The sequence below is a fragment of the Vulpes lagopus genome, chromosome 15, assembly GCF_018345385.1.
Source record: "Vulpes lagopus strain Blue_001 chromosome 15, ASM1834538v1, whole genome shotgun sequence".
Taxonomy (NCBI): Eukaryota; Metazoa; Chordata; class Mammalia; order Carnivora; family Canidae; genus Vulpes; species Vulpes lagopus.
Window position 1 is genome coordinate 24,664,325 of NC_054838.1, and position 111,972 is coordinate 24,776,296.

The 111,972-nt window shown below is 52.9% G+C and overlaps 3 protein-coding genes across 10 annotated transcripts; 2 read left to right on the forward strand and 1 right to left on the reverse strand.

Annotated features, from left to right (window-relative positions):
• Window positions 1-1,643: 1,643 nt before the first annotated feature.
• P2RY6 (pyrimidinergic receptor P2Y6) lies at window positions 1,644-38,980 on the forward strand. 7 transcript variants are annotated; one of them, XM_041730353.1, is made up of 6 exons: window positions 1,704-1,773; window positions 20,432-20,475; window positions 20,684-20,784; window positions 36,004-36,068; window positions 36,794-36,855; window positions 37,872-38,980. In XM_041730353.1, exon 6 carries the CDS (start codon window positions 37,906-37,908, stop codon window positions 38,881-38,883), a length of 978 nt encoding a protein of 325 aa, XP_041586287.1. In that variant the 5' UTR covers window positions 1,704-1,773; window positions 20,432-20,475; window positions 20,684-20,784; window positions 36,004-36,068; window positions 36,794-36,855; window positions 37,872-37,905; the 3' UTR covers window positions 38,884-38,980. The 7 variants fall into 7 exon arrangements, with proteins under 7 accessions (XP_041586289.1, XP_041586284.1, XP_041586287.1 ...); XM_041730350.1 differs by lacking the exon at window positions 20,684-20,784 and having other exon boundaries at window positions 1,675-1,773; XM_041730351.1 differs by lacking the exons at window positions 1,704-1,773; window positions 20,684-20,784 and adding an exon at window positions 12,023-12,040.
• Window positions 22,326-48,228, reverse strand: LOC121476380 (pectinesterase inhibitor 10-like). Of its 2 annotated transcripts, none has more exons than XM_041730358.1 (3): window positions 47,875-48,228; window positions 47,435-47,655; window positions 22,326-22,817 (listed from the first exon to the last, which is right to left on the reverse strand). In XM_041730358.1, exons 1-3 carry the CDS (start codon window positions 48,165-48,167, stop codon window positions 22,582-22,584), a joined length of 750 nt encoding a protein of 249 aa, XP_041586292.1. In that variant the 5' UTR covers window positions 48,168-48,228; the 3' UTR covers window positions 22,326-22,581. The 2 variants fall into 2 exon arrangements, with proteins under 2 accessions (XP_041586292.1, XP_041586293.1); XM_041730359.1 differs by lacking the exon at window positions 22,326-22,817 and adding an exon at window positions 39,293-39,898.
• Window positions 48,229-48,467: 239 nt separating this feature from the next.
• ARHGEF17 (Rho guanine nucleotide exchange factor 17) lies at window positions 48,468-107,518 on the forward strand. Its single transcript, XM_041730340.1, has 21 exons — window positions 48,468-51,942; window positions 87,940-88,017; window positions 93,651-93,833; window positions 96,190-96,306; window positions 96,503-96,595; window positions 96,829-97,005; window positions 97,335-97,385; window positions 97,628-97,737; window positions 97,822-97,907; window positions 99,446-99,564; window positions 99,965-100,178; window positions 100,682-100,755; window positions 101,293-101,492; window positions 101,627-101,925; window positions 102,422-102,671; window positions 102,914-103,000; window positions 103,316-103,383; window positions 103,636-103,784; window positions 104,243-104,417; window positions 104,533-104,802; window positions 105,975-107,518. Exons 1-21 carry the CDS (start codon window positions 48,736-48,738, stop codon window positions 106,169-106,171), a joined length of 6,204 nt encoding a protein of 2,067 aa, XP_041586274.1. The 5' UTR covers window positions 48,468-48,735; the 3' UTR covers window positions 106,172-107,518.
• Window positions 107,519-111,972: the final 4,454 nt, after the last annotated feature.

Genomic DNA, 111,972 nt, shown 5'->3' on the forward strand with positions numbered 1-111,972 from the left:
CAGCCCTTCAGACAAAGGCCAAATTCCTGACCATTGCCACAAGGCCCAGCTGGGATGGCTCTTACAACCCACCTCCCACCAGGCCTCCCCGCTTGTGGGGGTACCCCCAACTCTAGCTGTACTTCATTTCCCTGAAACAGAGAAGCCCTTTCCTTCTTTAAGCTCTCTGTGCAGTTTCCTCTGCCAGGGATTCTCTTCCCCTCACCGTCAACTGGCTAAGGCCGACTTCTCACTTTGGTCTCAGCTTAAATAGTACTTCCTCTGGGAAGTCTCCCCAAATCTCCTGACTTAAACTAGATGCCTCTCCTGCCCCTCATTATAATATTTCATACAGCCCTTCACTTTTCCTTGTTAGCACTCATCAAATGTGTAATTCTGTATTAACTTGTGTGACTATTTAATGTCTGTGTTCCCCACCAGATTATAAACTCCATGAGGCCAACCCTATCTGGACTGTCTAGCTCATGTGCCTTTCCAGTGCCTACTACAGAACCTGACACATCAGTAGGAACTCAATAATTATTGAACAAAAGCTGCAGTGGTCACCAAGAGGAGGGGCTGGCTTGTCTGATGGCTATAGGTCGGGAAGGTTTCAGGGATGCAGGAAGTGGAGGCCGCAGTCCCCTAGATCTCAGGAGATAAAGGAAGAGAGGGAAGAGGAGTGATAGGAGTGTTGACATTGATAAGCACCACCTATGTGCCAAGTGCTGTCCTGTTACACTATCCTGCACTCACCGTCCCCACCACCACTCCGACTCCCATCTTTAGCGTGATGTCCCACCAGCTGAACCACATCTGTAAAATGGGTCTCCTAGGATTGTTAGGAGGATCAGGAAGCAGTCTATGGTGTGGAAAGTGCCACTACCCCAGGCTCTAGAGGTATTTGGGCTCTAGAGCCAGACTGCCTGGGTTCAAATATCAGATCTGCCATTTACCAGCTGGGTGACCTTGGGCACCAGGTCTGTGCTTCAGTTTCTCTGCCTGGGGAATGGGATTAAGAACGTCTCTGGAGGGGATCCCTGGGTGGCTCAGCGGTTTAGCGTCTGCCTTTGGCCCAGGGCGCAATCCTGGAGTCCCAGGATCGAGTCCCGCATCGGGCTCCCGGCATGGAGCCTGCTTCTCCCTCTGCCTGTGTCCCCCTCTCTCTCTCATGAATAAAAAAAAACAATAAATAAAAAAATAAATAAATTCCATTAAAAAAAAAAAAAGAACATCTCTGGAATTGCTGAGGTGATTAAATGAGGTAATGTATTAAAATACCTAGCACGGTGCCTGGCACATAATAGGTACTCAAGAAGTAACACTTCTTATTCCTCCCTCTCTGCCACCGCTCAGAACTGTAGAATGTCAGAGCCCAGAAGACCTCAGGAATCACCACTTCCCACTGTCTCCTGTACAAAGAGGGAAACTGAGGCCAGGGAAGGGTAGGGGTGCCGGGACCTAGACTGGAGTCCAGGAGTCCCGATCCTTCAGCCAGAGCGCCGCCCCCGCCGCCTGCGGCCTCTTCCAGACTCTTATCCGCACTCCCCGGGCCCCAAGGGGCGGCGACCCGCCGGTCCAGGCTGGGCGGGACTCCAGGGGGTGCGCCCCTGCCCGCCCCGCCCCGCCCCGCCCCGCCCCCGCTCGCGCTCCGGCTGGAGGCGTGCGGGAGGCGGGGGGCGCGCCGGCAGGAGCCCGGGCCGCCAACGCTGCCGCTCGGTTTGCGGGTTCGCCTCCTCACGCCGGAGCGAGCGACGTTCCCCGCCTGGGGCTGCCGGGGGCTGCGTGGCCCAGGTAAGGGCTGTGCGGGGCGCGGGATCCAGGCGCAGGGGGAGGCCGGGGCGCGGTGAAGGGGGCCCGCCCGCTCCGGCTCGCAGCTGCCCAGGTGGGTTCCCAGGGCTGAGTGTGTGTGTGTGATGTTGACGGTGTGTAAGATGTGTAAGACGTTAGTATGAAATATGGGCAATGTGTGTGTGCTAAGCTGTGTGCATTAGTCTGAGGGGGGTTGTGTATAGTGTAACCAATGGATTGTGGGGTGTGGCCGCACGCAAGAGGTGTGTGTGGTACCTATCTACAGCTCTGGGGGACTGTGCCAGAGTAACCCAGGGGTTCCGTGTTGCCCGTAGTGTGTGCACACTGTGTGGCAGGAGCCACAGCACAAGGGTGCGTAAGTGTGTGTTGTGCCTGTTTTGAGATGTATAATCTGCGCGTGCCCCATCCGTGGCCCTGTGTGGTGTGCTGAGCCGGGTGATGGAAGGTGAGAAGCGTCTGTGTTGCCGTTTCCACCCACAGACTATTTTCCATGACCCTAGGGTGGTTCTTACTTTTCTACCCAGCACCCCTATAGGCTTGGAAGAGTGAAAGTTCACCCCGGATCTGGGTGGAGGAAGTATAAACAGTCTCATGCTCACACACACACACACACACACACACACACACACACAGCTTTTTTGAAGTCTAATTTTTTTAATCTTTAGAATTCATGTGGATTTTGCATTCCTCTCTGTAATATTTCTGCATTTGTTTTATTTCCTTTTTAAAAAGATTTTATTTATTTATTCATGAGAGACACAGAGAGAGAGAGGTAGAGACACAGGCAGAGGGAGAAGCAGGCTCCATGCAGGGAGCCCGATGCAGACTCGATCTCGGGTCTGCAGGATCAGGCCCTGGGCTGAAGGCACCGCTAAACCACTGAGCCACCCGGGCTGCCCTCTGCATTTGTTTTAATGTAAAAATATTGTACTGATAAGTGAATTGACTCAAGGCTCATCAGGGTTTATCCTATGGTGGGAGTCCTCTGGCACCTGTAGAGTAGGAATCCCTTGTCTGTCCTCCAAACTGCGATGGCAGGACTTAACACATCCTGGGGGAGTGTAGCAATGTGGTTGGTGTGGTTGTATGTGTGCAGCACTGTGGTGTTGTGGGCAACTGGAGTCATGTGTCACTGTGGGTACTGAATGTGAAGGAAGGGGTCACAGTGATGTGGGGGTATAGTCCCCTCAGAGGGGACTATAGTGGGGTCTGTTGGAGTCCAGCAGCAGGAGAGATGAGCTCCTGGGGAAGAGCCCTGACCATTAGTGAGATTCTGACGTTTTCTCCACTGGCTGGGCTGGAAGAGTCTGCAGGCCCCCCTGGGGACCACAGGGAAGGGGGTTCTCATAGCAGGCTACCAGCTGGGACTATTGAGGTGGTTGTGTTATCCAGGCTTGGTTAAATCCCAGCTCTGGCACTCTCTACATGTAGGACTTAGGTCAAAACCTCTCTGGACCTTAGTTTCTTCCTTTATGGAATGGAGACATTAATATATTTGCCTCATAGGGTCAGGGGATATAAGGATATAAAATTCTGGCACAATCTCCAGTACATAAAATCCCTTAATTGTTGGTGATAAAACTAAGTGCTGCTGATAAAACTATGATGGCTGTGATGGAGCCCCTACATAAAAGGGGTCCCTGCCTGCCTCAGGAACCTTGATTCCCACAGGAACAACGATTTCTGGGCAGAGCTGGGCAGGTGGGAATCTGAGAGCCTTCCATTTAAGTGTGTCTAGGAGATCCATTCCTGTCCCCAATCTCCATCACGGTTTATTCTCAGTGACTCTGTTTTCCTGGGAAGATACAGTCTGAAAGGGGAGGATGCCAAGTTTCTGGCAAGGCCTGGGGTGGAGTGTGGGAGGGAGGCTGGGGTAAAGTGCAGGGGTGGCCATGGGTCTTGGATGGTGGCGCCTCTCTCCTGACAGACGCTAGAGGAACAGTAAAATGCTGGCCTTGTGTGTGTGTGTGTGTGTGTGTTTGGGGACTGGCAGGGGCAAGGGTACCCTTTGCCTGGAATGAGGAAAGTCAAGAAGGGCAAGATCAGGGATGTTTGGTTCCTGGCCCCAGGCAGGCCCTGGGGGCTTGGGGGAGGCAGTGAGGTCAGCGTTAGAGCAGATGGGCCTGAGCTCCATGGTGAGCTGACCCAGGAGACCCCTAAAGCGGGGCTCTGTTTTGGGGAGGGGAATGTTTGCATTGGTGGAGCAAGAGCCCTTGTTCCTGATGACTTCATTGGGGCAGTTTAGAGAAGGTGCCTGGAGGCCTCAGAGGAGGAAGGGACATAGAAGGCAGTGTTGGGAGCTGTGGAAACATATTTGGGAGGGCACCTAAATATATCCACTGTGGTGGCGGGGTGCTGTGATGGGCTGGCAGTGAGGCTCGGGACAGAGCAGACGCAGACCAGTGTCCTCACTATCCCCAAGCAGAGAGTGCTCGGGCCGCAGTGACCCTGTGTGCTGCTCCAGGAGGCCTGGAGGACAGAACCTTGCTGGGTAGCAGGAGACCTGGCCCGGCCCTGACTGGCTGGGGGGCAAGGCCAGCTGTCTATTCTCAGCTGTCAGACTTCTTTTAATCCACAATTCCAGCTATAATCATTTGTGATTCTATAGCCCTTGCCCCAAGAATCTATAATCCCAAATCACACATTCCTTTTTTTTTTTTAAGATTTTATTTATTTATTCATGAGAAGCAGAGAGAGACAGAGACAGAGACAGAGACAGAGACATAGGTGGGGGAGAAGCACGCTCCCTGCAGGGAGCCCAAAGTGGGACTCGATCCCAGGACCTCGGGACTATGTCCTGAGCCGAAGGCAGATGCTCAACCACTCAGCCACCCAGGAGTCCCTCAACTCACATATTCTTAAAGTCTATAATCTATGTTCTAACTTCCTGTGCCCCAGCTGTAACACTCCCTGATTCGAACTTAAATGTTCAAGGATTCTGACCCTGGCTCTGGCAGCCTGACATTTGAAAGCTTATAAACTACCAGAGAGGGATCCCTGGGTGGCGCAGCGGTTCGGCGGGTGCCTTTGGCCCAGGGCGCGGTCCTGGAGACCCGGGATCGAATCCCACATCAGGCTCCCGGTGCATGGAGCCTGCTTCTCCCTCTGCCTGTGTCTCTGCCTCTCTCTCTCTCTCTCTCTCTCTCTGTGACTATCATAAATAAATTTAAAAAAAAAAAAAAAACTACCAGAGAAAATGTACCAGTGGTCACTTCTGCAGAATTGTTTGAGAAGCCCCAGGAAATCTCCCTCTATAGCCAACCACAAACACTGGAGCTGCTCCTCTGGGGTAAGGGAAGGTCCCTGGTAAAATGGCCACGTGCTCCCTGGGATGAGTGACAGTGAACCCCGAGGCCCTTCCTCAACAGAACAATGGAGGTACTAGGAACTCACAGCTTTCAGGGAAGGGGGTGGCCCAGGAGAGAGAGTGCTTTGGATCAGAGGTTGTCATCATTCCCCTTGGTAGGAAGGAATTGTGGGATCGCTGGGTTCCTGGAGGAGCCACAAAGAGGATGAAGGGAGAGGAAAAGAAATGGGACTGAGGAGATCCCAAAGGCAAACCTCACTATGTCTGAGACTCTCTAAGTAGCTTAGGTTATAGAGAAGACTCTTTTGGTGTTCCCATCATCAGCACCATTAATGCACAGCTGTGTTCGAACTCAGCATGGGCTGGGGATTGGAGGGCTGAAGGCCAGTGCTAGTGTCAGTGGTATGACTTTGCACAAGTCACTTGCCCTCTCCAGAACTCACTTTGGTCCTCTGGCAGACTTGGCAAACTGGCCCACAGGACTAAAACTCCCTGACCTCTCTGCTACCACTGACGACAGCAGCACCATTGTGGCCTCCCGGGAATCCCTGGGCCAGACTATAAACGGTAGCCGAATGGGTGGGGAGAGAATGAATAAATGAATGATCAGATGAAGAGTTATGAAAATACAGCACAAGGCACCATGACTGTGATCTCTCTTCTCTCCTCCATGCTCAGCCTCAGCACACATGTGAGAAACTGGTCTCAGAACTCAAAGAACTGGGGGGCTGGTCCTTTGGAAGAACCCGGGATTGGCTGAGAGTTATGAGACTGGGTGGGGTGGGGGGACTCCCCTCGTGTCACCCCTTGTCCTAGAGCATTTCCACTTCCAGCCCAGCCCTGAGCCTGCTGATTCACAATGCTCTCTGTGATTATTTCCCCATGACCACCCCTCCACCCCCAAGCTGATGATTGAAGGAAGGAACTGTAGTTTCCGGTGCAGCAGTTCTGGAGGCTGGGTGGGGAGCAGGAGCCTCCCAGAGGCTGGGAAGAGCAGAGGCCAGGCTGTGTGAAGCAGGGTGAGGACGAGAGTGGCCCACATCTGGGCAGTATTAGCATGAATGAAGAGGGGACAGATAGCATACTTATACCAGCGCCTACTGTGTGAGGTACTGTGCCCAGTCCTTATCTGTGTGCTCTCTGTCCTCCAGCCACCGTAGCAGGAGCAAAGGTGCCGGATACATTTTGGGCTTCTTCCTCCATTTGGTGATCTAGCCCCACTGCACCTGTCTCCCAAATATCTCTCCAATGGTCCCCTTGTCTCCAGCCCTGTGACTTTGGCTCAGCTCAGGAATCCTCACAGCCTCCCACTGCCAGCCCCATTCTTCCCTCCCTTTTTATTTTGGCTTCCAGGAAGCTCAGCCACCATCTTCGTCTAGATTTCTCTACCATTTTTTCTGCCCTGCCTCTAATAGGATCATTTGGCCCAAGTGGCTATTTTCTGTGCTGTCTCTAGCCCTGTAAGGACAGAGTTGTAAATTCTAAAACAAATCATAAGTAAAATCTGATATTTCCTAGATTCTTAGGAAGAGGTCCACTGGCTCCTTGAGGTTTTCACTTTTTTGTTTATTGCCTATCTTACCACACTGACTCTTACCCAGACATGGAGATGCTGGTGTAGTGGATTCACAATCCAAAGCATTGTGTTCAAATCCTGGCTCTACTACTACTAGCTATATGAATTTTGAGCAAGTTACCCAACCACTCAGTCCCTCAATTCCCCATCTGTAATACAGGGATGGTAATGGTGTGTACCTTATAGGGGTGTATGAGGATCGAACGAGATGTTATAAGCATTGTGTGTTTGCCTGTACAGTTGTTACCCGAATTGGCCTTTGCCATCTTGGAAAGGCCATCAGGAAGAGGGACTGGATCTGTATAGAATGTTCTATATCAGCGTTTCTCAAATGTCAATGTATGCCTGGATCTCTTAGGATCTGATTCAGTAGGTTAAGGTCGGGCCTTAGGGTGCATTTCTAACACACTCTCAGATGATGCCAATGCTCCTGAGTAAAGTTCACACTTCAGTCTGTGCCATGAGGACTTGGGTCAGGCTATGGCTGGAAACCATGGAGAAGACCCAGAGCGCAGTGGAGGAGCCTGGGACTGGTACCAACCCACACCATCCTGAAGTTCTGAGGAAGCTAGACTCCAAGTCTGAGACAAGGACTGAGATGCTCTTCTTCACCACTAGGTCACTGACACTCAGAAGATCTCAATAAATATAGATTGAATGATGAATGACTCAAAAATCTAGTGAAGTGGGGGCTCCAGGGAGGTGATTGGGCTCTCTCTACCTAGGAATGGTCCTGTCCCCGTTAGAACTCCTCTTTCCCACATTTTCCCCTTTAAGCTCCCATATTCAGAGTGATTAGTCTGTCTAAGGCCTCTTGAGCTGGTAACACACAGGCTGGTGACAAACAGGGCTGGGCAGGTTGAAGACCACACTCCTGAGAGGACCTTTGCTTGCTCCTCTGAGCATTCTAGGCAGGGCTTGTGTGGGATGGCTGAAGGGGATGGGCCAGACAAACCATCGTGTGTCTCCTTGGGGACCCCTTGGTCTCTCTGGGAGGAAGCCAAAGAAGGGCCTGGGCATCCAAGGACTCAGCTCTTCCCCCTCTGCCTCTTTCCTGGTTCTGAAAGATCTTTGTATGAAACTGGCTGTGGAGCTGATCAGTAGCCCTATGCAAGGCTGTATGTAAGTGCACATTTATGTGGGTGCATGTGTGCATGATGGGGATGGTGTGCCCCAGAGCATGGCAGGTGCCTGGGCATATGCATGTGTGTGGACCTGTGTGGGTTATATGGGGATGTGTAGGGCCTGGGTGTGCGGGTGTGTAACAATGAGGGACTGCACTCACTGGCACATGCTCCTTCCTCCTCTGCCAGTTCTCTGTGGCTCCTCTGTACTTCCCTATCATGGGAAACAGCAGACCCCAGGCTCTGGATAGAATGAGGTGCCCAGGTTGCAGAGAAGGAAAGCTGAGGTGCAGCAAGAGGGTCTAGCTTCCCCCTGTCTGAGGAGACCACCAGGCATGCTGCCTACAAGCCTCAAGTAGGAGTCAGGTCCCTTGGTGACCCCAGAGGGACCAGGTCTACCCCCTTAGCCTGGGGCCAGGTGGTCTCCTGTTTCAGAGAACTGAGGATTCCTCTTGGCTCCGGGGAGCAGCAAGGAGCCAGTGAGCAGTAGCCTTGGGGGCCTGGGATGTGCAGGACACTGCTCCTGCTGGCCAGTGGCTCATCACAGGCCTTCTCTGTGGTTGACTCATGTGGGCAGAAATGGCTTTATCTGACAGCTGGAGAAACCCAGATTCAGGAAGACGGGAGACTTACCCAGGGGAGTAGCCACAGCTGTACTGTGAGCCCAGCCCAGGCTGAGGAAGGGGGACCTTGAGACCTGGCTGGCAGTGGCTGCCTCGGGAGGGGACCCTGGAGGCAGGGTTCTAAGGTCAGCTTGGCCAGTTTGTGGCCAACACCTTACAATGAGGACATGGTGGGGAGGGGGATGTAAAATGTAAAGAGCTTGGCTATTGTACAGAGACTGAGGGGTTCCTGTTAGTGGTTGAGGGCAGGAAGGTGACTGTGGAGAGGTCAGTGCCCACATGCAGCAGAGGGTCCGAGGACCCAAGAGCTGGGGCTTTGGTCTTGGGCACACACCCAACATGAAGAGCCTACACCCAGAGCTAAGCTGGGAGGGCCTGGGCCTGAGTTAATCCTCTAAGCCTTCCTCCTCCTCTTGTGTAACTGCTTTTGTTCCTGGGGGAAAATCGAGAGCCTGCAGTGACCAGGAACCCCACAAATCTCCTGTGGTATCTGGGCCTGCCTGGGATTGTGGCAAAGATTGTCAAGCCTGGGAAAATGAAGCCTATGAACTGGAGGTTCACAGGAGTGGGCACATATGTTCATCACATGCAGAGACACAGGCATAGGCAAACATGCATGGAACAAACGTACACACTCCAGGGCTGCTCATGTGGACACACACATGTGCCACATACACACAAATGCACGTGCACCCCTGTGAGTACATGTACATCTTTCAGGTCAAACCCACACATGGCTGACACCCCTCCCTTGCAGACATGCGTGTACCTGACGTTCATCTAGTTACATCCTCTTCCAGCCCCCGGGGAACCTGAGGTAGGGGATGGGTGACCCTTCTAACTACCTCAAGCCTTCACCTTCTCCTCCCAGAATTCGTTTTCCTGGACCTCCTAGCCTTGTCCCTTTCCATGTCTCCCTCCTCATCTTCTTACCACAAGGACACAGGAGAGGCTTTTCCTGTCAGCTGTTGGCCTGCTGGTTGGGAACAGAGGTGGTTTTATTTTTTCTGAATTTCCACTTAGTTCCCATCAAGCACCAAGGGCCTGCTCTGGGGGCTGCCTCAGGGTCCCACAAGCATGAGGGGGCTATTTTTCAAACAAGCAAGGATGGTAAGGATATAACATCCCCTGTCACATGGGTAGCACCTAAAAGTTTGCAAACTGCCCTCTTTTTTTTTTTTTTAAGATTTTATTTATTTATTCATGAAAGACACAGGGAGAGAGAGAGGCAGAGACATAGGCAGAGAGAGAAGCAGGCTCCATGCAGAGAGCCCGACGTGGGGCTTGAACCCAGGTCTCCAGGATCACACCCTGGGCTGAAGGCAGCGCTAAACCGCTGTGCCACCGGGGCTGCCCAACTGCCTTCTTGACAGGGTCTTGCTTGTTCATTATGACAGCCCCGAGATATAGGTGCCTTCATTTCCTCCATTTGACAGCTTAAGAAACCGAGGCCCACAAAGAGCTGGGACCTGCCTGAAGTCCCACAGCAGGATGAGGGAGAGTTAACCAAAACCCTAGTCTCCTGAGCTTGCACTGGGGAGAAGTGGTTTCAGCCTCACGGGGCTTGGAGAACAAGATTGTGGCCTGTTCAAGCTGGGAGGATGGGGCAGGCTGCGACTACCAGGTGAGCCCAGTGGAGGAGCACCTCATACTCCTTTACCAGGAGTTGGCTGAGGGCATAGACAGCCCCTCATAAGTCGGCGCTCTGCCGTGAGGCTCAGCCCTGAGTCCACCCTTGTGGACATGCCAGAGGAGAAGGCAGGAGAGAGAACAAGGATACCTTCACCTTGTTGTGTGATCCAGGCTACTGCCTTCATATCTCTGGGCCTCATGCCCTCTCAACAATGGGATACTAGACTTGAGTGGAAAATTTGGAGCCTTCAGAAGGCTTCCCCATGGTTGTGAGTAGATGCTCCATGCCAGAGACCTGGTGGCCCTGAGCTAAGGCCTGTGCCCCAGAGCCCTGGCCTGCTTTTAAGATCCCCTGAGGCAGGGCCTGGCACAGAATGGGGACTTGGGGTTTGGGGTCTCCTCTGGACTGGGCAGGGGGTGGTGATGTGAGAAGAGGACCCGGCAACTCCAGATGGTGCCTGTCCAGCTTGGCTGAGATTGCAACCACATGGTTCTTTGCCCTTTACCCTTCCTTATGTTCCTCTATAGCATACTACCTGACCTGCTATGTATTTACTAAACTCATTAACTAAAATATACTAGTCTCTTTGCTAGAATATAAGTAATACAAGGGCAAGAGCTTTGTTTTGTGTTCTCAAGTGCCTTGGACATTACCTGCACAGAGTAGGTGCCCAATAAGTACTTGTAAAAAACAGAAAGAAAGAAAGAAAGAAAGAAAGAAAGAAAGAAAGAAAGAAAGAAAGAAAGAAAGAAAGAAAAGAAGAAAGAGAAAGAAAGAAAGAAGAAAGAAAGAAAGAAAGAAGAAAGAAAGAAAGAAAGAAAGAAGAAAGAAAGAAAGAAAGAAAGAAAGAAAGAAAGAAAGAAAGAAGAAAGAAAGAAAGAAAGAAGAAAGAAAGAAAGAGGGACGCGCCTGGGTGGCTCAGTGGTTGGGCACCTGCCTTGGGCCCAGGGCGTGATCCTGGAGACCCGGGGTCGAGTCCCACATCGGGCTCCCTGCATGGAGCCTGCTTCTTCCTCTGCCTCTCTCTCTCTGTGTCTCTCATGAATAAATAAATAAAATCTGAAAGAAAGAAAGAAAGAAAGAAAGAAAGAAAGAAAGAAAGAAAGAAAGAAAGAAAGAAGGAAAGAAAGAAAGAAAGAAAGAAAGAAAGAAAGAAGGAAGGAAGGAAGGAAAGAAAGAAAGAAAGAAAGAAAGAAAGAAAGAAAGAAAGAAAGAAAGAAAGAAAGAAGGAAGACCAATCTTAGGGAGGGGGAGGAGCTATCACAGCCACTCATCAAGCCCAAGCTCAAAGATGGATTAGAGCTGTTAAAGAGAATGGTGGCCTAGGCTCAGTTTTCCCCCAAATCACCCTCAATCTGAGGAGCCATCCTTGGCCCTTAGTGGGAGCAGGTCAGAGCTGGAATCAGAGCTGTAGACACCAGAGCTTTTAACTTCAGGGTCTCAGCTTCTTTTAATGGATCTTCCAAGCACTGTTAAGAAAACCAGGTCCATTGTTCCTGGTGGCATCAAGAAGCAGGGCCAGGACTCTCTCCAGATCTTTCTGAGAAAGGCCAGGACAGGGCTGAGAGGTGGGGTGGAAAGGAGGGGGAGAAAATGGTTACTGACGGGTGCCTCCCTATGCCAAGCCCAGTCCTTAAATGCTCTGTCTCAGGTGTTCATCCCAACAGCCCTCAGGCTAAGTGAGTGATACCCACTCCGCAGGTCAGCACACCTAGAGGATGAAGTGACTGCTCACAACTGGGTAGTAGTTGAATGAGCTCAAATGTTCTTGGGATTTGAGCCCCAGCCCTGCCTCTTGCCAGCTTTGTGCTGTAGGAAGTTACTTCCCCTCCTTGATTTCTTGATTTCTTGCTGCCTCCTGCAACTTCTGTGAAACACGCACGTGACAATTTGTGGCATAGGAACTGACTAGCTAGAGGGATTGGTCTGGGAGTCAGAATTTGCTCCAGCACTTCATGGACCAACGTGGAGCTCACTAACCCCTGGGTGAGTGTTCTGTGTCAGTACCTGAGCCCCTACCTCCTCTCAAGGCCTTGTGCACAGTCCACTGTGGGTCATCACAGGCTGGAGTGGGGTGGGAGAAGACTTGGGGGTCCTCCTCCCTTCCTTGTCTTGGTTGCACCTAGAGCCTGCAGCTGCACAGGGCAGAGGAGATGGGGACATAGGGACTGAGCAGGGCGTCAGTGGAGGGGTGGAATAGTAGAGACAAAATTGGGAGCCACATCATAGGTCTGGTTTGGAGTCTTTTTTTTTTTAATTTTTATTTTATTTATTTATGATAGGCACACAGTGAGAGAGAGAGAGAGGCAGAGACACAGGCAGAGGGAGAAGCAGGCTCCATGCACCGGGAGCCCGACGTGGGATTCGATCCCGGGTCTCCAGGATTGCGCCCTGGGCCAAAGGCAGGCGCTAAACCGCTGCGCCACCCAGGGATCCCCTGGTTTGGAGTCTTACGTAGCACGGGACAAGTTCCCTCTCTGGGCCTCAATGTTCACTCTATAAAATGGGGATAACACAATCTCTCCCTGAGTATTTGAAAACTGTTAGATGTTCTATGCTAGTGAGGATCCTCCAGGGAGGAGCTGGGCTCTGGGAGCTTATGGTGGGAGAGGCTAAGAAGGATTAGGTGGCCAGATGGGAGTACACAGAGAAGGCCCTTGGGAAACTCTTGCTTCTCCTATCCCAGCTAAATCTCAAGACAGCCTAGAGCTGACCCCTTGTGACTGGTGGGGAAAGTGAGTTCTTGAGTCCAAGTGAACTGCTGAAGGAGAGTGAAGTGGGGTGAATGAGTAAATCTGGGGAAGGAAGCTGGGTTAAAACTTTCCTGAGGTTTCTGCTGTTGTTCAACTCCTGCTGACACCTCAGGGGTGGGGTTAGGGTGGGTGGGTGGAGATAGGAACTGAGGCAGCACAGCCCTGGGATGGGCCCTGGATGCGTCCTGAAGATGCCTGGGATTCAACTATCTTGCCTGCTCTGGAAAGGTTCGCAATTCACGGACAGTCTCTCCACCCATCCACCTCAAATGATATGATAAATGAGAAGGCTCTTTGCAAACTCTAAAGTGCTGTGCCTCTGAGGGTAGATGTGATGTATGTGCAAGCCCCTGGGTATGTATGCACAAGTGAGAATGTGCAGCTTGTGAGTGTGTGTGCACATGTGTGCAATGTGTGTGCATGTACATGTTCCCCTGGCCTGGCTGGGTGGGGTAACTCCACGCTGCCCAAGGCTCCCCGCTTGGCTAGGTATTTGTCTCCTCTAAATTTCATAAAATCTTGTTTTGTGTGTGTTTCCTCACTGTTTCTGAGTTTACCCAAAAGGGGGCAGGCCATGGTCCAGAAACCTAGCAATTATCTCTGAGCCTGGTGACTCTTCTTCCCTCCTGCCCTCCCTCACCTCATCCTGTGGCTGTCTCTGGAGGCCTGGCTGCCTGGCGCTCCCAGCATGGCCTGGTCTGCAGAGCTGGGACCTTGCCTGGCTCCTCTGTGGTGGCTGACCAGCCACCCACTTTTCCTTCCATGACTCTATGCTGGCTGCTGTCATATCATTATCCCATTGACTCTAAACACTATACGGCACCCTCCAGAGGTACTCTTACTATTCCAGTTTTACCAGTAGGAAATGAAGCGTTAGTGAGGGGAAGTGGCTTTACCAGAGTTATCCAGCCAACTAGTGGCATTTCTGGAGTCTCAACCCCTGCCTAACTCTAGAGACGTTATTCTTAACTCTTGTGACTCACCTAGCGGGCATGTGCTGGCTGGTTGTCTGGATGAATAAATGAATGAAAGAACGAATGAATTGCTTGGTCAGTATTGAGCTGAAAGAGCAGGTGAAGTGATAATAACAATGGCTGCCATTTATTGAGCACCTACTGTGTGCTGAGTGCCCCAAAGCACTTAGATTGAGCCAACGAATACAACCAAGATTATTGTTACTGCATTTTGTAGTTGAGGAGGCTGAGGTTCAGAGAGGTTAAAGTGTGGGACCTGGGAGAATTTGTCCTCCCCAGAGGAGGGATGAATTGGCAGGGTCTGGTGACTGGTGCTCACTGTAGCAGAGGCCAGACAAGACTCTCAGGAAGCTGTGTCTACAAGGTTCTCCCCAATGACACTCCACCCCACCCCTCTGGTCCTGGGGCCATTTCCGCATTTTTCTCTGAAATAGGTTTCTATTTCAGTCTGAGGTGGTACTGCTGGCCCAGCTCTGACTCTTCCTCTCTGACTGTTGGCACGTCTGGTAAAGGGCCAGAGCCACAGCTTGGGCAAATGGAGATATCCTTCTGTTCCCCCAGCACTAGGGCTGGCCATGTCATTAACAACTCCCATGAAAGGGCAGACCCATGCAAGATGCAGCTGTAGGTCTATGCAGATGGCCTAGGCTAGGTCTGTGGCACCTGTGCTGGATGCCAGAGACCCAGGAGTGAGTAGATACAACTTTCCACTTAGCCAGCTTGGGACAGGTGCTGAGGCCTGGGTGGGTTAAATCTATAGTTGGGGGCAGAGCCTGGCATCCTGACTCCCAGGGCAGTACTTGTTTGGGGAACCTGAGACAGAGTGAGGACTATTCTGTGGCCTCAGGAGTGAGCTGACCTGTGGTGTCTAGGAGTCAGATCTCAGCTTAAAGGGATGACATAGTCTCTGTCAAGCTGGTGGGTTGAGAACCAGCCATTCAGGTCAGCAAAGTTTCCTGAGCATCTCCTATTAAGGAGCAGAGGTTGGGGGAACACTCTGTACAGGAAAAAGAAATCAGATGTTGAAATCCCAGCTGGGTTTTTTTTTTTTTAAGATTTTATTTATTTATTTATGAGAGATACAGAGAGAGAGAGAGAGAGGCAGAGACACAGGCAGAGGAAGAAGCAGGCTCCATGCAGGGAGCCCGATGTGGGACTCAATCCCAGAAATCCGGGATCACATCCTAAGCTGAAGGCAGAGGCTCAACTGCTGAGCCCCCCAGGCATTCCCCCAGCTGGGTTTGAATCTAGGCACCAGCATTTGCTGGCTGTGTGATCTCAGACAAGCTATCTAACTTCTTGGAATTTCAGTTTCCCTACTTGTAAACTGGGGTGATAGAGCATACCTGACCAACTCATGGAGTGGTAAACAAGATAATGCACATAGCATTACTGTAAGTTCTTAGGAAGTTTCAAATCACTCCCCTCCTCACCCTAGAGAGCTCTTCATCTGAAGGAGGAGATACTTCTTTAGGCAGCAGCTATTCTGATGGTTGATGTAAGAGACAAAATTTATAAGATGTAAGGATGAACACTTCGATTTGCCAACATTTGACATTATGGGGCACAGTCTCATTTCTCATATCACAAAGGGGAAACAGAGATTTGGAAAAGCTGATGTGTGAGGCAGCCAGAAATGCCTCTGTTATAAAAAGTTGCTGGAATAAATCCAATAGCCCCCAACCTGGGTCTCCTGACAAAGCCGGAAACCTCCCTGTTGTCTCCCAGCCTTAGTGAGATTCACTGAGGACTTACTTTGTGCCAGGCCTACACCACAGCTTTATTATAGAAGTATCTTTACAGTACAGTAACTACAACCATGAAAGGCGAATACTTTAACTTATGTTTAATAAGTGAGGAACCTGAGACTGGGAGAGTCACATAACTCATTCAGGTCATACAGCTAATAGAAGCAAAGGGAGGAGTCCGACCCAGGAAAGTCTAGCCCTGAAACCCATGACTCTCCTACTCCATGGGGTACTTGTTCCATAAAAGTTGTCAGGCTTCAGATCAGAAATACATTAAATAAGATGGTAAAATGTGAATGACAACATGAAAAAGGAGTAATTAGGAAAATATAAATCAAAATCATAATATAATACCACTTTATACCCATTAGGGTGGCTATAATGGGGCAGACAATAGCAAATGTTAGGGGGAGAGTGGGGAAATTGGAACTCTCATACATTGCTGCTGGGAATGTGAAATGGTACAGCCACTTTGGAAAACAGTTCGGTGACTTCTCAAAAATTTCAATGTAGCATTACTATAGGACCCAACAATTCCTCTCCTAGGTATATACCCAAGAAAATTGAAAACATATCCACACAAAAACTTATATACAAATGTTCATAGCTGTGTCATAGCTGTGTCATCCCTAATAGCCAAAAAAGGGAAACAACCCAAAATGTTCGTCAACTGATGGAGAAACAAAACACGGTACCCTCCAATGGAATATTATTCACCTGTAAAAATGAAATTCTGATCCATGCTACAACATGTATGAATCTTAGACATTTTGCTAAGTGAAATAAACCAGAAACAAAACGGCACATATTATATGGTTCCATTTACATGAAGTATCCAGAATGGGCAAACTCCCAATACTGGAAGTTAGTAAGTAATTCCCACAAGATGGAAGGAGAGAGGAATGAGAAGTGCTAATGGGTACAAGATTTCTTTTGCACAATCTTGTGAATATGCTAAAAGCTCCTGAATTATACACTTTGAAAGTGTGAATTTTATGGTAGGTGAATTATATATTAAATATTTAGAAAACAGAAGCAGAAACATACAGGATCCACTGAAGGTTGAGACTAATGTGGATGCTAAGGTGGAAACACAGGGAAATTCGACCATGAGCTTCTGGCAGCTGGAACAAAGAGGCAGAAGCAACCTCCCAGAGAAAGAAAGTGCCAGCTCCTGAGGAAAGCCAACTCTTCCAGGGCTTCACTCTTGGGCGAGATTCCTACAAGCCTGAGTTGGCTGACTATCATAATAAATTATCAAAAACACAAATTTCCTACATCTCCCACCTGAGGTTCTGATGCAAGTAGTATCCAGAACTGTGAATGGCCTGTGATTTTACCATACATCCAAGCTGACAGGTTAGCCTACTGCATTTTCATGGATGCTGGTAGAAGACACCTGGATGAAGAACTTTGTTGGGAATGAAGAACTTTGGTTCTTCTGGTGGGAAATGAAGTAACAGAAGCAGGGAGAATGTGAGTATTAGGACTGGCTCATCAAGCCCCAGTTCCCACAAGGCAATAGGACATGAGGCCAGATAACACCTGCACACATGGTGGGTTGCATTCCAAGAGAGGAGCCTGGACCTGAAGCAACTAGAATCTTTTATAATGGGCAGTCAGCCTGCCTGACCTTTGGCCCAGAGGAAGGCATCACCAAATGTGTAGGGTTTTTCCCTCCTGACGTCAGCCAGCTCTGACACCAACTCTGAAGTGTAGCACAGACCTCCTAGGTCAAGGGCTCCATCCCACAGGACAAGACTGCCCCGACCCCCATTCAGATGCCAGTCACAAGTCCTAGACTTCTGCTTCTGACTGACTGGCTTCCTTCAACCCCCATCTCAGGTTTCATAATTTGCTTGAATGGCTCACAGAACTCAAGAAAGCACTTCATTGAACTAATACCAGATTATTATTATTATTATTAATTTTTATGATTTTATTTATTTATTTGAGAGAGAGAGAGAGAGAGAGAGAGAGAGAGAAAACATGACCAGAGGAGGGACAGAAGGAGAAGCAGACTCCCTGCTGAGCAAGAAACCTAACACGAGGCTCAATCCCAGGACTCTGGGGTCATGACTTGAGCCAAAGGCAGATGCTTAACCCACTGAGCCACCCAGGAGCCCCCTATAGATTATTATAAAGGATACAGGAACAACCAAATGGAAGAGATGCATAGGGCAAGGTATAAGGGAAGGGGCACCATATTCCCAGCACTCTGATGTGTTCACCAACCTGGCAGCTCTCCAAACCCTGCCATTTTGGGTTTTTTATGGAGACATCATTGTATAGGCATGATTGCTTAAATCACTGGCCATTGGCAACTGACCCAATCCCCAGCCCCTTTCCTTTCCCTGGAGATTAGAGAGCAGGGCTGAAAGTTCTAAGTTTCTAATCAAGATTTGTTCTTTCTGGCAACCAGCCCCCATCCTGAAATCATTCAGGGGCCTGCCAAGAGTCAACTTATTAGAACAAAAGATGCTCCTATCATGCAGGAAATTCCACAGAATTTAGGAGCTCTGTGTCAGGAATCAGGGACAAAGACAATATATACATATATTTTTAAAGATTTATTTATTTTAGAGAGAGTATGAGTCGGGGGAAGTGCAGAGGGAGAGAGAGAATCTTAAGCAAACTCCCCACTGAGGGCAGAGCCAGACCTGAGGCTCGATCCCACAACCCTGAGATCATACCTGAGCCAAAACCAAGAGTCAGCTGCTTAACCGGCTGAGCCACCCAGGTGCCCCTCAAAAATATATTTCTTATACTACATATAAAAATTACCATTTTAACCTTTTTGAATGCACAATTTAGTGGCATTAAGTACATTGTTGTGTAACCATAACTACCATCCATCTCCAGAACTTTTTTGTCATCCCAATCTGAAATACTGTACCCACTAAATAATAACTCCGTATTTCTCTCTCTCCAGCCCCAAGTACTCAGTATTCTTCTTTCTGTCTCTATAAATTTGACCATTTTAGGTTCCTCACATAAATGGAATTATATAGGATTTGTCCTTTGTATCTGGTTCAGTTCACTTAGCATAATGTTTTCAAGGTTCACCCATGTTATAACACGTCAGAATTTCCTTCTTTTTTAAGGCTGAATAGTGTTCTATTGTATGTATAGACCACTGTTCATTCATTCTTCTGTTGATGGACATTTCGGTTGTTTCTACCTTTTGGCTATTTTGAATAATGCTACTATGAACATTGGTGTATACCTATCTATTTGAGTCTATTTAAAAATAAGTTTCAATTATTTTTAGCTTGATGTGAAATTGCTGGATCTTATGGCCGTTCTAGGAGTTTGAGTTCTATGAGTTTGTTCGTTTGTTGTTGAGAAACTGCCAAACTGTTTCTCAAAGTATCTGTACCATTTTACATTCCCATAAGCAATGCAGGAGGGTTCTAGCATCTCCACGTCCTCACCAGTTCTCGCTATTTCCTGTTTTGTTTTGTTTTGTTTTTAAATAGCCATCCTAATAATGAGTGTGAGGTGGTATCTCATTATGGTTTTGACTTGAATCTCCCTAATGATGAGTCATGTTCAACATTTTTTCTTGAGCCTATTGGCCATCTGTATGTCTTCCTAGGAGAAATTTCTATTCAAGTCTTTTGACATTTTTTGAATTAGGTTGTTTGGTTTTATGTTGTTGAGTTATGGGAGTTCTTTGTGTAATGTGGATATTAATCTTTTATCAGAAATATAATTTGGAAATCTCTCCCAATCTCCAGGGTTGCCTTTTCACTCTGTTGATAGTACCCGTTGATGCACTAAAGTTTTAAATTTTGATGAAATCCAATTTATCTGGGGTTTTTTTTGTTGTTGTTGTTGCCTGTACTTTTGACATCATATTGGTCAGGGCTGCTTTGATTGCAAGTGACAAATGTAACTGATGTAGGCAAGAAAGATTTTAGTTATTGTAAAGAAAAAATTGAAGGTAGACCTAGATCTGGTCTGGTGAAAGCTAGCAGTTACAATGATGCCATCAGCATTCTTTTTGTATCCTTTCTACTTGCTTCCTACATTCTCCTGCAAGTTCTTCCTAGAAGCACTAGGCTTCCATGGCCCTCACAACTAATATTCCTACAGAAAAGGGGAGAGAACCTTTCATACTGGTTCCATCAAAATTCATGGAGCAAACTTTTTTAAAAAATTTATTTATGATAGTCACACAGAGAGAGAGAGAGAGAGAGAGAGAGAGAGAGAGGCAGAGACATAGGCAGAGGGAGAAGCAGGCTCCATGCACCAGGAGCCCGACGTGGGATCCGATCCCAGGTCTCCAGGATCGTGCCCTGGGCCAAAGGCAAGCACTAAACCACTGCGCCACCCAGGGATCCCTCATGGAGCAAACTTTGATTGGTTTCCCCTAAACAGGGGTCTGTGTGGATGCTTTAACGATCAGCTCTGGGTCAGGTGCCCACTTGGAGTGGACAAAATTTCCATGCAATGGGAGAAGGATCTCCCCATAGCAAGAGATGCTTGACAGGCAATCATTCTTCCCTAGAAGAGGTCTCGGAAAGGACATCCCTCACCTCAGGCTTCCCATGGGGAGCACCGAGAGAAGTAGAAGAAATCCTTTTAGTTGCTCCCTGCAGACTTCATTCCCTGGAGGAAGCCCTGTGACTGGTGGGAGGGTGAACCCCAGCAAGCTGGGTCCCAGGCAGGTTGGGTGGAGAATGGAGGGGCTGGATTTCCCTGGTACCTGAGAACCTCCCTAATCGAGCCCTAATGTAGGAGCTTAGAATATGTGCCTCTGGAGCCAGACTTCCTGGCTCCTAGTCCAGTAGCTGTTCTTTCTACTTGTGCTACATTGGGTAAGTCAGCTAATGTCTCTGTGGCTTGGTTTCCCCACTCGAGGTACTAAATGGAGGTAATACCAATCTTATCTCACAGGGCCATTATGAGGATTGAATGGAGTATGGTACATCTGGCACACAGTAAGTGTTCAATAATTATATCAATAGTAGTATTAGTTTGCCTCTTTTCCAACTGCATTTGCTGATACACCAGCAGCTCCAACTATGTTCAGCATCCCTCAACATGCCTCACCTAGTCTCAACCCATTTCCGCCTGAAATGCCTTTGCCTCCATGTACACTTGGCCATTTCATTGCTGCCTCCTCCACTGAGCCTTCCTTGTCTGCAGAACCATCCCTCCCTGCCGGGACTCCTGCAGGACTCCAGAGCACCGATGGCTGCCTCAGATTATGGGGCTTCAGGTGCCTCATCTCCACTGAGCTCCTGAGGGTAAGAACTGGATCTTCTCTGTCTGTGAGCTCACAGAATAAGTCTGCCAGCAGCCGATGTGAAGAGAAGGCAATCCAGGGGTGGCAGAAAGAGTACTGAGTGAGGAACAAAGGTCTCAAACTGAAAGTAGCTCTGGGCCCAGGAGGTTGCATGTAAGGGCCAAGGGCAAGTGCTAAGAACAGAGATGGCAGCGAGGCCCTGGTTTGCCTTAATCATCAGGCCCTGAGGAACCATAAAATTCTTAGGCAGGGGAGTGGTGAGGTCAGATATTTGCTGAGCCAAGATCCCTCTGGCTGAGGATATGGAAGACAGAGCAGCGGGTAGATGTGGTCTAGGTTGAGGTGGGGACCACAGGATGAGACAAAGGGACAGTTTGACAGATGTAAGGATGGAACACAAACAGGGCTTGGTGGTTGATTTCAAGTAAGACCTCAGACTTCCCACTAGGGAAGTGGCAATGGGCATGCCCTGCCCCACTGGTCTCTGTGGGTGAAACTGAAGGATGGCAGGCACCTGGCACTGACTACTTTAAATAGTAACCGTATCTCCCGTGTAGTCCCATATACTCCCCCAAGCCCATGACCTTCCCTGGGTGGGGTCCAAGTCAAGCACAAGCCCAGACACTGAGGAGGCTTCATCATATCTATAAGCTCCAGGGACCAGAACTGGGCCTCTTCACCCAGCCCACCCTGGGAAAACTGGTGGGGCTGGGGACAGGAGTGGGGCCTGGCTGAGCAGTGCTGATGAGATCATCTGACTCCCTTGGGCAGGGTGGGACCAGCCCAGGCCACAGTTCCCTGGAGCAGATGGCATATGATTTCTTCCTGTTTTGTCCTCCTCAGCCTTGCAGAAACACAGGCTGGTATGGAAGGGGGAGTGCCCCCAGGGAACAGTGCTGGGCACAAGGACCAGGGCAGGGCCAGACTCTTGTGCTGTAGGAGCTCCAGCCCTCACCAGCTGAGTCTCCTCAAGAATCATGAATCCAGGTGCCCACTGACAGGGCCAGGACTAGGACCCAGGTATTCCATCTCCCACGCCTGACACACACTCAAGGCCCAGAGAGCCATGTTTATTGCAGGAACCAAATGCCTCTCTTCTCTGGGCCTCCATTTCATCAGCTGCAAAATGGGTGTAAAGTGGAAGAGAGAACCCAGGAAGCTCTAAGTTTTCTCTCCCCATATGGAAAGAAGAAGGTCTACATGGGCCTGACAGTTGGAGCAAGTTATCCTCTGGACTCTTCACGTACCCAGGAGAGGAGAGTCAGACTGAAACATCAGCTTTGGGAACAGGGTACAGGGGCAGAAGGCTCTGCATGGACTCACTTCAGGGCTATAGGCCATCCTCTTGCGTGCTCTGGGCCTCAGATTCCTGGCTGTGACCCTAGGATAAGACCAGACCAGGGCATCTCTGAGAACCTTCCCCCCACCCCAATCTGTCTTTTTAGCACTCTGGTTGTCAGGGCTTGTGAAGAGGTGTGTGAAAGAGGGTTGAAAGGCTGCTGTGAGCCTGGCATTCAAGGACTCTGATTTGGCCTACTATGCCAGCCCCGGAGCCAGGACCCTACTGTCTCTGACCTGGACTCTCACCATATCCAATCCTATCCTCCATCCAACAGCACAAGGGACCTCCTAATCTCAAATTTGGTCACACCTCTACCCTGCGTTACATACCATCGAGGGCTCCTTGGTTGGCACCCACAATACAGAGGCCAAATTTGTAGCCTGGCATTTGAGGCCTGTTGGGACCTGGCTCTGGTGATCTCTCAGCCTCCCTTCAAGCAAACTCAAACACTTGCAGTTACCCTATGCCCTCATATCTCCAGAAGGCCTCTCTGCTAAGAACACTCTCCCCTTTCCTGTCCACATTCCACCAAAGAATCACCTCCAGGGATCCTTCCTTGATACCCCAGGCAGGGATAGGGGCCTGTCTTCCTGTATCAGATGAAGACCCCTTCATCCGTCTTTTCCACCAGCTGGAGCTCCTCAAAGACAGGGACCAGAGCCCATTGAAGTTCCTATCTTTTGTAAGGCTTCCTGCAAATAAATATCAAGAGTGGATGAATGAATGAATGAATGAATGAGTAAATAAGCAAAGGCTATAAGTGAGGCCGTTTCTCAGCTGGACTATGATAAAATTGTGAGTGGTAATAGAAACCCCATGGAGTGAATACCTACTTGCTTTAGATACTGGGCTAGGTGTTTCAGATCCATTACTTCATTTGAACCCCAATAGTACTCTGAGGTGGGTATAATTATCTCTATTTCATAATTAAGGACCCTGAGGCTCAGAGAGATAAAATCACTGCTTATGAGCTCTGGAGCCAGCACAGAAACCAGGCCTGAGAGGTGCCAAGTTCTGCAGATGGAATAGTGATGTGTGGCAGAGGGGTACAGATGCCAGGATCAGGTGGTTGGATCTAACAGACCTTGGGTGGGGGATTGGTTGGGGGGAGTGTATGGGACCACATGGGAGAAACCCCATTAACAGGGTTTGAAGAACTCTGGGTTTTCCAGGGAGCTCTGAGCAGAGACCTGTTCTAGAATGAATCCTCATATTTCCTATGATTGGGGTGAGGCTGGGGGTAGCTTGGGGAAGCTTTTGCCCCCCCCCACCTGCTCTGTGATCAACAGCCCTTACTATTTTGTGATGCTTTCTCAAACACATGTCATGAGGGATGTCAGAGTGTCAGTCCCCTCATCTACCCCCTCTAGAATCCCTAGCTGCCACCTAAACACATGTTCTGGAGGTGCTACTGCCCAGCCTGGGCCCCACTCCAAATTCCCAGAAGAGCCTGGGCTCATTCCTGGAAGCCTCAGAGACAGTTCCCCTCCCCTAGCCCTGCACTATCCTCGGGTGTGGGGGATGTCAAACCCAAGTGACCTCACAGTGGCCTGTTTTTTCCCAAGCCCTGTTATGTCAAGATCACTTCTGAGATTTCCTTGGGATAGAGCTCAGATGGTCACTGAAGCCAGCCTCACCTAGAAACATAGGGTGCCCATCCCTCTTCCCAGAGCTGGCCCAAAGGTTCCCTAAAGTGCTCGGCCCTGGGAAGACTGTAGGAGTGTGAGAAATGAGGGCAGAGAGGGAGGATAGGAGGCAGAGGACTCCTGGACAAGCCAGACTGTGAGGGAAGAAGCACAGCTGGAGGCACTGGAGGATGGGGAGTTGTGGGCTGAGGAGAAGGACTGGGCAGAGGGAGGGATCAGCACTGCAGGACACTGCCTGGGGCCCAGGAGGAATGAGAGACCACGAACAGATTCGAGTTTATTTAGGTGGCCAGGACATTGAAGGAGGCCCCTCCAAAAGGGCACTCTTTGCTCTGAAGGAGGAGTTGAGGGCTGCTGGGGTTGAGGGTAGGGCTGACAAGAAAGATAGGGCAAAGGCTTGGAAGAGATGAGAGAGGGACCACTCCAGGACAGGCAGAAACTTGGGGACTCAGCCAAGTGGAGACTCAGGGCTCTCTGCTGAGTCGCATCCTCCAGCCACACTCACCTCCACAGTGCAGGGCCAAGCAGTCTGTCAGTGCTGGGAACAAGGGGTGCAAATGGACTGCCTGTGTTCTCAGGAACCCCAGTTCCTGAGGTAGAGCTCCAGGCTGGCAAGGGAAGGGAGAGGGGCCAGGAAGATGCTGGCCCAGGGTGCTGGAGGTCTCCAAATCAGAGGCCCTGGTGCAGAGGGAGAGTTGGTGCTGAGGCTGGGAGGCTCCAGGAGGACAGCAGGATGGAACAGAGCCAGTGTGGGGGGAGGGGTGAAAGTGCCAGGAAGACCTCTGGCAGGGCAGGAGGGAGAAGCAGGCAGCTCAGAGCCACCAGGCCATGTCCTGCTCACCCTCCTCAGCTGGGACCATTCACAGCCAGAATCTCACATACACAGCCAAAGAGAGGCGGCCCCACAGATGGCTTTGAAGTCTCTATCAGCCCCTTATCTCCACTAAACATACTGTAAGTATAAACTATAGTTTGTGATACAAGCATAACATCAAGCTTAGTCCTCTATGGCCCCAGTCAGATTTCTGCCCCTAAGTCTTCTCTGCGGAGACACTTTTTTTTTTAAGATTTTATTTATTTATTCATGAGACACACACACACACAGAGAGAGAGAGAGGCAGAGACACAGGCAGAGGGAGAAGCAGGCTCCATGCAGGGAGCTGATGTGGGACTCGATCCCGGGACTCCAGGATCATGCCCTGGACCAAAGGCAGGCGCTAAACCACTGAGCCACCCAGGGATCCCCTGTGGAGACATTCTTGAGTCAACCCTAGAAAATCATCCACCCATCTACCCATCCATCCATCCTTCCAAAAAGTATTTATTGAGTACCTTCTGTGTGTCAGGTACCATCCTAAGCACTGGAGATGCAGTAGTGAATAAAACATAAACAAAACATAAACACCCCCTACCCTGGTGGAGTTTATGTTCTGATGGGAGGAGACAGACAATAAGCAAACAAACAAAATCGTATGTTAAAAAATGATAAATGCTATGGAAAAAAATACAGTAGAGAAGGGGGTAGGAAGTGTGCACATTTAAGGTGGGAAGTTGCAATTTTAGCTAGTGTGGTAGGGGAAGAACTCGGGGAGAACATATTGTTTGAGTGGCCACCTGAAGGGTGTGATGTCTGTCCAGTGTTCCTCACACACACACCACGTGCAACAGTGCGCTCTGTGGCAGGAACTGCCTGTGTCATTGCTGACCTCCCACATTACGTTCTGAGCCAGACGGTTGCCCTTCTTTCCTCCTCCCAGGTCACTCCTCATATGCCTACAAAGCATGGCTCCTCCCACACTGGGTTGGCTACAAATGGGACCTCTGTCCTACATGCTTGACGTTTGAGGGTGACGATTTGGGATTTGGTGGAAGACACTCCAGCTGATTGGAAGACCACCACTGACCGGTGGCCTTGGCAAGATACTAAGCTCTGGCCAGGGGTTGTTCAGTTTTGTTCTCCCAAAATGGTAAGAAGAGACCATGCCCCCCTTACAAGTACCATGCAAAGGGTTTTGTCTACAGATTTGGAAATGGTCATGGCTCCCTGGCTTCCTGTCTGACTTAAGAGCTCCACCATGAAGGTTCCTGGGCCTAGACAAGAGCACTGAATTTGGAATTTGGAATGAAGACCAACTGATGAATAGTCATGGGACAATCTCTGCAGGGTATCCTTGGACTTGGAGGCAGCCGAGCTCTGTAACCCCAGAAGCAGGCCAGACTGGGGAAGAGAAGCCATGAGTAGGGGCAGACCTCAGGGCTTTGTGTGATGAAGCACATCTCCCAGAGAGCTTTCTCAGGGTGGAATGTAGCAGCCTGATAGAGATGGGGTGGTGAGTTCGCTGTCATGGAAAACATACAAATAGAGGCCAAAGAAGTCCATCAAAGAGGCCTCAGGAAGCCTCCTTATCTGAGGGGCTGGGGAGAGTGATGAATAGATTCTTTTAAGGCCCCTCTGGCCCTGAGAGTCCAGAACTCAGAGCCCTGTCATTGACCCCTAGGCTCTGGGACCCAGTTGTGTCTCTCTGCCAGGTGCACTTAGGTGCTGGAGATGGTCAGAGCAGGACCAAGGCAAGGGAGCTGCCTTTCACGGCAAGTGAGAGGTTCTCTGAGACTTCCTCTATACCCAGACCTTACCTGTGAGAGCTGTGGACAAAGCTGCCTGCCTTTGGGACTTCAGTGTCTGTGTCTGAAATGGGCAGGATCATAACCCACAATAAACATTCAGGAAGTGGTGGTGGTCTGTCCTTCCTGAGAGTTGGAGGCTGGGGGACCCAGGTGGGTGCAGGGGTGCTACCCCTGCAGCTATTACCTTCATTCCCTATGACAAGCCTTCCTTGTCATCAACCAAGACAAAGATTTTTTTTTTTAATTGAGTCAGGCAGCACCAAGGACAGAGCCCTGTGGCTCCTCTTCACAGACTAGGCTCACTCATTCAACATTTCCCGTGCCTCTGGGGAGCTGGAGCCTGTGTTGGTCTTTGGGACCCCAGAGGCAAAGCAGACGTTTTCCCCAATTCCTAACAAAGTTAGAGAAGGAAGGGAGTCTGGCTGACTTTGACTCTCAGCCTGGTCTTTTCTGTCCTGACCCTTGGCCCCTGTCTCTGTGTCCTATCTCAGGCCACTGTGTTCCTGACACGGTAGATTTACTGTGCACCTTGGGCAAGTTCTTAATCTCTCTGGTCTCAGGGTTCACACAGGGGAATATTGCTTCTCTTCCTGAGCACAGATGTTTATCAACATTCAGATCTATGCCCTAGTCCTGGCTTGCCACGACTCACTGTGTCACCTCAGGAAGGCCGCCAGCATTCATTAAGCCTATTTCTTCATCTGCAAATGGGGGTACACACTCCACCATGCAGGGCCATTGTAAAAGCAAATGAGATCTTGCAGCAAAAACACTTAGCTTGGTGGCCAAGAAACTATATGGCTATAGTTAAGTAGCTCAGAAAGTGAGGCTTGGGGAGGTGCAGGGACCTTCTCAGGGTCACACAGCAGGTGGGTGATGGATCCAAGACCGGAAGCTGGATTTCCAGCATTCCAGGCTCCTGCCCAGGAGCTATGGAGATGATACAGTGGTTACTCTGGGAGCTGCTGGAGGAGGGGCTCCCCTTATGGGAAAGGAATTGGGGGGCATTCCTAGCAGCCCCTGTGGGGATCAGGCTTGACCTGAACATCCCTCGGTCCCCACCTGCCACTCTGATGGTGGCTGTCAGGTACGTGGACAGTTCCAGCCTCCCCTGAGATGTTAGGGTTCCAGGACTGACCCTGTGAACATGTGATATGGAAAGGGGAGAGGAGGCACATGGTATGTAGGAGGGGGGGGTGCATGTAGGTCTATAGGCAGAACTCTTGACTTTGACAGAATCCTAGGTCAAATGGACTGTGGCAAAAAGGGAATTTATCAGCTCATGCCATCAAAACGTCCAGTGGAAAAAAAAAAAAAAAAACGTCCAGTGGAAGATAAAGCTTCAAGCGTAAGTGGAACCAGGTGCTCAGTGGCGTTCTTGGGGACCCGTATATTCTCATTTCTCAACTCGGCCATCCCTTGGCTTTATTTTTTTTTTTTATATTTTATTGATTTATTTATTTATGACTGACAGAGAGAGAGAAAGGCAGAGGGAGAAGCAGGCTCCACGCAAAGAGCCCGATATGGGACTTGATCCTAGGACAATGGGATCATGCCCTGAGCCAAAGGCTGATGCTCAACTGCTGAGCCACCCAGGTGTCCCTTCCCTTGGCTTTATTTTGCCCAGTTTCCTTCCTGGTGATAGTATCATCAGTAAATAGGACAGTTTCTGGCATAGAGTTCACCTGGCTCTAGAAGCTCCAGGCTCACTTCCTACCAGCTTTGCAAACCCAATGGAAAACCTGCCTCCTTCCCAGTATTCCAGCAAAATCTCCAAAATTGAGGCACCTGGTGAAGGTCACCTATCCAACCCTGAGCCAGTTGCAGGGCCTGAGCCCACTTTTCTCTCACTGGCCGGCCTAGGTCACAGGTCCATCATTCCCAGATTGTCAAGACTTGAGGAGGGGAAGGAGGGGATCTCCCAACGGAAGAACAGGAGGCAGCCCATCATCATGAGAGAGGGTCTAGGAATTGGGTGGGGAGAATTGTGGAGGAGAACAATGACTGCTTGCAGGACAGGCCGGATAGCTGGACCTGGGCCACCTCTTCCCCCAGAGGACTGGAGCCTAGTTCTCTGGGAGGATGGGTGGGTCCTGAGGTCACCAATAGAGGCTGTCAGCCAACTGCTCTCCTTTCAGGTAAACAGCAGGTTCTTGCTTGAAGGGGAATCAAACAGGTATAGCTCTACAGAGAACTTCAAAGAGATTGAAAAGAGATTCAAAACAAAACAAAGCAAAAAAGACGAAAATGAGGGGTCCAGGCAAGGAACAGAGACCCTCTCACACTAGCTCCAGTGAAGAGGGGGTATTGGAAGTGGCTTGGATCCTCCAGGTCCCTGGGTGGCAGGTGCTGTGGCCCATGGTCATAGACTCGGAGAGCTGGCACCATGGCCTCTCCTTCTACGTCAGGGGCTGCCCCCTCCCTGGGACACTCTGGGCCCCTGTTCTCTCTCTCCCACAGTTCCCCAGCCCCGAGGCTGCCCCAGGCCCTGTCAGCCTTGAGGGAGGCCCCACCTGGGCCACCGTGGTCACTGACTTTTTCATTCAAGAAAGAACCTCTTTCTAACTTTGCCAAGCCTCAGCTTCCTCATCTGTAAAGCAGAGGTGGAAATTGTGAAGAGTAAATGAGATGCGGCAATTTGCACAGCGGTGATGTAGAGTCGGTGCCCAATAAAAACATCTGTCCAGGTTGTGGTGGGGCTTACATGAGCTCGCCAATGCACCTGGCGCACAGCCGTGGTACAGGGGATGCAAGTTCCCTCTGTGCTCAGGCTGTAGGGGCCAGAGAGAAAGGAAGCAGCCTCAACTCCCAAATTCCCCAGAGCTACAGCTTCCCCTTCCTTGCACTCAAAATGGCTGTTTCAGTTCCAGCTTGAATTCCTGTTGAGTAGGAGGTAAAAAGGGGAAGTAGAAAAAGAGAAGAGAAATCAAAGTTTTCAGTCTTCTCTGTGCCCTTCTCCTGCCAGATTTGCCTCCTCTTGTCGCCAGCCTCATACCATGGGTGGGATCAGAACTCCTCCATGAGTGGTGGGCACTGCCCCCTGCCCACTGCCCTCTAGGCACTGACATCAGGGACCTGGCCTGGGGCTTGAGGCAGGCTCCATGGACACTCCTGCCCCAGGCTGCCTGCTGCTGGGTCAGGGTTGGGTTGGTGACTGTAGCCAAGGGCATAGTGACCCTGTAAGGCATACATTAGCCCTGTTTATCATGTGGATACTTAGGCTCAGAGAGAGTAGGTGGCTCGCCCTGGGTCGCTCAGAAGGTTGGTGATGGATCCCAGCCTGGCTGACTCCTCAGGGGAAGGAAGCTGGGTCTTGACCCCTGTCATCCTGTGCCCTTGCTGCTAAGCTCACAAGCCAGAGGCCAAGCAAGGGGGTTTCCAGGACTTGTTTCCCAGCAGGCAGGCAGGCCAAGGTTAGGGAGGCCTCTTCCCATATCCAGCCTGGTCTGAGCTGGTTCCTGGCTGGCTGGCAGACAGTGACTCAGGCTTCCAGCTCCTGCCTCTGGCCTCCTCATCCCTTCCAGATAGGAGCAGGGATGGGGAGGGAGCTGCAGAGTCATCTAAAGGGGATCCAAGCAGCCCAAGGAGCTTCAACCCTTGCCAGCTCTTCTTTGCATCTATTCTGAATTGCTTCTGCTACAGGCACAAACCAATCCCATGTGTTGCCTAAATTGAAAAAAGGGAACTGGCCCTTCTATGGAGTGAGGGCCTTCAATGTTTCTGCCAAGGGTAGAACAGAGATGGGTAGTGGATGCCTGGTGTTCGAGCAACACTCCCAGGGACTCTGCCTCAGATGAATGGTGCTCAACACTGGCCCTGTCCCCCTGCCAGTGGCTCCTGTGAGCCCCACTGACCAGGGGAGGCTCTGAGAACAGGGCTTGAGCTGATTTGGGAATAATAAATAGCAGAAAGGCTGGGGAATGGATTAAGAGGAACTGAAGCTGGGAGCCCAGTCCTGAGGTTGTTCAGTGCCAGCCCCAAAGGGGAGGCCCTGGCTGTGTGCAGACCTGCCCCCACCCCAGGGCGGCCATCCCAGGCAGTCTGCTGGCACCATCTCATGGCCAGAGGCCCTCAGTGCAGGGAAGACAATCCTCTGGGAATTTCCCAGCTCCAACATCTAAGCCTGGATTTCAGGGGAACCATGGATAAGGGGCTTGTAAAGCCAGAAAGACAGTAGTGAATTGTCACCTGGCTGGGACACCTTGGGAAACTCACTGACCCTTCCTGAGTCTTACTTCCTTCATCTGTAGAATGAAGAAAACACTCTCCCTCACCACCTGCCCGGAACTGCAGATGAAATATTATCTGGCAGGGGCTGGGCTGTTAAGAAATGACACTGGGTTGCAGAGGACCCAGAAATTAGTGTGGACTGCTATGGGCTGAGGGAGTCCAAAGTAGGGGCATTTAGTCTGGGTCTGGAATGGATTCATTCAATTAACAAGAGTGTATTGAGTCTGTACTGTGTGCTAGGACATGTCACCTGCACAGTTTCATTTATATCTTACAGCAGCCAAGATGGCAGGTACCAGTACTCACTCTCACTTGAGAATGAGATGTGAGAACTACAGGAAGGATAAGTAGGGATTATGGGGAGAAAGTGGGAAGAAAGCATCCCAAGCAGAGGGAACAGCACACATGTAGGCCTGGGGGCTGGAAAGGCTGGTGGGGAAGGTCTGAAGCTGGACTTAGGAGCCCTGACAGGCTTGGGGGCAGGGCAGGGGTATTTGGGCTTTGTGTTGGAGGCCTTTTTTTTTTTTTTAAGATTTTAATTATTTATTCATGAGAGACACAGAAAGAGGGACCGAGACATAGGCAGAGGGAGAATCAGGCTCCCCATGGGGAGCCCAGTGGGGGACTTGATCCCAGGACCCCAGGATCAGGACCTGAGCCAAAGATAGATGCTCAACCACTGAGCCATCCAGGTGTCCCTATGTTGGAAATTTTAAATGAGCCAGCACCGTCGAGCCTCTACCTGAGCCCCTCTTCACAAGATGCATCCCATGTTGCACTGTTCTTCTTCTCTCACATGGGGTCGGCTCATACCCGGGCGGTGTGCTTCTTGCCTAGGACACGGACACACCCTTCACTCTTGATATGTCCAAGTCCCCCTGGCCCTTTAAGGCCCAGCAACAGACGTGCCTTCTCCAGGAGCCACTCCAGGTCACTCCTTCCTAGGTGTCCCATCTGGGCCCCATCCAGATAGCAGGAACTCAGACTTCAGCCCTGCCCTGAGACTGACACCCCCAGGAAGCCCTCAGGGCTGCTCCCATGCTTGGGACAGACACCGGGATAGGGGTGACCATTGGGGGCTGTCCTAGGAACCCGGCAAAAGACTGGCTGCTGGGTTGAAGGCCAGGTCTCTTTGCCCTCCTGGGCTCCAGCACCACTAAAATCAGATCAGAAGGTCCCCCTCTGTAACTGGCACGAGCAACCCCCTAGCACAGACCTGAATAAGCAGTCGGTGCTCAATCCTTGCACTGCTGACCCTGTGTTTACCAGCGGTTCAAACCTGAATTTTCTCAGTCTGACACAGACTTTTGGCCCCAACTCAGTTTGCCACTCCCCTCACCTGTAAAATGGGTTTGGGTGGGAGGTCAGTGCTCACACCTTCCAGGGTGCAAAGGGTCCTTCCTCACTCTGGCCATTTGTCCTCACAAGCTGGTGGCAGGTATGACCACGTTCTACTGAGCAGGCTCAGAGAGGAAAAGGGGCTTGTGAGTAGGGGCCACACAGTGAGCAGGGGCAAGGAAGAACCAGAACCTGGGTCTCACATGCCCAGGGCAGTGTTCTTTCCCAGCTCGAGTCAGTTCTCCCTCCCTCAGTTACCTTAGCTACTCCCAATCGAAGCCTACCTCCTCCGGGTCACCCCTCCCCCCCCATTACTGCCTCTCTACTAGAGCTGGCCTCTCTGGGACAAGAGAAGCCACCTTACTTTCTCTGGCGATCCTAACAGCTGTGAGTCTTGGTTTGGGAGTGAGGAGGGGTTGGAAGAGAATTTGGCACCAGCAGGGAGAATGTCACTCAGGTGAGTTTTCAGAAGTATCACCTCTATCCTCACAATCACTCCCAATGGCTCTGGACCTGCCAGGTGGAAGGAGACAGTGAGTGCTAAATGAAGGTATGTGGGAGGATCTGAGGGCATACAGTAGGTGTTCAATAAATGGTTTTGGAGAAAAGGAAGAAAGGGGAGACAGAGAAGGTGACCAAATAAATGAGTGTGTAAGTGCATTGCCAGGTGGAGGGATGAACATGTCAGTGAATTAACTATTGAATGAATAGAGAAAGGAGGTATGGATGGGGGAGTGAGTGACTGGAAGGTGGCTCTGGGTGTTACAGCTAAAGGCGGAGCTCAAAGCTCTTTAATCACCAATGTGCCCATTTGGCAGATGAGAAGACTGAGATGGCTGAGGAGCGAGGAAGGTGCTGGGTCCGTGGGGGTGGCCTTTGAGCAGCAGCCTCTGGTTCTCCCTCACCTCTCTTTCTACCCCCTCACCACCCTCTTTCCTCTGCTGGGATGGGGAGGGTTCCAGGAAGGAGACCTTTACTCCGCCTTCTTGCTCCTAGTTTCCGCCAGGCCTTGGTGTTGGGGGTGGCAGGGAGGGGGTGGCCCCCGCAGGGGCTATTTCAGTCAGAGACAGCTCTGCCAGGAAACAGAGGAAGCCACCCGCCCCATAAGAGGTGTTGCAGCTTGAGCTAAGGTCAGGAGAGTGGAGAGCCTCACGTCGGGGCTCCTCTTGGGCCAACGCATTTGAGGCCACCAAAGTTCTTCGAGGACAGGAGGCTGCTTGTGAATGTTGGTGCATCTTGACGCCATGGGCCAGCACAAGGTGGGCATAGGGGCTAGACACAAGGAACTGTGACTTTGGGCAGGCAGGCTGGGCCCAGCGCTGACCTAAAGGAGGTCCACAGGGTTGGGGGAAGGGAGGGAGAAGAAGGGACTCCACCCAGCTGGAGGACCAGAAAGGAAGAAGCAAGATTGGATCTGGAGCTGAATGGCCACTTAGTGTCTTGACAAAAAAAACATGGGGTGAATGGTGCTTTGTGTGGAGGGAACAGCAAAGATGGGGAGGCTGGAGAGGAAGTCTAGATCTCTGGCTTTGAATGATTGTGTGGCAGTGGCGGTGTCTCAGGAACAGTGTGGCAGGATAGGAAGGGGCAGAGGGGCACAACAGGGGTGCTTTGGATGAGGCTGGGGGGCTTGGCAGGGAGCTGGAACGTAGGAGTTTTAATTTTTCTTCAAAGGGCAAAGAGGGGTGCCTGGATGGCTCAGTTGGTTAGGCGTCTGCCTTAGGCTTGGGTCATGATCTCAGGGTCCTGGAATTGAGCCCTGCATTGCTCCTTGCTCAGTGGGGAGCCTGCTTCTCCCTGTCCCTCTGCCCTTCCGCTTGCTTGTGCTCATGCTCTCGCTCACTGTCAAATTAACTAATTAATTTTTAAAAGATGGCAGAGGGATGCAGGGAAGGATGGTTAGTGCCACTTGCTAGAAAGCCCCCCACCATAGAGTGGCCAAAGCCCGGAACTCAAGGCCCAAAAATGAGTGACAGCTAGAGAAACTAGAGGACCCAGCTGCTGCTGAGAGGCAGGGACCAAAGGAACCCTCCCTCAGGACCGGCCCCTGCCTCTCCTAGGTCCTCAGAAGGCAAGAATGTAGGAGGGAGCCAGGATGACAGCCGGGCCTCCTTTTCTCCTCGTGCAGCCTCTGTTTCCTTCCAAGTGTACTAGTCTTATGAGGGAGTTGAGACCAAAAAGTATCTGGAGCCACCAATCACCTGAGGCAAAGGGCTCTCTCCTGGGGTGGTATGTGTGGACAGCAGGCCTCCCAAGAGAGAGTTCAGAGGCATAGCACTGCTCCTTCTACCTGCTTCTTCCTCCTCACCATGACCCTCTGCCCTAGCAGGCTGCTCTCCTCTCAAGCCCTGCCTATTTGTTCTACCTTCCTCTCCACCTGAGAACACCCCTCTCCACCCAGGGATTTCCTCCTCAACCAACTGGGTCATGCTCCATCCTTCATCCTCCTCTGAAAATCTCTTCTATCCTGTGGCTCACACTGGTCTCTATTCAGATTAGCATATGTATATGTATAATTTCTATATTTCCATCTATCTACCTACATCTGTGTTTATATACTGTGCCTTCATGTGTCCAGCAGGCAGTAAGTATGCATTTAAATGCCTGGCAAGGGGATCCCTGGGTGGCTCAGCGGTTTAGTGCCTGCCTCCGGCCCAGGGCATGATTCTGGAGTCCCAGGATCAAGTCCCACCTCAGGCTCCCTGCATGGAGCCTGCTTCTCCCTCACAGGCCCATGGCCTGTGTCTCTGCCTCTCTCTCTCTCTTTAAATAAATAAATAAATAAATAAATAAATAAATAAAATTCAAATTAACTAATTTGATTTAAATTAGTTATTAATTGCTCTCTATAAATTAAATGCTCTCTATAAAAAGCAAGGTAAATAAAATCTTTAAAAAAATAAAAATAAAATAATAAATGCCTGGCAGGTAGGGGCGCCTGAGTGGCTCAGTTGGTTGGGCCTCTGCCTTCAGCTCGGGTCATGATCCCTGGGTCCTGGGATCGAATCCTACACTGGGCTCCCTGCTTGGTGGGGAGTCTGCTTCTCTCTTTCCCTCTCCTGTTCCCCTGCTTGTGCTCTCTCTGTCAAATAAATAAATAAAATCAAAATAAATAAATAAAAGCCTACCAGGTGAAAACAGGAGACTGAATCCAATGAGGAGATGAGTAAATGAACTTTCTCTGCCTGTGGTAATCTTAGCTTCTTGGCTACAATGGGGGGCCTGCAATGCTTCTGCCTCTGGCTTCTCCCCAGGCCTAACTGACTAGCTGGGCACCCAACACTCCTAGCACATGGGCTGAAGCCCCACAGAGCATTTTTCATAATTAAAGCCATGTGGGATACAGACTCCAAACCTCATTTTGCAGTTGCCCCGAATCTGGGAAAAATATATCAAAATCAAATTTTAAGTTGGAAGAAATTGGTTTGAATAGTTATGTTTTGTTCTAACATAACTTTTAAAACTCTCATAACTTGACTTAGCAGGGTGTATTCACATTAAGAATGTGACCCTCTTGCTAACACTTGCCCTGTGCCAGGCACTGATCTTCAAAACAACCCTATGAAGCAGGTGTTATATGATCCCATTTTATAGATGGGGAAACTAAAGCACGGTCATTCAGTAATGAGCATAAGGCCCCCAGTTTACATGTAATGGAGCTGGGATTTGAACCTGGGCATCTGGACCAGAGCCCATGTCTTGGCCTCAACCTTCTATCACCCTCTGTGTACATTTACAGGACTTCATATTTTTTCCTTAGCTTCAGTTTTTCCCATCTAAAAATAGGCGGGGGTGGGGGGGTGGGGAAGGAATGCCTCAGTGGCTCAGTAGTTGGGCACTTGCCTTCAGCTCAGGATGTGATCCCGGGGCCCTGGGATTGAGTCCCACATCAGGCTCCCCGCAGGGAGCCTGCTTCTCCCTCTGCCTGTGTCTCTGCCTCTCTCTCTGTGTCTCTCATGAATAAATAAATAAAATCTTCTTAAAAAAAAAAGAATACGGAGGGGGATGATCCGACTATTTCAAAGGCTTTGTCTTACAGGTCCACTGGATTTAAGTTATGAATTCTCTCTGGACACCAGTAAATATGGACATGCCATTTGGGAGGTAAGTATCAAGAGGTCAGACTTACCTCACCAGGGAACCCCTTAAGGCACTCGTGCTAATGACTCCCTCAAAACCTAGCCTGAGGGATTGAATACAACAGCATTGCATGGCATTTATTAAGCACCTATTGTATATCAGGCCTATCACATGTTTTACTGATAAAAACACAGACCCAGGAAAGACAAGTGACAGCCCTTGGATTGAACAGCATAGAAGTAGGGGATCCAGGATTTGAATGAGGCTTGCCTACCTCTGAAGTTGGGTTTATAACCTCTACATTCAATGTCCATGAGGTACACTAAGTTGCACCCACACAGTCAGATGGCTGGGTTCTGGTCCTGGTTCTGCTTCTAACTCAGTAAGATTGAACCATCACTGCCTCTCACTGTGGTGTATTTTCCTCTCTATAAAAAGCAAGCAGTTGGGGTGCCTTCCCAGCTGAGTTGGTGGAGCGCAGGGCTCTTGGTCTCAAGGTTGTGAGTTTGGGCCCTAGGTTGGGTGTAGAGATTATTTAAAAAGAAAATCTTTAAAAAAAAATCTTAAGAAAAAAAAAAGCAGTAGATTTGGCTAGTCCTCAGCCATTTGCCTTCAGGGATGCGGTTTTCACTCTAGCCACCAGGGGGTGCTGTGGCCCATTGGCTCCACCAGACAGGCATTTGTAGCCTCAAGTCAAGTAGAGGGAGGCTTAGGAAACTCCAGAATCACTTTCTTACCCCATTTTACAGATAAGAAGATTGCAGCCAAAAGAAGGACCATGGCTTTGGAAGGTGGAGTTCAGGCTGAGGAGGTGGGCGCTGTCTTTTGTCAGTTCACAGTGTGTGGACATTCTGCTCATGTTGCTTAATTCAGAATTACCAGGGCCTTTTCTTCCCTAGGCCCCAGCCTGGGGCTCTTAGACACAGAGGGGCATCAGACCTGGCACTTCCTTTCAGGAGGTTCCCTGTCAGTGTAGGAGAGACAGACAGACAGGCTCATCATGACCATAATCTCCAAACCCTAAAAAGTTCAGGGGGAAGCCCTGCAAAGCTTGATTTAGTACCTCTAATCTCATATCATCCTAAGAGATGGGTGTATCATTCCCCCATTTTTTTAGATAGGAAAACTGAGACTCAGACCATGTATATCACTAGCCCAAGGTCACATAGCTCGTAAGTAGCATAGGTGGGACTCAAACTAGTCTGTCTAGATACCTGGCTGGCTTAGTCAGAAGAGTGTGTGACTCTTGATCTTCGAGTCAAGTATATCTACACCCATGCTGGGTATGAAGATTACTTGAAATATAAAACTTCTTTAAAAAAAGATTTAAGGGCAGCCCAGGTGGCTCAGCGGTTTAGCGCCACCTTCAGCCCAGGGTGGGATCCCGGAGACCTGAGATCGAGTCCCTCGTCAGGCTCCCTGCATGCAGCTTCTCCCTCTGCCTGTGTCTCTGCCTCTCTCTCTCTCTCTCTGTCCCTCATGAAAAAATAAATAAAATCTTAAAAAATATATATTTAAAACAAAACAAAAAATCTAAAGTCTGTCAATCTCCACTTAAGAGTAGACATTTGACTAGGGTTTTGAAGGATAACAGAAGTTTACCAGGAAGATTGGTGGGAAATGAATATTATAGAAAGTGAATTGGAGTTTTCCCAAGCTTGAGCTTTATTGTATCCCAGGTTTCCTTAAAGTGAGGGCTGTGTGGGGCCTCCATGGGGTGGTGAGTATCAGAGATGGTTCAGGTGGAGATCAGGGCCCAGAGAGGGACAGGGGCCTACTGGATGATAGTGGGTGTGGTTACTGACAAGCTGTGTGTTGCTTCCCCAGCCTCTCTGGATGTAGGAAGCATAATCGGGCAGCCATGGAGTGGGACAATGGTACAGGCCAGGCCTTGGGCTCCCCGCCCACTACCTGCGTCTACCGAGAGAACTTCAAGAGACTACTACTGCCACCTGTGTACTCAGTGGTGCTGGCAGCTGGCCTGCCACTGAATGCCTGCGTCATTGCCCAGATTTGCACATCCCGCCGGGCCCTGACCCGCACAGCCGTGTACACCCTGAACCTGGCCCTGGCTGACCTGCTCTATGCCTGCTCCCTGCCCCTGCTCATCTACAACTATGCCCAAGGTGACCACTGGCCCTTTGGCGACCTCGCCTGCCGCCTGGTCCGCTTCCTCTTTTACGCCAACCTACATGGCAGCATTCTCTTCCTCACCTGCATCAGTTTCCAGCGTTACCTGGGCATCTGCTACCCACTGGCCCCCTGGCACAAGCGTGGGGGCCGCCGCGCTGCCTGGCTAGTATGTGGGGCCGTGTGGCTGGCTGTGACGACCCAGTGCCTGCCCACAGCGCTCTTTGCCTCCACAGGCATCCAGCGTAATCGCACCGTCTGCTACGACCTGAGCGCACCTGCCCTGGCCACTCGCTATATGCCCTATGGCATGGCCCTCACCGTCATCGGCTTTCTGCTGCCCTTTATCGCCCTACTGGCCTGCTACTGCCGCCTGGCCCATCGTCTGTGCCGCCAGGACAGCCCAGCAGGGCCTGTGGCCCAGGAACGACGTGGCAAGGCAGCCCGCATGGCTATGGTGGTGGCAGCAGCCTTTGCCATCAGCTTCCTGCCCTTCCATGTTACCAAGACAGCCTACCTGGCAGTGCGCTCTACACCCGGTGTCCCCTGCCCTGTGCTGGAGGCCTTTGCAGCTGCCTACAAAGGCACACGGCCCTTTGCCAGTGCCAACAGTGTGCTGGATCCCATTCTCTTCTACTTCACTCAGAAGAAGTTCCGCCGGCGGCCGCATGAGCTGCTCCAGAAACTCACAGCCAAGTGGCAGCGATAGGGTCACTGAGTCCACTGGGGCAGGACACCTGGGGCTGGGGCACTGAAAGGCCTACCAACCCCAAACCGTGTACAGAATTAAAGCTTAACTCAGCTGGGCATAGAGTGCAGGTCCCCTACAGGCTCCAAAATCTCACCAATAACTTTTTATTGAGCCCTTGCTCTGGGCTAGGCCCTGTGGACATAGAGAAAAGCTCTCCAGAATGTCCCAGCAAGGCCCCAAGAATCAGGAAAGCCATGTTAAGCTGCTCACAAAAATATAATGTGGCGTGTACTATAATTGAGGAGTATGCCGTATGCTTTGGAGTCACCAATACAGGGGGTGAGGGAAGATGGGAAGGGGAAGTGAAGTTTCTGGGAAGAAGCATTTGAGCTGGATTTTGAGGGGATGAATATTGAATTCCCTGGAAGTGTGTGATGTTCCATTCATTCAGCAAACCTTTACCTATACCTTGTCCTTGGGTCTGGGTTGATTTTGTGGTCCCAGGAGAACTAAACCCAGCCCTGTCCCATATAGGTTCCCAACTACTGGACATACAGACCCTTGACACAGTGATGCCAAGGCTGTGACAGAGGGAAGTATGGCTGAGGGACAGGGTAAACAGAGGATGGAGAATGCCCATGATGCAGTCCAAGGAGTCAGGAATGATCTCTTGGGGTGGGGATAGGGGGCGTCTGAACCAGATATTGAAGGCTGAGTGGATGGTCAGCAAGTAGCATTGGGGAGCATGTCCCTACAGCCTGGGCCAGCTATATGCAAGACTCTGCCCTGAGGCAGATGAGTAGAGAGAGCTGGAGTGAGGGGCAGGCAATATGACCTCCTATGTGTGAAAATTGAGAAAACAAGAGCTGTCCCATGGCCACCTTCCTCTAGACAGTGACAAGAGTGGTCCAGATGCTCCAGGCTGTGGGGGCTCAGCAGAGGGAGGAATTAGGGAGAACTTCTTCAAAGAAGTGGAGGTTGAGCTGGGGAGGAATCCAAAAGGCAGAGGGAAGGCTGCTCCTGGTGGAAAGCCCTGTATGTATACAAAACCCAGAGGTAGAGATGTACTGAATCTGGCTATAAATCAATAGTGAGTTTCAATTAAGCCAGGGGTGGGGCAGGGGAGGGGGTGTGTGTGGGGGTGTAACCAGAGCACTAAATGCCAGTAAGAGCTCCAGATCCCACTTGTCCTCCACCCACCTCTTCAAATATGCCTCTTTCAGCCTCAGGGTATCCTGGGTGCCTGAGGACCCCTCCACTAGGCCCCCCAAGTGAGGGGAAATAGCCCTTCAACACTGCTTCATTCTAGAAGAAGTCAAAAGCTTGAAGAGACTCAGGGCCACTAGAAGGCTGCAACATGGAGGTGCAGAGGTTCTGTGGCCGGGAGCCTGCCAATCAGTCTCAAGACAGACTGTTTCATGGGTTCTGCTCCTGCCCTCTCAGCTCCATCATTCTGGCCCGTAGGTGCCTGGAAGCTCCTGGAGGCCATCTCATGGAGGCAAACACAGAGCTGAGCCTTCAAAAGCTCTGGAAAGACATCTTCACTGAAGATCTCTGAGGAGGCAATGAAGGAGATTCTACTATACAAGGCCTCTCTATCTGCTCTTCCCGCCCACCCCTCCTTCCAGCCCCACTCATACAGCTCCTTGTCCTCTTGGCTCCTTTCCTTCATATCTCCATCACCCCCACCCCACCCCATTCCCCCTCACTTCTTCTCTGGTCCTTGTTCCCTCCCCTCTTAGCTTTCCTCCTGTAGAACAATCTAGGCTGCCCTTGGCTGCTGGTGTACCACGCCGACCCTGTATGGGAACAAACCTAGAAGGTAGAGGGGAGAGGGCAGGGCAGAGGGACAGAGCAGGAAAGGCAAGGACTGCATAACTTAGTATTTTTCTTTTAGCTCTCTCTAATCCTCCAGGCTGTTGGGCCATGAAGCCATTGAGAGACAGACTCTGCTGGAGTTAAACTCCATAGTCATGTTGGAGGCATGCTTACAGCTGGCTGAGGAAGTGGGAAAACCAGACCCAACCCATCTTGGGAATCCATCAAAAGTGTTCTCCAGAAGAGGCTGATAATTTGGACAGAAGGAGCTTTGATTCTTTAAGTCGCAGTGAAAAGATGTATGGAAATGTCAGAAGACGTCTATTCCCTATGGGATGCAATGCCTTGCCAAGTAGTACAAATATCAGCTACCTTGTGTCTTGTTCCAAGTCTGAGACCAGACTTGTCATCAGTCTGAGATGACATGAGATGTCCCGGAGGTGCTGGGGAGTAGGAGAGCAGAAGGCAGAGGGTTTCTGCCCACAGTGCCTGCTGAGCCCTGCAGAGTCCTAGCAGACTGCCAAGAACTGTGACCCTTTGGTTACTTTTCCAAGAGTGAAAACTGTGGGCCACAGGTAAATTTCATTCCCAGCTTCTCTTTGTGAGGCGTAATAGGATAAAGGGTAGAGACTCCAGTCAGGTCATCTTGGTGTTTATCTTTGTAGCTGTGTTACTCTGGGCACATTATTTAGCCTCTTTGTACCTTAACTTCCCCAGCTGTAAAATGGTAATAGTAATGATATCTATCTTGTAAAGTGGTTGTGAGGATTAATGTGTGCAAAACACTTAGAATAATGCCTGGAACACAGTAAGCATGCAAGGCATGTTACTATTACAATGATCTTGCCTTTTGTGCACACAAGTTCCTCCAGCATCTCTCTCTAGCAATTGGCCTAGGAGGTTTCTAAACAAGGGGCTTTGAGCAGGGGGTTTCTCCTTTTCCTTCACCTGGTAGGCAGCTGATCTTTTAAGAAAAACAAAACAAAACAAACCTCAAGCACACTTTTTACAGAACAAGGGCCATAATCCATGAGCCCCATCTGTTCCTATAAGGAGGAAAAAATCATCTATGACATGCCAGTATGAGGGACTCTGAATGCTCCCTTCCTTTTCCCTCCTTTTGTCCCCACCCCTCACTCTCCTCACTTTAACTCAGAGCAAACTCAGTGATGGGGGATCACACTGGGGATGTCTACTTACTGGGGTGCAGAGGGGACATAGACTGAGGCATGGGGGTAGCGTGTGGTGAGGGGTTGGGAAAGCATATGGGTTCATAGGGGTCCAAGGTGATTCACTATGGCTTGGGGAAGACTTCTTGGGGAGTGGAGCAGTGCAGCTGGGGCTTGAAGGATGGATGTAATCAGATGGAAGAAGAGAGGGCCAGGTCGTTCTGGTACAGGGAACAGCACAGCCCGAGGTGGGGAGGGTGTTGGAAGACTGATAAGAATTGTGGCCTGAGATCAGGCTGGAAAGCTGGCAGGGCTAGAGAGTCAAAGGCTTGGTGCCAGCCCAGGAAAGCACTGGGGAGCCACAACAATGACAGCAGTTGCCATTTGCTGGGCTCTGCAGGTTCTAGGCACCATTTCTCACTGAGTCCTTACAACACCCCCAATTACAGATGGGGAAACTGAGGCCTGGATGTGGGAATTGACATGTCAAGGTCACACAGCCTTTCTCTAACAAATACTAGACATCCCCCTCCACCCGCCCTCCCTTCTCTTCCCTTTCCTTTATTCACTTGCCTTCCAAGTGCCCACCTGCCTCAGCCAGTCCCAGTAACTGGAGACCCCCTAGGAAGTTCTGACAGAGACAGCAAAATGCCAACCGCAATATCAACTCTTTTTAAATTGGACACAAGGTCTCCTAGGATGAAAACTTCATTTCCCAGGCTTACTGGCAGCTAAGTATGACCAGGTAATTTAATCCTGGGCAATGGGAGATAAGCAAAGTACCCTAAGGCAGTTTAATACGGGGAGGGGGTGAGTGTCTTTAAAAGATAGGTAGTGTCTGTCCTTTGCCTCCCCATCCTTCTTACTGCTTATAATGGGGACATCACAGCTGAAGCACCATCTTGGACCATGAGAAGCAGCTCAGGTTTCTGACTGTTCTGGTCTGGGACCACCTAAATCTGGACTTCTGCACAAGAGAAAAATAAACGTCTATCTTTTTTAAGCCACTAGTTTGTCAGGCCTTTGTTACCCACAGCCAAAGGAATCCCTTTACTTGGGTACTATCCTGAGATGATGGACATAGGCGGAGGCCAGGCACTGTCCTGGACTGGAGAGGGGGCCCGGGTCTAGCCTGGTGTGAGCTGGAAATACCTGGAAAGGCTTAGAAAAGTTGAAAAGCTTGGGGAGTGGTCATGCTGCTTTTGCTGGAGGCTGAGGGGGTGGATGGGTTTCTGGAGAGAGAAAGAAGGAAGGGCTGGAGAGAACCTGGGAACTCCATTAAGGGGCTGGGCAGGAGGAGGAGCCGGAGAGGTGGAAGGTCAAAGCCTGGAAGTTTCTGAATGATGGTGGCAGTGGAGGTGGGTGAGTGAGGGCGTAGCAGGAGGGGAGGAAGTGGAGGTGATGGGTAGAAGAGAGAAGAACATTCCCAGGGAGGCTAGGCACAGGGAAGGTGTTTCTATGACAGGAGACCTGTGATTGTTGGCTGTTGTAGGTTGAGGACAGGGGCAGGGCCAAAGATGGAGTAGCCAGAGAGTCAGGAACCAGGGTTTGACCTTTCCAATTTGGAAAAGCCCAGGGTCACTGGATCTGTCCTAACAAGAGATGCAGCCTTCTCCTCCCTCCCTCATTCATTTGTTCAACACACATCCTCTAGGCTCCTCCAAGATGGCGATGGGAACACAGAAGCAGCTCAGACCCAGACCCTATTCTCAGAAAGAATCTGGGATGAGGGTAGGGGTACAGACAAGGAAACAGTTCATCCAGTAAACAACATTAATTGAGCACCTATTACATGCCAGGCATTGTGCTGAGAAGTGGGTTCCTGTCCTCAGGGAGCTCCTAGTCTGATGGAGGAGAATGGCAATAATGAAATAAACAAACACCCTGGATCATGCCCATTGGGGAGGAGAGCTCTGAGGAACATAAAGAGGGGTAGGGGATGGGGCACTTGGGTGGCTCAGTCCATTGAGCTTCAGACTCTTGGGGCTGAGCATATGACTCTTGGTTTCAGCTAGAGTCATGATCTCAGGGTCATCGGATTGAGTCCCGCTTCAGGCTCCATGTTCAGTGGGGAGTCTCCTGGAGATTCTCTCCCTTACCCTCTATCTACCCCCTATTCTCCGAAATAAATAAATAAATCTTTTAAAAAGAAAAGAGGGCTGGGGGCAAGGAAGGCCTTACTAGGGAGACTATAAGCTCATGTAATGGTCAGGGGCTGAGAGATGCTGGGGACCAGGGGGCTTTGCCTCAGCTTAAGGGGCAGAGGAGCCTTCTTAGCTGAAGGTAAGCTAATTAGCTCAGTGCAGAAGGGCTGTTACTGACTTCATGACTTTGAACAAGACTGTTTACTTCTCTAAGCCTCTGCTTCCTTACCTACAAAACAGCAATAATACTAACCAGCCCCCTCCCTAAGCCACCAACGGTATCGAGCATGGAAAAATTAGGGCAGAATTATCATTAAGTACAAAAAGTATGATAATGCAATAGAAGAGGCACAAACAGGCACTTTACATAAAAGGAAGCACAAATAATTAAAAAAACAAAAACAAAAACAGAGAAAGAGAGAATTTGATCCTAGCTTGATAATGCCTCCTGGATGTTGAGTAGTCACATGGCCCATTACCCTGAACACTCCTGCGCCTGTGGGAGTCAGGCAAGGTGCTCAGAGCAGCACCATTCACAAAAGCAAACACCTGGAAACACCCAAATGCCCTTCCATGACAAGCTGGATGAATACACTGTGCTATATTCCCACATTGGAATATTACACGCAGCCAGAATGCCCTTTACCGACATGTAACGATATGGATAAATCTAGCAGTATAATATTAAGTACAAAGAAATCTCAAGAGGGGCACCTGGGTGGCTCAGTGGTTAAGTGTCTGCCTTCGGCTCAGGGTGTGATCCTGGGGTCCTGGGATCAAGTCCTGCATTGGGCTCCCAGCAGAGAGTCTGCTTCTCCCTCTGCCTATGTCTCTGCCTCTCTCTGTGTGTCTCTCATGAATAAATAAAATCTTTAAAAACAAAACAAATCTCTGGGATCCCTGGGTGGCGCAGCGGTTTGGCGGCTGCCTTTGGCCCAGGGCACGATCCTGGAGACCCGGGGTCGAATCCCACGTCGGGCTCCCAATGCATGGAGCCTGCTTCTCCCTCTGCCTATGTCTCTGCCTCTCTCTCTCTCTGTGTGACTATCATAAATAAAAACAAATCTCAAGAAAATTGTACACAGCAAGATGCCCTTTTTATAAAGTTAAAAAGACAACTAAAATGAAAATACATACTTTGGAGGAATACACAGATGCAACAAAACTATACAATAAGGAAGAAAGGGCACGCTGAGCACAGGAGGAAATAGTTATCCTGGGTGGTACGGCAGCAGGAGAAGGGGTTAGGGAAGCTAGATAATGAGATGTAGGAGATCATCAAAGTCCTAATTGTTTTGTTTTGTGGTGGGAGCCAATTAAATAAGTGGTGAGAATATGCCATGAACAAAAAGTCATAAATAATTCAATTCTGTGCGTTTGAGGGCTAATTATACAGGAAAGGGGACACTCTTAGGTCATTTCTAATTGACTTGGGAATGGAGTCAAGAGCCCGATTCCCCTAAGACAGTTCCTTCCTGGGGCTTACTGCTTCTTGGGAGTCCTCAATTCCTCATCTTTCTCCCTCTTAAGTACCCAAGACCCATCATTGGCCATGACTGTGATCATCACAACCTTACTATCTTGATTTCTCCAAGGGATCTACAGCCCTGATCTTGCTGGGTCACCGTGAGTCACTGGGTAGATGGGGTTGTTTTCATTCCCCTTTCATAGGCGAGGAGCCTAAGTCCCAAAGGAAGAGAGTGACCTGCTGAGGGTCACCTGGCGTGTCTGTGAGGGTGCCTGCACTGGGCCCAGCTCTAGACTCCCAACACAGTGTCCCCCTCTCCATCTCGATGCCCCATGTTTCCAGCCACCTCCTAGATAAGTCTTTGAAGGGCTAAACACAACCAGGCCCCCTCGGTACCTGGGAGATGACTTTGTCTCATTATGAATCAGAAGCAACCGAGGCTGGGAAGACTCAGGAGGTGCTGGAAGCAGCCAAGCCACTCTCTGATTGGGTGAGTGTCGCATTGGGTGGAGGTCCAGCCTAGATCGTTAGACACTCTCCCTCCCCACCAAGGGGAATTCCTGATCCAAAGTCCTCAGTCAGCCCCCCTCAAGGCCAAGCTGCAGGATGCTGAGGTGACCTGAGTCCCTGCTACTCTCCATCAGTTTACCCATCTGTGACATGGGAATAAAAACCTCTATTCCAGAAGTGATATGAAGACAAAATAGGATATGAAAGAGTTTGAACAAGTAAAAATTTCAGGTGGTAGGGACCATTGTTAATGGAGGAAAGCAGTGATTCAGAATGAAGGTTCCCCCCACAATACCAAGACTTCCCCCAAAAGAGTAGAAAAACACTCCAGAGGAAACAAGAGTCTGACTTTAAATAGAGTTCAGAGAGGCACCCTTGGGGAAATCTAGACCCACTCCTCACTTTTCAGATGAGGCACCAGAGGCCCGGGGAAGTGTAAGGATACACACAAGGTCACACAGCAAGGCAAAGGTAGAAAGCAATAGGCCAGGAGGGTTCTCTTTCTTGCCATCAATTCCCCAGTGAAGGAGAGATGTCCTTTTGAGGCAGAGCTGAGACAAAGTTGAGGTGAGGGACTTAGAGGAGGCTGGTCTCAACTCAAAGAGAAAGAGTTTTCTCCCTACAGTGATTTGCCACAACCCAGGGGAAGCAAAAGGCAAGGCCCATGGTCAATCAATCCCATAGTGTCTACCATCTTGCCCTAGGCCCATCCCTGCCCCTCTGATCTGGACCAGGGCGTCCTGCTCCCAGGGCCTGCCAGACTAGTCAGGTCTAGCCACAGTCCTCTTGGGCCGAGGGGAGTGTGAGTCAGACCACGCTATTCTCTTTCTGGGGAAGGCAAGCCTAGCCCCAAGGAGAACAAAGAGGCTGCTGGGGGCTCAAGGAGAGAGAACCCCTTCTTCATCAGGGATCTGGGGCCAGTGAAGACTGGAGGAGCATGGTGTTTGAAGGTCCTCAAATCTGAATTTGAGTCATAGAAGGCACTGCCATTTCCTGACTTTGGCAATGGTCAAAGTTATGTCTCCTTCATGACCCCATAGAGAAGAGGCAATATTATCTACCTACAGGGTGGTTCTAGGATTAAATAAAATGAATGAAATAATATTACCCATATACCCAACGCACTCCATAAATTCCCATTGGTTCATTCAGAAGTCAAGGAGCCACCTTGCACTTAAGCTGGGACTATGAGGATGAATGGGACCTCCCAGAGGCAGGTGGAGTAGGAGAGGCGACCCATTCGTTTTGTGAGGAGGGTGGAGGGCCACAGGTAGGTGTGTCGGTTTGGCAGTGGCAAGTCGTTTCAGTTGGAGCTCCTTTTGTGTGTGAGGCTGAAGGGACTTTGCGAAGGGAGTAGGCTAGAAACGGCTCTTGAAGGGATTAGGAAAGGACTGAAAGGAAGTAAAGGAAACGAAGTCTTCCCAACCCTCCCGTTTTTTTGGCGAGGGGTGTTGCTTTACCTGTCCTGGACTCCATGGGATGGGCGAATCCGGCCGGTAGAGGGCGTAAGAGCCGCGTATCAAGGCGCTCAGGAGGCGGGGCATCGAGGAGGGGCCTCGGAGATGGCGGGGGCAGGTGGAGGGGCGAGCCTAGGGTGGGCAGCTGGAAACTTGCGGGCGGGTGGGGGCGGGGCCACGAAGGGTGGAGCACCTGGAGCGCCGTGGGAGGGTCAGAGCTGGACCTGCCGCCGAGGTAAGAGGGGCGGGGCCTTGGGGGCGCGAGAGGCTGGACTCGGTCCGGGGGGCTGTGGGCTTCACCGCGGAGGGCAGGGCGGGGGCGGGGCCGGGGCGGGGCCGGGGCGGGGCGGAGGGGTGGAGCCCAGGTCCGCCTGTGGCCCCCACGGCTCCCCCTGGCGGCGAGTCCCGCCCCCTTCCCGCGGGAAGAGTGCTTCTGGGCGTACCTGACTGTCGGTGTGTACAGTTGCGGGTCGGAGGTTGCCATGTTGGGGTTCCTTGGACAGAAGGTGTCACCGCACAAAAGCGTCTGACCCGCAGTGGGTGCGCAGCCTCGGCTGTGTGTCGGCAGAGCTGACCACACGCAGAGGTTTCGTGCGTCGGAGCGAGTCCCGCGGGGGGGCAGCTCAGCCGCTCGGCTCCGGAGGGGACCCCCCAGAGGGTCGCTCCGGTCCGCGTGTGCTCCGGCAGGCTTGTTTCTCTCCGTCGACTCCACCCCGATTCCCTCCCTCCCCCCCATCCCGATTCCCTTCCCCGCGCGCGCCCGGAGCCCACCCCCTCTTTTGGGCGCGAGGCCCCGCCTCCCGCCCCCTTTCCTCAGCCACAAAGTTTATTTGCAACAAAAGGGAGCGCGGAGCGAGCAGCCAAGAGGGAGGGAGCGGGAGCGGGAGCCGGAGCCGGAGCGGGAGCGGGAGGGAGCGGGAGCGCGAGCGCGAGGGGAGGCCGGCGGGCCGGCTGGCGGGCACCGAGCCGAGGAGCGGAGCCCTGGGATCCCGCCCGGCCCGGGCCGGGCCGCGATGCTCCGAGCCGCACCCGCCGAAGAGGGGCCCGGTCCCGGGGGTCGGCGCTGAGGCGGGAGGGCCGGCGCTGGATGGAGCGGATGCGGCCCGCGGCCTCGGAAACTTGAGCCGCGGCCGGTAAACCTCCGCTCGGAGCCTCTGCGTCCTCTCCCCGCAAACCCCTTCCCACTGCGGCTGCGGAAGCCAGGCCTTCGGAACCCGGCTGCTGCGCTCCTCCGGGGCGAGGGCGCGCAGGGGGGGTTGGCCGCGGCTCCCCGAGGCCGGCCCCCCCGGAGTGGGTGCTGCACCATGGCGGACGGGGCGCCCCGCTCCCCGCTCTCTCGCAGCGTCTCGTTCAAGCTGCTGGAACGCTGGAGCGGCGGGCCCGGGCCGAAGGAGGAGGCCTCGGACCCCCCCGGGCTGCGGCGCCGCGCCTCGTGCCGGCCAGCCGCGGCGGTCCCGGGCCAGCCCTCCCGGCGCGTGTCCAAACTGGCGTCGGGGCCCCCGGCCGCCCCCGCGCAGCCGCGCCCGCTCCGCAGCCTCTCGCCGTCCGTGCGCCAGCTCTCCCGGCGCTTCGACGCGCGGCGCCCGGACGACGACCACGCAGCGGCCCGGGACGGGGGCGTCTCCCCCGGGGCCGCGGAAGAGGCGGCGGAGGGCGCCGCGCGCGGGGCCTGGCCGAGCGTCACCGAGATGCGCAAGCTCTTTGGGGGCCCGGGCTCCAGGCGGCCCAGCGCCGACTCTGAGGCCTCGGGGACGCCCAGCCCCGACGGCGCAGGCGGGGAGCCCCCGGCTCGCGAACCCCGGCAGCCACCGACGCCGCCTCCTCGGACGTGCTTCCCCCTGGCGGGCCTGCGTTCCGCGCGGCCGCTGCCGGGCCCGGGGACCGAGGGGAGGAGGCGGCAGCAGCAGCAGCAGCAGCAGCAGCAGGAGCGGGCGCAGCGTCCGGCGGATGGTTTACATTCTTGGCATAGCTTCTCCCAACCGCAGGCCGGGGCCCGGGCCTCCTGCTCCTGCTCCTCCTCCATCGCCTCCTCCTATCCTGTCAGCCGCGGCCGGGCTGCCAGCTCCAGCGAGGAGGAAGAGGAGGGCCCGCCGCCGCCGCCCGGGGCTCAGAGTCCGGCCTACCACGGAGGCCACTCCTCGGGCAGTGACGAGGACCGAGACGGTGAGGGCGGCCACCGCTGGGGAGGGAGGCCGGGACCCAGGCCTGGAAGCTCCCTCTCGGATAAGAACTGTAGGCCAGACAGTTATGGGTTAAATCTGGGCAGCATGGACTCAGCAGGGGGAGCCAGGAGTCCGGAGCCCCCCAAGTCTCCAAGAGCCGCTAGTGAGGAGGGACCCCCGGAGTGGGGTACTGGCTCACCTCCCTGTGTCCCAGGTCCTCAGGAGGGACTCCGGCCCACGTCTGACACTGTGGGGGGAGCTTTCCGTGTGGCCAAGGTGAGCTTTCCTGCGTACCTAGCCAGTCCGGCAGGCTCCCGTGGCAGCAGCCGTTATTCCAGCACAGAGACCCTCAAGGATGAAGACCCATGGGCTAGTCGGGGTTCTGGGGGCTGGGGCATGTATCGCTCCCCTAGCTTTGGAGCTGGAGAAGGGCTTCTCCTAAGGCCCCAGCCTCGAATCCGCACCAAGGGGGCTGTGGGCACCACGAGGGCATTGAGAGATGGAGGACTGGAGTTGGACCAGAGCCGGCAGCGCAAGTCCCTGTCGAATCCAGATATTGCCTCGGAGACCCTGACACTGCTCAGTTTCCTTCGCTCAGATCTCTCAGAGCTGCGGGTCCGAAAGCCCGGTGGGCGCCCCAGTGACCTTGGGAGCAGCCCCTTAGATGGCAGAGACTCATCATCAGCAGGTGGCCCTGGGGCACAACTTGGACCTGTGCCTGCTCCAGCTCCCGCATCACCTGGCACCCGCCCCACACTCAAAGACTTGACGGCCACCCTGCGGAGGGCAAAGTCTTTTACTTGCTCTGAGAAGCCCATGGCCCGACGCCTATGCCGCACCAGTACCCTGAAGCCCAGCTCCTCTGAGCTCCTGCTGGCAGGCCCCAGTGCCGAGGAGGACCCACTGCCCCTCGTTGTCCAGGATCAGTATGTACAGGAGGCCCGTCAGGTTTTTGAGAAGATCCAGCGAATGGGTGCCCAGCAGGATGACGGCAGTGATGTGCCCCCTGGAAGCCCTGACTGGGCAGGAGACGTGACCCAAGGGCAGCGGTCCCAGGAGGAGCTCTCTGGCCCTGAGTCTAGCCTGACAGATGAGGGCATTGGGGCAGACCCTGAGCCTCTGGTTTCAGCCTTTTGCAGCCTGGGTACCACAGGGGTGTGGCGACCCCTTTCCTCAGCCTCAGCCCAGACCAACCACCATGGCCCTGGGGCAGAAGATAGTCTGGGAGGATGGGCCCTGGTGTCCCCTGACACCCCTCCCACACCAGGTGCCCTCCGACGGAGACGCAAAGTCCCTCCTTCAGGCCCTGGTGGGACTGAATTGAGCAATGGGGAGGTGGGTGAGGCCTACCGGTCTCTGAGTGACCCAATTCCACAGCGCCACCGGGCCGCCACCTCTGAGGAGCCCTCTGGGTTCTCCGTGGATAGCAACCTTTTAGGCTCGCTGAGCCCCAAGGCAGGGCTTCCAGTGGCCCCAGCTGTGGATGAGGGCTTGACCAGTGGCCACAGTGACTGGTCAGTGGGCAGTGAAGAGAGCAAGGGTTACCAGGAGGTTATTCAGAGTATTGTCCAGGGGCCTGGAGCTTTGGGGCGCGTGGTAGACGACAGGGTTGCTGGCAAAGCCCCCAAGAAGAAATCTCTGAGTGATCCCAGCCGTCGTGGGGAGCTGGCTGGGCCTGGATTTGAAGGCCCTGGTGGGGAGCCCATCCGAGAAGTCGAGCCCATGCTGCCTCCGTCTAGCAGTGAGCCCATTCTTGCAGAGCGGCGGGCAGAACCAGAAGAGCCCAGCGCTGCGAGGGGCCGGGCACAGTCTGAGAGGGCCCTACCCAAGACCCGAGCCACCTCCTCCACTGCCCACCGTGACTTCCACCTTGACCCGAAACTGGCTGATGTCCTGTCCCCACGGCTCATCCGACGGGGTTCCAAGAAGCGCCCAGCCCGGAGCAGTCATCAGGAACTACAGAGAGAGGAAGCCGATGAGGACCAGACTAGCAGCCTGTCTCGGGCCCGACCATCCTCCAAACACGTTCGCCATGCGAGTGTGCCCGCCACCTTCACACCTATTGTGGTGCCTGAGCCACCAACTTCCATTGGCCCCCCCGTGGCTGTGCCAGAGCCTGTGGGCTTCCCTGCCAGACCCCACTCCACACTGCAGGCCCCATCACTTGAGGATGTCACTAAGCAGTATATGCTGACCCTCCACTCTGGCGAGGTTCCTGCCCCAGTACCAGTGGATATGCCCTGCTTGACTCCTGTTGCACCGCCCTCTGCTGAGGCCAAGCCCCCCGAGACAGCCCGGGCTCCAGATGAGCCTGCCCAGGCCAGCAAGTGCTGCAGCAAGCCACAGGTGGTGAGTGCTTTTTGGGGGGTTCTGGGGGTGGTGATGGAAAGAAGGGCCACGAGCACTGACGTCCAGAGGAGCCTTTTGAGTGTGCTCATTGGGTAGGTGCCCAGATCTGAGGGTGCTTTTCTGGTACTGGAAGCCCAGGTGGTTTTAAGAGTGTTAATGACACAGGGTTCCTGTTAATGACTCAGGGCCCAAAGGCTGATGGTACCGATGCCAAAGGTTCTTGCCTGCTTCGAGGTATTCTGGGTGATAATTACAAAAGGCTCTAATCTAGTCCTTTAGCTGTTTCTCAGGGACTGGTTTTAGAGATTTCTATCTGGTTCTTTTGTATAAATACACGAGGAGGCATGAAGGTCTTCCTTAAGGTGAGCTGCCCTATTGGCCAGACCCTCACAGGATGTTAGGACCTGCAGCCCACAGGTGACATAGGTTTGTACTTCCTCACGTGGCTTACCTATGGCAGATCAAAATGTGGGTTTGTCCCTGAGCCTGGGAGACTTGGAGAGGTTACAGGCATTACTTTATGGAGGAGCAGCAAAGACCCCATGGAGTACTCTGGTGGCCCTGGCCTTTCCCTGTGCCTCAACCTCCCAATCTGTAAAAGCAGGGGGTTGTGGACAACCTATGGCTCCATCCAGCTGGTGCTGCACAGATTTGGGAGTTCCCAGTTGGAGTTGAAGCACTCTTGATTCTTGAGGTCTGCCAGCACCTCTTCTAATTAGAACGGGGGCTTGTAGGGGAGAGCAGGGACAGAGAAGAGGCCTCCAAAGCTCAGCGGTTGGGGGGGCTGCTTCTGTGGAGCAGGGTGGGGCACTGGTCCCCCATCCTGCCAGTTTTCATCTTTCTCACCCTACCCCCTTCCTGATGACTCTGAAATGCCTCCCCCCTTCCTCTGCCAGACCCCAAGCCCTGGGGACTCATCTTCCTGAGCACCACCCCCTTCTGCCTTCAGATGTCCCTGGAGTTTGGGTTGTGGGTTTGGGTGGTTTCTAGGTGCCATGATGCCTTGGCATCTGAATTGGAAGCTAGATTCTAGGTTTTGGGTTCCGGGCCTAGTATGGAGATGGCTCAGGCTTATTTCAACGTAGGCCTGCACTCCCACTGTGTTCCCTGCCTGTGTGAAGTGTCTGGAAACCCTAAACCCTGGACTAATTTGGTCACTCCCAGTTCCCAGCACTCTCACGGCCCCTCTGAACTCTTTCTTTGTTTCTCTTTCCTTGTCTCTGTTTCCCCCTAGTCCTGGCTCTGGTGTCTCTCACAGAGGCCACAGAGACAGCCAGGAGGCAGGGAGTGGGGAGAGGGGAAATGTTGGACCTGTCCTTCCTTCTGAGAGCCTGAGAGGACAGCTCGGATGCCCCTAACTCCAGTGCCAGTTGTCTTTGGAACACAGCGTGGGGGGGGGGCGGGGGGAGGCCAAGAGCAAGGGGAGCTCCTGCCAGGGGCCCCCTCCCCAACTGTCTTCCTCATATAATTATCTCCTGGGGAGCCTTGAAGGCTAAATTAGGGAAGAAGGCAGGAATGAATCAAGGGACTCAGGGAAACTGGCGGGGGGCAGGGGTGGGGGGGGTGGGTGTGTGCTCCTAAGAGGCAGCATTGAGACCCAGAGAGGAGGTGGGAGTTTTTGCAGAAATGGCTTTTGGTTTCCTGCTCTTCATGTTATCCCCCCCCCCCCCCCTTCCCATCCAACTTCAGGGAGAAGCTTAGCCCCCGCTACCCCCCAGAGGGCTATGAGGTGGGGGCATATCTACCCATAATACAGGTTTCTCCCTGTCCTCAACGGAGCCTCTCTCCAGTCTCAAGCTTAGTCCACTCTAGTCCTCCCACCTTTCTAGGCCCAACTTGATGTTCCCTCTTGCCTCATAGAGGAAAGAACCAATAAGTCTATATTTGGAACAGCAGGATTTAAGCCCAGGATCCATCCAGATCCCTGTGTGGCCTAGGATCCATCACATCCCTGCTCTATACCTCACTTTCCCCTTCTGTAAAATGGGGTAATGGTTTCTGCCTGGCAGGCTCTTGTAGGGTGAGTGGGTGGTGCAATCACTCCCTCCCTCCCTGGGGGCAGGAGAGGGAAAAAACAGGCTCCACTGCCCCAGCTGCTTCTCAGTGACCAGCCTTGGCCCCTCCTCCCTGTCCCCTACTGGTTCCTGAGCACAGGGCTGGGCACTCTGAGCCTCAGTAACTTGGTGGACTTGAATTGGCTCACCTATCCCCTAACTCCCCAGTGCCCTCAGAAAGCCTGGAAGTTTTCCCATCTGCTAGCCCAAGTCCCTTCTGCTACCCCCTTCCTTCCGCCTCCAGGAAAATCAGGAAGATGGGGAGCAGCTGTTCACCCCCTCCTTATGGCCTCCATGGAAGAGACAATGTTCCCTTGTTTCGGGCCTGGGGCTCCAGTCACGCTCCCTGGGCTGTGGGTGGAGATGGTATGGTGTGAGCTCCAGAATAAGAAGGGAAGAGAAGAGGCTTTCACACTTTGCTGATGAGGCAGAAACTAGGCTGAACCCAGCCAGGGACTCACAAGAGAGGCCCTGGTGGGGCAGAAATGACCCCTGACCCCAGGCTTTGGGGAGTCCCTCAAATTCAGTCTCCCCCAGCCCAGAATCTGTATTTGCCCTCTGCATGGTGTATCCCCATTGTGAGCAGGTGGCCTGGGTACTGGGCCTGGCTCAGCCTCTGACTCGCTCTGAGACCTGGACAGAGTCATCTTGGGCCTCGATTTCCCCATCTGTACAGTGGGATGTCAGACATCCTGGTCTTTGAAGCTCTGAGGGAGGACAGCCTACAGAGTGGTCAAGAGAAACAGGAAGCTTTGGAGTGTTGCTGGAAGAGAAAGGCAGCTTGTGCAACAGCTGTGAGAACCTAGGAGCCCAGGGAATGAGGAGTAACTTGTGGTCATTTTATTCTCTGAACACCTGCTTGTGTTTCCTCTGGGAGCAGCAGAGCTGTTAGAGCCTCCATGCCCTGCCCCTGCCATGCCCCTTGTCATTTCCACTTAGACCCACAATAGCCTGGATGATCAAACTCTTCTTTCCAGGGCTTCCCCTACCCCGGCCTTAAAGTAAAGAATCTTTTTTTTTTTTTTTTTAAGATTTTTATTTATTTATTCATGGTAGACCTAGAAAGAGAGAGAGAGAGAGAGGAGCAGAGACACAGGCAGAGGGAGAAGCAGGCTCAATGCAGGGAGCCCGATGTGGGACTCAATCCCGGGGCCCCAGGATCATGCCCTGGGCCAAAGGCAGGCGCTAAATCGCTGAGCCACCCAGGGATCCCCATAAAGTACAGAATCTTATAGCTCAACCTTCTGCCCTCAGGTGCTGATACCCATTTAACAGATGTGACAACTATAGCCCAGAAACAGGAAATGACTTGTGTCTCAGAATCATAGATGGATCGACTCGGAATTTTAGCATACTGGAATAGCAGTAACAATGGCTAATATTTATTAAATATCTACTGTTGCCAGACACCCTGAATGTTTCATTCTTCAAATGTGAAAGCTGTGAGAATCTTCCAGGGCTAGATTCTTAGAATTGCAGGCTGGTAGATTCCCACTGAGTCCTAGAATGTCAGTGTCTTAGAGGTGAAGGAGCCCAAGGGATCCCTGTTTCTTGGGATTGGCCTGCCATCTAAGTAAGGGGGACAGGGTCAAGGGGGAGCCGAGGAGGTGTCACCTGTATACCCCTCACAGCTTGAACACCTTCCTGGTGGTTAGTTAGTTCACTGGGACCTGAGGGTAGGGTGGAAAGGACTTTGAGACTCAGAAAGGAGAATGCTGGGTCTAAGGTCACACAGCAAGGTAAGGCACAGCCAAGCCCAAGCACCAGCCTCTGCCCCTGTCCCAGCAGACATGCCCACCCCCTGCCCGGCAGCTTGCCCAGCCAGCTCCCTGCTTTGCTGAGGAAGGCCTGGACTGTAGCTCTTCCTCACCTTTCTTCTCTCTGTGTCCCCTTGGCAGGGAACTCATGGGGGCAGGGGTTCTCTCCTTTCCTTACTTGGCTCTTTGCTGTGATTTTTCCATGGAAACTGGTTCTGGGAGGGGAGGCAATTAGGACATTTGGAGTTCTGAGCGGTACCAAATATCTATAATTAAACATCTTGTCACCCAGTAGGAGGGTGGGATGGGGAGGACAGGCAGAGGGCTGTCCCTTTCTTTTGTTTATTTCCTGCCTCCCTACTCCTTCCTAAGGGCTCCTCTGGACTATTCGAAGGAGTACAGTCCAGGAACGCCCCCCCCCCACCTCCCCAGGCATGGAAGCATTAGGGGATGGACCAGAGTTGACTCTGACATTTTTCAGCCGTACATTTCTGGGACCAACTGGGTTTGGGATGCTCTAGGCTGCTGCTAATCCTGTCCCCAGCACTCTCCCAGTGTAGAGATTTGCCTCTCCTGCTTCCTTCCCCTCATCTGTGATCTGAGGCTACACATGCTGCCCTGCATAGGTTAGAGGCACCCCCAGGCCTGGGGAACCAGATACTCTGGGGGTTCAGGATCTAGCAGCAGACTGAAGGGACTATAGGATGTTGAGGAATTGGCCTGGGGGCTGGCAGGGGGCACTTTGTGGAGGAGGCTATGCCTGGAGCCTGGCCTTGAAAATGGGAAGAGTTTGTATAGCCAGAGAAGAGAGGGAGGGGTTCTAGGAGGAAGGCATTACATGAACAAAGGCTAGGAAGTAGGAAAGACATGGCAGGTTGTGTGTGGTAGGAGTTTCTATCAGAGACTTGGGTGACCCTTGATAGAGCAATGCATTCATCCATTTAACAAATACCTCCTGAGCTCCTAGACACTCCAGGCACTCTCCCAGGTCCTGGGGATACGGTAACAAACAAAACAAAGATCTGGCCTCATGGAGTTTTCAGACTAGTGAGGAGACCTGTGTGTAAATGGATCTATTATGTGTCAGGGAGAGGTAGGTGCTAGGGAGCGAAAGAAAGCAGGTTAAGGGAGTAGAGAATGACAGGGAGGGGATAGGCCTGGAGCAAGTGAGCGAGCAAACCAGGTAGCGGTCTGGGTCTCGGTCTGGGTCTTGGGGAGGTCTGGGTCTCGGGGAAAGGACATTCTCGGGGCAGAGAAGAAAACCAACAGTAAAAGCCCCGAGGTAGAGTGTGTTTGAGAAATTATCCAGAGGACTGTGTGGATGGAGCAGAGTAGGAATGAGGTCAGAGACGTAAGGGAGGGTGGGAGTGGATCAGGGTGGAGGCAGATCTCAGAGACCCATAGGAGGACTTCAGCATTTACTTGAAGTGAGATGGGGTAGGCACTTTTGGAAGGTTCTGAGTAGAGCAGTGACCTGATCTGACTTAGACTTTCCTAGGTGTGCTGTAGCTGCTCTGGCAGGGGAGATTGCAGGGGCCCATGGTGGAAGCAGGGATGCCAGTAAGGAAGCCACTGGAATAATCTGGGGGAGAGCTGATGGTGGCTTAGGCTGGGACAGAGGTGGAGTAGTGGCTTTCTGCTGCAACCCAGAGGGTTTTGTGAGGACTGGGACCCCAGCATTCAAGGTGAACACAGCACTGCAGCTCTCATAGCTGGGCTCTCGGAGCTGGGCAGTGTGTGCGGGGTTGATTGGGGCTGGGGAGGAGTTGATAAAGTCCCCAGGGTATAATGGGGCAGGAGGATACACTGACTGCCCCCTGCGGTCCTATACTGTCTTTGCTCTAAGAGAAGGAGGGTGGAAACCACCACAGGGCCTTAGTGAGGATAGCGATGGAGCCATGGCCCACTGGTGTCTCCTCTACACCCACCATGAGACCCGTCAGCTTCAGCCTGCATATCTCCTGGGACATGGAGCTCATGCCACCCTAAGGTACCTCTGTCCCTCCCATCTGGTCCTCCAGCTAGGTGGGCATTGCCATGGTCCCAATATATGGATGAAGACACAGGTCCAGATTAGATGGAGGTTTGCCCAATGCCCTGTGGCTCAAGTATGGGATTTGGCCCCAGGTGTCCTGCCACCCAGGCCATACACTGGCCCCACAGAGTTCTCACTGAGCAGAGTTGGCTGGATTGGTGGTGGTAGGGTGGGGGAAGGGGGAGCCCATGTTTCCCAGAAAGGCTTGAAGCCCTGGAGTACTTATTGGGAAATGTGCCCAGGCAGCCTGGCGCCTTGCTGGCAGGCCCTAAAACGGGGGCTCTGGGTCCCTTGGGAAGCAGGAGTCTATTGGAGCCCATGTCCCCACCATGGCAGTTGATCCCCTCCACCCACTGCCACCCCAAGCCTCTGGGGCATTCCAGGCATGGACCAAGGCAGAGAAAAACTGCCAGGCTGCCCGGCCCTGGGCCGTGAGCAAGCCCCATCCTATGACATCCGGGGGCCTGGGGCCCCAGCCAGGGTAGGGTGAACTCCACAACCACCCACTCCAGTAGCCAGAGCCACCAGGGATGACTTGGTATAGCACCTGGAGATCTGCCCTAGGAGTCAGGAGATGGGTTCCAACCTTAGCCTCCCATTTTCCTGGTGTGTGGTCTTCGGTAAACCCCTTTCCCTCAGAGCCACAGATTCCTCGATGCTCTTGGACACCAGGAGAAACACTCCGCCCAGGGCTGCTGGGAGAGGCAATGGCTTACCTGAGTAGGCCCCAGTTTGTAGACTGAAGAACTGGCAGGTGGAGACTCATGGCCCCATTAGGCTGCTGAGGAGACTGAAGCTGAGTGGGCTGCACCCCACCTGGCTGCCCCCCGCCCCCCCAGGCCTCTTTCTTGCCAACCTGAGCTGCTTTTCTAGCCTCCACCACGCACACACAGATGAGGCCTCTCCCCGCACTTGCGACAGTTGTAAGGCTCAGTATGGGGCCTAGCCTCAGAAGTGGTGATGCTGTTGCTGCCAGGATTTTTAAACTTTGTCCAGGGCATGGGGCCGTCACGGGGCGCTGAGACTCTCCCAAGGCAGGGAGAGACTGAGGGGCAGTCTGAACCGGCAGAGCGAGGTCAGAGGGACATGAGTTGATTCTAGTCTAGGCCAGCAGCTGGGTGGCCTATTCATTTCCTTTTGCTGCTGTGGCAAATTACTGCACGTGTAGGACTTAAAACAATGCAAATATTATCTTACAGTTCCAGAGGTCAGAAGAAAAGGGTTTCACTGGGCAAAAAAATTAAGGTGCTAATAGGGCTGTATTTCTTCTGAAAACTTTAGGGGGAAAACCTGTTTGCTTGCCTTTTACAGTTTATGGCATCTGCTGGCACTTCTTGCTTTGTGCCCCCTTCCTCCATCTTTAAAGCCAGCAGCATCACACCTTCAAATATTTCTCTCACCCTGTACATTCTGCCTTCCTTTTGTAAGGACCTGGGTGATCACTTCAGGCCAAGATCATCCAGGATCATTTCCTCCTCTGAAAATCCTTTCTCACATCTGCAAAGTCCCTTGTGCCATGGAAAGTGACATTCACAGGTTCCAGGGATCAGGATGTGGACATCTTTGGGAGCCATTGTTCTGCCCACCACAGGTATTCACAGGCTGTCAGCTCTCAAGATCCAGCGTCCCTGGGAGGTGCTGGGCACGGGGCACGGCCAGTTAACATAAGCCTGCTGCATTTGTTTCTTTCTATGGTCATTTGTCATTCATTCATTCATTCAGCAATCAGTTGTTGAGCCCCCTAATGGGCAGTGGGGATGCACAGGGAAAGCCTGCACACTGTCCCTGCCTGCCAGTGCTTTTCAACAAGGGTCCCAGTCCCTTGAGGTGGGTGGGGTCCAGCAGGTGGCTGAGCACTGGCCTAGCAACAGAGGGACCAGAGTGCCAATGGGTCTCTTATGGATGGGCTTGGCTTTTAGGGTGGCTGGCCCTGAGCTTGCTGACTAAAAATTGGGATGAAGCAGCTTCTAGGAAGGGCCATTGGCTGTGGACTTCAGAGCCAGGACTAAGAGGGAAGGTGAGGGTCTAGGAGGGAGTGGGAATCACATCTCTGTTGGGCTGCCCTAGGGGGAGCTCAGGGGCAGATGGGGAAGAGCTCCCTAGCAGCATGCACCGGGAGCACCATGCTGGGGATCGGTGCCTCTGATGCTGAGGGATCAGAGGACCTGTCAGGTCTTTCATGCCCTGAGAGGCCGAGACATTTCCCAGGAGGTGGCATGTGGAGGGAACAAGCATGGCCCAGATCCTTTCTCTCCTGAGGCTGGCTTGGGGATCCAGGGCAAGCATTTACAGACTCCTCTGCATTGCCCCCTCACTCCACCAAGGATTTTTGTTAAGATTAAATGGAATCTGGGCACCGGGGTGGCTCAGTGGTTGAGCATCTGCCTTTGGCTCAGGTCATGATCCTGGGGTCCTGGGATTGAGGCCCACATCAGGCTCCCTGAGAGAGCCTACTCCTCCCTCTGCCTATGTCCCTGAGGAGCCCTCAGGGAGCCTGCTTCTCCCTCTGCCTATGTCTCTGCCCCTCTCTCTGTGTCTTTCATGAATAAATAAATAAAATCTATTTTAAAAAAAAGATTAAATGGAATCATGCTAAGAGGGCTTGGCACATGGTACATGCTCAAAAAGTGTTAGTTCCTTCCATCATGATTGAGAGGTGAGACATTAGAATGCTAAGATTCTAATAAACATTGAATCCAGGATGCTCAGATTCTCAGCATCTCTTTCCATCTTAAGGCAGAGGACAGAGCTTGGGATGGGAGGGCAGCTGGGGTACTGACTGGGTAGGGTAGGTGGCCCAGTAGCCTGGGTATTTGGAGATGAGAGGTGGGCAGAGGAGAGGGCTGGGCATTTGGGTGGAATCAAGTCCTTGCTCTTCTCTCCAGCTCTCCCTCTCGCTTTGTTACCATCAGCCCCAACCTGGGAGGCTGAGCAGAGCCAGACCCCTCTCTGGTCAAAGCCCCAGACCCATTGGAACCAGCCTCTGGAGCAGGGTTCACAGGCCCCCCAAGCTGGGGAGTCTGAGGGTCTGTGTGCCTTGGTGGGCTTTGGGGTCAGACCAATAAGGGTTCTCATCTCAGAGCTGACTCTGACTTACTCGCTGGGTGAAAACTAACAAGTCATTTCATCTTCGCTTTGAGCCTCAGTGTCCTGCCCCATCAGCCCAGGATCCCAGGTTTAGAAGCTCTCAGAACGGTGGCTACTTTAAGAGCATGTACTTTTGAGATTGCCAGTTCAGAGTGTAGAATCTTGTGGTTTCAGGAAGAAGGATTCTGTTTTTTTCCAGGAGTCCATACCTCTTAGCTTGATTCTGCTCGAGCATTTGAGATGGTTACTTCTTGGTTCTGAGACGCCGGGGCCAAGGAGAGGCGGGGCAGGTCCTGGGGCAGTAGGGGGATTGCGTTGGAGGGGGCCAGGCTGAGGGAGCTAGCGCCAGGTTGGTGTCTGTTTCCTGTTTATTGGTTCCCAGGGGGTGAGCAGGCCCTGCCCCAGAGCAGCACGGAGCAGGAGGGAGGGAGGCGCCGGAGGGAGGGAGGGAGGGAGGGAGGCGGGGTGTCCTGGCTGCCAGCCAGCCCCACAGCCCAGCCTCCTGGGACTGCTGAGACCCCTCCCCCTGAGCCCCCTTAGACAAACATCCAGTCCTTTCCCAGGACAGGGCACTGGAGGTCAAGGAGCAGATGTGGAAGGGAACAGATGGAAAGACAGGAAAGGACCCTTCCCCCAAAAAAATCCTACTGACTCCATCTTTTTTGGCTGCCTATGTCACTGAAGTCTCACTCCTGGTTCCTCACTGTCCCCCCTCTGTCTCTCCCTGTCTCCCCAGCATGGGGCAGCATGGTGGTGAGATGTCCAACTTCGTGGCAGCCCAGGAGGCAGGAGGAGGAAGAAAAGGGATAGTGCCCTCAATCCAGGAGGTCCACCTGGAAAGATCTTTAGAAACCAGCTGTGTCTTCTAACCATCCCTTACCCTGGCATTTTTCAGAGGGGAAACTGAGGACCGGCAAGGGGAGGGGTCTTGCCCAAGGCCTAGGCCCAGCAATCTGCCCTGTGCTCCTCACTGCTGTTCCAGCCCCACATGTGGACTGCTGCATATCAGGGTCCACGGGGAATTCCTGAGAGGGGAGATGGCATGGGTCACTTGGCCTTTGAGGGGATTGGACTGAACCAAGCAGGAAAATGAAGCTTTGATGTATGTCTGCAGAGAAGTGTCTGTTTGACCAGAGCACACAGGGTAAGGCTGTGTGCAGAAACCAGGTTGAAGGCCTAAAGTGCCAAATTAAATGGCCTGAGCTTTGTCCTGTGGGCAGTGAGGAGCCATGGAAGGTTAGAAGGTGAGGAGGAACAGTGCCCAGATGGACACATTAGAAAACATCCTCTGGTTGTTGACTGGAGAAAGCAAGCAAGGAGAAGCCTGAGCTAAAGGGTACTGGCGATGCAGGGATGGAGAAAAAAGGACTTACTAGGGAGATAATTTGGATGTAAAGTCTGACAATTTAAATTTTGGCTCATGGCCCTATCAGAAGCTAGAACAAGGGGAGTGGGACCCATCTCCCTTATTTCACTTGGACAGTATGGCATTAGGACAGAATGCAGGGTCATCTGAGTCATTCCCCTTCCTCCGGGCAGATTGTTCGTTTCTTTCTTTCTTTCTTTCTTTCTTTCTTTCTTTCTTTCTTTCTTTCTTTCTTTCTTCCTTTCTTCCTTTCTTCCTTTCTTCCTTTCTTCCTTTCTTCATTTATTCATGAGAGACACAGAGAAAGAGGCAGAGACACAGGCAGAGGGAGAAGCCTGATGTGGGACTCCATGCCAGGATTCTGGGATCATGCCCTGAGCTGAAGGCAGATGCCCAACCACTGAGCCACACAGGCGTCCCTTCCACTGCATTTCTAAAAGGGGAAGGGGCCTCTGAGGAAGCTCAGGTCCCTACCTTTGTGCCTCATATGCTTCCTGTCTAACTTTAGTCCCTCCTGCTCCAGCAGAAGTGCCTGCTTCTCAGTGGGGTCATCAGAGAAAGCAGAGCTCCAGGCTATACCTCCAATTCCACTCCTTCTGGGAGGGACCTGGGTAGGGAGCATGGGGGGTGTGGAAGGAGCAGGCCAGTGCTGCCTTGCTAGCTGTGACCCAAGACCAGTTACTCAGCGTCAGTCTCCCCATCTGTGAAGTGGGAATCCCAGATATGCAGAGTCCAGGAAAGCTCTGGACTTGTACAGACCCTTAGGAGCTGGGGGTAGAGTGACTGGTAGGTGGACAGGCAGGCCATCTTGCTAGCAGTGCTTGCAGTGGGTCCTATAGTCAGAGACAAAATATCCTTGTAATATTTGTGCCATAGACCCTAAGACAAGTGCCGTTATGTGGCAGTCCTGGAGGCCTTCCTGGAGGAGAATAGGGCAGGCTGTAGGGAAGGAGAAACTCAGATTTTGGGCCTGATCTGAGCCTCTTTCCTCATCAGTTGTCTAAGTTCCCTTCCAGCTCCTTGCTGCACCCCGGTCCTCTTCTCTCCTCCTCCTGGACCAGAGCTTTCAGGCTTCTCCCCAAGGCCAGCGGGGGCGTTGCCTGGGGCGGGTGAGGAATTTCCGAGGGAACAGCTAAATTCAGCTCTGGCTAAAAATAGTCCTGGGCCCGGCCCCAAGGCTAGAAGGGGAGGAGGAGCTGGAGGAGGAGGGGGGTGAGGCAAGCCCTTATCCTGACCGTCGCACCTCTTCACCTGGACCCAGGGCCTGGGCTTAGGATAGCCCCCTCCTCCTCCACTTCTGGTCTCCTCACTCATACCAGGTCTTTCCCTCACTGGGGCTCTGTGCTTTCTTCTCCCTCCTCTGTCCTCCTTGCCCTCCTCCCCCAGCCTCGCTCCTTCTGGCCGTCTCATTTCCCTGTATCTCCCTGCCTCTGGCAGAGCCAGACAGAGGCTCGTGGCCAGGACCAGGCCTTCAGAAAAGGGCCTTGTATAGGGAGGTGTCTCCTTGGCATCCTAGCCTGAGTGTCAGGAACCACCCCCCAACCACTGGCAGCTGATTGCAGCCCCTCTCTGGGGTGGGAGTGGGGTGGGAGCAGGGGGTGGGGTATGAGAGACCTCAAGGTCCTGAGGTGTGGAGATGTGAATGGGGCCCCTGGTTCATCCCATGACCTGGTGCATGGTTCTTGTCAGGTGGCTCCACCCTTGCCAAGCCCTCCTGTTCCTGGCACACAGGGCATCAAAACACATTTATTAAATAAATAACGTGGAGGGAGTGGGGAAGGCAGGAGGAGGAGAGCTGGGCCCTGTCCTTGGGGAGTTCCCAGGCTACTCGGAGCTCTTCCCACCACCCGTGTCCAGCCCTGTGTGGGCTCTGTCCTGGAGATCACAGGCCTGAGTACCCAGGCAGGTGAGAGCTGGCAGATGGGCAAAGGATATTGTCCCAAGCCAGTACCAATTGGGGGTGGGGTGGGAACTAGACACTGAGGCCCAGTGAAGGTGAGGTTCCAAGCTTAGATCGCAGAGCTCAGAAGGGGGGGGGGGTTGTATTAGAACCTAGGCTGGCCTCACTCCAAGGCTGTAGGGGTGAATTTGGTCCTAATGTAGCAGAGAAGTCAAGAGAAGAGCACAGTTCCAGCTCTTTCAAGGAGGAAGTAGACAGAAAGTCTTAGGAGGTCTGGCCCATAGTGCTTAACTGAATATGGTGTGAGGGGTGGGGGCCTCACAAGTAGTGATAGCAAAGCTTGTCAAGCCTCTCCCTGTATGCCAGGCACTCGTCTAAGCACTTTCCGTGCATTCACTCATTTAATCTCACAACCAGTTGTGGGGAGGTATAGTCATAATGGATGAGGAGCCTGAGGAAAAGCATGATAAAGTAGTTCGCCTGGTTAGGGAACCTAAGTGGGGAATTGGAGTTGAAATCCAGGCACTTTAGTCCCAGGATCTATAAACATCACTCAGGCTCCTGGCTTTCAGGACTGCCTGGATGGGTGGTAGTGCCATCACCAAGGAGGTACGAGGGAGGAGAGAGTGGATTCCTGTTTGGACATAGGAAACCCACTGGATTTGTGGTCCACAGTCCCAGTCCCAGGAACCAGCACACAGTGGCTGCTTAGTAAATCCTAGTTGAATGGCTCACTTGAATATGAGGGGCCGTTGAGGTGCAAGAGGTGGTGATGGGCAGGCAAAGGGAATGAGTATTTCCCCCTACCATTTCCCAGGGATGTTTCTCTTGGTGCTGGAGTACAGCTGAAGGGGGTGCTGGGCTCCTTGCTTGAGAGAAAGCTCTATGTTGGAAGGGTGCTGAGATGAACCACAGGCAAGGGAAGGAGGGGTGGGTAGGGGCAGGCCAGGCAGCGCTGGCGCGTCCCGCCTGCAGTATCTGGAAAGCAGATCTCTTGGGCCATGGCCGGCGGCGTGACTCAAATGGAGACAAAAAAACCTTCCATATTTGGACAAAGAGCCCAGAGAGGCCCAGACCCGCAGCCAGCCCAGGCCGCTTCCCCACCACCCCCAGTCTCCCTCTGGGCCCCTAGCCCTGAGCCCTGTCCCACGAATTTAACTCTTGGAACTCAGGCAGCACTGTGGCCTCCTCCCCTCAGTCATCAGGCCACCTTGCATGTGGCCCACCTGGGCCATGGGTGGCAAAGAAACCCCCAGTGTTGGGCCGCAAGCTGGGGGTAGAAGTGCAGAGAGGAGTCTTGGCAAAACCCGGAAGGTTGGAAGTCTGGCAGGTTGGAAGGGAGTTACACACACCAACAATTCACATGTCATGGGGTATGTTGACTATAGTATAAACCCAGCGTGGCAAAGCCTGAGGTACATAACATGCAGGCATGTACACACACACACACACACACACACACACTTCTTTTTAATCCCCAGCAGACTTCTGTAGTTACAGAGACATCTGTGCAGTTATCAGAAGTGAGGACCCAGCCTGAGAACCTCTCACACCTTCCCTGGAGCAAGCTTTGATGACGGCAAAGTTGGAAAAGATAGGAACAGCCAGATGTCACCTTAACAAGCACTCTAAGTAGTCATTATCCATCTGGGGATATGCAGACAGAGCAGCTCATCCCTGCACTGAAACCTCCAAGTGCCCAACGTGTGGGCCTGGGTTGCACAGTGGATGCTAGAGCCAGGTGAATGGGGAGAGGGCCTCGAGCAGGCCTTTCTGCCTGGAGCAGGCCTTTCTGCCTGGAGCAGGACCTCGTTCCCAGGGGAAGGACCCAGATGCTCACCATCACTGGTGGGATAGCTGAGCTGCCTACACAGCTGCTCCTAGCTTTTCTAATTAGCCCTGAGTAATTAACTCTGGAATCAGCCTGGGTAATGGGTTTGGAGTGCCAAGAGTAACCTTTAAAATTGAGCTCCACTGTCGCCCACTGGTACCTTCTGTGCAGGGTTAGTACATGGGCTATACAACAAACAGAGGTTTCTGCCCCAGGACGAGGTGGGAGCCCCATCTGAGAACTGGGGATCAGAAGGAGGCCAAGTGGGTGAGGGTGAAGGAGGCTCGCCCGTATGGCTGGAGCCTTGAAGAACAAGCAGGATTGACTGGCAGAAATGGGGCCAGGCCTTTCAATCAGAGAGAACCAGGAAAGTAGAGACCTGTGATGGAAAAGCCCCAGTGTGTCTGGGGTGCCATGAAAGCTCCCTGGTTCAGCTCACCTGGGTGGCTCAGCCCGTCTGCCTTCAGCTCAGGTCGTGATTCCAAGGTCCTGGGATGGAGCCCCGAATGACACTTCCTGCTCAGTGGAGAGCCTGCTTCTCCCTCTTCCCCCTGCTCATGCTCTCTTTCACACACACACACACACACACACACACACACACACACACACTGTGTCTCTCTCTTAAATAAATAAATAAAATATTTTAAAAAAGAAAAGAAAAAAGAAAGCTCCCTGGTTCTGGAGAAGTCAGGTGGGTTCTGGGAAGTCTGGAAGGCCCCAGGGCAGTAATTTCCAAACTCTTAAAAATAGTGGAACCCTTTCTTCTAGAGAAATCTTGACACTGGTGTAAAACAGGTCAGCGTGGAACCTTGTTGACTTAAGTGAAAGTGGGGACATACCTGCCCTGTTGATCCTGTCTCCCCCCATGTACTTCCATGAAGCCCCCTAGGACTCAGGGAGAGAATCCCTGTTTGGGGCAGAAGGGCCCTGGTGGAGAGGATGAGAGCAGGACAGGCCTCTTTCAGCTTCTTCACAGGCTCAGAAGTTCAGCCAAAGTGGGACCCCTGGGCAGGGACAAACCCTGTTGGGGCTATGTCTCCAGAAAGAGTCAGGATGATGGAGCACCCCACCTTAGGGTTCCAGTGAGCAGATGATGTCACCTACCAGGGGCCCTTAGAGCTGGGCTGAGCCCTACTTAATTAGGAAGATGACCTTTCAGTTTGGGAAGACCCTGATGCTGACTGCTGCTGCCTGGGAAGGTACAGTAGGTGCTCAGAGGGAGGCAGGAGCTAGCAGCTAGCCATACTCCCAGCATGGGCATGATGTCTGGCCCAGCTCCATCACTGACTGAGGAGAGGTGGTTTAGGTTAGAATTGGGAAGACTCTCCCAGAGCTCAGAGTGAAAGGAAGTATGAACACATATTGGCAGGAGAAAACCTGAGCTCTGAACCTGGCAAGTCCAAGGCTCTTTAGGACCTAAGCTTTGCCCACCTCAGGCACCAGCCTTCCTGGCCTGCCACACAGCTTAGACTTCCACTTCTTTGGTCATCGGAAACATTGGTTGAGTCAGAAGTCTCCAAGCATAAAGACAGGATGATGTACCTTGCAAGGACCGGCATATGCTGAGGCCTAGTATGTAAGAATGTGTTGGGTTGGAGGAATCGCTATGGCCAGAGCATCATGCAGCCAGAGTGTGATACAGGTGGGGAGATTTGACTTGATGCTTATGTGTCAACAAGAGATGGGTCACCCAGAGTGTTGGGGGTCAGCCTGAGTGCTCACACTCAATCCTACTACATCCAGCTGCATTGGTATAATGGTTAGAGTAGATTGGAGCCAAATGACTTAGGTTCAAATCCTGCTCTTCCTCTTAGCTGTATGACCATGAGCAAGTACTTAATCTCTCTGGGCCTCAGTTTATGCACCTGTAAAATGGGGATGATGATGATGATGACACTTATTATAGGGTTTTTGTCAACCTTAAATGTGACAATGCCTGCAGTGGCTGGGCTGGACCACTGACCACAGGGGATCACTGGGAAATCATAAAGTTGGAAGGGGAGGGTAGTGACCTGGACTGGCTGAGGAGGGGTCCCAAGGATGGAGAGAAGTGAATGGGGTCACCAAGAATAGCCTAGAGTCATCTTTGAGGGAGAGGGATATGCCAAGTTCCCTGAGGGAGGCTCAAAACATCCCCCCTCCCCCTGCCAGGCAGCTACCATAGGAAAAGAGCTAAGGGGCTTTGCAGAGGTGGGATGGTACTCTATGGGCTTGGGGGCCTGTTGGAGTCTCACTGGCAGAAATTCCCACCCTGCTATAAGTTGCCTGTGGCTGACCTCCCTTTGTAGTTGCTATCTATGGCCCAGAGAGAGGCAGGACTGCCAGGGTAGCCCAGTGAGTTCCAGCCCCAGGTCCCTCATCCAGGCTGGGGACTCATTTCCAAGCTTTGGCTGGGTCAAAGTGTAGCCCCAAGGTTGCCTGACCTGAGGCATGGAGGCATGGGGGCTATAAAGGAGGAATTTGATAGTTCTTTGCAGAAAGGGCTAGGAGCTTCTTCTCTGGCTCAGGGAAAGTATCCTGGAGGGGACCACAGATGGCACTGGAATTGTGCAAGAGAAGCCAAGTGGTAACTGAAGGGAGAAAGCAGACAAAAGCTCCCAACTCAGGGTCCTAGAGCAACCTCCTCCTTTCTTCTGGTTTTCATTCATCAGGAACCCCCTTGGGACTTGGTTCTGTGTGTTGGCTGGCAACACAGGGCAGTGCCCAGGACTAATCAGGGGCTGCTGTGGAGATCCCCAGAGGCTGAGGGAGCCCAGAAAGTCAGTGTATAGACGGGATAGTTCCTGAAGAAGAGAGTTAAGCTAAGCCTTTGATGGATGAGAAGGAGGATGAAGAGGGTTGCAAAGGCTGAGACGGGAGCCTGAAGCAGGCAGCAGATACCAGGTTGTGAGGTGAAGTTTTTAAAAAATCCAAAGTATGTATTTAGTATTTTGAATATATACTTATGGGGTTAAGAAAAATAAAAAAGTGGGGGCTCCTGGGCAGCTCAGCTGGTTAAGCAGCCAACTCTTGGCTTCAGCTCAGGCCATGATCTCAGGGTTGTGGGATCAAGCCCTGTGTCAGTCTCCATGCTCAGTGGGAAGTCTGCTTGAGATTCTCTCTCCCTCCCTCTCTCCCTCCCCCTGTTCTCGTTTGTGCACACTGTCTCTAAAACAAATGCATAAGAAAGGGGAAAAAGAAAAATCAAAAAGGGTAAAAAGTCTCCTTCCCACTAAGCTGCCTAGCACCTATCCTGCCCCACCCAGGATACCCCATTATTAGGTCTTGTGAATTCTTGTGAATCCTTCTATGTGCAAATACTAACAAATGCACTATCTTTCCTCCCCTTTCCACACAGACCAGGGCACCCTGCTGTCCACTGTGAAGGGGGTTGCTCAGTGAGATCTTTTCCAAGATCTTCGCTTATCAGTGCTTTAAGAGCTTCTTTCTTGTGCTGTGTGGTGTCCCATCACACTGATTACCAAGTCTGTGTTTAACCACACATTAAAGGATGTTTAGGTTATTTTCAGCTTTTCGCTGTTACAAATAGTGCTGCAGTGAACAAGCTTGTTCCGAGGCTGTTTTGTACGGGAGGCTGGTATATGTTTAGAGCAATTTCTTAGGAGTCGAATTGCTAAGATGTAAAGTATATGTGATTCTGATTTGGATGCTCTACCGAGGGGTCTACCACTGTAGTAAGGAGCCTGTTTCCCTGTAGCCCCACCAAGTTGGACCTGCGATATTTTCCCAATCTGAGAGGTAAAATGGTATCTCAGTGTATTTTTATTTGCAATTATCTTACAGTGAGTAAGACTGAGCATCTTTCCACATGTCCGAGAGACGTTTGGATTCTCTTTTCAACGAACTGTTCGTATCCTTTGCCCATTTTTTCTGTTGGATTCTTGGCCTTTTGTTTTATCAATGCCTAGGAACCTTTCAAATATTAAGGAGTTTATTATTGTCTGGGTTATGAGTTGTAGATATTTTTTCCGGGTTTGTCACTTGATTTTTGACCTTGTTTATGGTATACTTTTGCCATGCAGAAGATTTTGTTTTTATGTGGTCTGATTTATCAAGCTATTATTTTATGGCTTCTATGTTTGGAGTCACGGTTAGAAAGGCCTTTCCCACTCCAAGGTTATAAAGCCGTTTCCCCATGTTTTCTTCTGGTGTTTTATGTTTTCTTGTTTTGTTTTACATTTAAAGCTTTGACCCATTTGGAATTTATCCTGGTGTGTAGTGTGAGTTATGGCTCCCACTCTATTTTTTCCCAGAACTAGAGTATCTTGGTGGTGGTTATGAAGGCCAGAGGCTATAACTATTGAAGGTCAATGGTGGTGAGAAGGGCTTGGGGCAACACCAGTATAATGTGAGGGGAGTCGGAGAGGGGGCCTGGGCTGGTGGCATAGCATTCCCAAATACTCATCTGTGCTGTGTGACATTGGACAAGTCCTATCCCTTCTCTGGGCCTAAAGTATACCTAGAGTATAGCTGAAGGGTCCCTGGATATCACCCTGACCCCAGGGCTGACTGTGAGGGAGGTGGTGGCCGGGAAGCAGGGGCCATTCTGAAGGCGGGGACACAGAAGATGGCTGTAGGTCCAGTACCCATTCAGGCTGGGCTGAAGTGGAGGGAGTTTTGGGGCTGGCAGCAGAATTCACTGTGTTCTTGGAGTAGGCAGGCAGGAAGGCAGAAATTGACAGGCACCCATTTACAAATACCCACTGCAGGGGATCCCTGGGTGGCTCAGCAGTTTAGCGCTACCTTCAGCCCAGGGCATGATCCTGGGGTACCGGGATCGAGTCCCACACTGGGCTCCCTGCATGGAGCCTACTTCTCTCAATGCCTGTGTCTCTGCCTCTCTCTCTCTCGTTCTCTCTCTGTGTCTCTCATAAATAAATAAATAAATAAATAAATAAATAAATAAATAAAAATACCCACTGCGTAAATGGCCCAGGTGGCTCAGTGGTTTGGCGCGGCCTTCGGCCCAGGGTGTGATCCTGGGACCCGGGATCAAGTCCCACGTCGGGCTCCCTGCATGGAGCCTGCTTTTCCCTCTGCCTGTGTCTCTGCCTCTCTCTCTCTTTCTCTCTCTCTCTGTCTCTTATGATTGAATAAATAAAAATTAAAAAATAAGTAAATAAATAAAAATACCTACTGCAGCCTGGAACTGTGGGCAGAGGTGGGGGGCAGGCTCTTTGCCAGCCCTCTGGGTCCAGGAATGCTGAGGGTTGCTGGGTCAGGCACATTGTCAGTTGTCTGAGGAGTGGACCTGGCCCAGCCCAACCATAGCCATTCCTGGAGCTCCTCTTCCCTCTACCATGAAGCAGGCATCGTTGTCCTCTCCAGTGGCAAAATAAGGAAAGACCACCCTCCCAGGGTCTAGTCCTGGTGCTGTCCTGGACTTGCTGTGTGACCTGGGGCCAGTCTCTGTCCATTGGGGTCACTATCCATCAAAAAAGACAACTGGACTTGCATGCTTCTGCTATCCCTGGCTCTCACCCAGATTCGAGTTTGGATTGGAGCTGGGAAGAAAGAGCTTGAGGTCCTTGCTTCTTCCCTCTATTCAGATGGGGAAACTGAGGCCATGGAGGGGCTTCTACTGCTGCTCTGCTTTTGCTCTTCGTGGCTTTCCTGGGCCCAGACCCTCCTCCCTGCCCCCACGCAGCCTGTACCAACTCCCCACCCCCACTCCTAGGCCCCAGTGGTCAAATTCCAGGGCTGCCATTGCCGTGGTAACAGCCAGCTCGCAGGGCCCCTCCTCTCAGGGTTCTCCACCAGGGCTGTTGTCCAGGGAGGAGGCAGAGAGGGCCTCCCGCCCCTCAGGGACTAGGGGGGCTGGGGGTGGGGTAGGGAGGAGATCAGACCCAGCTGGTTTCTCATTTGTTTTCCAAAGGAGAAAATGGGAAAGGCACAAAATGCTGCCAGAAACTGCTACTCTGTTGTCCCAGACACAGTGGGAGGGACCAAGGTGGTCACCTGGGCTGGGGACAAGAGAGCCACCCAGAAAGCCTCATTTAGGCTTACGCCTGGAGAATCGTCCCATGAAAGGGTCTAAGACTGAGGATTTGGAATGGGAGTTGAAAGAGCCTTCCTAAGGTCACCACCGAGCAATGCTAAAGCTGCCTAGGGACTGACGGGCCCAGCCCATCTTGGGCTTTCTCCCAAGCAGACATCCCCCATTGTGGAAGGAGTTATCATGATACCTTTGGAGGGGGGTGAGCTCCTTGCTTATGGGGTTATAAAAAATGACTGCCAGAGGATGTCTATCCTGGAAGAGGGGTAGTGCACTCAGCCTCTGAGATGACCTGCCTTCTTTTTTTTTTAAGACCTACCTATTTACTTATTTAGAGAGAGTGCATGCGTGTGTGCGTGCATGCACGCATGGGGGTGGGGGGGCAGAAAGCAAGGGAGAGAGAATCCTAAGCAGACTCTGAGCAGAGCAGGGAACCCAACCTGGGGCAGGGATACCACAACCCTGAGATCATGACAGAGCCAAAACCAAGAGTCGGACATCCAAGCAACTGTGCCACCCAGGCAACCTGAGATCACCTGCCTTCTGAGGTTCTCTGCTTATTCATTACCAGCCAGTGTTTATTGAGAGCTCTGTTCCAGGCACTAAGCTAAGTAAGCCCTTCATATTCCATATTATATAGAGGAAACTGGCACAGATATGGGCCTCCTGGAGGTTGGGGGCAGCCGTTAGTGCAATGTATTCTCTGGCTTTGCCCTCCTTTTTCCAGGGCCCCGACCCACTGTTAACTTTCAGGTGTGCAGTGTATTTGTTTCCAGGCTTTTCTCCTTGCATATATATGTATGTATATTTCATGACATGATGGTGGTGCCACATGTATGCTTCTTGCTTTTCAGTAAATATGAACTGAACATTTCTCCATGGCATTTTCAAGAGCTCTGGAAGTGTGTGATTCACACAGCCTCGTGGCCGCTTCCCACTGTTGTGAAGAAGGCCATGTGAGTGTCCTTGTCCTCCTGTGCTGCTGTTCCCTGGATGGGAAGGCACCCCCTCTCCCGCACAGTGGAATAGATGTGGATCGATATCCTGACCCTGAGGCACCCTCTGGGCACAGATCCTGCCACCCTGAGACCTTGAGCGCAGTCCTTAACTTCTTCAATGCCCATCTCCTCTTGAGTAAAGCAGGGTAATAATAGGGCCCAACAAGGAGGCCCATCTCCAGGTTAAAATAAAAACCTGTTATTAGGGACACCTGGGTGGCTCAGCAGTTTAGTTCCTGCCTTTGGCCCAGGGCGTGATCCTGGGGTCCCGGGATAGAGTCCTATATCGGGCTCCCTGCATGGAGCCTGCTTCTCCCTTTGCCTGTGTCTCTGCCTTTCTCTCTCTGTGTCTCTCATGAATAAATAAGTCAAATATTTAAAAACAAAACAAACAAACAAAAACCTGTAAGCAGCACTTAGGAACCCCTTGAGAGATTAACTCTGATCATTGTGCCATTGCTGCACTGCCAGGCGGGGGTGGGGTGGGGGGTTGGGTATCGAGCCCCAGCCTCACCACCTTCATCTTGACAGCCTGAGCAAGTTTTGACTCCTCACTGAGCCTTGGTTTCCCCGCTGCATGGCTATGAGAATCTGATGAGATTAGGCCCGACAAGCATTTTGTAAACTGAAGTGCTGGATGATGCCACTTACTGTCAGTATCAGGAGAGCAAGGCTGCAACTCCAGAAGCCCAAGGTGCTCAGAGCAGAAGGGGAGTCATCAGATCTGGGATATTAGAACAGCTTCCTGGAAGTGATAGTCCTTGTCTTGGGGCTTTCGGACAGTGGAGCCTAGGCCTGTCTCAGGCTGACTTGCAGCTGTGAATCCTGTTGCGCGCGCGCACACGCGCGCGCGTGTGCGTGTGTGTGTGTGTGTGTGTGTGTGTGTGTGTGTGTGTGTGTAGGCACACAGGCAACTGTGGCTGCCCAGGCATGAGTTCTGGTCACTAGTTGTCGATGCAGAATAGTGAGGCTTGGAAGTCGAGGCTGCCTCTGGTCAGCCATTGGAAGAGACCACTTCTACCAGCATGACCCAGACCCAGTGCCAGCCCCCTGGAGGCTGGGGTGGAAGGATTGTTGAGCAGTGCTTACTCACTGTCACTGGGCTTCTCTACCACCCTAGGCTTATCTGGCATGATGAGAGGGGCTTCCCTGAGCTATGGGTTGGGCCAGGGTACTCAGAGCTCACTTAAGGTCCAGAATGACTTAATTATGGATTGAACTTGCTCTCTCCTGGGGTGGTGACCCCTGGGTCTTGGAATAAGGTAGGGGTAGGGGAGGTAGGGTCCACAATGCCTCCCAGCAGATTAGGCCCCTTTAGACAAGATTTAGTGGAAGAGCCCCAAGGGCCCAGTTCTAGCCTCAGCTGACTGCCTGCTGCCCTGGGAGAGGGAGACACTTCCCTCTCCGAGCCTTGAGCCTTGGTGCCTATACATAAAATGAGAAGCAATGCACCTTTCTCTGGCTCCCTCCTTTATAAGGAAGGCTGAACATGGGCATTCTAAGCTTGCTGTGCACAGTCATAACACTGAAACTTACTTTCTTTCATTCATTGATTCAAAGATATGTACTGAGCACTTACTTACTGTGTGGGCCAGACTGTTCTAGGCATGGATACTGAAGTCTGCAAGCTCCAAAGGGGAGGGATCACCTCTGCCTTGTTCCAGCAGCATCCACACCCAGAACAGAGGTCCTATCAGTAGGTTGGTAGGAGCTGATAAAGCCTCAAGCTTCCCTTGGCCTTTGGTGGCTTGAGTATAATTTCTGGCACCATTGTAAGTGGGGAAGATTGCCTCTTTTGTCTGCTAGGCTTTGAGAACCCCCAGTATTATATCTACAGCTCTGGCAGGCCCTGCCCCCTCCTCCCTGCCTCTCAGCTCCCTGGGGCTCTGGCCTGAGGCTGGCCTGGCCTTTCCCAGGGTGCCTGGCCCACAGCCCAGTGAGTCATCTTCCGCTCTAGAGGCAGGACACCCCATCCCACCCCGAAGGCACACACAAATGGAGCCCACCCCCCTCCCTTAGCTTGTGCCTGGGTCCGAGAGAGGGGAGGGAGGGAGCAGGAGGGTCTGGAAACCGACACTGGATAACTTCCTTTCCCACGATCCCTCACCCCAGCCTCCCTGCATGCCGGAGAACTGGGTGGAGGCGAGGGGAAGGAGCCCTCCTTTGCAGAGCATCTACTGTGCAGCAGGTGTTCACCCTCATTTTCCAAGCAGGGAAACCGAGGCTGAAGGGAAGGCATGTTTGCAACAGCTAGAAGGTGGCCGTGCTAGGCCCAGACCATATAGGCCCAGATCTCTAGGCAGTGTTCTATGCGGAGCACAGTTAAGACATTTTGAATGAGACAGTTTCTAGGGTTGGGACGGGAGGGCTCTGGGAGGTGACCATACACAGGTTCTGAGCTAGGACTGGGACCGCAGGCCAGACCACTGTTGTGGGCAGAAATGTGCACAGGGTTGGATGGGTGCATTTCCTGGGAGCTACAGTTGCCAGATGGAACAAATTCTACTCTAAGGCTTCATCAGATTCCCAACGGAGTCCTTGTCCCACACCCCTGGCCTCCAAGGGTGGGCCAACCTGGCCCCTCAGACTCAGAAGTGGGACCCAGAAGATCTGGATTTCAGTTTCTCTGCCTGAAAGGTAGAGATGACAGTCCCAGCCTCTTGGGCCCTGGAGATGAGGAAATTCAGAGCTTATTAGCTGGTCAGGAGGTATTTTTCACATCTGTTGGGGTCTATCCACCTATCCCCTACCCCCCACCTCCTGCTTCCGGCCATTATCCTTGATGTTAAGAAACTCTTCCTTCCCAAGATGGAAGGTCCAGCTGTATCTTCTTGAAATTAAGCAGGGATGGGGGAGGGCAGAGAGAAGGGGGAAAAAAAAAACACACACACACATGAAAAAAGACCAGTTAAATTCAAACCACAGGCACCACAGGCCCTGCCATGCAGGCCTCTGCTGCCATCTGTGGGTCTCTGGTGGAAGTGCAGTTCTGACTTTAGCCAGAAGGCTGGATCCTGGCCCCCGGAAATCTAGGAGGATGATCAGGCTGTCCACTGGCGTCTCAGCCGTGACCTTAATTACACGCCTCCTTTAGGGAGCATGGTGAGGAATTTAGAGTCCACCTGAACCCTCCTTCCTTCCCCATTTGTCTACAGAGGAAGAAACAATCCCAGAGTGGGGAGTGACTCTGCTGTCATGAAGCAAGTCAGTCATTTGACACATATGTATTGTGCACTTGGTATAAGTCAGGGACCCAGCCTGACCATCCTCCTAGAGTCCTGGTCTCTGTCTTTGTGTACCTTATGGCAGGGGGAGGGGGAATGCTGTGGACACGGACCTTCCTCCTATTTCCATCTCTATTAGTGCCAGTCATCAGTCATCTAAGGAAGAGAATACAGCCCATTACCATCTATGTCAAGGTGTCCTGGACTTGGCTTGATTCATTTATGTGTTCTGTGACCCTGGGGAAGTCACTCGCCTCCCTGATATGATGATTATGTGGGGTTAAAGCCCAGCTTTGCCAATCCTAGTTTTGCAATGTCCAATTTCTTGACCTCAGGCATATTGCTTCAGTTTTTGGAGCCTCTGTAAAATCGGGGTAAGAGTTATATATAACTTAGAGGATTAAATGAGATAATACATGAGAAACAGCACCTCACTTCACATGAGCTGGTAGTAAAAGTCAGATTCCACCGAGGGTATGGGGGGCGCATGCCTTCCTGGAAGTCCAGGAGGGGGTCAGGAGTGCCATGGGTGGAGGTGCTTCTTCTGGGTTGAGAGGTGGCCAGTGCGGCTCCTCGGCCAGAAATTGGGCCTGAGCTCCCAGCACAGGGAGTGAGAGCTGCCACCTTGAACCTCCTGTCAGCCATCAGGGTCAGTTTCTAGAAGGTGAGATTTTCTTTAGTGCTGCTGAGGTGGGGGTCCCAGCTGGACCTCTCTGGGCCAATAGATGAATTCTAGGTCTGCGCAGAAATCATCCCCTTGCTTCGCTTCTCTCTTTAGGACATTAGGAACCCTGGGTCCTTAGCCCAGTTCTGCTACTTCCTGACTCCATGACTATGGCTTCATTCCCTCTCTAAGCCTGAGTTTCCCCAGCTAGGTAGTTGTCATGCAGTTGCAGCCAGATAGCGTCTGGGCTGGAGTCACCCTGAAGGCATCCTCCCTCATTGATCTGGCAGTGTGTGCCAGCACGTGGGTGGGACCTTATCTGGGTGGTCAGCTGGAAGATCCTACACATGGCCTCTGCATGTGACCTGCGGCAGCTAGGCTTCAGGAACGAGTGACCCAAGAGAGCAAGGTGGAAGTACATGGCATTTTTACAGCCTAGCTTTGGATGTCACATAGTATCCTTTTTGCTGTATTCCATGAAACGAGGCAGTCACAGAGGTCACCCAGTTTCGAGGGGAAGGGGACATAAACCTAATCATACTGTGGATAAGTGTCAGTGCCACCCTATAAGAAGAGCACATGGTGTGGAAGGTGTTGTGGTGGCTCTCTTTGAAAAGCACAAGCCACCACACCTAGCTGGGTGGTTCTGTGGATGAAACAGCGGTGTAAAGTGCGAGGCTCATGCCTGGCACATAGTGAGCACTCAGAAAATAACAGCTATGGCTGCTTTTGATGATTACTGAAGTGGCCTTCACCATTCACTTCTGCCAAGGAACTACACGGACCATCACCCACCCATGGGCTGTGCCATGGTGTGGTCATGGACCACTGACAGGTATACACAGACAATATGGGTGGGTCCACACAGATGGGACACACATCGTGTCACTTACACACAGTCCCACCTAAGCAGGGCAGCAGCCTTCCTGTGGCAGGAAGGACCGGAGGCTCCTTTGACCCTCAGTCTCTTTCCCATTCCCCAGCACATTCCCCAGAATTCTGGGGCCCACCCTGAGCAGCCAGTCCCAAGGGAGTCCTGTGGTCTGGATAGTGCCTGGGAACTCCGTGGAGCCTTGAGAGACTCCTCCTTCCGGAAGAGAGGGTCTGTAGGGGACAGGCCATGTCCTGGGAAGGCCTGACAAAGGGACAGACTAGGGCAGCCTGGGTGGCTCAGCGGTTTAGCACCACCTTCAGCCCAGGGTGTGATCCTGGGGCCCCGGGATCGAGTCCCACCTCGGGCTCTCTGCATGGAGCCTGCTTCTCCCTCTGCCTGCGTCTCTGCTTCTCTCTCTCTCTCCTCTCTGTGTATTCTCATAAATAAATAAAATCTAAAAAAAAAAGAAAGGGAAAAACAACAACAACAAAGGCACAGACTATGGGAAGAAGAGGGAAGGGGTCTCAGACAAGAAGAGATGAAGAGACTAAGGCCCCAGGAGGGGAAGTGGCTTGTTGAAGGTCACATTGCTAGCCAGTGGTAGAGCCAGGATGTGAGCCCAAGCAGTCTGGCTTCAGAGCCTGCCCTCTTCATTCCTATGCTGGGAAGTCCCTCTTTTGGAACTTTGGTCTCACTGATGAACCTGAAGACCCTGGGGGGTGGCAGCACCATCAATGACGTGCACAGCCCATCAGGCTAGGGACTAACTCCATGCCGGTGGTGCCGGTGAGGTCAGGAAGACAGTCCTTCTGGGCCACTGGCCAGGGCTTGGTTCCCTGGGGGAAGAGGGTTCTCCTTGATCCCAGCATTGCCTGTTGACTGCATTTTGTTTTCCACCAAAGCCACCCTGGGTCAGGACAACCTCTTTATGTCATTATCTCGGTAGCAATGAGAAAGGCTGGGAAAAGGCAATTTGGACAACCAGTGCACCAGGGAGGCAGGGGGAGGCCAAGCTGAGTGCATGAGACGACGGAGAGGAGGTGGAGTGGGGCTCTCCCCTCAGAGGAGGTGGGCCCTGCAGGCAACCGCCTCAGCTTCACCCCTTATCAGTTAGGTGACTGCCCTGAGCCTCAGTTTCCTTGTTTGTAAAATGGAGAAACAGTAACAGAGGGGCAGCCCTGGTGTCCCAGTGGCTTAGTGCTACCTTCAGCCCAGGGTGTGATCCTGGGGACCCGGGATCGAGTCCCACATCGGGCTCCCTGCATGGAGCCTGCTTCTCCCTCTGCCTGTGTCTTTGCCTCTCTCTCTCTGTGTCTCTCATGAATAAATAAATAAATAAATCTTAAAAAAAAAAAAAACCAATATCAGAGCCCTTGATGTAGGGCTACTGTGGGGATTAAAGGAGCCAGAGCTTGGAAAGCAATGGGTGGGAGGCTTGACACCTTGGAAAGAACTCAAACAGCATTAGTGATGGTGAGGATTCTAAGATTATGGTGGTCCCGGTCTGGTTTGGGCAGCTCTGGGGGCCAGACCCTCTGTGGCAGATACTTACACAGAGCTGTGCAGATATGAAAGGCTGGAGACCTCTCCCCACCCCACAGCAGCTCGGTGAGACCCACTGCCCAGAACCTGAACTGTCTTTGTCATTTCTTTTTTGTTGTTGTTTGTTTGTTTCATTTTGTCATTTCTTTTTTAATTCCTGTCTTCCCATTTAGACTGTGGTGCCCGGCAGGGCACAGCCCTCTTTTCTTACCTTTATATCCCCATCACAGTGTTTGATACCTGATAGGTATTCAGTAAATATTTGCTGAGCTAATCAACAAATGAAGAAAATAAAAGCTCAATTAATTACTCATCCCCAACCACGTGTATGCACATCCATCCATGTGTTGATTTGTTACAGATACATCGTTCTGCTCACTCATCCATTTATTTACTCACCTGTCATTGTCTCATCCTGGTCAGCCCTTACTCGTTACCCTTCTGTCTGTCCTTTCTCATCACTGGGCATCAGTTGGTCCAGCACTAGCTGCAGGACCAAGTGGCCCCACGTGGGCAAGAAGTCTTGTAGGAGATCTTGGTGGGGCTCATAGTGAGAGGCTTGTCCAGAGGCAGGTAAACAAGATAGTAGGCTTGAGAAATGGGGAGCTGTCAGCTGACAGGGCTAGACAGGGAGAGTTAGGTGTTCCCCAAGACCAGCAGAAGCATGGTTCCACCCAACTGGCATACCCACTCTGCTTCTCCTACAGTAGGGTGGTGGCTTTGTGGAGCAAAGCCCTGCTCCCCTCCCTGCCTCTCCTCTTCCCCTAAGGAGGAGGGAGCTGCTTGGTGGGATGAGGGTGGTATATGTGTTGTGGTGGGGTGTGGAATATGGAGAGGAGGGCCCTTACCAGCCACCTCATACACTTATAAAAACTATTCTGAGCCAGACCCACTCCAGACAACTGTAGATACCCGAAAGGAAAGGAGACATCAGTGCCTAAAAAGGGAGTTCAGTTCAGCCAAGCAACAAAAAAATCCAGACCCACATAGGGGTGCTCTGTGGTATACATGGTGTCCCCAACCCCCCCATCCAAGCTGACCTCCCCTTCAGGGGCTCCTATGCCTTGCTGTTGTGGGGGTGATCCCTGGACACCCTGATTCAGCAGCTGTGTGCTCCTGCTCCTTCTCTCAGCTTCCTCTCATTTCCCCACCCCACCAGCTCCCCAGTTGCCATGACAACGGGCTTGGATGTAATTAGCCATCTTTAATGAAGCAGCAGCAGCAGAAAGCAGTGCCTTAGCACCAAGCCCTGCCCCCTTCTCCAGGGCAACTCCAGTGAACTCTGCCATCTGGGCACCCACGTGCCTCTGGATTTCTTGACCTCAGGATGTTGTTCAAACTCTGCCTCCTCCAGGAAGCCCTCCCTGAATACCCCCGACCCCCCAGGCAGAGTTGACTCCTTCTGCAGGGCCCTGTATATTGCTTGGGAGTTCCTGGATGCCAGCCAGAGTGGATTCATCTGTGCAGGGCCTGGTCCTGCTGAAATGAGTGAGGGAATAGATCCACCTTACTAACAAGCCCTAGCACTAGGCATGGCCTCGCAAGTGCTCAGAGGAAATGAGGCCCCAGGTCATACTGCAGGAGAGAGAGAGTCAGATGGGGGAGGAGGTGCTGAGAGAAAAACCAAATGTGAGTTAAGTAGTGACAGTGATCAAGCAATGGGGCAGAGGTGGGGCGTTCAAACCACAGCCCTTGTGCGAGTGTGGGATTATCTTTGGGACCTGGCTATTTAGATTTGTCCACGGGGTGTGTCCATTCTCTATGCTTAAATCATCACTCAGCAAACTGTTCTGGCTTTTCCAAACCCTCCCCCAACATGCCCAGCCCTAAGAGGAGGAGGAGGTGGAGGCCCCACGCCAGTTCCCCTAGGGAAGTCCATAATCTATCCCACTGGGAGGATAAGAGGCAGATGGACTCACTGATTCTTGGTTCAAACTAGAGGTAGAGGAGGGCTTGGGGCCTTCCTGGGGAGCCCTTATTCTGCCTCCCAGGGACAGAAGGGATGGGATGCTGTGGCCAGGCAGGCTCTAGGCCTTGAAGACTGCCAGTAGACAGATTGCTAGGCCCCACCCAGAGTTTCAGGTCTGTAAGGTAGTGTGTGGTGGGGGGGGGGGTAAGAATGTGCATTTCTAACACATTCCCTGCGGGTACACAGGGCCTGCACTTTGAGAACCACTGTCACAACCACTGTCACAGAGGGATCAGCACACACTCATGGTTTCATTCATTTTTATTCAACGAGCTGGCTCAGGAGTTACTCTAGGCCAGGCCCTGTTGGGACACAGGAGAGACAGATGGGCTCACCAATTGTTTAGGGCAGCACAAACTCAGCAAGCACCTATCAGGCATCAGGCCCTGCCCACTCCCCCCATCCTCCCCCCCCCCCCCCCACTCCCCAGTGAGTGTGGGGCCTCACTGCTCTGGGAGCCACTGCCAGGTGGGGGTCACAGCTGTTTTGTCTTGCTACTTTCTTGGAATTCAATGCCTGTTTTCATTGTTGACCACCCTGGGATTGTCTGTTGGGAAGTTGAAATTTTAGTGTTGGACATTTTAGTGTTGGACATTTTAGTGTTGGACATTTAGCCTCCTCATCAGAGATAAGGAGGCTAGTGCTACTGGGCTCCTGTCCTGCCTTCTCAGGAGAGGGTAAGGAATAATTAATTCCCTTGGATGGGACTGTGGGATATCGATTCACCTGGCTGAGGGCTGAACAGGAGAAGGTAGCAGGGTGAGCAGAACAGCACAGGAGGCTGCAAGGGCCAGCAAAGAGGGGTTGATCCTGTGCCACGGGGCTGCCAGGGGAGGTTCGTGAGCAGGGAATTACAAGATTTGCCTCCCCATGATGACTGCTCAGTGTATGGGGAGAAGAGAAGGGGAAGAGTTATTGAAGTTTTATCAGCCAACACCTATGTGCAGAGTGCTGTGGTTTACAAAGGGCCATGGACCTTGCCCTCAGGGAACCTACAGTCTCCTGGGAGGAGATGGCCATCAATCTAACAATTGTTCAAATGTGTAATTACAAACTATGATATCTGGTTAAGAAAAACTAAGATCTTTGAGAGCACAGAGCAGGTGCACCTGGCCTGATCTGAGGATCAGGGAGGGCTTCCCTGAGGAGGTGACATTTGCACCAAAATTAGTCTTAAAGGGAAAGCAAAAACACTGCAAGGAGAGGGAAAAGGGAAGGGCCAAGGCCCTGAGCTAGGAGAGAGTCTGGTCTGCTTCTAAAGAGTTAAAACAAGTGGTTGGGGCACATCAAGCAAGGCATGGAGGGATGGCAGGGACTGGCTTGGGCGATGGGTCAGAAGGTTTCCACTGTGCAAGAAAACCAGGGGAAAGTAGGTTTGCGGGAAAGCATCAGGAGTTCCGCCCTCCATACACTAAAGAAGCACAAAGCCAGCCAGCACAGAGGGCTCCCCAGTCATCTGCAAGGTCATCAGGACCCTCTGGTGGGAGGGGAGCTGGTACAAAAACAAAGCTTACCCTGCCCCCACTCCTGATTAAATGAGTTCTGGCATCACCTGCGATTTGAGGACCAGCTCCTGGGGATTATGCTTGGAAACATTCTGGAGTATCATCTGGTGATGGTGGTGGGGTTGCAAATACCTGAGGCCCTCCCCATGGTGGGGGGTGGGGTGGAGAGGGATAGGACTGGAATCCACTAGGACTGTCTCAAGTATAGGGCACAGGTCAACTGGGTGGGCTGGGAGTAGGCATGACTCGGGGAGGGCCCTCTCCTCTCTCAGGCCCTAATGCTCTGTCCCGGGTCGGGAGAACAGTGCCAGTGTCCAGGGATGTGCTCGTTTTCTCATCCCTAAATATGTGTGCCTGTTTGTGCCTGGTTATAGTCGTGTGAACACGGGAGCCTGTGCCACTTTGAAGCACTGGATCGGCGTCCTGTGTGTCAGGGTTCAGGTCTGTATGGGCTACATCCATGTGTGTGCACTTGGCCCTCACGCACACGTATATACAAATCAAGGCCAGGGGGCAGGTTTCCCTGTATCTGGGCCTGTCCTGTGTAGATCCGTGCGTGCCCCCGTGTGTGCCTGCGTGGGCGCAGGTGTGGACAAAAGGTCATGCCTCCCGGCGTACTTGCCTTTGTCCACGGGTGTGCGCCGACTTCTGTCCTCAGAGGGGGATGAGTCCGCAGGGGAGGCCGCTGCGTGGGGCGCGGCGGGGGCGGGGGCGGGGGCGAGGTCCGGCCGCCCTCCGCGCGGAGGGGGGACCCGGCGGCGAGGCGAGGCGAGGCGAGGCGAGGCGCGGGGCGGGGCGGGGACTCGTCTCTGCTCCCCTCCCCCGCCCGGCGGCGCCCTGCGCGCCCGGCTCGCCCCGCGCACTCGCCGAGCGGAGGAGGCAACAGCGCCGCCGCCCGGGCCGTCGCGGTCAGACCGACGCTGGAACGGACACCGCGCCCGCCGCCGCGGCCCCGCTGAGCCCCAGGGAGGGAGCGACGGTGGGAGAGAGGGGGCCCGCCGTGCCCCGCCGCCCCGGCACCCCCGCCCTGGCGGCGGCCCGGCCGCATGCTTCAGATGGTGAAGACCCTGGCCCAGTTCACCATCGCGCTGGAAGACATGCGCGATCTGGGCCCGGCCGCCGCCTCCGGGGAGCCCGCCGGGAGCAGCGGTGCTGACGCTGAGGAACCTGGGGAGGCCCAGGTACGGGGAGGGGGAGAGACAGCCAGGGAGCCGGGGCCAAGACCCAGAACCCAGCGGACGCGGGCCTGGGGAGGCGTGGGTAGATGCTGGGATGCAGGACCAGCAACTCGGACCCGGCACACTGAGCCGGATCTGAGCCTGGGGGCTCAGGGACTGGTGATGGGGGCAGGGAGAAGGGCTGGCAGCCTCAACCGGGGTGGGGGGCCGGTACCCTGAGACCGAGCCTTGGCAAGGCCTGGTGATACGTAGTAGTGCGTGATATGGTCAGCGTGCAGGCACAGGCTGTCTCCTGAGGAATCCTGGGTTCACCGGCTCAGGAAGGGGAGGTTTTATCAGCCTTTCTCTGGCAGGCCTGCGGCAGTCCCCAGGTGTATGTATGTGCTGGGGGGATGGGACCGTGGCACTGGCTTATTTGCTCCCCCCCTTGCCATTCTCTCCACGCCACTGGACCCGCTGGGCCTTGGAGATGTCGTGCTGTGGTGGCAATGGTGGTGTCCCCATTCCTGGCTCTGTGCTCTTCCCTTCTTGGGGAAGAGGAGGGGGAGGTTTCCAGGGGCTGTATCCATGCCTTTGTATGTTTCTATGGGCCAGGACTCTGATTGTCCTGCTCTCCTGGGCTCCTGGGGCTCTGGTTCTGTCTTCTTCCCCATGCTGTGGAATGTGTGCTTCTCCCCACCACCTTACATCTCTGGGCTGAAGGCCCTGGTTCTAACCTAAGTGACTTGGCTGCATTTCTTTTTGGTCTCTTTGTGGGGTGTCTGGCCTCCACAGCTTCTTCTGTGTGCATGTGTCTCTGTCTTCATGCTGTGTACATAGGGTCTTAAGCTTTGGGCCATGATGTCCAATCATACTCGTAGAAGAGGCCGACCTCTGTCTTCCTGCTGTATGCCCTCAGGCCCCCTCCCTCTCCCACTTCAGTGCCCCCTGTAGTGGAGGTCTGGGGATGGGGCTGTTGAGAGGTGACAGGCTCCCGGGGGAGGCTAGGCCTACAGGGCTGTCCCGCCCAGAACAGGTGGGCCTGCTGATCTGCCTGACAGCTGCATTGCCCGGCTCCTGCTTCCCCTTGCTCCCCCTCACTCCCCCACCCCCACATGCACTCACACCCGTGTCTGGGCACGTGCAGAAGGGGCACTCCATGCAGTGACAGGGAGCTGGCCTTATTTTCCATGCCTCTACCTGACAGCTGAGTGACAGCGCACTGTGCTTTCAAGCCAGAGGAGGCTGGGAAAGGCGGGTGTTGCAGCGTCAGCCTCCCTGTGTGAGTTACCCCAGCCCGCTGGGCCGCCAGGCTCAGCCCCAGCCCCAGCACTGCCTCCCTCAGAAGGCCTCCCTGCCCATGACCCTCACTACTGGGCCTGGCAGGGCCAGGTCCAGGCAGTGGAGTGGGGAGGGGGTTTGTGCCACCCAGGGCTGAGCCTGGCCTGGTTCTACTCTCAGGGAGCTCCCTGTCCAAGCAGGGAGATGGATATAGATGAACTGTTTTGCTGAGTTAGAGTAAGAATGGACATTGAAGATCCAGCGTGAGTAGAGTTACCCTGCTTCCCAGCTCCCTGCTTTCACAGTACTGGGAGGGCTGCATAATTCATTCCATTTCATAAAGGAGAATGTAGAACCCTAGGGCAGTTAGGTGACTACCCCAGCTCACACGGCTAGGAAGGGGCATAGCTGGGGACCGTGTGGCCCATGGCTGGACGGTCAGTCTGGGCAAGAACTCTGGATGCTTGGGTCCTAAGACTCAGCATGAGGTGGCTAAAGAGACTGGGGTTGGGGCACCTGGGTGGCACAATCTGTTGCGTCTGACTCTTGGTTTCAACTCTGGTCATGATCTCAGGGTTGTGAGCTTGATCCCCACATCAGACTGTGCTCAGTGGGAAGTCTACTTGAGATTCTCTCTCGCCCTCTCACTCTGCCACTCCCCCTGCTCCCATCCTTGCTCACCCTCTCTCTTTCTCTCTCTCAAATAAATCTTAAAAAAAAAAAAAAAAAAAAGATACTTGGTCCCCACTCTGCCGGTTTCTGGCTGTGTGACCTTGGGCAAGTCAAGTCACCTCTTGGACTTGACTACTTCATCTGTAAAATGGAGATGATGATACCATCATCATAGAGCTGTGATTGTGAGGCAGAAATGAGGCCATATCTGTGCTTAGAGGACCCTGGAGGACAAGGGGAGGATTGGGCATCTGGGCCTTTCCTTGGGAGGCCCTTCTGGCCCTTGATACTCTCCCAAACTCTCCATCCTAGGGTCGGCCCAACTGGTGTTCCCTCCTAATGGAAGCTGCCCTGCTGTTTTAAAGGCCTTTGAATCACTGAGGATAGCTGATCTGACTGTAGCTGGGGCTCTGAGGCAGAGCCCAGTGTCTTCTCACTTATCAGGAAACACAGCTGATGGGGGTGGGGCAAAGCTAGTCTCCTCCCCTCCCTCAAGGGAAAGTCATTGGCACCCCCTCCACCCCTGAGTTCCTAGCACAGGAGCTTACTTTCATGAGTGTGTCTCACTGTTGACAGGCTTGGGGACAGACCTAGCCCCAAGTCCCTGAATCAGAGGAAAGGGATCACAGGGAGGTGAGCATACTGCGAGCAGAGGGGTGACCAAGAGTTGGATCAGGCAAGCTGAACAGGCCTTGGACTCCTATCTACTCAGCAGACATTGACCCTGGGCACCGAGGTGACCAAGGCAGCTCAGCTCCACTGGTTGAGTCCCTCCCCTGAAGGCCTCCAGGGATAGGGACAGGCGGGATGCCACAGACATGGACACCCACACTTCCATTGCCACATGCAAAGAACAGACACTCGATCAGCAGGCCTTGATGGCTGGAGCCTGAGACAAGGTCCAGACAAGTGCCCCGGCCAAGCTGAGGCCTGGGAAGAAGAGTGGAGAGGGGAGAATAAGCCCCAGAGATCTGGGCTCTGAGGAGGCCTTATTCAGGACCTCTACAAGGACTTAGAGGATACCCAGAGTGGAATCCCTCACCCGGAAGGGAGCTTGTTGCAGCTGGTGCCATCTGGCAAAGGCTTCCTGGATGAGTGGGCCAGAGGCATAGGAACTAGTGGCAAGGGGCAATAGGTAAACTGAGTCTCAGGGAGTCAAACACAGAGAAGGCATCCTGTGGCTGGCTTCTAGCAAAGCCTTCCCACGGAACGGGGCTGCCCTGTAAGGGGTGCACACCCTATCCCTGGAGGTGTGGGTGCAGAGTCTGGGTGACCCCTCAGGGACTCTATACTGCAGACCGTCAGATTCATAGAATGGAGGCATTAGTTCCTGGGTGTCCTTTTCCCATCCTTAAAATGGGAAGAGTAAGAATGTCTACCTCACAGCATGGTCAGAAGGATGAAATAATATATGCTTAGAACAGTGCTTGGTGTGGAGTAGGGCTCAATTAACCTTCTTTACTGGGAGAACTGGGATCCAGCCTTGACTGAGAGTGGGTGAAACCTGCCCCCACCTGCCGTGTGACCTTTGGCACTAACTTCACCTTTCTGAGCCACCCTTTCGTCATCTGTGGTGGGAGGTCACAGTTTCCACTCTCAGGGGTGGTGTGCAGCCCAGTCTGGTAGGGTCTGACCCCATAGCTCTGAGCCTGAAGGAGGGGTTTTCACAGTTGGCAGCTGGTTGGGGGGGGGGCGGGCTGGAGGCATCTTCCTTTGCAAATGTGAGAGGTTATTGATTGAGTCCTTTTCAGGAGCCCAGTGGGTAACCACGGAGTAAACAGGAGATCCTCAGGTCTGCCAGCAGCCATGGGGCAGTGGTGGAGGAGTAAGGGGCACACTCTGGAATAGAGGGCATTTCAGATGTAGGGGGAGGGTGCTCCCTGCACAGGGAGCATGTGAGTAAGCATCTGGCAGAGTGGAGGTCCGTGGTGCTTTGAGGTAACAGCCAGCAGCCCTGGAGGGTGGGAGTACAGGCCTCGAAGGCCAGGGATTGGGTGTGGATGGGCTCTCTGGGTCCATATGACTGTAGGTGGCGGGGTCTGAGGGGAACAAGGCACTGCTCACCCTCTGCCTTCTGTCCCCCAAGGACATGCGGAAGCACGTGACCATGACCCTGCTGGACACAGAGCAGTCGTATGTGGAGTCGCTGCGTACCTTGATGCAGGTGAGGCTCGAGGCTGGACCAGGCCCCTGAGAGCAGCCATTCTGAGTCTAGGAGGCTGTCAGACATGTGGGAACAAACCCATTTTGTGGATTGAGACTAGAGAGGAGAGATGGGATACATCACCCCCCCATGGAGAGTGCCCCATCATATGACTACCCCAGAGGAGGAAGCCCCCTCCAGGGCAGGAGAGAACATAGAGGGGACTTAAGGCCAGATAGGCTACCCCAGGGCAGGCACTCCCTCCTTTTACTATCCTGCCACCTCCCCTAGCAGCCTTGTGCCTGAGCTTAGATCTGTGCCCCCACCCGCTGTCCCCCTCCTTCCATCTTACTCATTGACTGGGAAAATATTTGTTGAATGAAATAAAATGTTGAGCCCCTGCCGTGTGCCAGGCCCTGTGCCAGGTATAGGAAGCACAAGAATGAGAAGAGAGACGAGCCACTGCCACAGGACTTCATAGTCCTGTGGTGGACATAGTTGAGTATGTGGTCACTCTCAAAACATTGAGGGGGCACCTATGAGGCATGGGGTCAGGGATTTTCCCTGGAGGAGGTGCTGGCTCCCACCCCATCTGTCTTCTCAGCAGCAGGAACAGCATGTACAAAGTCCAGTAAGGAGAGGCAGCACAGAGCACAAAGGGTTGGTCCTATGGGGATGCTGGGGGAGCCAGCAGGAGCCATGTGGTAAGGAACCATGTGGTAGGGGTCTCGAATACCAGCAAGAAGGTTTGGACCCTGCCGGGGGCCCTGGAGAGTCTGTGAAGGGCTTTGAGCAGGGGCAGCATGTCATGTGATTCATGCTTTACAAAGTCTGTCTGACTGGGGGGAAAGTGGGCAGCAGACAAGATGGTCAAAGGCCAGTGAGGGCAGAAGCACCGGGGAGGGGAGTAGGGGCAGGTATTCAGGAAGCGAACTGGTCAGGCCAGGTCGGTTGTGGGTTGAGGCCCGGACTTCTGGTCTGGGTGACTGAAGCACAGTAGGAGCCCCGTCTACTGTGAAAGTCGGGGCGAGATGGCAAGGTCTGGGTCAGATGTGGAAAAACCCTGGAGTCAGGATGCACATGTGGGCCTGGGGCCTGGGACAGAGAATGTGGATCCGAGCTGACGTGGGACCTGGCAGGCACAGTGGAGGACGAATTTACTCAAGCCATCTAGGCTGAGTGAGAGCAAAGAATAGAAGGTAGAGCTCTGGAAACGTCCAGAGTGTTCATTCGTTTATTTCACAAATCTGCCACGAGCATCTTCTGGGAGCAGACTGCATTCTCTGTGAGGGTTCAGCAGTGAGCATGAGTGATGAGATCCTGTGTCCTGGAGCCCATAGTTTATGGCAGACACTGACAGTAACCAGCCAGACAGACCATATGTGTGGACAGATAGGGTACAAGAGTGCATGGAGAGTGTACCTGTAACACCTGACTCGTTCAGCCAGCAAAGGGAAGAAATTCTGACCCATGCCACAACATGGATGAACCTCGAGGACATTATGCTAAATGAAATAAGCTAGTCACAAAAGGACAAATACTGTATGATTGCACTCCCACGAGGTACCTGGGGTAGCCAAATTCACAAAAGCAGAAAAGTAGAACCATGGTTGCCAGGGGCTGGGGGAAGGGAAGGGGGAGTTAGTGTTTAATGGTTTGGGAAGCTGAGAAGGTTCTGGAGATGGATGGTGTTGTCGGTTCCACAACAACATGAATGTATTTAATGTGAGTCTGCTGAACAGTATGCTTAAAAATGATTAAAATGGCAAAATTTTAATTTTGCCACACAGGAAATACACTGCTTTTATATATTAAAAGTAAGGGCACAGAAAGATGAGAACACAGGATGGGGGGCCTGCCCTGGGGTCACAGGCCAGGGAGAGTTTCTCTGAGGTTGGGGTGTTTAGCTGACCTGGAGGATGGGTAGGAATTAGGCAGGGGGAGAGCCCAGCAGGGAATGGTTCTGGCCGGGGGTGCAGTAGGAACAAAGGCCGGGAGGTGGGAGGAAACATGAAGCAGTTAGCCCTGGAGGGGCGGCCAAGGTGACTGCTGCCTTAGGTGCTGGCCTCTGTTGAAAGCACAAGGAAGGCATAGAAGGGACATGACTAGAATGCCATCTTTAAGAGATGCCCCTGGCTGCCAGGCGGCAGTGGTTATGTGGGGGTCTGCCAGTGCGTGGGGTCCTTTGTCATCTCCTAGGTGGGAGTGGAAGGCACTGGGGTCAGGGCTGTCCAAGGTTTGAGTCACTTGCCTCCCTGCTGGGTGATGCTAGCCTTCTCCTCTTCTCTGAGCCTTGGTGTTTCTGTTTCTATGTGTAAAATGTGATGAATCGTACCCATGTCCCATCGCGAAGATGAACAGGTAATGAGGCTGCTCACAACTTGCTCACATATAGGAGGCTGGCAGGACCTGGGCGTGTCTCTCTACCTTCAGATCTCCTGGCCAGTTCAGGGCTGCAGGTGCGGAGGCTTGCAGGACCTGCAGGTGGAAGAGCTAAGGGAGAACAGTTCTCAGGAGGCCAGGTTGACAGTGTTGGTGGCAAGGGGTGGAGATGAGCAAGAGAGTGTCAGCTGAACCCAAAGACTGTCACACAAGGCAGCCAGAAGGACCAAGGTCCAAGCCTGACCACCAGTGTTCAAACTTGGCACTACGTCTTGAGTGGCCATGTCACCTGGAGCGAGTTACATAACCAGTCTCTGCTTCAGCTTCCTTGTCTGCAGACTGGGAATAATAAGAGTACCTACCTCGAGTGCAGATTACAAGAGAGACGCATGTATAATTTAGCATCCTGCCTGGCAGATCTGCATGCATGTGTATAAAATCACATCTAATCCTTGCATTAAGGTTGTGAGGTAGATGTTCTAACTCCCTCTTCAGATGAGGAGATGAAGGCTCAGAGAGGTTAAAGAAACTGCCCAGGGTCAAACTTTTAAGTGGTATTGTAGTCCAGGACACAGGATCTCATCACTCATGCTCACTGCTGAACCCTCACAGAGAATGCAGTCTGCTCCCAGAAGATGCTCGTGGCAGATTTGTGAAGTAAACGAATGAACACTCTGGATGTTTCCAGAGCTCTACCTTCTATTCTTTGCTCTCACTCAGCCTAGATGGCTTGAGTAAATTCGTCCTCCACTGTGCCTGTCAGGTCCCACGTCAGCTCGGATCCACATTCTCTGTCCCAGGCCCCAGGCCCACATGTGCATCCTAACTCCAGGGTTTTTCCACATCTGACCCAGACCTTGCCATCTCGCCCCGACTTTCACAGTAGGCGGGGCTACTTTATAAGGGCAGAAATCCCATTCATGAGGGCCCTACACACATGGCCCAAAGGCCCTATCTCCAAATGCCAACACATTGGGGATCAGGTTTGAGCATAAGGATTCTGGGGGAATACAAGTGGTAATACTAAGTGCTGACATTTATTGAGTGCTGACTATGTGCACTTTACATAAAGTTACATCATATAAGTCTCATTGTCACCCTCATTTTACAGATGATGAACCTGAGACACGGAGGTGTAAAGCCTCTGTTCAAGGTCACAGAGCCAGGAAATGCCACACTTTGGGTTGAATCCCTGTCAGTGTGACTCTCTGGTGCTCCCTCTCATCAGCTAGTCTACACTGCCCGATCAAAGGTGGTATTCAAGCTGAGACTGGACTCCACAGCCCTAGTGTTCTCTCGCAGTGACCACTGCCCCCCCACATCAATTGATATTGTTCCTGCTGGCCAGGAGTTTCTTTCTCTTTTTTTAAATTGAGGTATAGTTGACACTGTTCCTACTGGCCAGGAGTTTCTTTCTCTTTTTTTTAATTGAGATATAGTTGACACTGTTCCTGCTGGCCAGGAGTCTCTTTCTCTTTTTTTAAATTGAGGTATAGTTGACACACGATGGTACAGTAGTTTCAGGTGTAGGCCAGAAGTTTAAAATGAAGAAATAAAATAAATAAATAACAAGGTTAACAGCCAGAGGTGATGGGATTTGACCCACATCCTAAGGCTACACCTTTCCTCAGTGTCCCCCTCACCCTTTGAGTCTTTCTTCGACCCCTGAATTCCCAGCTAACAACCTCCCTCTTCCCTGACCCAGCACCCTTCTTCTAGCACTCCTGACCTTGTCTTTCTTCCCACAGTATTTACTGCCTTCTAATACATGTGTGATAATGTCATTATTTACGGTGCTTATTTTCTGCCTCCCTGCACTGAAGTGTCAGCTCCACACGCACAGGGGACTTGTGTCTGCCAGGAGCTTAGAAGGTGAGGCACTCAGTAGTTGCTCAGCAAGTATGTGGTGAGTGGGTGCAGGTGTTGGCTCCTAGGAAGTTCCATATCGGGTTCTCAGCTCATTCTTTCCTCCCACTGTGGGCCTGCTTCTGTGTGTGGTGCAGTTTAGCTCCTCTCTTTGTGGGAGAGCACCCCCCGCCCCGCCTCACCCCGCACAGAGAAGGCCTTATCCTAGATGCAGTAAAAGAGGAGGCTCCCTGCCTGTCTCCTCACCGTCACCCTCCTGGCCTTTTAAGAATCCCCAACTGGGCAAGAGGATTCTGCTGAGCTTAACTTTCTTGAGGCTGCTTTATAAAACACGCCAATTTTTAAATATGTTTAATTTAAATTTTACCCCAACGTTGCATTACTTTTTCAAACATCAGTTCTTGGGCTTGTAGTTACAGTTTAGGCCAGTAGAGGGCGACCGCTCTGTGAGCCCGCCTGCTGCTAAGCAGGTTCTCTCTGTTCTCAGGAAACAGAGGTGAATGCAGATTTGAGGTGAAAAAGAACAGTTTTAATCAGACTGACCAGTAGATCTGAAAACTGAAAACAGTGCTCAGATAGTGACACTGAAGGCCTCCCATGCCCCTCCTTGCTCTATTTTCCCTACAGCATTTCTCATCTTTTAACTCTCCATGTGTAACTGCTTCTAAGATACCTCCTTCGCAGTTTAACAGCTCTGAAATCCAGGTTCATCCTATAACTGATGGCATATAATAATAACTGAATTGGCAGCATGTTTTTTTCTTTTTCTTTTTAAGATTTTATTTATTTATTCATGAGAGACACAGAGAGAGAAAGGTAGAGATTAGGCAGAGGGAGAAGCAGGCTCCATGCAGGGAGCCTGGTGTGGGACTCGATTCCGGGACTCCAGGATCACACCCTGAGCCGAAGGCAGGTGCTCAACTGCTGAGCCACCTGGGTGTCCCGGCAGCAGTTTTTTTCTTAAAGATTTGATGAAATGTGGCTTATTTTTGTTTCTTTCTGTATTTGTGTGTTTCTTCCTACCAGACTGTATGCTCTACTAGGGCAGGGAGTTTGGTCTTCCTTGTTCACTGCTGAACAGAGTGAGTGAATAAAATGTTTGCTAAGTTTGTGTGTGTGGGTCTCCCAGGAGCCCAATCTTCTTGCTTTCCTCACTCCAAACTCTGCTTGTTCATGCATCTAACAAACCTTTCCTGAACCGCCATCTTGGGCCAGGCCCTGGGCTGCACAGCGCGGGGTGTAGGGATAGGTCTTCCATCTCCCTCCTAGAGCTTGGAGTTTCATGCGGGAGATCCGGGAGGCACAGCCACTGAGTTACAGGCCCAGGTGATTTTGTGTGCACCTGTGCCAGTAGGTTGGGGTCCGTCCCTCTAAGGGTACCCACACTGACCCTGTGGGTCCCCCAGGGCTACATGCAGCCACTGAAGCAACCAGAGAACTCCTTGCTGTGTGACCCGTCGCTGGTGGACGAAATCTTCGACCAGATCCCTGAGCTCCTGGAGCATCATGAACAATTCCTAGAGCAGGTGCGGCACTGTGTGCAGACCTGGCATGCCCAGCAGAAGGTGGGAGACCTGCTTGTCCAGTCGGTAAGTGGCCCAGCTGCTTACTGCCACAGCCCCCATAAGCCGGGGTGCCTCCTGGAAGGGGATGGCTCCTACTGAGGACCCCTCACCCACACCCACTCCACCTGGACGCTGCCTCTGATCCCAAATCCAACCCTAGAACTTGAGCAAACACTGGCACTAACTCCAGCCCTTGGGTTGACCTGACCTGAACACTGCCAAACCCCAGAGTTGGCTGGAGCTGGCATGGACCCCAATCCCAACCAGACACTGACCCCGATCCTGGACCCAACTCTGGTCACTGGCACTTGACATTAGTCCTGACCTTGAGCTGGTGCTGATACTGACCTCAGCCCTCACCTTGACTAGCCCTTTTCTCCATCTGGCATTTTAAATATTTTATTTATTTGAGAGAGACAGAGCATGAGCAGGGGGGAGAAGGCACAGGGAGAGGAAGAATCAGACTCCCCACTGAGCAGGGAGCCCAATGCAAGGCTCAATCCCAGGACCCCGGGATCATGACCTGAGCAGAAGGGAGACCCTTAACTGACTGAGCCACCCACGCACCCCTCCATCCAGCATTTTAATAAGATAGCTGACTATTTGGTACTTAGCCATCATTCTAAATACGTTATATATATCCACAAGTCTAGGAGAAAGGTGCAGTTAAGTTATATCTCTATGTTTAAAGTTGATGGGTCTGTAGCATAGAGAGAAAGTAACCAGATTAAAATCATGGTTAGTGAGTGATAGAGGGTTCAACTCCAGGAAATGCGGCTCCAGTGCCCACACTCTGCCCTACTCTGTGCCCCCTTTCACCACAAGCAGACCCCCGCCTGTGAGCTCTTCAGGATCCTACAATAGTGAACGGGAAATTTGAAAAGGCATTGGCTTCAAAATTCAAAAAGAACTGTAAAAGCAAAACTAATAAACATTTAATTAAATGTCTGTAAAAACGTAGCATACCATTTTCTTTAATTGTTAAATTTAGTATTCATTTATATGAACTTAATTACATTTGAAAAAACTTAAGTGACATTTTGTTATTTGGCCAGAATTCCCAAGAATGCATGGTGAGGACTGATAAATCATAGGCAAATACAAACTAAATGGTTACTCAGAGCCAAATAATTTCAAAAGCAAAATTATAAAACTCCTTCCAAAAATTGTACTAGCAAAAAAAAAAAAAAAAAACAACAACAACCCTTATCTATTTTTGTGAGATGTGGATGTCTTTTCATGTGCTTGTGATGATGGGGGTGGGCCTTGGGCCTAAGAAGATCTTAGAAGGTGCCTGCTGACCTAGAACTGATGTGACAAGAATCTTGATGGGACCCCGGTTGAGTGCTGACATCTCCAGGCCATCACCACCCTTAGTGTCACCAGGCTCATCCCCTGTCTGGACTTTGATGCTGATCGTGGTCTGACTGGAGCAGAAACCCCGACCCCAGGGAAGGCACAACAAAGAATGCTCTACCGCAGGGTGGGCTGGGGGGTAAGGGCTGTCTTCCTCTTCAAATTGCTGCAGCCTCTGCCCTGCAGCACACCCCAGGCCTGGGGAGGAGGACAGTTAGTGCCTTTGAGACAGAGGCGCTTGTTGGTCTAGAGGGGCCAGAAACAAACACCACCACAGGTCACCTAACCCGTCCATGTTACAGCCAAGACAGGAACCAGGGTGTCCCAACTCCCAGCCAGGGCCTTTCACATTTAGCCTAGCTGTCTGCTGGCCATCAGGGGTTAGCCACCAGCTGTGTGCCCCCACAGAGCAAGATTTTACTGGACAGGGTGGGTGTCTGTATCTCGTACCTATCTTGCAGAGAGATCTGTCCTGGGGGGATCAAGGGAGGCCAGAGGCCAGAGGCCAGGTGTGGTTCCAGGAAGAGCCCTAGTCAGGGCAGGGAGTGCTTCCTGGAGGAGGCATAGGTGGAGCTTAGCCCTGAGAGTAGGTGAGATTTGATGTCTAAGGGCATTCTGGTGGAATTACATGAGCAAAGGCCAAGTGGCTGGAATGAGTATTTCTCAGAGGACAGTGAGGAGAGAGACCTGCCTGGCTGGATTTAGGGGGGTTGGAGACCAAGGAATGGAAACACCCAGCTGGAAATGGGAGACCCTGTCCACAGGACACATCTAGGCATATGTCTGTGTACGCACAAACCATAGGTAATATATGTGGGTGTGTGTGCACCCATGCACACACCTACTCACATGGTCACACATACCACATGTATATACGACAGGAGCACATGCTCGATCCCTTAGAGACCATATCATGTCCAGTTGGAGGGAAAGGATATTGGCTTGTGAGTCACTGGAAACCAGGACAGGATGAGGTGGAGTAAGGGACACCTTGAAGATCCCCAGCCTGCCTCTTCATCCACAGTTCTCCAAGGACGTCCTGGTCAACATCTATTCTGCCTACATTGATAACTTTCTCAATGCAAAGGATGCCGTGCGTGTGGCTAAGGAGGCAAGGCCCGCCTTTCTCAAGTTCTTGGAGGTATGGTGTGCTAGCTCAGGGGGATGACCATGACCCTCACCGTGGGCCAATTTTGGCTGGGGGGCGGGGGGGGAGTGGGGTGGCAAGAGCTCCCAGGCTGGGCTGGAGGGACTAGCTGGGGGCTTGCCCCTGGACATTCCCTTCTTTCCATGACATTCCTCACACGGGTGCCTGTCCACCTTGTTTCTGGTTTCAGCAAAGCATGCGTGAGAACAAGGAGAAGCAGGCGCTGTCTGACCTCATGATCAAGCCTGTGCAGCGGATCCCACGCTATGAACTTCTGGTGAAGGTGGGCATGGGGTTGGGTGGGCAGGGGGGCAAAGCCGGGAGGCATGTGAGGATGCAGCGGGCTGGGAGGCCCCTACCTGGTTGGGCCTGATATCAGAGTCTTCAGGGGTTGGGTTGGAAAAGAAATCCTCTCTGCAGTCCACCTATAGTCACTCCTGTTCCAGCAGTCAGTGTGGGCACCCAGGGCCTGGAAGGGGCAGCGAAGCAGAGGTCTTGTCCCCATTCCTAACCCAGGACCTCCTGAAGCACACACCTGAGGACCACCCAGACCACCCACTCCTGCTGGATGCTCAGCGGAACATCAAACAGGTGGCTGAACGCATCAACAAGGGTGTGCGGAGTGCTGAGGAGGCAGAGCGACATGCCCGTGTGCTGCAGGAAATTGAGGCTCACATCGAGGGCATGGAGGATGTGAGTGCCCCCCACTCCACCCATGGCTTTGTTTGCATCTGTGGCCACCTGGAATAATAGTCACAACCACATCCACAGTGGTGTCTGCAGTGTGTTCACATCCATGTCTGCCAGCATCCCCACCCATCTCTGGCCATATCCATGTCCTCTTCCGTGTCTGTGTCTGGCCACATGTCCTACCACCTGACAAGCATACTATTAGGAGGATAGATGGGGTGTTGCTTCTATTGGCCTCGCCCATGGGGTGGGGCCGAGGGGTCGCCAGGGTCTGGGGAGGAGGTGGGATTAATAATTGGGCTTCAAGGTGTTTTATCTGTCCTGCCCCACAGCTCCAAGCCCCTCTGCGGCGGTTCCTAAGGCAGGAGATGGTCATTGAAGTGGTAAGTGTCCCATTGTCTACCCACCTGTTCCCATCACCCCACTTTGTTCACACTTCTGCTTACACCTGCTGCCCTTGGGCCTCCCTGCTCTTCCCTACAACAGGAGTCCCAGGTGGAGTCCCAACTCTGCCTCTGGGCATCTGGGGCAGAACCCTCACCCCTCTCTGGGCCTGGCTGTCCCCTTGGGCACGGTGGGCAGGAGGGTGGGCCTCTGGACATGAGTCCTGCCTCGGGCTCCACAGAAGGCAGTCGGTGGCAAGAAGGACCGGTCCCTCTTCCTGTTCACGGATCTCATTGTCTGCACCACCCTGAAGCGGAAGTCGGGCTCCCTGCGGCGCAGCTCCATGAGCCTGTGAGTGACTGGGGTGGGGCTGGCCTTGGGCAGGGGTGAGCAGCTGTCTTGCCTTGGCCACAACACCCCCTTGGCTCCCCACAGGTACACAGCAGCCAGCGTCATTGACACAGCCAGCAAGTACAAGCTGCTATGGAAGCTGCCTCTGGAAGATGCGGACATCATCAAAGGTGGGGCTGCCCCGGGCCCACCCCAGGGTTCTGGGTATCCGGGCCCTCCTCTAAGAACTGTGACCAGGCTGGCTGCCTACCCATCCTCTTTTCCACTTTGGGGCCTCATTTTCCCATCCAGGACAAGGGAGGTGGCTTGCAGGATCAGTTTGCCTGCCACAGAGCCACACCAGGACCAACTTCTGACCCGGCGGGACCCTAACCTAGGCTGGGGTGGTGCAGGGGTGCAGACACCCGCTGCTTGCCACTGACCACTGTAAAGCATCCTGTTAGACCACAACACGCTGCTCTGGTCCAGCAGTTTTGCTCATAGGGAGCAGAGATGCACTCAAGTCAGTCCAAGCACGAGGCTGGTTGGAAAGATCTGTGTTGTTTGGGGCTGAGGCTGTTAGGAGCTGAGGTGGTTTCAAAGAGCTGCTCCTCCTGCTGTGTACATGTGTCTGTGTCTCCTTCTGTGTGTCTGCTTGTTTTCACTACTCCGCTTTCTTTGCTTCTTCCTTCCCCCCAACTCCTGTGATCCATCATGGCCTGTTCTGCATCGTGGTCTTTCTCTCTAGGCACTCCAGGGTCTGAAGTTTACCTTTCTGAGTGGGGTGATTGGTCTGGAATGGTGGTGTGGGCACCTCTGGGCCAGCAGGCAGTTTAGGTCCAGACTCTGTCCCTAGGCTCCCTGGTGGCCCCCAGGGTAAAGCCAGGCCTGCCTCACATGGGCCTGTATGTAGGAATACAAGTTGATTATTGGTCTCATTTGTCTTTTCTCACTGGAGCACAGGCCAGTTGATAAAATGATTACCTTTAGGTCAGGTGTCTACTCCTGACCAGTCAAGTATGGTGAGAGTGAGACAGGGTCATACAGAAGAACACATGGCTGCCCAGGCAGTGAGGGTTGTGGGGGGGACAGTTTCCTTCAGAAGGAGTAGGAGACAACCCAAGCCTTAGCTTGTCTAGTACATTCCACTGCTGTCTACTCTGCCCATTTGTGGGTTACTGGCCCAGGGTGTACACCCCCAGCCAGGCAGTGCTGGGTTTGGGGATGCTGAGCTGGCCTATGGGGCCAGCTACTTGGCTATGGTCAGGTATGGGATAGGACTAGAGAAATCCAGAGCATCAGCTCATTTTCCCTCCTTTGTGGGGGAATTGAGTCCCTTGGTCAGCAGATTTGACCGCCTGAGGCTCTGGCTGCCCGGCTGACTCCCCTGTGGAGGCCGCACCACTGCAGCTTCCAGTGTCAGCTGGAGCCTGCATAAGTTGCAGAGCTGTCTGCTGTTTATGCTTTATGCTCTTCCAGGGAGTTCTCCAAGGGACCAGCACCCTGTGCCAAGTGGCTCTGCATCAGGCAGTCCCCTGTTCCCAGGCCTGGTGTTTCTTTGCGAGCTGCCTGTCACTTTGTTCCTTGGATCTCAGGGTTTACAAGCTCTCAGCTTGTCAGGCCACTCCCCACACTGAACTGCAGACTGTGAGGGAGGGGAAGAATGTCTGTCCAAGCCTGACCTTGTCTGCCTCTGTATCTACCAATGGCCTTCCTCTGTCCCCACCAGGGGCATCCCAGGCCACCAATCGGGAGAACATCCAGAAAGCTATCAACCGCCTAGATGAGGACCTGACCACCCTAGGCCAAATGAGCAAGCTCTCCGAGAGCCTTGGTTTCCCTCACCAGGTCAGTGCCCTCTGCCTGAGGCTGGGGCAATGCGAGTGGTGGGGGTCCACCAGACCCTCTCTGAGGGAGAGAACAGCCTTTTCATTTGCCTGAGGAAGAGGTCACTCACCTCTGTCACTTACTGCAAGGGGAAAATACAGCCTCACTGCAGCTGAGGGAAGTGACGTGTTCCAGGCCTGAGGGTGGAGACACAGCTCTGTCCCCAGCTGAGGGAGGAGAGAGGGCCCATGGTGTCGGTTGGGGTGGGGGGCGGGCTGGAGGCCAGCCTACCTCCTCCAGTGGGGAGACAGAGTCCCATTTTCTGTCTGAGGGGAGAGGCAGGGCCCCGCTTGCATTCTCAGGGCAGGAGCAGACTGTGGGGAGATGTCAGGGCCTAAGGCCTGGGTCCTCCTCCCGGCAGAGCCTGGATGAAGCACTGCGGGACCTCTCAGCCGCCATGCACCGGGACCTGTCGGAGAAGCAGGCACTGTGCTATGCACTGTCCTTCCCCCCTACCAAGCTGGAGCTGTGCGCCACGAGGCCTGAGGGCACTGACTCCTTCATCTTTGAGTTCCCTCACCCTGACGCCCGCCTCGGCTTCGAGCAGGCCTTTGATGAGGCCAAGAGGAAGCTGGGTAAGCCAGGGCCATGCTGGTGTCCTCCTTCTAGCACCTCCCGGCAGTGCGCCGCACCATGTAGTGATCTGTCAGAAATCCTGAGTCCTGTGCTTTGGTCCCTGCTGCTGGGAGGGTGGACTGACACTCCGACAGAGAAGCTGGGGACTCTGCCAGGGCCTCACTGGCAGGGAGGGGACTCAGTGGATAGGGTGAGCTCAGGGCAGGGGTGCTACTGTGGGAGAGGATGCCAGGACCCCCCCTTCCTGCCCCCGCCACGCACATACAGTGTGAACAGGCCCTGGAAAGCTACTCATCAGGGTCCAGGGCTTAGAAGATCCTTCGGGACCTCTGAGTCTGCCTCCTGCATTGTACAGACGGGAGGATTGAGGCCAGGGACATGCAGGGCATAACCTACAGGCACCTCCTTTTTCCTTGAGAGACCCTGAAGAGCAGGGGAGGAAAGGAAATGGTCACGGGTGAGGTGGATGCTAAGTATGTCTGCTTGTCCTCCTCTGCTACAGCATCCAGCAAAAACTGTCTAGACCCTGAATTCCTGAAGGCCATCCCCATCATGAAAACCCGCAGTGGCATGCAGGTGCGTGTGGGCGCCTGGGTCATGCGAGTACGTGTATTCACAGCCAGCATGTGTTCACGTGTTTTTGTTTTGTGCACAACATCAGGTATATGTCTTGAACATTACAGTCGCCCCCTCTGCACATGCACATGGATACTACATGTGTCACACATGTGGGTATGGCCACGCACATCCATGTGTGCATGTGAACAAAGGCTGTCTGATTAACATGAGATGTCTAAGTTATGTGCTTTTATGAGTCTGTATACATCTGGACACTTCACATTTGTTACCCATACATATATGTGGTCACATTAGGGTTTATATGTGTGGGTGTGGGTGTGGGTGCACATATGTGTGTGAATGGATGATACCTACATCACATGGACACATATGCATGTGATCTGTAGAGTGTCACATGCACTGAGTGTGTGTGCGTGTACATGTATATTGGGAATTCATGCACACCCGTCCATTCTGCAAGTCAGCCTGGAGAGCAGTGGGGAGCCACCAGCAGTTCCTCATTTATCTTCCCCTGTCCACTGGTGCCTTCTGCAGTTCTCTTGTGCGGCCCCGACCCAGAGTAGCTGCCCCGAGCCCATGCCTGAAGTGTGGGTGTGCAACAGCGATGGCTACGTGGGCCAGGTGTGCCTGCTGAGCCTGCGTGCTGAGCCGGACGTGGAGGCCTGCATTGCCGTCTGCTCTGCCCGCATCCTCTGCATTGGCGCAGTGCCAGGTCTGCAGCGCCGCAGCCACAGGTGAGGCCCTGACCCTAACCCCGATGTGGTGGCAGTCTTGTCTGGTGGGTGGCGCAGGGCCTAGTGGGCTTGCAGACGAGGTGGGAAGAGCCCTGGGTCCTGGCGGCCCTCCTCCCGACTCCTGTATCTCACAGGGAGCAGCCTGCCTCGCTGAGGAATCCCCCAGAGACGGCAATGGAGACCCCCGGTCCAGAACTGGATGTTGAAGCCACAGACGAAGAAGCAGTGACACTGGCAGAGCCTGGGCCCCAGCCCTGCCTGCACATCTCCATTGCTGGCTCGGGGCTGGAGATGGCACCAGGCCCCGCCGGAGGGGATCCCCGCCCGGAATTGGTGCCCTTTGACAGTGACTCTGATGATGAGTCTTCGCCCAGCCCCTCGGGAACCCTGCAGAGCCAAGCCAGCCGGTCCACCATCTCCTCCAGCTTTGGCAGTGAGTGCCCAGCTTGGGGCTGTCAGGCAGGATGGACTACACAGAGGAGGGGCAGCCCAATAGGTACTGGTGGGTGAGGAGGGACCAGCATAGGCAAAGGCGTGGAATCAAGTCTCAGGATGTCAGCACACAGAGCAGTGGGCAAGGCGGGCAGCGGGTAGTGGGCCAGTCGGGCCAGATCCTGAAGACGCCAGAAAGCCCAGTTGAGTAGGTGAGATGGAGTAGGGGGTGGGGGTGTTGACCCCCTATCCATGATGTGGTGGTGGTCTGGAGTGGGCCAGGTCAGGAGTAGGAGCCCGTAGCACTGACCTGTCAGCGAGCAGAATAACAAGGCCTGAGCCCCACAGAGGCCTCGGGGAAGGGAGAACAGCAGTGGGAGGCTCTCAGGAGGTACGTGGCCAGGAGGGATACATGGAGGGGAGATAGGGACCTTGAAAGTGATCAGGTCTTGGGCCTGGCAGAGGGGAATGGAGGGAGAGACCTTTGTCTCCCTCAGATGAGGAGACCCCGAGCTCCAAGGAGGCCACGGCAGAGACGACCAGTTCAGAGGAGGAGCAGGAGCCCGGCTTCCTGCCACTGTCTGGCTCCTTCGGGCCTAGCGGTCCCTGCAGCACCAGCCCGATGGATGGGAGAGCCCTTCGCCGCTCCAGCCATGGCTCCTTCACCCGGGGCAGCCTTGAGGACCTGCTGAGCGTTGACCCCGAGGCCTACCAGAGCTCTGTGTGGCTGGGCACTGAGGATGGCTGGTAGGGACAGGAGAGGGGCTGGGGACACGGTGCCAGAAGCAGGAAGGCTTTGGGTCAGACCTCAGGAGCACTGCCAGCCTGGGCTGCCAGTGGGCCTGAAACCCACGGGGAGGCTCTGGGATCTCAGTACCTCACGCAGGACCCGGCAGGGAGGAGATGGTGGTGGAGACAGAGGCGGAGGGATAACTTGAGGGACTGGCATATGCAAGCATTTGTCACAGGTGCCCACCTCCGATCCACAGTGTCCACGTATACCAATCCTCCGACAGCATCCGCGATCGCAGGAACAGCATGAAGCTCCAGCACGCAGCCTCTGTGACCTGCATCTTGTAAGACCCCTGGGTAGTCCTCCTGGCTCCAGACCCTTGTACACACGCAGGCCTCCTTTTGTTCACCCAGGTCTCCCTGCTTTGCTGGCCCCTTCTCTCTATGGAGGCTGGAGGCCAGAAGCCTCGTCCTAGGCTAGCTGTGCCTCCCACACGCTATGTGACTGTGGGCAAGTGTCTACCCCTTCCTAGCCTCAGGCTCCCCTGCCTGCAGTGGTGGTCTCTCAGGAGCCATAGCCATTCTATGATTGCCTTGGCCCCAGGTGACCTCCTCTGGCCTCCTGAAACCCCTGACTCCTTCTTCTTTTCCCTGCCTAGGTATCTGAATAACCAGGTGTTTGTGTCTCTGGCCAATGGAGAACTTGTGGTCTACCAAAGAGAAGCAGGTGAGTGCCTACCCCACCCCACCCAGCTAATGTTGCTAGTGTTGGCACTCTCTTCTGAGCAAGGGTGGGGCTCTGGGGCCATGAGTCTGGAGACATGGCTTTGGGCACTTCTCAGGCCCTCTCTGGGCTTTGGTGTCCTCATGTATAAATGGGGTGTTTAGCATTTCATTTCAGGGTGTGGGAGTGAGTCTTCAGTGCAATAAATAATAGACTGAATTTGCTCTGTTTTTCTTTATCCCACTCTCACTCCAGGCCATTTCTGGGACCCCCAGAACTTCAAGTCAGTGACCCTGGGTTCTCAGGGGAGCCCTATCACCAAGATGGTGTCTGTTGGTGGGCGGCTGTGGTGTGGCTGCCAAAACCGAGTCCTTGTCTTGAGCCCTGACACGCTGCAGCTGGAGGTAGCAGTGGCAGGGGGTGGGGGGAAGGGGACAGAATTGATTTGGGGTAAGCCTGGCCCATGAGAGAGGGAGATGAGACCATGGGGGCCATAAAAAAGCATCTCTCTGTCCAGGGAGAGGCCAGTGATTGATCCAAAAACCCTTCAAGCTCTAAAATTCTCTGATCACAGAATCATTGAGTTTCCGGGGAAAAGGAAGCCTCATTTTAATTCCTGAGGATTAAGTTGGGCAGGGGGGAGCGGGGGGGCGGGGCTTCCGTGAAATTCAAGCTTCCACAGGTTGGTCACCTTGATCAAGGAACAAGGCTGCCTGTGCTGTTAGTCCAGGTGGGCTTTCTAGAGAGGTTTGGAGTGAGTTGTAGGTGGGGGAGGTAGGCACTGGTGGAGCATGCGCAGGGAGAGCCAGGGAAGGCAGGCCTGTCAGTCACCCATCTGGTCTCTCCCTGCCCCCGCTACCAGCACACGTTCTACGTGGGCCAGGACTCCAGCCGCAGCGTGGCTTGTATGGTAGACTCCAGCCTGGGTGTATGGGTGACATTGAAAGGCAGTGCCCACGTGTGTCTCTACCATCCAGACACCTTTGAGCAGCTGGCTGAGGTGGACGTCACACCTCCCGTGCACAGGATGCTGGCAGGTACTGACCTCGGTCCATCACTGCCCATTCCTTCCAGCCTTTCTGTGCCCTCGTTGAGGAGGTCGAGCCAAGGCGAGGATTTGGCCTCAGCTCTGGTCTGTCTCTCGCGCCCTAGGCTCGGACGCCATCATCCGGCAGCACAAGGCCGCCTGCCTGAGGATCACAGCGCTGCTGGTGTGTGAAGAGCTGCTGTGGGTGGGCACCAGTGCCGGCGTCGTGCTCACCATGCCCACCTCACCCAGTACCGTTAGCTGCCCACGAGCACCCCTTAGCCCTGCTGGCCTAGGCCAGGGACATACTGGCCACGTCCGCTTCTTGGCTGCAGTCCAACTTCCAGATGGCTTCAACCTGCTTTGTCCAACCCCACCACCTCCCCCAGACACCGGTGGGTTTGTGCATCCTACCCCCACCCAGGGATCCTGGACTCTATTTAAGAATCCTCCCTGTCCTGCCAGGAGAGATTTTAAGAGGGAAGAGGAGTGTAATACAGAGCTGGACATGGCATTTGTGACAGGAAATAGGCTCTAAAGACGCCCAAACAAAACCTTTTAGGATAGGGTGTGTGTGTAAGACTCTATCCAGAAGTGTCACAGTAGACAAGGAGTGAAGTATAAGAACTGTCACCCAGGAATTAGACTGGCACAGCAAGGGATGTATACGGCAAGAATTAAAAGAGAACCAGAAATGATGTCTAGGGCAAGACGTCCGGAAGTCAAGAAGTGATGTGCAGAGCGGAAACAGAAGTAGCACCAGCAGGGAGAACACAGAATGGCAGGGAGGACAGAAGTGGACTATGAGGATTAGAAAGTGAAACATGTTAGGAGATGGCATCCATCAAGTTAGCCAAGTCTTGCTTTGACTGGGCAGGAAACCAGATTCCCAAGAGGAAGTGGCTGTGGGAATCAGGGAACAGGGAAGCCTTGGGGAGGAGGGGTCTGTGCCCAGAAAAGACCTAAGCTCCCTAGCTGGGAAGGGGCTGTTGGAAGCAGGAAGCGGTTTGAGGAGGACAGTACATGTGCAGTAACCAGTAACTGAGAGAGAGAGAGAGAGAGAGAGAGAGAGAGAAAGTGATGTGGCCCTGGGAACTTCCGTCACTCTTGACTAGAAAATACAAGTAAGAGGGACGCCTGGGTGGCTCAGTCCTATGAGGACTTCCGACTCAGCAGTAGGGGTGGTGGCAGTAGTGAGACCTTGGGCCGGGCATTTGACTCAGGGCGTGATCCCCAGGTCGTGGGATTGAGTCCTGCATCAGGCTCACTGTGGGGAGCCTGCTTCTCTCTCTTACTATGTCTCTGCCTCTCTGTGTCTCTCACGAATAAATAAATAAAATCCTAAAAAAAAAAGAGAGAAGAAAGTACAGATAAGAGGTAAGAAGTTGTGTGACTGCCAGGAAGTGGGTATTTCCTTCCAAATAAGAAGTTCTTCACTAACAGAAAGTAGGATCCCCCACAGAAACTGTGCCTGTCTTTCTTCCTGTCTTGTGGGGTGTGGCCCTTAGGGGACAGCACAGCCACCAGTCACCCCCAGGCTAATGGATCCTCTCCCTCCACCCCCCAGGCCCTGAGAAGCTGCCATCCCTGGAGCACCGGGACTCCCCTAGGAACCGAGGACCTGCCTCAGCCAGGCCAAAAATGCTGGTTATCAGTGGAGGTGACGGCTATGAGGACTTCCGACTCAGCAGTGGGGGTGGTGGCAGCAGTGAGACTGTGGGCCGGGACGACAGCACAAACCACCTCCTCCTATGGAGGGTGTGACCCTGTCCACCATGGCGCAGGACTTGCCCGCCCACCTGCCCTCAGCCCGCTTGCCTCTTCCTAGCCCACACTTCCTAGCAGACTCTGACCAGGAGCGTCCCACCAGGGACACGCCTATGCCTGCGTGGGCTCCCTCCCATCCCCACAGAAGTATTCCTGATGGAACACCTGCTGGCCGGTGGGCCAAGGCCTTTCCCAACCTTCTGGCTGCTTCGGTGCTCCCATTCATGATGGGGGTGCAGTAGGGGGCGTATGGGCTGCCCAGGACCTCTGTCCCTGGAGCTTCTACCAAAGACACGGCCGGGCCTTGACCCCACAGGGCTGGGGAGGGCCATGTGCAATATTTGGAGGGTTTTCTGGGGGCAGTGGGAGGGCTGAGGATGAACCCTTTCCCATGTACAGTATTTATGTTCCTTTTTAGATGTGTACCTTCCCAAGCACTTATTTATGCAATGACCTGGGCAGGGGGTGATCTGAGGAAGTAACAGAAGGGAAAAAAACCCTAATCCTGCTCTGGGGGCCACCTGGAACCCTAGGCAAGCCTTCCCGGAAGGACCAGTCCCCCCTCATTATATTTGCGCACATGTGTGCGCATACACATGGATTCGCACGTGCGTGCCCACGCACACACACACTGCATGTTCAGGGCACTAAAAGATTGCCTCTTAACATATACTTTCCACGGCCTTGTCCTGATTGGGCTGCCCTCCAGTATCCGGAGACCAGGAACAAGCACCCTTAGTCATCCAGAACAAGACAAGGACTGGAGTGGGCAGCGACTCCCATCTGGGGGCCTCCCCAGGCCTTGGCATTTCCTAACTTGCTGGCAGTGCCTTTAGTCGTTTCCAAATTTGCTAATACTGATAGGGACCTGGCCAGGGGTCTCTCCTGGCCTGAGCAGGAAAGAGGAAAGGGCCCATGTCCTCCTCAGAGTTGGCCCCCAGCCCCTATGTCTCATGCACTGGCATGTATGGTCATCTTGGAAGGGTGGGCCCGGGAGCCCCCTCACTCTGACCATGGAGACCCTCTCTCCACACCCTTCCTGCCAGGGCAGTCCCTCCAGGAAGAATGCCCAACGCCGAGGGGCTGGACATGGCCTGGTCACCTGGGACCCACTTGAGGGCAGCCTCTTCCCTGCTCCTGAGGCTGCAGGAGCCAGTCTGACTCCCAGCCCCCTTGCTTTAGCTACAGCTCCAAAGGTCTGGTTTCAGATGGGGTTTGTTTGGCTCTGTTTTTGTTTGGGGTGCGTGGGTCATTGCGGTCTTAGATTATGTTTCTCTTGCTACCAGTCATGTATTAACTTTCCTTGGATGATGAATTTTAAAGTCAATAAATAGAAACACCAAATGACGGCTCCCCATCCATGGCACAGTGGCCTCCAGCCAGTAGCCTCAGGGCTCCCCAGCTGATGGGCCTCCTGGCACCCACTCAACTTGCCCAGACGGGAGGGCTCAGGGACCCAGGAGGGTGCTGGGATGGCAAGGCTGCCACTTGCTGTGTTATCCTGGGCAGGTTGCTGCCCCGTCTGGGCTGTAGTTCTCTCCAGTTCACTGCTTTGTAACCAGGGCTACATGTTAGAATCCCTTACAGACATTTGTGAATAGAAAGCATGAGACATAATCATACATCCGTGTAAGTAGACATTCCCAGGCTCCCCACAGCTTCTCAGTCACTGGACCTCCGATGGGGCTTGGGAATCCAAAGGTGACACAAGTCAAAATGAGGCAGCAAGTGAAAAACGAGGCGACCAGGAGACGGTACGGGTCTTCCAGGAAATGATGTTCTGCAGCAAAGCCACATATGAGGCTGGGGAATCTGACAAAAGCCAAGGTGACGTCAGGTTTTAGAGCAAGGGGAGAATCCAAGTCTGTCTGATTTCTGGTCCAAAGCGATGTGTCATTAAATCAGACATGAGAATGGAAAGGACAACCCCAGGGCACCAGCCGGTCCACGCAGGCAGGTCTCTTCCCACCAGGTATACCCACAGAGCTCAAGATGGCAACCACCCGTAGAGGACAGAGCATGCCTCTGCTCTGCTGAACACTCTGGAACATTCTTCAGCCTAAGTGATTAACACTTTACACAAATCGGTTGCTGAAGGAGGAGTGCAGGTTCATGCTTGGCAAGCTGGTGTACACGCATCTCGGGTCTGCTGGGCCCTCAAGGCCATAGGACGTGCATGGAGCATCTCCCTGCAGCACCACTTCACTTGGAAGATGTGAGGAGGAGGGGATTATATTAAACGTGTATATTCCAGAGTAGAAGGCAATGTTCATGTGGAATTTGCGGTGAAACAAAGCAGAAAGAACACAGGCTTTGAAGCTGAACAGAAATCTTAACTTTGCCACTAACTAGCTACGTGGCCTTGGATGAATTGCATCCCCTGTAAGCCTTCATTTTCCCATCTGTAAAATGGGGCCAGTCCTTTCCTCCACAAAGATTAGCTCTGAAATAAAAAGGGGGCTAATTAGTGGAACCACTTATTAAATAGTTGTCAGCACCATGGCCCAGATACTGGAGCTCCATCTCAGGACACTTGACCTCTCTACCTTGAGACTCTGCTTCCTCCCTTGCTGCCAAATGGCTGTTGGTCTCACTGCTTCACAGCTTCTGTGGCCTCAGGGCCTCTTTGCCCTCAACATAGGAACCTGGCCAGACTTCAGTTTCAGCACTTGACGCTCAAGGCCGGGTCCCCAGCATTGTCCCAGCTCGAGTGCCTAGCAGGACTGGGCCTGGCTCAGCCAAGTGTTACTTAGGAGGTCACATCCCAGAGCAATGGCTGGCCTGTGCATGGGTGCTCAGCCCTGAGCCAGGCAGCTGTGGGCAGGGAGGTCCTAGGATGAACAGCTATCAGGCCAGAGGCCCAGGGGAGAGTCCTGGAAGAATTTGCTCCTCTAAAGCAGTAGTTGTCAACCTTGGCTGCACATTATAATCACCTGAGGGGCTCAGTCCACATCCCAGACCAATTAAATCAGAATTTGGAGGGTAGGACCCAGGTGTCACTGTCTTTTCAAAGGAACTATGTGGAAGTATGATGTTTGGAGAAATGCGCAAATTATTTGCGTGGGGCTTGTTTTCATGAGGTGGACACCTCCAGATCAAAAAACCAAATATTCCATTGCTCTGAAAGCTCCTCATGAGCCCCCTCCGTGTCTACCCTTCAAGGGTAACCACAACCCTGCCTTATGGCACCATGTTTTCATTTTGCCAGCAGAGGTGGAGAACCAGGGTCTGGCCATGGCTGGCCATTGGGGTTAGAGGAAGTGGGGCTTGGGTTGGGGATGAAAGCAGGATAGCTTGAGCCAAGGCAGTCAGAGGAGTGAGGAGTCCATGGTGTAGGCCCAGCTGGAGCAGAGGAAAAGGCAGGCAGGGAAGCCAGAATGTGGGCTCTGGGAGAGGCAACTTCATTTCGTTCTTTGCTCCATCCCCAGGTTGCCTGTAGTGCCTGACACTAACAGTAGATGTGGAATTAAATCTAGAGACTTCAGCTGGGGTCCTCCTCTGGGTCTTTTTTTTTTTTTTTAAGATTTTATTTACGGGGATCCCTGGGTGGATCAGGGATTTAGCACCTGGGCTGGGCTGTGATCCTGGGGACCCGGGATCGAGTCCCACATCGGGCTCCCTGCATGGAGCCTGCTTCTCCCTCTGCCTGTGTCTCTGCCTCTCTCTCTCTCTGTGTCTCTCATGAATAAATAAATAAAATATTTTTAAAAATTTATTTATATGACACAGAGAGAGAGAGCACAAGTAGGCAGAGTGGCAGGGAGAGGGAGAAACTGGATCTCCGCTCTGATGTGGGACTTGATCCCAGGACCCTGGGATCTTGACCTGAGCTGAAGGCAGACGCTCAACGGACTGAGCCACCCAGGCACCACCCTCGCCATCCTCCCTGGGTCTTAAATGTTACAGGATAATAACCCCAGCTCCCAGTTGTTTGCTGCAAGTCAGGAGTGTGGACCCTCTCACTTAATCCTTATTCTTTTTCAGATAAGGAAACTGAGGCTCAGGGAGGTAAATTGCCTTCCTCAAGGTCACCAATCTAAGTGGCATGGCCTGGATTCACATGTGATGTCTGCTCAGGTCTTTGCAGCTCAGGGAAGAGAGGAGGGGCAGCCACAGGAGAGACAGTGTCTGAACAGCCAGAGCCACATCCAGCCGCTCATGAGGTGTCTGGCTCATGTTCTGTAGACCAGCCCTGGGCAGGGTGTCCTGCTCTCAGAGGCCGGGAGAGAGCCATCTCTTCTCCAAGGGGGTTCTCCAGGTGGTCTCCTGGGCTAGGGACGGAGGGCAGGATTTAACTAGACATCAGCTTCATGGAGAAGATGAGGCACAGAGGAGAGACACTTAACCTCAGGTCACACAGCAAGGTGGCATTGAGGCTGGGGCGGGAGGGCGGTGTGTGATCGGGGTGAGGTGGGTGTAGAGGACAGCCCCGGCGGGCTGGAAGGTTTCCTGTGGTCAGAATAGTCAGAGAATGACCGTTAGAGCCTACGAAGCACAGGACTAGATTAGCTAGCCTCCAGCGGCCCCACTGTACATCTCGAACTGGAGTCAGCAGTAGTCTGCAGGTTCAGAAGTCTTGGTGAAGGGAGGCCCAGTCTGGCTTAGGCCCTGGCTTAGACCTTCTAGGCAGAGCCGGGGGAGGAGATGGGGGGACCTAGACGTTTGAACTCAAGCCTCAGCCCTAGCCTCCCCTCACTGTGTGACCCTAGGCAAGTGTCTCCCCTCTCTGGAACCAAATGACCTCTGTGAGCCCTTCACATCTTTGGCATGCTTGCCAAACACCAATTCTCCCTTCTGTCCTCGCAGACTTTAAGCCACAGGCCAGGTTGCAGGAAGCAGCAAGGGGAAGTGCTATTTTGGGCCCATTATGGCCAATGAGGAGCCCCGCCTGCAAAGGCAAGTGAACAGGCATCGCAAGCTGGATCAGAGATAGATTGCGGGGCCGAACCGAGGAGGGGGACACTGAGCAGGTAGCAGGGACAAACAGGGGGCAGAGCCCCGATGCCAGGCTGTGGGGAGGACACAGAGCAAGCAGGACGAGAGGGAGCAGATAGGGGTTCTGAGGCCAGTGTCCTGGAAGAAGCCCCCCCCGACATGGGGTCTCAGTGGATCCTCACACCACCCTGGGCTGGTGAGCTTGCACTCAGAGCAGTAAAGCCACTTGCTTAAGCCACACAGGCCACACAGCCCCACAATCACAGAACTAGGACTTGACCCCTATCTATGTGGCCCCAAAACCCAACCCCAGTGGGATTCCAGACCCATTTCAGGGTCTGGACCTAAATTTGGACTGAAGCTAGCTCTCAGGCTCAGCAGCCTCAGCTGAGTTCCTGCCTTGCCCCAAGGCTGAGCCCTGCCCTGGCCTCCTAGCCCAAGTTCCTTCTTAGACCAAAGTCCACCCTCCCCTTGGAGCTAAGGCACACACACAGGGGGGCAGCCCACCTTTAGAGGGGTACGACTTGGCCAGTTAGGGGTGGGCCAAGTGCAGTGCAATTTCAAAAAACTGAAAAACTTTTCTGAAGATTTTTAAAGTATTCTCTATATCCAATGTGGGGTTCAAACTTACAACCCACAGATTAAAGAGTCCCACGCTCCACTGACTGAGCGAGCCGGGCGCCCCTAGTGCATTCCTCCTGCTTTGTGCCTCTTTGTTAAAATCCAGTGCGGCCAGCAGAGGGCGCCACGATTTCTGGTCCACAACCCCAGAGACTGACATCTGTTCCGATCCCTTGCATACAACTGGACCCCATGCCTCTGATCCTGTGGGACAGGGTCCCCACAGCAGGCAGGGCCTCAGT

Bases quoted from the DNA above. Each gene is read 5' to 3' on its own strand.
- P2RY6 (XM_041730350.1), top strand. From the start codon at position 20,439: ATGAGGATTGAATGGAGTATGGTACATCTGGCACACA. The intron at 20,476-36,003 runs GTAAGTGTTCAA...TTTGTCTTACAG, and splicing joins TATGGTACATCTGGCACACA to GTCCACTGGATTTAAGTTAT. The intron at 36,856-37,871 runs GTGGGCGCTGTC...TTGCTTCCCCAG, and splicing joins GTGGAGTTCAGGCTGAGGAG to CCTCTCTGGATGTAGGAAGC.
- LOC121476380 (XM_041730358.1), bottom strand. From the start codon at position 48,167: ATGGGGGGGAGGGAGGGAATCGGGGTGGAGTCGACGGAGAGAAACAAG. The intron at 47,656-47,874 runs GTACGCCCAGAA...CCTCGGCGGCAG, and splicing joins CTGTACACACCGACAGTCAG to GTCCAGCTCTGACCCTCCCA. The intron at 22,818-47,434 runs GTAAAGCAACAC...ATTTATTTGCAG, and splicing joins TCCCATGGAGTCCAGGACAG to GAAGCCTTACAAAAGATAGG.
- ARHGEF17 (XM_041730340.1), top strand. From the start codon at position 48,736: ATGGCGGACGGGGCGCCCCGCTCCCCGCTCTCTCGCAGCGTCTCGTTC. The intron at 97,386-97,627 runs GTAAGTGTCCCA...CGGGCTCCACAG, and splicing joins AGGAGATGGTCATTGAAGTG to AAGGCAGTCGGTGGCAAGAA. The intron at 100,756-101,292 runs GTGCGTGTGGGC...TGCCTTCTGCAG, and splicing joins AAACCCGCAGTGGCATGCAG to TTCTCTTGTGCGGCCCCGAC.